The sequence below is a fragment of the Pan paniscus genome, chromosome 15 (assembly GCF_029289425.2).
Source record: "Pan paniscus chromosome 15, NHGRI_mPanPan1-v2.0_pri, whole genome shotgun sequence".
Lineage (NCBI taxonomy): Eukaryota > Metazoa > Chordata > Mammalia > Primates > Hominidae > Pan > Pan paniscus.
The window spans coordinates 105,949,581-106,088,559 of record NC_073264.2 but is presented as its reverse complement, the minus strand read 5'-3'; the positions used below and the strand labels follow the sequence as shown (position 1 = coordinate 106,088,559).

At 58.3% G+C, this 138,979-nt stretch overlaps 3 protein-coding genes, 1 long non-coding RNA gene and 1 pseudogene across 9 annotated transcripts; 3 read left to right on the top strand and 2 right to left on the bottom strand.

Moving 5' to 3' along the window:
- Window positions 1-5,802: 5,802 nt before the first annotated feature.
- Window positions 5,803-38,849, bottom strand: CEP170B (centrosomal protein 170B). Of its 4 annotated transcripts, XM_055098077.2 has the most exons (20): window positions 38,631-38,832; window positions 37,136-37,287; window positions 35,572-35,703; window positions 27,949-28,038; window positions 26,274-26,352; window positions 25,736-25,794; window positions 23,817-23,955; window positions 21,450-21,554; window positions 20,774-21,247; window positions 19,733-20,451; window positions 17,991-18,164; window positions 17,403-17,493; window positions 15,555-17,258; window positions 13,774-14,017; window positions 9,439-9,598; window positions 8,908-9,051; window positions 8,725-8,813; window positions 8,196-8,289; window positions 7,986-8,037; window positions 5,803-7,863 (listed from the first exon to the last, which is right to left on the bottom strand). In XM_055098077.2, the coding sequence occupies exons 3-20, from the start codon at window positions 35,674-35,676 to the stop codon at window positions 7,616-7,618; spliced, it is 4,770 nt and encodes a 1,589-aa protein (XP_054954052.1). In that variant the 5' UTR covers window positions 35,677-35,703; window positions 37,136-37,287; window positions 38,631-38,832; the 3' UTR covers window positions 5,803-7,615. The 4 variants fall into 4 exon arrangements, with proteins under 4 accessions (XP_054954052.1, XP_034794165.2, XP_034794163.2 ...); XM_034938274.4 differs by lacking the exon at window positions 37,136-37,287 and having other exon boundaries at window positions 13,774-13,912; window positions 38,631-38,849; XM_034938272.3 differs by lacking the exon at window positions 37,136-37,287.
- Window positions 38,850-59,866: 21,017 nt separating this feature from the next.
- On the top strand, window positions 59,867-64,563 carry LOC129393889 (uncharacterized). Its single transcript, XR_008620998.1, has 3 exons — window positions 59,867-60,164; window positions 60,630-60,758; window positions 62,776-64,563. It is a non-coding gene; the product is annotated as an uncharacterized LOC129393889 (long non-coding RNA).
- A 2,507-nt stretch (window positions 64,564-67,070) lies between these two features.
- On the top strand, window positions 67,071-70,748 carry LOC129393803 (small ribosomal subunit protein uS5-like; annotated as a pseudogene).
- A 30,389-nt stretch (window positions 70,749-101,137) lies between these two features.
- On the bottom strand, window positions 101,138-105,300 carry ZBTB42 (zinc finger and BTB domain containing 42). The gene is made up of 2 exons (XM_034938271.3): window positions 105,154-105,300; window positions 101,138-104,673 (listed from the first exon to the last, which is right to left on the bottom strand). The coding sequence occupies exon 2, from the start codon at window positions 104,654-104,656 to the stop codon at window positions 103,388-103,390; it is 1,269 nt and encodes a 422-aa protein (XP_034794162.2). The 5' UTR covers window positions 104,657-104,673; window positions 105,154-105,300; the 3' UTR covers window positions 101,138-103,387.
- A 4,794-nt stretch (window positions 105,301-110,094) lies between these two features.
- On the top strand, window positions 110,095-137,757 carry AKT1 (AKT serine/threonine kinase 1). 3 transcript variants are annotated; one of them, XM_034938270.4, is made up of 14 exons: window positions 110,095-110,368; window positions 113,131-113,255; window positions 125,640-125,768; window positions 129,322-129,433; window positions 130,271-130,418; window positions 130,863-130,994; window positions 131,067-131,132; window positions 133,178-133,246; window positions 133,578-133,703; window positions 133,773-133,901; window positions 134,060-134,274; window positions 134,700-134,787; window positions 136,269-136,371; window positions 136,692-137,757. In XM_034938270.4, the coding sequence occupies exons 2-14, from the start codon at window positions 113,210-113,212 to the stop codon at window positions 136,769-136,771; spliced, it is 1,443 nt and encodes a 480-aa protein (XP_034794161.1). In that variant the 5' UTR covers window positions 110,095-110,368; window positions 113,131-113,209; the 3' UTR covers window positions 136,772-137,757. The 3 variants fall into 3 exon arrangements, with proteins under 3 accessions (XP_034794161.1, XP_057155791.1, XP_057155790.1); XM_057299808.1 differs by lacking the exon at window positions 110,095-110,368 and adding an exon at window positions 110,823-110,841; XM_057299807.2 differs by lacking the exon at window positions 110,095-110,368 and adding an exon at window positions 111,338-112,726.
- Window positions 137,758-138,979: the final 1,222 nt, after the last annotated feature.

The window sequence follows — 138,979 nt, the reverse complement described above, 5'->3', positions numbered from 1 at the left end:
AGAAATATTGTCAGACTGAATGTTTTAAAACAAGCCCCACAAAAATTTCGTTAAAAGGATAGAAATTCTTTGAAGTGAGTTGGTTTAAATAAATAAATAAAAGGATGGAAAAAATAAATCATGATAACATTAACTAGAAAAAAAGCTGGCAGAACTATAATAATATGAGACACACTGGACTTCAGATAAAAAAATAACTAGAGATAACGAAGACTTCATAATGATAAGAGGGCTCATCGACCGGGAAGTTAATAATTCTAAATTGTATGCACCTAATAGCATAGTTTCAAAATACATAAAGAAAAACTTATAGGCCTGGCACAGTGGCTCACACCTGTAATCCCAGCACTTTGGGAGGCCAAAGCAGGAGATCACTTGCGGTCAGGAGTTCGAGACCAGCTTGACCAACATGGTGAAACCCCGTCTCCATTTAAAAAGATGGGGTTTTTAATTAGCCAGGTGTGGTGGTGGGAGTCTGTAATCCCAGCTACTCGGGAGGCTGAGGCAGGAGAATGGTTTGAACCCAGGAGGTGGAGGTTGCAGTGAGCCAAGATCACATCACTGCACTCCAGCCTGGGCTACAGAGTGCGGCTCCGTCTCAAAAAATAAAATAAAATAAAACAAAATAAAAACTTACAGAACTGAAAAGAGAAATAGATCTGCTATCACGGCGGCGACTTCAACACAGTCCTTTCAGTAACTAGTAGAATAAGCAGATGGAAGAAAATTCATATGGATATAGATTATTTGAACATAAATTATGAAGTTGGTCAAATTGACAAAAAATAACACCTCTCCAAAAAAAATTGGAAGTTTACATATTCTCTTCAAGGGCACATGTAATAATTATCAAAAGTGTCCATATACTGGGCCGTAAGTCATTCTCTATACATTTCAAGTGACTGAAATAATTTTAAGCATATATTCTGACCATAGTGAAAAGAGGCTACAAATCAATAACAAAAGACTAACCAGAAAATTCTCAAATGTTTGGTAATTTAACAACACACATCTAAATAACTGACAGGCCAAGAAAGAAATCACAAAATGCTAGAAATTGTTTTACCTAAATAGTGATGAAAATATATCAAACCTTATGGGATCAGCTAAAATTATGTTTAGAAGGAAATGTATAGCTTTAAATCTGTGTATTAGAAAAGAAGATTCGCAGAAAAATCAGTGACTGTCCATGTCACGAAGGAAAGAAAGGAGTAGGAAAGAAACCCCAGATAGGGAAGAAAAGAAAAAAGCTAACAAACAAAGAGAAAATTAAAACTAACAGCAGAAATCAATGAAAGAGAAAACAATAAACAGGCAACAGAAAATATGTAAAACCAAAAAGTTGGTTTTATGAGAAGAGTATTGAAACTGGCAAACCACAGCAAGAATGAAACAAGAGCGAGAAAAGGCACAAATCACCAACATCAGGAGTGAAAATGAGAGCGTCAGCGGCTCCTACAGAGGCGAGAAAGACAAGAGGATATTAGGAACAATTTGATGCTATTAGATATTTTCTATCCTTATTTTTTTCAAATTTGTATTGCAGTATAACATACATATGTAGAGTGACCAAATTTATTTATTTTATTTTAGGAGACAGAGTCTTGCTCTCTCTCTCAGGCTGGAGTGCAGCGGTACGATCTCAGCTCACTGCAACCTCTGCCTCCCAGGTTCAAGCAATTCTTGTGCCTCCGCCCTCAGAGTAGCTGGGACTACAGGTGCACACCACCGCGCCCGGCTATTTTTTTGTATTTTTAGTAGAGATGGGGTTTCACCAGTTCAGGCTGGTCTCCAACTCCTGACCTCAGGTGATCCCAGCTGCCTCGGCCTCCCAAAGTGCTGGGATTACAGACGTGAGCCACTGCTCCCGGCCTGATTCCAGGTCTTCAGATAACTCTTTCAATCAACTGGCAACCAGAAAATCCCTGAATCCATCTATTACCTGGAAGCCTGGGACCACAGGTGTGAGCCACCATGCCTGGCCTTTTTTTTTTTTTTTTTTTTTGGAGACAGGTGGAAGACATTTCCTTGAACATCTTAGTTAATACCTTCCCCCCAAGAGGTAACCAGTGTTGTGATTTCTGCTGTCATGGATCGCTTTTTCCTGCTTTTGAAATCCTACGGCATGTAGACTTTGGTGTCTGGCTACTTTTGCTCATTGCGATGTCTGGAGAGTCATCCATGTTTTATGAAGTGTAGTCATTTTTTTTTCCCTTGCCATGTCCTAGCCCAGGGCTCGAACATACCAGATGTTATTCACCCATTCTGTTGTCGAGGGCCATGAGGTTGCTTTCCATGTGGAGATTTTACCCATACAGCTGCTATGAGCAGTCTTGGACATGCCTTTGAAGGGCTGAATGCACTTGTTTCTCTTGGGTATAAAGCTGGGAGTAGAATTGCTGGGTCCTAGGTAGGCATATGTATAGCGTTGGTAAATTCTGCCACTTTTTCCAAAATAGTTGAACCACTACACTCTCACCTGCCAAGCCAAGGATTCTAGTTTTAGCTACCTTGGTGGGTATGGTTGTATCTCATTATGGTTTTAATTTGCACTTCTCTTTTTTTGACAAATGATATTGGGCTTGTTTTCATAAAGGTGTTTGGTCACTTGGACACCCTCCTGCAACGCACCTGTTCACTTTCCCTGCTCTTTATTGGGTTGCCCATCTTTTTTCTCTGACTTATAATAGTTACTATACATTTTGAGTCCAAATTATTTGTCCTTTTCACTCTCTTCAAGGTGTCTTTGGATGAATAGAGGTTCCTAGTTTTCAGGTAGCCTAATTTACTAAGAAATTCCCAGCCAGGCGCGGTGGCTCACACCTGTAATCCCAGCACTTTGGGAGGCTGAGGCAGGCGGATTGCCTGAGGTCAAGAGTTCGAGACCAGCCTGGCCAACATGGCAAAACCCCCGTCTCTACTAAAAATACAAAAATTAGCCAGGTGTGGTGGCACATGCCTGTAATCCCAGCTACTCAGGAGGCTGAGGCAGGAGAATTGCTTGAACCCGGGAGGAGAAGGTTGCAGTGAGCCAAGATCACACCACTGCACTCAGCGAGACTCCATCTCCAAAAAAAAAAAAAAGAAAGAAAGAAATTGCCTTATAATTGATAGCTTAAGGAAGAACTTAAAATTATGCCACAGGCTGCTTCTGGCCGTGAGCGACAGGAGTACAGGATGGTTTGCCTTCTCACTTCGGACAGTGAGAAAACCAGACCCAAGCTTTGCAGCGGGAGGGGAGGCAGGACTGTGGGCTGATGGTGCCCTACTCATCGGCAGTTCCCTTCTGAGGACCATCCAGTGGCCTGTGCACCACGAGCCTTTCTCCCTCAGCCAGTGGGGGTGCAAGCATTTCCAGGCCTGTATCACATCCGAGGCGTGCTCGGCTCCAGCGTTCTGCGAGTGGTTTTCCTGCCTCCCCTGACTTCCTCGCGTGTGTGCAGGGGGTCCTCTGCCGGCGCTGGGGCTCTGCGTGTGGTGCTCTCCTCACCGCTGCTTCACTCTGCAAATTCCAGTTGCTTTGGCCTCCCCAAACTCTGATCTGGGCCTCAACTCGGCAACATCACCAAACCCCGTGGGAGCCGCTCCGCCCTTTGGCCTGCAAGCTATGCTGTGAGCAAGGCGGGCGGTCGGGCTCACCTCATTTCTTTCCTTTCTTGACATCACGGTCCTGTGCTGCCTGCTGTCCAGTGTCTGAAAACTGCCGTTTCACATATTTTGTCATTTTCTCACTGTTCAAGGTGAGAAGGCAAATCCATCCTGTACCCCGTTACTCACGGCCAAAAGGAGAAATGGCCTGTGGCATGATTTTAAGTTCTTCTTCAAGCTAAATCATGACAGCCTTCTCAGTAAAATTTTATTGTATTTGAGAGTAAAAACAGTTTACTGTCTTTTTTGTCATAATTTGAATGTTTGGCCATCATTTCTTTGAATTTTTCTGAAAAAGCCATTAATTTTTGCATAGAAAAGGTGTGGGCTTCATTCTGTCTAATGGTTTCTCATATTTGTCACTAGCAAGATTAATTGGACACAAACCACATGTGTGCTTCACTCACTCCTGCAAATGACCCAAGACCCAAAGCAGGCCCTGAGCCACTGAGCTCCCCTCTGTCCCGCAGGGTTCTCTCTCCTCAGCTCCAGCTCCCTGACTGCATCCCCAACTGTCACCTGAGCATCTCAGCCACTGTCCCCACATCTGGGCCACTTGGGCCAGGAGCTGGGCATGTCCTTGGCCCTCTCTGCCCCTCCGCCGGGGACCCAGCCCCTTCAGCCTCCAGCCTCTCCACACGGCCCATCTGCCCTCCACCGCCTCCTCCCGCAGCCCCTGTGCCCTCACTCCCAGTCAAAGCCCTCCTCACTCTGACTAGACAAGGAACAAGAAAGCTCGCACTCCTTAGGGAGGTCCTGGAATGTTGAGCCCACCAAACCAAATCACCGCCCACTGGCCCGTCAGGCCAGCCCTACCCTAGGGCTGGTGCACCCCCGGCACCTTCCACAGCCGTGGGCCCTGGGATGTCTGTTCAGGCTGACTATCCAGCAGGCCCTGGGTCTCTGGGAAGGCCCGTTAAGGGGCCCCGCTCAGAAGGCCCTCAGGAGTCTGCTGCCCAGACTAAGTTCTCACTACCTGGCCTCACCCACAGTCCTCCCTGTGGCCTCCCGTTAAGGGGGCCGGGCCAGCGGTGACCACCTCCAGTGTGGCCCCGGGAGTGGCGTTCAGATGGTTCAGATGGCAAGACAAGGCATGGAGGCCCCGAGTGGCTGCATGAGGCCTGTGGAGCCCTGTCCTCAAGTTCTCGGCGGGCCACTCGGCTCAACCACCCCCTTGCAAACTCAAATGCATCCCCAAGGGCAGGGGAGGGTGGCATCATAAAGGCAGTCCACCCAGGAACATCTGGCGATGTCGTCTCCACGGCCACCGCAGGGAGTGGAAGGACAAGGGGCTCGGAGCAGCCAGACGGCTGGGCTGCGGAGGTAAGAAGCCCGCCCTGCTACTCCCGCCAGGGTCTCAAGGTCAGCCTTGCTGAGGGCCTGAACCACTGCCTGGTAGCCTGGCAGCCCGACAACACATCAGTACCGTGGGGCCCGCCCTGTGGCTGGAAGTGGACAGTGACCTCTGACACCTCCAACAACCCGGGTGTGATGGGTGCCAGTGACGTGATGTAACAACGGGCAGTGGGTGTCCTCCGAAGCCCTAGCAGGGAGAAGGAACTGGGGCGGGAGGTGGCGCTCACCACACGGGGACCGTGTGCCTGCTTACTGCCTATTTTTATGCAGGATGAGCGGGGTTTTAAACAGTGCTCTCGGCCAGGCGCGGTGGCTCCTGCCTGTAATCCCAGCACTCTGGGAGGCCGAGGTGGGCGGATCACGAGGTCAGGAGATCCTGGCTAACACGGTGAAACCCCGTCTCTACTAAAAATACAAAAAATTAGCCGGGCGTGGTGGCGGACGACTGTAGTCCCACCTACTCAGGAGGCTGAGGCAGGAGAATGGCGTGAACCCGGGAGGCGGAGCTTGCAGTGAGCCGAGATCCTGCCACTGCACTCCAGCCTGGGAGACAGAGTGAGACTCCGTCTCAAAAACAAACAAACAAACAAACAAACAAAAACAGCGCTCTCGGATGCTGTCTCACTGAACAGTTTTCATAAATTAACTCTTCTGTTTTTTAGGAGTAAACATCTGGAAATGCTGCTTTCTAGCCCAGGCCGCCCCCTGGTGGCAGCATCTCTGAATTGCAGCCACCCCTGGTCTGTCCTATGTGCAGGGCCCCACCCACCCCAAACACCAAGGATAGAGAAACAAGGCCAAGGTGACAGGCTCCAGCGTGCTGCCATGTGATAGAAGAATGATTTATTAGAACAAATTCCATGACAAATCATATAAAATAACCATTTTCCGAAAGACAGCCACAAGACCACCTGAGAACGAATGTACAGTGAACCCTCCGAGAAGCCCGGCAAACAAGGACCAGTTCCCAGGCAAAGGCTGGAGGGGGAGGAACAAAGGAGCTCAGTGTGGGGAGGAGCAGGAACTTGTGAACTTAAAACATTGCACAGCCACTGCCGAGGGGTGGGAAGGAGCCGTGGATGAAGCGTGACCACTTCATGTCCAGGGGCAGACGGGGTGGGCAACTGGGGCATGCAGGGGTGGGCAGTAGCCCGGTGGACCGGACTAGCACCTCCTCCATACAGACAGCAGGCTCTTGGGGCGGGGACCAGGGGGGGACACCTGCCACCCCCGCCCCCCCTCACACACACACGTAAACATCAGGTGGGCCGCAGGGCTCAGAGGAACAGAACCCGTACACCCAACCCCAGATCAGCTAAAAGTAAACAGGGGACACACACCACCCGCTTCCAGCCTCCAGTCCCCAGTGCCGCTCCCCCAGCAGCTGGCCCTGTCCAGGTCCGACTCTCATACCAATGCCAGGCAGGGTGTGGAGCTCACCCACGCCAGTCTGGTCCAGGTGGGACACCCCCACGTCCACCCCCACCAACCACGGCCAACGGGCTCTTTGGCTTAGAGGCTCCGGCAACACGGGCTGCCCCAGCAGGGGCCACGGCAGAGGGACCAAGCTCTGCTCACCTGCCATGTTCCCAGCTGAAAGAATCCTGAGAAAACAACAGTTCCTGGGCCCGTCCCTGCCCCCATGCCCACTTGAGGCCTGATGGCGTGAAGCCAAAAGGGGAGGGCGTGTGGTGCAGGCCAAGCTGCGAGCTTCCGGAAACCCGGCTTCCAGTGACTTTGGTCGTGCGCTCACCCCCGCCAGAAGGGCTGCCATGCACCCGGCTGCACCCAGGCCCTTGGAAGCCCACCTACAGAGGCCCATAGCCCCTCACGGGGACATGCCCTGCAGTCCTCACGGTGCAGCGTGGAGGCGCCTGGACTAGCCGTGTGCATGGGAGTTGGGGGGTGTCTGCACCTGTGTGCATGGCTCAGCTCTCAACAAGCCCCTGGTCCATACCCAGGAGGCCTCCACGGGGCAACCCCAAGCTCAATGGGTTTGGCAACTGTGTTGGCACCAAAGGCTGGAAGCAGTGGGGCTCCTGCCTATAAAAGGCCTGGGGTCAGGTGGGAGCCACCAGGGCAAGTGCCCTGCCATCTCAGACAGTCCCAGGAACAGGTGAGCCTGCCCACCTCCATGTTTGGCACCAAATGACCCCACAGTCGACCTCTCTTCCTCTGCCTGGCCGCAGGCCAGCACAAAGGGTTATGGCAGGTTAGTGCCTGGCGGAGCCAGTCAGGCCTGGAGGGGGCACCTGCAATGGCACCAACAACTCTTTCCTTTAAAGCTAAAGACAAAAATAACAGTGATGAAGAGGAGGCGGGGTAATGCCCTTGAGGGCTTGACCTTGGCAGCAGCCTGGCCAGGAGCTGGGCCCAGAGGCCTGTAGGGGGCGAGGCAGGGGTGGGGGTGGCCATGGGGCTGGACAGGGTGAGTAGGGTGCTGGCTGGGAGCTGACGAGGGGGCAAGGGCGTGGGAGGCACCCGCCCACAGGGATATGGCACATGTGGGGGTCTTCAGGGAGAACGACCTGCGGCCAGGCAGGCGGGTGTGCGGCGGACGGAAGGCAGAGACGCACACGCACAGGGAGGCTGGCCTGGCCAGGTCTGGGGCCTAGATCAGGAACCTCTCGGCATCAGGGAGGAAGGTGGGGTCCGGGAGGCTGGGAGGCCCACAGCTGGCCCGCTGTGGGAAATTCCTCAGGGGCAGGGCTGGCAGCAGGGCCTCGGCTGAGGCGGGTGAGGGTGGGCTCTGGGCAGCCACGCGGCCCTTCCCCAGCCCCGGCTGTGCAGAGCTGGCCAAGCTCCTGTTTCCTGTGAGCACGTCCAGGCTCCCACTGGGGTCCACGATGGCATTGATAACTGGAGGTGGGGAGGGAGGGTCAGGCTGCGGATCCAGTTCACCTGCTCCCACCCTGTGAGTCAGGGTTCCCCACAAGGCCCTGCCAGCCTCCCTTGCTGCCCCAGGCTTGGGCCACACTCACCTTCCAGCTGTTTCTGCACCCGCCTCAGTTCCTTCAGGATGGAGCTGATTTCCTGGAAACGTGGCAGGAAGGGAGGTGGAGTCAACTTCTGACGGGCTGCAGCCCTGCCCCGGGGCTCTGTGTGCAGGAGCTGGGACAAGGTTTGGGGCCAGCCAGGCAAAGCCAGGCTGGCTGGGGGCGGGCCAAGGGGCACGGGGCCCCGGCGCTCACCTTGTTAGATGTCTTCAGGATGGGCACCTCGTTCTCGGCGTTGATCCTGGCTTCCAGGTCCTCCCAAGCTCTCCCTGTGTTCTGAAAGAGGATCCTGTCCGAGGTAGGGGGAGGCAGAAATGGGGGGACAAGGACAGAGATGACAGAGCTGAGGCACAATTCTCCCAGACCTCCTCTGCCATGGTGAAGTTCATCCCAGCCCACCTGGGCCTAAGGGGGAAACTGAGGCCTGATGCATGAAGGGCACCAAAGTCCCATCTGTGTCTGACACTCGGCGGTGGGGAGGGCTGGGCCCAGGATGAGGGCTAGGGGAGAAGGGGAGGAAGGGCCGCCCTGGAGGCGCTGGCTCCTCTGAGTTCAGGGTCTGCCTGCTGGGAGCCACATACACGTGCACACGGGAGGGCTGCTCCACAGGTGCACACGAGTACCCATGAAACCGCTGCCCTTGAGGGATTCAGCCAGGCTGAGTCTCAGCTCATGCAGCTGTGCTGGTGTCTGGGCGTCCACCTCAGCCAGGAAGCCGACTCACTTCATCTTCTCGGCAAGGTGCTCTGTGTTCTCACGGATGGCCTGCGACAGCTGGGACACCGGGTTCAGCATCAGGTTATCGAAGATCACCTGCAAGAGCCCCGCCTCAGCACAGCCCCGCCCTCGAGGAGCCCCGCCCCTGCTCCCCCCACACCCAGCTCCGTGGCGGTAGTGGGCACCGTGCCTCCTCTCGGTTCCGAGGCCGCGTCTTGTTGGCCAGGGCGTCCTCACAGCTGTCGTTCATGTTCTGGTCAAAGTCCCGAGAGTTCAGCGAGCCGGGCGGCACCTTCTGGAAGTTGAGGCTGGCCTCGGGGATGCGCTGCACCAGCTGCAAGAGGGAGGGCCGGCACTGTGGGCCCCGGGCAGAGGCTCCTGCCAGGCTGTGGCTGCACCTCCCTGCTCCGGCCCGGCAGGTGGACAGAGCACACCCACCTTCCGTCTGTGCAAGGTCCCTCCTGTGCCCCTGCCCCGCCATGGAGGCAGCTGGGCTGGGGATGACGGCACAGTCAGGCTTGACTCAGGTGCCACGAGCGCCCCAGACCTCGAGCTCTCCGGTGGCCGTTTGGGGCGCTGACCCAGGGGGACATGTTCCAGCTCGCCAAGTGGGGATGCGCAGCAGGGCCTCAGCCGAGGCATGCAAAGGGCTGTGGGGACCTGGCCTGACCCTCCTCGAGGGTGGCTCTGGCACAGGGGCCTCAGAAAGCCTGGGGCTCACCTCCTCCCGGGCAGAGATGGTCGAGGCGGGGGTGCTGGGCATGGTGCTGAGGGAGGCGCTGTGGGCAGGCTCCGAGGAGCCCAGTGCGTCACCGTCCCCAGCCACATCGTGGATCTCCTGGGCTAGGATGGCCACGTCCTTCACCAGCGTCTGGCTCAGCCTGCAGCCGGCAGGAAAGACAGCAGGTTCTGCACAGAGGAAGTCGGGGCAGCAGGGGCCAGACAGGCCTCAAAGCCCCTCCCAGCTCCCAGGCAGCTGCTGGCCAGAGGTGGGGCCTGGGGGAGGTGGGGCCTGGGGGAGGTGCTCCCCAGCCTGGCCCCAAACACTGGCCTAGCCACTGGTTACACAGGCACTGGCCACGGCCCCAAAGGGAGGCCAAATTCCCCACAGCCACAAGGAGGGATGGTGGGGGGCTGGGACGGAGCCTGAAAAGAAGGGTGCACAGAAACCCTTGCTGGCTCTGGGGCAGGCCACACCTCCTCTCTCTCCAGCCCCCCAGGGCCAGCATCACAGCTGCGGGGCCCAAATGGGATGGATGGTACTCAGTCATAGAACGTGTGGGTGCCATGGGCACCCAGCTCTGCAGGCAGAGAAACTGAGGCAAGGAAGGGAGAGGGCTGAGGCCACAGAAACTACAGCCTGGCACTCCTCACACTGAGGGTGGGGGCTGGGCAGAGGGTGGGGGCTGGGCAGAGGGTAGGGCTGGGCAGAGGGTGGGGCAGGCAGATCCAGAGAGGCAGGGGACCCCTTGCAGGCCAGTGAGGCCAATGGCAGCTCAGCCTAGCCCCCTGCTCAAGCCTGGCCAGCTCAGTCCCCCTAGGATGTGCCCAGGGGGCACAGGCCTGCACCCTGCCGAGGTAACAGACACTTCCCAGCGAGGACAGGGGCCTGCCGGGCCCGTGAGCAGCTCCCAGCCCTCTGCTGGAGCGCACAGCTTTGTCAGCTGTCCTGCTGGCCCCTTAAGCACCTGGGCCACCAGCAGGTCCTGCCCCACTTAGGCCTTCAGCCCAGGCCGTGGGGACCTAGGCTCCCTGTCACTGCCAACCACCCATCCTCATGGGGACAGGCCCCACCCCAAGCCTCCTCGGCCCCCACACTGGCAGTCACCCAAGGAACAGACCACCCTGAGGGCCCTCCCCCTACCCCTACCTCCAGCGGCACCACAACCCTCGCCAGACACTGGCACGACCGGAGAAACACCCCCAGCACCCTCTGCCCAGATGGCCTTGCACATCCCACTGGCTGCCCTGGCCCCACTCAGGACTGGGTCCTAGCTGGGTCCACCCTTCCACATCAAGACAAAACATGGAAGCCCTCCCTCCACCTCTGGGTGACACCAACTGGCACATGCCCCTGGCCCTCAGGCCCCCGCCCAGCACTCCCTGGCCTCCTGCCCCCGGCACATGGCATGCTCCAGCTCACCCACCGTGGAAGGCAGAGAACTCCAGAAACCCACATGGGCCCCCCACGTCCCCTTCTGCTCTCAGGCCTGGAAGCACCCACCCCCTTCTCAGCCAGGTGCAGTGTCTCTGTCCAGAGCCCTAGCCCTGTGCCAGCCTCCTCCGCTGATGGCAGCCTTCTTCCCTATGCTCCCCCAATACCTCAAGCATCCCCAGAGCCCTGTCCCCAGTCCCCATCCTTCCAAGCCCCCCAGGTCCTCCCCACCAACTTCATGCTGCTCACAGCCTCAGGTGCCTGCGCCTCCACCCCAGTGTGGGCCACTCTCTAAGGGCCGCCTGCTCCTGGCCACCTCCTTCCAGGTCCCTCATGGGCTTCAAGCTCAGCATCCTCCACAACAAACACTTGCCATCCACCCTGGTCCTGGGACCCCCCCTGCCTGCCCCACAGCCTTTCAGGGACTGCCTTTGCAGTACTGACCACTGCTTGGCAAAGACCACTCTCACTCCCACCCAACTCCCTACCCCATCCTCCCCAGCGCCTGGCCTGGAGAGGGCCCTGTTACTGAATAACCATGTGAGGGAGTTCATTTCTAATGAAAACCTTTGAGGAGGCCCTCCTTGTACTGGCGGTCTCACCTCCTGGGAAGATCTGCATCCACCCACCCCTCCATCCACCCACTCACTCATCCATCCATCCATCCACCCACCCACTCATCCATCCATCCATCCACCCCTCCATCCACCCACCCACTCATCCATCCATCCATCCACCCACCCACTCATCCCTCCATCCACCCACTCACTCATCCATCCATCCACACACCCACCCACCCATCCATCCACCCACCCACTCATCCATCCACCCACCCACTCATCCATCCATCCATCCATCCACCCACCCACTCATCCATCCATCCATCCATCCATCCACCCACCCACCCACTCATCCATCCATCCACACACCCACCCACCCATCCATCCACCCACCCACCCATCCATCCACCCACCCACTCATCCATCCATCCATCCCTCCATCCACCCACCCACTCATCCATTCATCCATCCATCCACCCACCCACTCATCCATTCATCCATCCATCCACCCACCCACCCACTCATCCATCCATCCATCCCTCCATCCACCCACCCACTCATCCATTCATCCATCCATCCACCCACCCACTCATCCATTCATCCATCCATCCACCCACCCACCCACTCACCCATCCATCCACCCACTCATTCATCCATTCATCCATCCATCCATCCATCCACCCACCCACTCATCCATCCATCCATCCATCCACCCACCCACTCATCCATCCATCCACACACCCACCCACCCATCCATCCACACACCCACCCACCCATCCATCCACCCACCCACCCATCCATCCACCCACCCACTCATCCATCCATCCATCCCTCCATCCACCCACCCACTCATCCATTCATCCATCCATCCACCCACCCACCCACTCACCCATCCATCCACCGACTCATTCATCCATTCATCCATCCATCCATCCACCCACCCACCCACCCATCCATCCATCCATCCATCCATCCACCCATCCACCCACCCACTCATTCATCCATCCATCCATCCCTCCATCCACCCACCCACTCATCCATTCATCCATCCATCCACCCACCCACCCACTCACCCATCCACCCACCCACTCATCCATCCATCCATCCATCCATCCACCCATCTACCCACCCACTCATTCATCCATTCATCCATCCATCCATCCACCCACCCACCCACCCACTCATCCATCCATCCGACTCATTCATCCATTCATCCATCCATCCATCCACCCACCCACTCATTCATCCATCCATCCATCCATCCATCCACCCACTCACTCACCCATCCTTCCATCCATCCACCCACTCACTCACCCATCCATCCATCCATCCATCCACCCACCCACCTACTCACCCATCCATCCATTCATCCATCCATCCATCCACCCACTCATCCATCCATCCACCAACCCACTCATTCATCCATCCATGCACCCATCCACCCACTCACTCATCCATTCATCCATCCATCCATCCACCCGCCCACTCATCCATCCATCCATCCACCCACTCACTCATTCATCCATCCACCCACTCACTCATCCATTCATTCATCCATCCATCCATCCATCCACTCATCCATCCATCCACCCACCCACTCATCCATCCATCCATCCATCCACACACTCATCCATCCATCCATCCACCCACCCACCCACTCACCCATCCATTCATCCACCCACTCACTCATCCATTCATCCATCCATCCATCCATCCATCCATCCACTCATCCATCCATCCACCCACCCACTCATCCATCCATCCATCCATCCACACACTCATCCATCCATCCATCCACCCACCCACCCACTCACCCATCCATCCATCCACCCACTCACTCATCCATTCATCCATCCATCCATCCACTCACCCACCCTATTCATCCATCCATCCATCCATCCATCCACCCACCCACCTACCCACCCATCCATCCATCCATCCATCCATCCATCCACCCACCCATCCATGCATCCATCCATCCATCCACCCACCCACCCTCCCATCCATCCATCCACCCACCCACCCACCCACCTACCCACCCAGCCATCCACCCATCCACCCACCCAGCAACCTATCCATCTACCCGCCCACCTGCCCATCCATCCATCCATCCACCCACCCACCCACCCTCCTATCCATCCATGCACCCACCCACCCTCCTATCCATCCATCATCCATCCATCCATCCATCCATTCGTCCATCCATCCAGCTAGCCAGCCATCTGCCGTACCATCTATCCACTCAAGAAGGGAGCTCCCAGCCTGGTCCCTGCCCTCAGGGTGCTCTCACTCAAGAAAAGGCACTGGCACCCAGTGGATTTACTCTGAATGGGCTACTCACCTGGCAATCTCCGCAATCTCTGCTGTCTGCACGATGAAACCATAAGGGTCAGGCTCCTCCTCATCGTCGTCCGTGTCCCGGGGGCCGGGGGCCCGGGAACGAGCCCGGCTGGAGCTGCCAGCCCTCGGGGTCTGAGTGGCTGTTGAGGTGTGGGAGCGTGTGTGTTTGGGGGAGCCGTGGCGGGAGCCGTACTCCTCCTCAGAGGTGGACGTGTAATCCGAGCCCTGCTGCCGGCGCCTCGTGTCTTGGTGAGTGAATTGGTTTTAGAAGCAAGAACAGAACAAAGCAGCACTCAGCACCCTGTGGCAGTCCCAGGGTCCCTCTGGGAGAGGGCTCAGTGCTGCAGGGCTGGGCAGCGTCGAGGCTGGTGCCCCCACCCAGTAGCCCTTCATTGAAACATCAACAGCTGCTGAGCTCCAGGGGCCACAAGGCCCCCACCAGCCCAGGGGCACATGCGGGGAAGGCGGCCTGGTGCTCCCAGGCCAGTGGCTGCAACCCGGGAGCAGTCTGCAGCTGATTAGGTGGGAAACCCCCTTACAAGTGGTGGGAAAGCAGTGCCTGGCAGACCCCAAAACAGAGTAAACCTCCCCACCAGGACCTGCTGCGGCCCAGGCTGGACCACACAGACAGGCAAGGACCAGTCAGAGCCCAAGCAAGCCCACTGCAGTCCCTCCCTGCTGCCTGCTTGAGTTTGTCAGACCCAAAGCTTCAGGTTCCGCCCTCCTGGGCAGAGTCCTGGCCTCCTCACCAGCCCCTGCTCTAAGCCCGGCAGCAGCTGCGCTCCTGCACTGTAGCGGGGGATGATGGCGAGCCACATGCTTGGGTCAAACACCACCAGTGCACCACGTCGGGTAGGGACAGCAGGCTCCACCAAGCAGGGGTGACCCTCAGCCCCGCCCCATCCCTTCCTCCAGCGAACCCTGCCCCAGCCTCCAGCCATACGCAGGGCCTGCCCAGTGCAGCCAGCCGTTGGGGTGGGGCTGTGGGAGGATGCTGGGAGTCAGGAAAGAGGCTCCACTGGGATCGTGGGTGGGGAGGTGGGTGCACAGGGCAGAAGGCAGTAGCAGCAGCACCTTGGCCTCAAACCAATCCACTCGCAGGACAGCTCAGCTGCCTCGGCGGGCGGGGTGGGCCCCGCTCTGCAGACGCGGATGTCCGGCCACCCCAGGTAGGAGGCCAGCTCTGGTGGCCACAGAGGACCATCCCCGCTTGCTGTGCCCATGGACATCTGGGGGGCAGGGCAGGACTCTGCTCACAGCCCTCCCTCCCTCCCTGGTCATGGGGCCTGCGGGCTCAGAAGGGTGTTAGAGCAGCTACCAGCGGAGGGCACAGGTGTACTTGGCACCCTTCACTGAGCCACAGTACTGCGGCAGAGATCCATGGGACAGCCCTCCCCAGGCCTAGGGCCTCAGGCCCATGGGCAGATGGCGTGGGGACCCAAAGGCACCAGGGGCCTGAGCCAGGAGTACAGGAAGAGTGGGGAGGGCCAGCCTGCGCTTCGGGGCCCTGAGGCACATCCTGGGGGATGGAAGGCCCTCTCCACGCCAGAGACGGTCAGGGTGTTCTACCCACACCAGGGGACTGCGGGCCCTGCCCTCGGCCCATGCACGTGTGTGTGTGCACGTGAGTCCAGCAACACATCTACCCCAGCTTTGGGAACAGAGGCTCCTCTCGTGCCAGGACCAGGGGCCCACAGCCAGCACTCAGCTGGCATCCAAGATGCTGCAGACCCACTGGCAGCCCTGTCTTGGCCCTGGCCTCCCACCCGCCCTGGCACTCACTGGAGGTGTATCGGGCACTGCCCGAGCGGGCCCTGCTGAAGGGCTGGCGGGGACCCGTGGTGGTGGCTGTGTTGGCAGCCTTCCTGGCGACAGCCCGTGCTTCGGCCATGGTGGGCTTGCGGCTGGCACAGCACAACTCCACACTGCGGCCAGAGAAGCTGGTGCGGGCAGGGGCTGCCTCGGGGTCACTAGTCCCTGTGAAGGAGCCAGCCCGCTTCCGGGGCATGGCCAGGATGTCCAAGCGTGACAGCTTCTTGGCCTGCTCAGCAGCTGGCCGGCCCACGGGCTCAGGGTTGCCCAGGGACCCCCGCTCACCATCCGCAGCCTCAGTGTCTGAAGCGTCCCCCAGCCGGGCCCGCCTCAGCCGGGAGGCCCGTGTGGGGCGAGGGGTGGACAGGCTGTTGGAGCGGGTCAAGGCCTGCGGCCCCTTCTGGGAGCTGGCTGAGCTACGGCTCTGCTCCTCCCGGGCAGCCGGGGATGGCGGTGGGGCCGCTGGTTTCCGGCGAGACCCTAGCCGTCCTGCCCCGGTGGCCTCAGGGGTTTCGTGGTTGGAGGCCATCACATCTGAGCTGGGTAGGTGGGTGAGGACAGGGCCACGCTCCTCACTGGGCCAATCCAGGGACCCTCGGGGCCTGTGGCCACGCCTTATGGCTGAGCGCCGTACCGGCTCTCCACGGCCCATGTCCGTCGGGCCAAGTGGGTGATGCTGCCTCTCTGAGGACTGCTCACGGGCACTGCCCAGGGCGGTGCCTCCTGGGTCCTGTGCAGCTGGCGGGGATGGCGACATCTCCTTCTGTGCCCGCAGAGGCTGGGGGGTTGTGGGGCTGGGCCCGCTCTTGCCACTACGCAGGCTGACGGTGCTGGCTGTGTCCACGTCCGAGTCCCCAGACAGGGCGTCCTCCGGCGGCCTCGGGGTGCTGCCCCCCTCACACTCGGCATCCACAGAATTGGAGAGGAGTCGGGCCTCCAGGGCCGCCAGGGCCGTCTCCGTCTCCTTCAAGATCAGGTGGGTGTCCTGGGAGTGGAAGTCCATGCGTGCGGCCCGGGTAGCGGCCAGGTCCTGTAGAAGCGGGTGGCTGGAGATGTGGGGGGGCTTGCCGGGCGCTGGGGGACCACTGGCTGGCTCCTTAGTGAAGCTCTCTTGCCGGAGAAAGGCTGGGGCAGGGCCGTCGGGTTCTGGGGACCGTCCAGGCCGTAGCTGGATGACCATTCTCCCATTGGCACTGACATAGACGCCATCCCGTGCTGGGGGGCTGGGCTGGGCTGTCTGCCCTAGGCCCTCCCCATCCCCTGGAGCCGCAAGCGGTTTCCTAGATAACACAGCGTCCCCATTCTGGTCCCCAATGAAGAAAGAGGCGGGAGTTGGCTCCCCGGGGGCCCTTGGTGAGCGCCGACCCCTGCTCCACGTGGGCCCCTCCTGGGGGCTCCTGCGTCTGCTGTCCTGTGGCTCCACCCCTGGCTCGGGGCCTCGGCCCCCGTCCGACCCACTGGCATCGCTGAGGCTGTCAGGATCCAACTCCTCCTGGCCGCAGAGGCGGCTGGGCTGCTCACTGCCCAGCTCCGGTGGCCCAGGCCCACTCCTCCTGCTGCTCTCCGGGCCCGCAGGGCTGTCAGCCCTCTCACTGGGCAGCTGAGGGAGCCGTCGCCGCGTGCGCACAGGCAGGGACCCCTCCGGCTCCCCGCCTCTACGTCCCAGGCCATCCTCTGTGGAGCACAAAGGCAGCCGGTTAGAGGGCCGCTGGTCTGCAGGCCCTCCACGCTCAGGAAAAGGCAGCCTGTGTCCGTGGTCAGTGGCCTGAGGCCCGCCCCGGCCTGGCCCGACTCCCCCGCAGCACTGGAGCCACTTACCTGTGAGGCCCGGGTCTGAGTAGCTGTCAGCCAGGCTGGCCCAGCGGGATACCCACTTCTGACCCCCAGGGGAGCCCGGCACCGGGAGGCCCTGTGGAGAGGAGGGTGGGAGTGTTTCCACACGCAAGCCCAACGGCGAGAAGCAGGGGGTGCCAGGGAACAGGAGGGGCGTCCAGAGCAGCCAACACCAGCCCCACGCATGCGCGACACCCTGGGCCTGCCGCATGAGCGAGCGTGCCCCTGCAAAGGCAGCCAGGGATCCCAGTTGCCTCGCCTGGACTTGCTCCAACGCGACCCCCTGCCTGCCCAGCCCAGGCAGCCTCACAGAACTCAGTTCCAGGTTGGCAGAGCAGCCGTGGCCCTGTCCTGACCTCAGAGCCCGTTTTGCCCAGGACCTCAAATCAACAGTGGGCCTGACACCTGGCCCCGATCCCTCCTCATGGAAGCCCCAGCCCACCCTCCTCTGAGTGTGTCCCTCAGAGGAAAGTCCAGTCTCGCCCCATGGGGGGCCCGCTGACCCCAGGTCCGGCTTGGATGCTGCCCTTTTCCTGCCCAGCCCCTCCTTGGGGTGGCCGTCTGTGCCTGTACCTGGTGCTCTGCCTGGGGGGCCGCACCCAGTGGCCGGGAGGCAAACTCCTGCAGTAGCGCCATCCGCTGGGCCACGCCCCCGTCATCAGACTCATCTCTGTCCCCTCTGATGACTGGGCGAAAGGTGGCCGAAGATGCCCTGGAGAGTTCAGGGGACTCCAACACCCCAAAGACCTGCCAAGAGGAAATGGTCCCAAGCACTGAGGGTCAGAGAAGCCCACCTCCCAACCCTCCACTGACACCGGCCACCCCCAGGCCACAGGGAGAGCAGGGACCTGGTTGGCCAGAGTGGCTGGTGGCCGGGACATGCAGCCTGGCTGTCAGCAGGACATGCGGATGGGATACGGACCCAGCCCTGGGAAGGGGAGGGGCGGGGCTATGGGCAGCACACCAGGCTCCCTCCTGCCCAGCTGGGCCAGAGGCAGGAGCCAGGGCTGGGCTGGAGCAGGACAACGTCCGCCCACCTCTACCCCTCGTTCCCCAAGAGCGCTCTCACTCGCCACCCCCGGCATCGCCTCCACCCCCCCGTTCCCCACGAGTGCTCTCACTCGCCACCCCCGGCATCGCCTCCACCCCCCGTTCCCCACGAGCGCTCTCACTCGCCACCCCCGGCATGGCCTCCACCCCCCGTTCCCCACGAGCGCTCTCACTCGCCACCCCCGGCATGGCCTCCACCCCCCGTTCCCCACGAGCGCTCTCACTCGCCACCCCCGGCATGGCCTCCACCCCCCGTTCCCCACGAGGGCTCTCACTCGCCACCCCCGGCATGGCCTCCACCCCCCGTTCCCCACGAGGGCTCTCACTCGCCACCCCCGGCATCGCCTCCACCCCCCGTTCCCCACGAGGGCTCTCACTCGCCACCCCCGGCATCGCCTCCACCCCCCGTTCCCCACGAGGGCTCTCACTCGCCACCCCCGGCATCGCCTCCACCCCCCGTTCCCCCACGAGGGCTCTCACTCGCCACCCCCGGCATGGCCTCCACCCCCCGTTCCCCACGAGGGCTCTCACTCGCCACCCCCGGCATCGCCTCCACCCCCCGTTCCCCACGAGGGCTCTCACTCGCCACCCCCGGCATCGCCTCCACCCCCCGTTCCCCACGAGGGCTCTCACTCGCCACCCCCGGCATCGCCTCCACCCCCCGTTCCCCACGAGGGCTCTCACTCGCCACCCCCGGCCTCACCTCCACCCCCCGTTCCCCACGAGGGCTCTCACTCGCCACCCCCGGCATCGCCTCCACCCCCGTTCCCCACGAGCGCTCTCACTCGCCACCCCCGGCATCGCCTCCATCCCCGTTCCCCACGAGGGCTCTCACTCGCCACCCCCGGCATCGCCTCCATCCCCGTTCCCCACGAGGGATCTCACTCGCCACCCCCGGCCTCACCTCCACCCCCCGTTCCCCAGGAGTGCTCTCACTCGCCACCCCCGGCATCGCCTCCATCCCCGTTCCCCACGAGGGCTCTCACTCGCCACCCCCGGCATCGCCTCCATCCCCGTTCCCCACGAGGGATCTCACTCGCCACCCCCGGCATGCATCACCTCCACCCCCCCCCCGTTCCCCACGAGCGCTCTCATTCGCCGCCCCCGGCATCACCTCCACCCCCCGGTTCCCCACGAGCGCTCTCATTCGCCGCCCCTGGCATCAGCTCCACCCCCCGTTCCCCAGAGCGCTCTCATTCGCCGCCCCCGGCATCAGCTCCACCCCCCGTTCCCCACGAGCGCTCTCACTGGCCGCTGGGCCGCACCTGGTCGATCATCTTCCGGGCCTCCTCCACCTCCGTGTCCTGCGCCTCGGTCTCGATGGTGTATGTCCCTGCGTCACTGAGGCTGTCATCCTCCTCCTGTTTCCGTGCCTTGGTCAGCTGGGGGTCTGTGGGGGCGGGCGGTGGGGTCGGGGGGCCCACGGGGCTGCTCCCACGGGGTGTCAGGGGAGCGGGCAGCACCGGAGGAACCTTCTCGGGGCTGGGCCGGGCGGCCGGGGAGCTCTCCCGCAGACACTGGGCCATGAAGTCCTGGGCCAGGCGGGAGCGGCGCCCCACGCTTCCGAAGGGGCGGGCAGGGGTTCGGGAGGCGGGCGAGGGGCTGCCCAGCCGTTCCTCTGTCTTCTCCCGCTTGAGCGAGCCGGCCCTCTGTGGCCCCGAGCTGCGGCCCCCTGCCTGGACTGGGGCTGGGACACTGGGGCGGTCCCTATCGGCCGGCGTTGGGCCACGGCGCTTGTCAGCCTTGGGGTCCCCGGACGGGCTGTGCGTGAAGGACTGGGAGCGCTTCTTTCGGGGTGTGTCCTCGTCGAAGAACTCGATGACAAAGGCCTGCTGGTTATGTAGTAGCTCCTGGGGGTCCCGCTTGATCTGCCTCTGCAGCCGCACCTGCTCCCCGCTGGCCTCCAAGGGCACCCCGGCGGCCGAGGCCGCCTTGGCCAGGGGGTCCTCTGAGTCACTCTGCGTGCCGTCCTCGTGCTTGTGGCCTGGGGGAGACAGGGGACCCCACCTTGTCAGGCCGAGAGAAAGGAAACAGCTGTCGATCTCAGGCAGCCTCATCACCCCATGCCTTAGCTGAGTTGACAAAGCACCCCAGCCCTCAGGGCCCCCCGACACAGGGCAAAGAAGTGCAACGGGAAGACGCAGGACCGGATTCCTGACCAGGCAGGTGGCTCTTAGGCAATTAACTGAAAAATGGGAAGTCAACCCAGCTGAATGGGCCCCTCTGCATGGCAACAGTGCAGACCCAGCCAAAGCCCGGTCCCCTGCCTGTCCCGGGACTGGCACGGCCGCCAGCTGGGCACTCACCCTTCAGGGTGCGGGTGTGGACAGGCAGGTCGCTCTTGGTGCTGTGGCGGTCATCCCCAGGGCCAACCCGGTGCAGCAGGCTCGGGTCATTCTGCACCAGCCAGTCGGCCACCTTGGTCTCAGCCGACACCATCTCGCCAGGTGTGGCCTCCTTGCCCGGGGGCCGCCGCTGGCGCAGGGAAAACTTGGTGATATGGTCCTTGATCTTCATCTTGCCAGGGCTGCAGTCATCAAACTCGATGGTGAAGGAGGCGTGGCTCTGCACCACAGGGGCCGCTCCGCCCCCACCTGCCTCAGCATCCTTCGTGGGCATCTCGTGTGCCAGCACCTCGGGGGGCTGCGACGGCTGCGGGGTCTCCTTCGTGGGGATCTCGAAGTAGCTGGGCTCCCGCCGGAACGAGCAGCCCTGAGGCTCAGCAGGGGCGCGGAAGCCGTGGAGCTCCCCGTCCTGCTGCACCGGCCCCTTGGGACGCTCTGGTGTGGGAAGATGTCTTCAGACCGGGCCTCAGGGTAACCACCTGCCACCACCCTCCTCAGCCAGGACCATCCACTCCACCCAAGAGGGGGAGACAGGCCTCATGTCCCCCAGAGTGGGCTCCTCAAGCCCAGGCCATCCCCTTCACACACCACCCTCTGGGAACCCTCAGGGTCTCACCAGCCTGGCCCCAAGACCAACCTGGGTAGGGCTCTCCCTGGCGCTGGGCGTCAGGCAGCGTGCTACCATCGTCCTCACCCCACCAGGAGGGCTGCCCATACAGGGGTGTGCGGTAAGAGGCTGCCTCTGTGGAGGGAGCGAGGTTCAGACCCTGTGTTGCTGGGGCCCCCAGTGTGAAAAGCAGAGAACTGGCAGCCCAGGAGAGGCTGGACTCTGGGGCAGGCCCTGGCATCACCTCCCAGCTTGGCCCTGTGGCAGCCCAGGGCCCTGCCTCTGTGGGGAATGTTGACTACCTTGAGTTCCGAGGTGGCTCACTGGCCCCTCCCTGCCTGGCCCCACCTCCTCCCACAAGTGCTTAGAGGCTCCCTGCCTGCCTGGCCCCTCCTCCCTGCCTGGCCCCTCCTCTCTCCCCTCTGATATACTCAGAGGCTCATCCCCTGGGGCATGGTGGGGGCCCCCCACCTCCGTCCTGCAACCCTGCCCCGGCCTTCCCGACCCCAGAGCCCATCCAACAGAGGGCAGGAGGCCAGGGGGAGCCCACACCTGGGTCCAGCCACCTCCAAGGCTGGTAAATGGTTCAGGCCACAAATGGGTGGCCCTGGGGGTGGGCAGCCACTGCAATCTACATGGTCCCTGCGGCATTTTAGTTTGTTTGCCTTAATGACCAGGAGTGAAATTGTATATTTCAGATGGAATCTCACTCCTGACTCCCTCTGAGAAGCCGGCAGCCCAGCCCTTCCTGATGGCAGCAGTGAACAGAAGCAGTGTCCAGTGCCCTCAGGTCAGGGCGCTGGCCCTCATGCCCACAGTCTCCTTCCTGGGCCCTCCACCCACGCTCTTTCCATCCTTGCTGAAGCCCAGGGGGCCTCTGCGTCATGGCCCCCAGCTGCTTACACTGCTGGGGGGCCAGAGGGTCTGAGGCCAGTCACCCGTCAGGAACCATGTGCACACTGCGCTGGGGATGCAGGGCCCCTGAGATGTGTCACACACGCCTTACCCCTCCCTGGGGACTCCCTCTTGACCCAGGGTCACAGCCAGGGGCTGCTGGGGCAGGGGCATCTGCTACCAGGCAGTCCCCATCTGCTGCCGGCCCTGAACCCCTCCTTGGTCCCCACAACGTGCTGCCCTCGCTCTAACGGAGCCAAGGAGCCAGGCTGCCCAGCTGGCTGCACCTGTCATGACCTCCGGGACAGCCCCACACTGGCTGTCACCAGCTGCATGTGTTTCACAGTCTGGACACTGACAGGTGCTCTGGGGAGCTCAGATGGCTTTCTGGAAAGCTTCCCAGTCCCCAGCGGTCTTCCATTCTGGGCGGACCTGCATCCCAACCAGACACCGGCAGCTGCGGCTGTACAACACAGATGTGTGGGCTGACAGCAGAACACAGCAGACATGGGGCCAAAGCTGGGGGTGGCAGGGTGACCCCTCCTGGACCAAGGTGGGAGCCGAGAGCCTGATCCCCGGATACACCCCTGTCTAACCAGAACTCAAGTCTGGGGCCTCAGGCTTGGATACCCCACCCCGATTCCTCCACACCCCACCAGGCACTTTCTCACTCTCGCTCCTTCCCTTCCCCTTGTGCCCACCGGACCCACGCGGACCCTCGTGCAGCTGTCCTCCTCCCAGACTTCTGCCTACCCGCTGCACTGACTGCCAAAGGCACAAATCAGGTTTCATCAGAAACCACCAACCCCTGAGCCCTGCTGGCTCGGTCTGCAGAATCCAGTCCAAATGCCTGATATTAGGGAGCATAGCCTCACCCCCCCATCACCTGCCTCTCACCACTGGGGACAGAGGGTGCCCAGCTGGTGGCCCACCAACCCCACAAGAACTGTGGGCTCAAGGGGTGCAGGCGTGCACAGGTAGGTGTGCACAGGGGTGAGCAGTGTGGGTGTGCATGGGTAGCTGTGTGTGTGGGGTAAGAGGTGAGGGATGTGAGTGTGCACAGGTAGATGTGTGTACAGGGGTGGGGGTGTGAGTGCACAGGGGTGAGCAGTATGGGTGTGCATGGATAGGTCTGTGCACAGCAGTGAGAGCTATGGGCATGTATGGGTAGGTGTGCACAGGGGTGAGTGGTGTGGGTGTGCATGAGTAGGGTGTGTATAACGAAGATGCAGGCATGCATGGGTAGGTGTGTACAGAAGTGAGGGGTGCAGGCATGCACGGGTAGGTGTGTGCAATGGGTGAGGAATGTGGGTGTGCAAGGGTAGGTGTGCACAATGGGTGAGGGGTGTGCATGTGCAGGGGTAGGTGTGTGCAAAGGGTGAGGGGTATGGGTGTATATGGTATATGCATGCACAGGGTTAAGGGGTGCAGAGAGGCAGGTGCGGGGCAGAGGGCCTGGCAGTGGCCCTGTGTGCTCACCCCATCCGCACTGCCTGGGCCTACCTGTTCCTGGTCTCCGGTCCCCCTTCTCCGGCCTGGGGTTCGAGGCCTCGCAGTATGGTGTGTGTTCCGGCAGTGCCTCGCTCCTCTTGGGCGCCAAACCCTTCACGCTCACCTGCAGCTGGCTGGTGTACTTTTCATGCTGTGGGCAGGCCAGGCGGGGTGAGGTACTAGGCCCAGCCTCAGGAGGAACCCACCAGGGTGGGCCCAGCCTCTCCTCTCCATCCAGAGGGCCCAGCTATGACTTTGCATGTCACAAGCTCTCCCTAATGCTCCCCAAAAGAGCAGACAGAGCCTCAGCCTGTCCAGGTAACACAGCTCGGGGTCCAGCTCAAGCCTGGGGAGGGGCAGCTTCCAGGGAAAGCAGGGGCCTGCTTGGGTGGGGCAGGACAGAGCAGGCTGCGATCATCAGAGTGGGGGCCCTGGGATGGGCAGCAGGGCCGCTTGTGCCATCAGACAGAACCTGACTCCCTTAGGCCCTGCCCCTTGCAGGCTGGGGACCCCAGGCTGCTCGGAGATCATCCGAGGAATGGGCTAAGCGCCCTGGCCCCAAAGGGCTCCTGGGGAGCTCTGAACAGGGCCCTGAATCTGTGCTCCACAACTCCCACATGAACAAGTGAGGACGAGGAGACGCCGTTCCCACCTAGGACCCTCACGCCCCCCACAGGGGCCCCGGCTGTGCGTGTCACCAGCACACCGGGGAAAGGGCACGCAAGGATGCCCACCCCTGAAGGCTGCCACCGTCGGCCTCCAGCACCCTTCCTTCCTGCCTCTGGCCACCCCCTGCTGGCGGCCTCATCAATGTGCTGGGGGCAGCTATTACCTCCTGAGGGGCTCCGAGAGGGCACCCGGCCAGGGCGGGCAGTGCGGGAGGAGATCGGAGAGACTGACAGGAACTCGGGGGGCCTTGGTCGTGCAGCGTAAAACCCTTATAAACCCTCAGCCTAAGACCTTCAGATTTCAGCCTAGGAGACCTCAGATCCCCTCACCCTAAGAAGCAACAAATCCTCTCAGCCTGAAGTGACCCCAAATCCTGCCACCTTGAAGGACTCAAATCCGTTAACCTGGAGCGAACTTAATCCCCTGGGCATGAGACCCCAAAGCACCTCAGCTTCAGAGACCTCAAATCCCTTCACCCAGAGGAACGCCAAATCCTCTAACACATAGATCCTCAAATCCCCCGAGCCTAAGGAACCCTAAATATCTCACTCACAGACCAAATTCCCCAGCCTCAGAGACCCTAAACACTCTGTCTAGAGACTCTTAATCCCTTCAGCTTTGAAGACTCCAAATAACTGTAATGTCAGAGAATCTAAAGCCCCTTATGAGACCCCAAAGCTACTTAACCTGAGAGACACTCCCAAAAAGATGCTGGGGAGCTCAGGGGCTCTATACCCTCCTGGCCCTCTGAACGGGGCCCTCTGCTCCCGGGGAGGCTGCTGGCCCCCGCCTCAGCCCCTCTGCACTCTCCTGCAGGGTGACCCCAGCAGCTTCCTGGGCTCTGGCCACCCAGCTCACCCAATGAGCCATTTGTTCTGTGAGCCACAGCTAAACCCACCAGTGCCCAGCGATGCAGCTCCGAAAGCCCAGGAGCTCCAGCAGGCTGACCATGCAGCCCGGCTCCTCCCAGGCCCCTCCCAGAGCCCGGATCCTGCTGCATCCACAACAGTGGCACCCGCGTCCCGGTGCCCCCGCCATCTGTCACTGCAGCAGGCTGGGGGTAATGACTACCTTCCCACCTGCCGGACTGGGCCATCTGGCAGGGCAGGACAGGCTGGCCTGACTCATGGCACCCGCAGCCTGAACAGGGCGCCCCAGAGGCCTGGTGAGTGTTTGCTGGGGAGATGGCAGCGGGAGCATGGTGGGGAGGATGGGGGGCTGAGCCCTCGTGGCTGAGCCACCTGGGCTTGGCCAGCACTAACCTTGAGTGCCTCCTCCGGGACTCGGTGCTGCACACGCTCCAGCACATACATGTTGGAATGTGGACACGTGTTAAGGCGAACACAGAGCAGAAGAGCCAGGAGCCCAGCGCTGAAGTCCACGCCCAGCAACAGGTGTGCCAGCTCAAGGGCCCATCAAGGCAGGCAGAGGAGGGGCCTCTTTCTTCCCGGGGAGGCACAGCCATGCCCACCCATGTGCTCACACAGTCCCAAGGTCGGGCCAGGACTTGGGGTCCTAGGGAGTGGTCACCAGTTCCCCAGGCCCCATGTGACCTCAGGCTGGGTGGGTGGGCAAGCAGCAGGTACCCGTGGCCAGGGTGTCCACGGGGGGCCAGGCTGCAGGGACTGGCATTCCTTGGGGTGCTCCATCAGCAGGTGGAGCCCAGCCCTAGGGTCATCCTCGGTGCTCTGTTACCCAGCAACCCCAGCAGTGACAGCCCTGCTTCTGGAGTAACAGGGTGACTGTGGTCCTGGGGACTGAGAAGAAGCCCAGGAGGAGGGACACTCAGGGGCAGGATATCGTAGCCGAAGCGGATGACATCGTTGAGCTTCAGCGTGACGTACTTCTGGTCCGGGATGCGCATGTCATTCACAAACGTCTGCAGGAAAACAGGTGGCGGGGGGGGGGGGGGGGGAGCTGCGCGGGTGGGTGGCTGTGGGCAGGGCCGCAGGGTGGTGGGGCTGAGCGGGTGGGTGGCTGTGGGCAGGGCCATGGGGGCACCAACTCTCTGGAACCCACGGTGAGTGATGGCCTGTGCAGCACTGTCCCAGGCACCAGCCCCAAGTTCCACAGCCATGGCAGGGGCACCCAGACACTGGGGCCCACCCAGCACTGCAGGGACCATGATGGAACCCTCCAGAACAGAACTCTTTGAGCATCTTTGTGAAGTGGACTCCAAGAGATGCTTCCTCTCACCCATACAGCCTCGTGCTGGCCCCAGCCCCCACCTTGGCCCCATGAGCCCTTGGGAACAGTCGAGGCAGGCCTGCCCTGTGGTGGCCCTTGGCCAAGGGTCAGGCCTCAGAGGGTCTGATACCCCCCTCCAGGCTGCCTACTGGCAGGAGTGTTGATGCACCAGTCCCACAGGCAGGTGGGAGGCAGATCTGTGGGCATCACAGGCCTCAGAAGTAGCCAACCATGCAGGGCCCAGGAGCATGGACTGGGACGGTGCCATGCAACCCAGGCCAACAACCCCGGGGACCCTCTCAAAGCCCATGTGGGTGACGCAGCCCACACAGACAGAGGAGCGGCCACTTGCTGTGCAGCCATTCAGGGACAGCCGCTTCATCAGACAGGCATGCTGCGGGAGGAGGGAGCTCAGGACAGACCCCAACAGCCTGAGACCCCCTGGCCGGAGCTCCTTGAGGGGCTGCTGAGGGGCTGCTAGGGCCCCCCAGCTCAGGACTGCAGAGTGCAGTAAAGATAGAGTGTCCCAGGACAAGTTGGAGTCCGCCAAGCGCAGCAACAGACAGAGACATCCAGACAGGGACCTCAGGGACAGACACACGCCCGCAGAGAGGGGCCTCCAGCCTTCCTGCCTGCTTCCACCCCATACCCCATTCCTTTTACCTGACCCCCCAACCCTGCTCTTGCAGCCAGGGGTTCCCTCCGGGTTACCTTCCTGCCCCTGCCACCCCCAACTTACAGAAGAAAGGATCACATGGCTCCACCCATACCCAGACTGGGTACCCAAGCATAGCTCCTTCCATTTCAGGGGCCCCATTCCCCAGCCTAGTGCTTCCCTTCCCATCTGCAGGGTCCACTCTCCCTGCAGCTTGATCCTTGGCGGCCTGAGACCCTGCCAGGGGGAGCCTTCTGGGGAGGCCTGGGGGCCTCTGTAGTTGGGGATGGGGCCCGATCTGGGAGAGGGGCCAGATTTTGGAGAGGGGCCAGGGCTGGGGGAGGGGCCAGGGCTGAGAGGGAGGGGCCAGGGCTGGGGGAGGAGCCAGAGCTGAGAAGGAGGGGCCAGGGCTGAGAAGGAGGGGCTATGGCTGGGGGAGGAGCCAGAACTGAGAGGGAGGGGCCAGGGCTGAGAGGGTGGGGCTATGGCTGGGGGAGGAGCCAGAACTGAGAGGGAGGGGCCAGGGCTGAGAGGGAGGGGCTATGACTGGGGGAGGAGCCAGAACTGAGAGGGAGGGGCCAGGGCTGAAGGGTTGAGCTGTTAAAAGGCCAGGCCAGGGCCTCTCACACTTACCCCATTGAGGCTGCCCAGGTCCTTCACCCAGTGCTCGTCCCTGTCCTGGTCGTAGTTGATGACGGCATGCTGCTTGTCCACGCTGCGGGACTGGAGAGACACACAGCCGGCCCTCAGGTGCTCCAGGGGAGGAGGTGACACCCAAGAGGCAGAGGCACCCCTGCTCCATCCCCTGCCCCAGCACAACACCAGCAGTGGCCCCCAGGCCTCTGACCACAGAGCTGTGCCCACCCTGTCTCCAGAGCAGGATTCGCCAAGATGCCAGGGCCACGTCCCCCACCCTCTGCTGCCGCCCCAGGCCTCCCCTCATGACCGCCCTCCCCAGAGATGCTCCCCGCTGGGCCGTGGGAGTGCTGGGAGCCCTCTGGTCATCTGGCACATGCTGCTCCCTCCCAAGGTCAGGTGGCGGCAGCCAGGCTGGCGGTGAGGGGGCTTGTCTCAGGGAGCCCTCCCCTACTCCTGGCCCAGCCCCACAGGAACACACACAACTCTCAGCCAGTGTCCACACCTTTGGTGCTCCCACTCCAAGTGCTGCCGACCCTTTCTGGGCCACTAGCCCACCCAGGACCACCCCCCTGGAGGACAGGTGCCCTAGTGCCCTCACAAGGTCAAGCCCGGTTGTCCAATCATAAGACCACAGCCAAGCCCCCATCACTGCCCCACTGGGGCATGGGGAGACGGAGGCAGAGGCGAGTCACTTTCTACTTGCTTAAGCGCTGCGAGCACGGCTGCTGCCCACTCGGCCTCCACTCCACACAGCACTGCGAGCACAGCTGCTGCCCACCCGGCCCCCAACTCCACACAGCGCTGCAAGCACGGCTGCTGCCCACCCGGCCTCCACTCCACACAGCACCCTGTGCTGCCTGGGGCTCTGGGTGGTGGCTCCATCCCTCCTGCCCCCAAACCTCAGGAGCCACAGGCCTGGGGATCCAGCCCCAGGAAAGGCCAGCAGAACCAGCCGACCCAGGGAAGTCACCGAGTCCTGGCCCAGACAGCGTGTGACCCTCGCCACCACCTAGGGACCATCCAGGCAGCACACCCACAAGACACCAGGCCAGCTTCCACAGGCAGCAATGGGCCTGAAGGAAGTCCCCCAGCCCTGGGACAGGACGGCCTGCAACCCACACGACTAGGAGCTGGACGTCCCTCCTGAGTGCCAGCACGGCTTCTCAGTCTCCCAGGTGAGAGCCTGGGCCCCTCAGGCTGGTCACTCTTAGCCTGCCACGTGCAGGCCACCCTGGCAGCTGGCCATCACTGCCCCACCACAGGGCACCGTCCTGAAACACCAGTGTGGGGCCTTCCCCAGCACCCCTGGGCAAGGGCTAGAAACCCTCAGGGCAGGGCCTCCTTCCTAACTCAGAGAGGAGATCACACAGCAGGGGCTAGTTGGGGGCAAGGGCTCTGATGGCCCAGCTTGACTGAGGCCTCCGCAGAGGCGCCAGGGCAGGGAAGCTGCAGCTGGGTGGGGCTCGTGGTGGCCAGCAGGCCTGAGAGCTAGCCTCACGCTAGTGCCACTGCCACCCAGCAGTGGGCACTCAGAAGCCCTGGGTGCCTGGCTCAAGCCACGGTGGTGGCGCTGCAGTGGAGGACCGGGGGTGGGGGTTGGGGGGTACTGCAGTGGAGGACCAGGGGGAGGACTGCAGTGGAGGACTGAGGGGAGGACTGCAGTGGAGGACCGGGGGCAGGGACTACAGTGGAGGGTGGCGAGGAGCCCACCCCTCCTGTCAGGACCCTGAGTCCCCCCAGGAAGTGGGCAGGGGTGCCAGGGAGGTTTAAAGGGGAGAGTAGGGTCCTGGGTGCAGCCATCCCTGAGCTGCCTGCCCAGACACAGCCCATGGTTTCCCAGAAACCAGGTGAGCGGCTCCACCTGCCCCACATGCCCTCCCTGGGAAGGCGGATCCTGGTGGGGCTCCTAGTGCCAGCTCCCCTGCCAGCCAAAGCCACAGGTCTCTGGTAGAGTGGGTCTGACCTTGACAGCCACCACCCACCTCCAGGTCCACCCTGTTCAAATTCCTTCTCCGAAGCTGGCACCCACAGCTACATGGCTCCTGGCCACCCCAGTGGCAGTCTCTGCCGGAGGGGTTGGGGGAGGATCCTGGCCAGGATGGGTGATGCCAGACATCACCTCCTCCATTGGACTTCCTACCTGTCCCTGAAGGCCTCCAGACACAGGCGACCCCCAGCACTCACCTCCTCCAAGAAGCCCGTCCTGAGACCCCCTCCCCAACTCTAGGATGGCTGCTGGAGATACCTCAGGCCACTAACTGCCCCGTGGGCAGCCCTGAGGGCCAGGCCCCAGGATCCCTGCCTGAGAGTGCAGCCTGGAAGCTGGGAGGCCTGGATCTCCCTCAGGGGGTTGGGGCTCACCTACTCCCGCACCCTGTCCTGTGCACAGGGCAGCATCCCCACCTCAGCCCGCCCGACACATGGGCTCCACAGGGCCAGGGGGACCTGCTGCTGTCTCAGAGAAAGGAAGCACTGAGGCCTGGGGCCGGGCTCGGGCCCTCCCTGCCAGCATGAGACCTCCCCAGGGGATGGGGTCCAGCAGGGGCATAAAGGAAGGAGCTACTGCCCCTGTCCCCTCTGGAAAGGGCTGAGGTGGCTGAGGGAGGGTGACTTGGATGTCATCTCTGCTGAGGAGTGGAAACCCTGGAGGGGTTTCCAGCCTGGACGCCTCCCTGCTGCTTCCCTAGCCTCAGACCCGCTGGGCCTCGAGGGCTCCTGCTGGACACAACTCTGCACACCTTCCAGGTCCTCTGAGCCCCGCCCCAGGCCTTCCCTGGAGGGCTCACCCACCAAGCCCCTCTCCACCACAGGCTCCAGCAACACTGGTCTTCCTCTCGGCAGCCCTCGGTCAGCCTCTCTCTCCACAGCCCCCTTTCCCGCAGGCCCCAAAGCCTCTCCAAACCTTCCTTACCCCACCCAGGCCACAGTCAGGCTTCAGGCAGATGACTCTGCCAGCTCTGGGCACACCGCATCCTTGCCCAGGCCTGGGTCTCACCTTCAGTCCAAGCCCCCTCCCCTGCCTGCACCCACCTTCCCCACCCCACCCAGCCCACCCCAGCTTCCGGCTCCTTTGACTCAGCACAGAGTCCCCCCCGCAAGACCCTGTTAACACCCCGAGCACAGCTGCCCCGCCCACTCCCAGGACTGAGCCTCCACCCCCAGCCAGGGCTTTCTCACCAGACTTGCTCCTGCCAAGCCCCTCCCCAGACTGCAGGAAGCGCTGGAGACACATGGGGAACCCCCTTCCAGAAACTCCCCTCTCCAACCAGAGGCAGCCCCTCACTTGGTCGAGCCTCCTGCCACCAATGAGAAGTGGCCCCCGGCCCAGGGCTCAAGACTTAAAACAACAGAAACCCGGGCTGTGGAAGGAACTCGGTGCAGAAACAGCCAGGCAAACACAGATGTGTGACATGGCCGGAAGACGCCCCAAACACATGGATTTTGGGGAAAGTGTCTAATAATTTGTGCTCACTTTAAAACAGAATAAAGATGTTCCCAAAGTTCACGTCTGACGCCCTCTGGGGCAACAGCCTGGCCCAGCTGTGCTGAGTGGCAGTAGCAGCAGCCAGGGCTCTGGGCACACCCTCCTGCCAGCTCACCCGAGTTCCCCATTGGCGGCCACAGGCACCCATAGCAGACCGGCTCGATGCACTGGGCACAGAGGGCCAGGGCCTGCTCAGGCTGTGGTCTCTGGGTCAGCACGTAAGAGTGCAAATCCCAGCTGTCACACGCTCTCACGGAGGACACCTCCCCACAGACATGCAGCACACACATGCACACAACACACACAGATGTGTGCACCTACAGACATGCACATGTATGCACATGCACACTTACACACGCACACACACGCACACCCACGGCACACACACGGCACACACACACGGCACACACACGGCACACACGCACACACACGGCACACACACGCACACACACGGCACACCCACACGCACACACCCACGGCACACCCACGCACACCCACGGCACACACACGCACACCCACGGCACACACATGGCACACACACGCACACACACGCACACACGCGGCACACACACGGCACACGCACACACGCACACCCTGGACCACAGCCTGGGCCACCACAGGAGTGACAGCCACAGCAGGAAGTCCTGCCTGGGTCCACGTTCCTGCGTCATTTAACGCCTGTTCGCTGGGCACCAGCTCTGTGCCAGGCTTGCACTGGGCACAAGGACACTGTGGGGAGCAGAGGCAGGGCCCTGGACAGCGTGGTCCGTGGGACAGCACGTGGGTGGCAGCTCTGCCTGGAACACAACTCCCCTACCCGTCTACCCGCTGTGGTCCAAGCTACCGCCCCTCTTGCCTAGTGAAAGCCCAGGCCTTGGGCCGCCCACTCTGCTTGTCTCCCCTCCACGTCCCATCCCCGTAGCCCCAGCTCAGCTCTGTCCTCCCACAGCCTCCCCCTCCTCACCGGCCCCAACTCCTGCTGCTGCGGCTCCTTGGGCCTCAGCACAACATAGGCAGGTGTCTGCTGACCGCCCAGTCCCCAGTACCACCTTCTTTACACAGGACTGGACCCTGGACACTTTGCTGGCCCCTCTCTGCAGTGGATGCCAAGGGAGGGCAGGGTCTCTGCTTGGCACCCTGCCCAGTGGAAAGATGTGGCGCTGAAAGCAAGGACTGTGGAGGGGGCGCTGGGACAGGGTGTGGAGGTTCCAGGGCAGGAAGGTGGGTGTGAGCCAGGTCCGGAGAGCCAGGGCAGGTGTGGGGAGAGGCTGGGTCCAGTGGAGGCCTGCATTCCTGTCTGTGCGTGGGGTGGGGGTGGGGGTGGCACTGAGCAGAGGGAAGGGGACCCTGGCGGGGACCCCGGGTGGAAGGGATGGAGGGTGACAGATTTGGTTCAGCCACCGAGCTTGGGATGCCTCTGAGAGGCCCCAGTGCAGCAGCCATATCCAGTAGGAGGCTGGAAGCCGAGGACAGAGCAGGCTCCAGGCAGCCTGAGCAGAGGTGGATAGGGCCTCGGGGAAGAAGCAGCATTCGGAAAGGGCCACTGAGGCCCCTGAACATGAGCTGAGAGGGTGGGTCCTGGCGCAGGTGCCAAGGAAGTTGCTGCAGGGAGGGGCGGCAGGTGCAAACATCCTCAGGTGGGGGCAACAGAGGGGCCAAGGGGCTGGACATGGGGCTGTAGGGTGGGGGTGAGAAGCCTCTAGGGCAGCTGCACAGGGAGTGAGGGGTGACAGAGGCCGGCAGGGGGCAGCGGTGGGCAGGTAGGAGGCCGCTGCAGGGGCACCGGGAGGCAGACAGCCTTCCCACACTCGCCACACCTGCAAGGCCTCCCTGAGCCTCAGTTTCCCCACGGAGATACATCTTACAATGGTGACACCACCCACAACAGCGAGGGGTAGAAATGCAGGCCCACCCAGGCCAGGGGCGGCCACTGAGGAGAGCTGGGAAGCCCCCAACACTCCCGACCTGCTCAGGGCTCCACTGACAGGTGCAGAAACTCGGAATCGGACCCCAAACTCACCCTGAGCACCCTGCCCCCAGCACTTTTCCCCTACCCCAGGGAGAAGCAGGCAGAGCAGGCCTGGTGCAGGGGTGGGGCAGGAAGAGCACCCACACCAGTCCCCTGCCTGCAGGCTGACTCTGGCTTCTTCCAGAGGCTCCAAAGTGCCGCCGCCTCCAAGAAGCCCTCCTAGCCACCCTAGGTAGAGCAGCGCGGCCATCACTGATGCCACCCCTGCACGCAGACCATGGGAGCAACCCGCCAAATACAGCTGTGGCCCCATGAGGCAGTGGGGTATGTGGGGCGTGGCCTATGGCCTGCCGCCTGTCTTTAGATGGCTTGAGAACTAAGAATGATCTTTACACTTTTAAATGATTGAAAATCATCAAAAGGCTATTTCATGACACATGAAAATTATGGGAAATTGATACTTCAACATCCATAAATGAAGTGCAGGTGCTGCCGCGCCCGCCTCGGTCGCCCACGCTCGCTCCCTGGCTGCCCCTCACCACGGCCACAGGCCTGGGCTGCAGTGGATACTTTGTGGTCCATAAAACCTAAAATCTTTACCAGGCCCTTTGTAGAAAACATTTGCCGACTCCTGCCCCCAGCCACCGACTCTCTCCCGCTACCAAAGGCATAAAGAAAAGAGAAAAAAGGGAGAGAATGTTCCAGATTAAAGAACTTCAGAGCCGGAACAACCAACCACAAGGTGACAGACCTGCTGGGTCCAGACTCAAGAGGATCAGAGGACGCCTGGGGAGAAGCTGGGATGTCTGGACTTAGTCCATCCCAGCTGCTGTAACAAAATTCCTGAGTAATGTGGAAATGGCACAAATGTATTGCTCACGGTTCTGGAGGCTGGAAGCCCGAGATCTAGGCGCCGGCCAATTTGGTGTCTGGAGAGGGCCCTGTCTCTGCTTCAAGGATGGTATCTTGAATGCTGCGTCCCCACTGGGCAGAAGGGGTGAGCCAGCTTCCTCCGGCCTCTTTTTAAGGTCCCTGATCCCATTCCCAAGGGCAAAGCCTCACGCCCTGCTCACCTCCCAAAGGCCCCATCTCTTGAAGCTACCACGCTGGAAATGAAGCTTCAACCTCCAAATTGCAGGGGACACAAACCTTCCCACCACAGCAGGACACATGCAGCAATATCGGGTGGGGCTGCCCTGGGTAGAGGCAGACAAACACTGTCTGCCCCAGGGAATGTGCGCATGGCCAGGACCCCTTACCACAGCCTGAGGCCTGCCCACCTCGTCAGAGCCTGGCATGGCCCGGGCATGTGCGGCAGTAGCACGTTGCATCCAGGAGGCAACGTCCGAGTGGGCAGGGCAGCTCCCTGCACCTGCAGGCCCCTCGGCTAGACTGGACAGTGCCATCCACCTGGGTCAGGGGCCCACGTGCCACGCTGGGGGATGAGCCAGGACAGGGAGCCCAACTCGTTCACAGGCACACGGGGTAGAGGAAGGACATCAGGCCAGGATGGGCATATGGGGTTAGCTCACCACCCCTGCTCTTTGTTCTCAAACAGCCAGATCGCAAGCCCCACAAAGCCAAACTCAGACCTCAAACCAGGGCCAGAGAAACTTCCGATTGTCAGTGCCGGTGCTCGGCAGGCTCTCATGCCCTGAGAAGAACCCCTCATGCCTGGAGGCCGCCAAAAGGCACTAGCCTTCACCAGGGTGCAGCTGGGACCAAGATACTGGGACCCCCGCTCAGGCAGCACTCACAGCATAGGCGGGGCCCCCAGACAACAAGAATATGGACAGACCGGCTTTCCAGGACCTTCTAAAGCCCAGCCTCAGCTCCCTCTCTGCAAAAGGACGCCAACTCACGCTTCTAGGGACCCCAACAACTTTGAGAAGCTGACAAAAGCCCAAGCCCCCTCCTGTCAGAGACAGGGATACGTACGGGGCAGGCACCCGAGCCTGTGAGCACACACACACCCCTGCACGCACCCACGGGAGCCCCAGAGCCCTCGGTGCATCCGGGACCCAAGTTAAGAGGCCCAGCCTGGGCTGCATGGCGGCCTCCTCGCCAGGGTGGCCTGCAGCAAGTGGGGTGGGCACCTTCCTGGCCTCTACAGGGACAGACTGTCTACCCCCTACCCTCCTGGCCCCAAGCGCCCCCTGCAAACCTGTAGCATGAGCTCACACTCCTCACGCCCCACGAAGATGAGCTCCCGAGGGAGCCGGTGGCGGGCGCCGCTGCTGCTCACCAGGAACCAGGACGTGGCACTCATCTTGGTGCTGGCTGGGCCCGTCTGGCCCTGGGGAAGAGAGGATTGTTAGAGTGGGGCTCCCTGGCCTGGTCCTTAGCCCCCTGGACACATCCAAGGCCCAGCCCAGATCCTAACCCTCTAAGGGAAGCTGGCAGCTTCCGGAGAAGCTGGGCTCCAGCCTCATCAGGCCACCTGCCCTCCCTGGGTATGGTCCCGAGTCCCACTGCCAGGCCTTTGCCCTCATGACCGGCCTTTCCCATCACGTCCATCCCTGGCAAAGGCTGCCTGGTTCTCCCTTATCCTCCAGGCCCCAGCACACCTAATCTCCTCTATCTTCCAGGTGTCAGGGGTTGAAGTTCACGGGGACACTGGCTGCACTGCCTGTAAGTGACCCCACATCCACGTGACCCATCAGGAGCAGCTCATGGGTAGGACCCAGCATAGCCCATCAGGGTCCCCATGATGCCAGGTCCACAGCACCAGACCCACCCCAGGACATACACTGAACAAGAGGACCCACTCCCCCCAGCAGGACACTCTGAGACTGAGCCCCAGGCAGGGCCTGGGGTGAGGGGCAGCAGGGACAGAGCTGGAGACAGGGGCCCTGAGTCATCAATATGTCCACCACCGAGAGGAGGCCAAATGTCCTTTGGTGGGCACGGTGCAAGGACAGCATCAGGCAGCCCCTTCAGTGCCCAAGAGGGAAGTGAGGCTTTGGTGCCCATAGTCCCAGTGACATCAACAAAGAGGGGGTGGTCTGGGGGGCTGGTGTGGTCAGGGGCTGGTGTAGACAGGCAGGGAGCCCCATGGCAGCCTGGGGGGTAACGGGGACAGCCTGAGTAATGGCCAGGGCTGATGTCACCCCAAGACCCAACCCTGGGCAGCCCTATACCCAGCCAGCATGCACCCTGCAAGCCCGGAGCATGCCAGCACACATATCCTGGGCACTCCACCCCACTGCCCAGCACATCCTTAGTGCTGCTATGGGCTGGGTGGCCTGGGCTAAGCCAGCTGTGACCAAGACACAGAGTCTCAGAATCCTGGGGCTCCCTTCAGCAGGGGGCAGGCACAGAGAACAGAAACGGCTTATGAGAAGGTGCAAAGAGGGATACAGGGAACACAGAGGCAGGGCGGGGATGGGGGCTCACTGGGAGGCAGCCTCCAGGCTCAGCAGGACAGGGGTGGAAGTGAGCCCATGAACGCTTGTGGGACTGCATTCCAGGCAGAGGGAACAGCCGGTGCTACCAGGGCAGAGGGACAGGGCAGAGGGATGGAGGGCCTCACACACCCCTGGGAGTCCTGTGGCTAGTCCTGGAAGGGGATGAAGTCCCTAAAGGGCCCAGCACTGGCTCCATCACTGCAGGGCCCAGCACAAAAAGAAAACGCGGTACCCTTATTCAAAAACTGAGAAGGAGAGCTGAGCAAGATGCCACATGCGGGGTCCAAGCAAGGGCTCTGCGGGGGTCTCCAAGTCACATACCTGTGAGGCCGGCCCCAGAGCTCCTGAGTGGACATGGGGCTGTGACTCAGGAGGCCAGTCAAGAAGTGAGGACAATAACCCAGGACAGGGATGACAGCAGCTGAGGCCCAGTGGAGCAGAGAAGAAGGGGAGGCTGCCGGGCTGAGTGCATCCTGAGGGCAGGGCCACACCACATGAGGGTGCCAGGCAGAGGAGTGAGTGGCTCCTTGTCCCTACTTTGCCCAGTGCCCACGCCCAAGGTCTTCAGCTTTGAGGCTCTTCACCAGATCTCAGCTCCCTTCGGTGAGCAGCAGGGAAAACCAACACCCAGCTCCAGCTAGCATGAATGCCCAAGTGACCACGTGCCCCATGGTAAACCCTCACCTTGGGCAGGGAGGTGGGAAGATGTAGAAAAATTCTCACCAGGAGAAGGCAGCTCCAGGCAGCCAGGACCCTCTCACTCTGGGGGCCCTGCCCTTCCTAAGCCACGCACCCAGGCTCCAGCCAGACAGGCAGGCACTGGAGGCCAAGGGGCTGGCACTTCGATGACCCTGCAGCCCCAGACAGCAAAGCCTCCAGGAGGCCTCTACAGCCCCACCCTCCCTAGGGCTGCGGGGGGTGACCACAGGGTGCTCTATCGGGCAGGGCCTACCCCACCATTGCACCTCCGGCCCCCAGCCAGCCCTCCTAGGCCTCACACTCTGCCATCACCTGCCGCGGCCCGCCCTGAGGAGTCCACGGTCCCTGTTTAAGGCGAAGTGAAGCCGAGCCCCAGAGCCTGGTGGTGCCGCTGTGCCAGAGCCAGGCCACCCACTGCCCCGGCCGCCCACCCTGAAAAGGCCTGGGAGCCCGCGACGCTCCAAAACGGCCTTCGGCTGCCTCGGGGCTGGGCTGGCCATCGTTGCTAGGAGGAAGAATAATAAACGCCCCAAACTTGTCCCCTCAGCCGCCCCGGCCAGAAGGGCCACAGTCAGAGGTGAGGCGGGGAAAGGTGGCTAGGCCCAGGGCAGGGAAGGGCAGCGAGCCGGGCGGGGCAGGCCGGCGGTGGAAGGAGCGCACAGGCCGGGAGAGGCAGCGACAGCGGGGAGACGGCGGCGAAGGGAAATGAGGAGAGAGGGGAGGAGGAGGAAGACGGAGGGAGGGACCGCGGGAGGAGAGACCAGGCCAGGAGGGAGGCGGCCGGGCCCGGCGGGGGAGGGAGCGGCGCCTTCTGAATCAGCGCTCTCCGGGGGCGGCCATGGCCGAGCCGGTGCCGGGGCGGGGACCCGGGTGCCCAGGCTTGCCGCCCCCTCCGCAGGCCGCGTAGAAACGGGGCGGCTCCTCCCGGCCTGGCGCAGACCAGGGCCGCCTCCGCGGCGGCGGGGACCCGCCTGACCAGGTGCGCCGGGCGGCCCCCAACCCCCGCGCCTTTGTCCGGCCTCGGCCGGGACCCCGCGCCCCGTGAGGCCCCACAGCCGTGCAGGTGCGGGCGATGGGAGGCCCGGGCCGCGGCCAGCGCTGGGCCGGCGCGTCCTACCTGCTGTTCGGGCTCGGTCTCCGGCTCGCCTTGGTCCCCGGCTTGTTCCCCAGCTCGGCCCGGCTCGGTCCCGGCCCTCGCGCCCGCCCGCCCGGCCGAGCGCTGGGCGGGGCCGCCGCCTAGGACATGCCCGGCGAGGCCCGCACGCTCGTGGCAGCCCGGGCCGAGCCCACGGCAGAGCGGCCGCCGGCGGCCTCACGCGCGGGTCCCTGACGTCTGCGGGAGGCCCAGCCCCGCCCCCGGAACGCCCCGCCCCGGGCACGCCCCCGCCCGCCCCGCCCCCGCCTGGCCGCGCCGCACCCCGCACCGCCCCGCCGGAAACCAGGTTAGGGCGGGTCCGCGGCCGCCAGGTGAGCGCGCCCGGCAGCCCCGCGCGTGGTCCCGTCGGCAGAGGCTTGGCGGGCCGCCATCCCGCCCCTGCCCCAGGCCCACCTTCCCCCACCGCCCAGGCCCCGCTGGCCTCCCCGGCTCATCTCGCACCCGGCGCAGACCCCATGCCCTCCCGTCTCGGCAGCGCCCCCCGCTTCGCCTCCCGGTCCGGCCCCAGCTCGACGGGCGGAACCGGGTGCGCACAGCAGCCCCGCGCCCTGGCCCAGGGCCAGCGGGTTAACGCTTAACTACGCTCCAGGAGCTGTAGGCTCCAGCCGCGCCTCGAGTCCCCAACCTTTGGCCCCGGAAGCCAAAAAGAGGAGCGGACGGTGAAGGAGTCAGGGTGAGTTCCAGAGGCCGCTCCCAGATTTTCCCTCCCGAGCCTGGCCAGACTGGGCGTATGTCCGACATCTCCACCTCTGACCCCGGGCGCTCTGGGCTGAGCTGGGGGCGATGGTGGTGGGCATCGACGCCGTCTTACCTGGACGCCCACAGTGGACCTGACCTGGCCGAGGGGTGGGGGTGGGGTTGGGAACTACGGAGGCGCTCGGGGTTCCTGGGTAAGTTCCCGCGGACTGCTCGCTCCTTGCCGGGTGCTACAATAGGCGTATCCGGTGTCCCTGGAGCCAAGCTAGGGGAAGGGATCAACGTGGGGGCGGGGCAGCGTGCCCGAAGGGCATTGCTGCATTCCAGGTGTTGGGGAACGCAGTGAGCGAAGGCGTGGAGGTGAGGGAGAATGTGGAAGGCGTGCGCCCGGCCGGGGAACCCTGGGCTTTGTCCTGTGGGCAGCTGGAGCGGCTGGGCATTCCCGGCTGCGACAACGCCCACCTGGCTCCGCACCTGGGCCTGCTCGCAATCCAGCGGCGCCTCTCCGCATCTGCCTTCACGGATCTCAGCCCCAGCAGAGCCCTTGTGCCGGACCCTGGGGCGGGATTGCGAGTTCAGAGGGAGTCAAGAGGCGCCCTTGAGTATGGCGGGAGCCCCACCCCAAGCACCTGGTGGGAACTCACTTGCCTAGGGAGAGAGCAGGGCAGTGAGCACTCCGGACTGGCTCCCAGGAAAGACCCTCCGGCAGGAGCTTGGATTGCAAGGTTGGGGAGGAGGGAGGCCAGGGGAGGGACCTGCAGCCAGGTGATCCGGGTGCCTGTATTTCTTCCCAAGGATAATGTGAGTTGATGCTGGCTGAGATCTGCTCCGATGAGGGTTTGAAAGAGAGAGCTCCGGGTGTCAAAGTCAGTGGATGGCAAAACATGCCTGGAGGGAGCAACCAGGCATCCGACCACAGGCCCTGGGCTGGGGGGTGGTGGAAGCAGAGGAAGGAGAGAGAAGGAAATTTGGGAGGAAGAGTGGGCACGAACTGGCTGCCCAATTGTGTGGGTGGGTAGGTGGCAGGGAGGGACTGGATGTTCTGGGTCTGCCCCTCCGGCTGCACCACACCTGCTTCCAGGTGAGCTTAGGAATTTCCCAGGCTTCCTCCCAGCTGGAGCCAGACGTGTCCCTCAGAGGCCCCAGCCCTGCCCATCCTTTCCTGCCCTACCCAGGGCTTCTCTACCTTCTTGGCTTGGCCTGCTCCTTGTTCACACCTTGGTAAATGACCCTTCACAAAAGTCATTTTCTCTATTTGTGCTTTTCTTTCTTTTGCCAGGACCCTTGACTTTCTCGACAGGGAGGGGGAGGCAAGGCTGGTGCCCAGTGCTCTGCCTGCACTGGTCAGTGCGCGTGGCTGTCACTTGGCTGGGAAGCTAGGCCAGGAGAGCAGCTGCAGCTGTGGAGGTCGGCAGTTGAGAGGTGGAGAGACCTGAGCACACTTGGGCCAGTCGTCCCATGGCATTTGGGAGCCCAGGACCGAGCCGGGGGGCAAGTGTGGGCAATGCTTGGAGCCACAGAGTGGGGGTAGGGAATTGGAGGGGTAGAGAGGACAACTCAAACTAAGCCAGGAACCCACAGAGGAGACCAGGAAAGGAAAACCAAGAAGGAGTGAGTCCCCAATGCCCCCAAATTTATCCATATATCGAATGATCCCCAGTAAAAGTAGCTCCATGATGATTCCAAAGCCCTTAGGAAACTAAAGGTGCCAGGAGAATGAATAGACACGTCTCCATAGAAGACACACACTGGCCAACAAGTACATGGGAAATGTCCAGCATCCTCCAGGAAATGCAAAGCAAAACCACAGTGAGATCCCACCTCCCACCCGCTGGGACTGGGCAGATGCAGTCCTGGCAAACCAGTCTTGGTGAGGAGGGGGGGTATCAGAGCCCTGCTGCACTGAGATACACACACACAAAATGGAATAGTATTCAGTCTTAAAAAGGAAAGAAATTCCAGTACTGGCTGCAACTTGGATGGACCCTGAGGATCCTATGCTGAGTTAAATAAGCCAGTCACAGAAGAACACGTACCATACAGTCCCACTTATGTGAGGTCCCTAGAGTAGTCACTTTCATAGAGATAGTAGCTGACAGGAGGAGCATGGGGAGTGACTGTTTAATGAACACAGACTTGAAATTTGGGAAGAGGTAAAAGTTCTGGAGATGGATGGTGGTGATGGGTGGTGATGATGGACATTGGAGATGGGCAATGGACATGGATGGTGGTGATGGATGGTATAAATGGATATTGGATGTGGACAGCGGACGTGGACAGTGGAGATAGAGGGTGGTGATGGCTGGTGGACATGGACAGTGAAGATAGAGAGTAGTGATGGATGGTGGAGATAGAGGGCGGTGATGGACAGTGGAGATAGAGGGTGGTGATGGACAGTGGACATGGACAGTGGAGATAGAGGGTGGTGATGGACAGTGGACATGGACAGTGGAGATAGAGGGTGGTGATGGACAGTGGAGATAGAGGGTGGTGATGGACAGTGGACATGGATAGTGGAGACAGAGGGTAGTGATGGACAGTGGAGATAGGGGGTGGTGATGGACAGTGGACATGGACAGTGGAGATAGAGGGTAGTGATGGACAGTGGAGATAGAGGGTGGTGATGGACAGTGGACATGGACAGTGGAGATAAAGGGTGGTGATGGACAGTGGAGATAGAGGGTGGTGATGGATGGTGGACATGGACAGTGGAGATAGAGGGTGGTGATGGACAGTGGAGATAGAGGGTGGTGACGGACAGTGGAGATAGAGGGTGGTGATGGACAGTGGAGATAGAGGGTGGTGATGGACAGTGGACATGGACAGTGGAGATAAAGGGTGGTGATGGACAGTGGAGATAGAGGGTGGTGATGGATGGTGGACATGGACAGTGGAGATAGAGGGTGGTGATGGACAGTGGAGATAGAGGGTGGTGACGGACAGTGGAGATAGAGGGTGGTGATGGACAGTGGACATGGACAGTGGAGACAGAGGGTAGTGATGGATGGTGGACATGGGCAGTGGAGGTAGAGGGTAGTGATGGACGGTGGACGTGGACAGTGGAGATGGAGGGTAGTGATGTACAGTGGACATGGACAGTGGAGATAGAGGTTGGTGATGGACAGTGGAGATAGAGGGTGGTGATGGACAGTGGAGATAGAGGGTAGTGATGGACAGTGGAGATAGAAGGTGGTGATGGACAGTGGACATGGACGCTGGAGATAGAGGGTGGTGATGGACAGTGGAGATAGAGGGTAGTGATGGACAGTGGAGATAGAAGGTGGTGATGGACAGTGGACATGGACGCTGGAGATAGAGGGTGGTGATGGACAGTGGAGATAGAGGGTGGTGATGGATGGTGGACATGGATAGTGGAGATAGAGGGTGGTGATGGACAGTGGAGATAGAGGGTGGTGATGGATGGTGGACATGGACAGTGGAGATAGAGGGTGGTGATGGATGGTGGACATCGATAGTGGAGTTGAAGGGTGGAGATGGAGGGTGGTGATGGATGGCGGTGATGGAGGGTGGAGATGGAGGGTGGTGATGGAGGGTGGAGGGTAGTGATGGACAGTGGAGATGGAGGGTGGAGATGGTGGATGGTGAAGGAGGTTGGTGATGGAGGGTGGTGATGGGGGGTGGAGATGGAGGGTGGTGATGGATGGTGGAGATGGAGGGTAAAAATAGTTGGTGGTGATGGAGGATGGAGATGGAGGGTGGATGGAGGGTGGAGATAGATGGTGGTGATAGAGGGTGGTGATGGAGGGTGGAGATGGTGGGTGATGATGGAGGGTGGTGATGGATGGTGGAGATAAATGGTGGTGATGAAGGGTGGAGATGGAGGGTGGAGATGGAAGGTGGTAATGGAGGGTGGAGATGCAGGGTGGAAATGGAGGGTGGTGATGGACAGTAGAGATGAATGGTTGTGATGGATGGTGGAGATGGAGGGTGGAAATGGTGGGTGGTGATGGAGGATGGAGATGGAGGGTGGATGGAGGGTGGAGATGGTGAGTGGTGATAGAGGGTGGAGATAAATGGTGGTAATGGACAGTGGAGATGGACAGTGGAGATGGACAGTGGAAATGGAGGGTGGAGATGCAGGGTGGAAATGGAGGGTGGTGATGGACAGCGGAGATGAATGGTAGTGGTGGATGGTGGAGATGGAGCATGGAAATGGTGGGTGGTGATGGAGGATGGAGATGGAGGGTGGTGATGGAGAGTGGTGATGGATGGTGGAGATGAATGGTGGTGATGGACGATGGAGATGGAGGATGGATGGAGGGTGGAGATGGTGAGTGGTGATGGAGGGTGGAGATAAATGGTGGTAATGGACAGTGGAGATGGATGGTCGAAATGGAGGGTGGTGATGGATGGTAGTGATGGATGGTGGAGATGGACAGCGGAGATGAATGGTGGTGATGGATGGTGGAGATGGAGCGTGGAAATGGTGGGTGGTGATGGAGGATGGAGATGGAGGGTGGTGATGGAGGTTGGAGATGAATGGTGGTGATGGATGGTGGAGATGGAGGATGGAGATGGAGGGTGGATGAAGGGTGGAGATGGAAGGTGGTGATGGAGGGTGGTGATGGAGGGTGGTGATGGATGATGGAGATGGAGCGTGGAAATGGTGGGTGGTGATGGAGGGTGGAGATGGAGGGTGGTGATGGAGAGTGGTGATGGAGGGTGGTGATGGAGGATGGTGATGGATAGTGGAGATGAATGGTGGTGTTGGATGGTGGAGATGGAGGATGGAGATGGAGGGTGGATGAAGGGTGGAGATGGAAGGTGGTGATGGAAGGTGGTGATGGAGGGTGGTGATAGACGGTGGAGATGGAGGGTGGAGATGGTGGGTGGTGATGGAGGGTGGGGATAAATGGTGGTAATGGACAGTGGAGATGGACGGTGGAAATGGAGGATGGTGATGGTTGTACAACAATGTGAATGCACTTGATGTCACTCAACTGTTCACTTAAAAATGGCAAACATAGTAGCTTTTATGTTACATATATTTTACTACAATAAAAAAAGAATGAAAAGCCTATAAAATTCTGAAAAATAAAAAAGGGGGCTTTAGCCCTGCCAGAGAGTAGAATCCATCATAGAACATCTTGCTATGGGCAGTTGACTGGACACACACATCAGAGCAGGTCTGCGTGATCATTTAGCATACGATTAATGGGGCATTTAAAATCCACGAGGGGCTGGGCGCAGTGGCTCACGCCCGTAATCCCAGCACTTTGGGAGGCCAAGGCGGGTGGATCACCTGAGTTCAGCAGTTCGAGACCAGCCTAACTAACATGGTGAAACCGTGTCTCTACTAAAAATACAAAAAATAGCTGGGCATGGTGGTGGGTGGCTGTAATCCCAGCTACTGAGGTGGCTGAGGTGGGAGAATCACTTGAACCTGGAAGCGGAGGTTGCAGTGAGCCAAGATCGTGCCACTGCACTCCAGCCTGAGCAACAAAGTGAGACTCTGTCTCAAAAAATAAATTAATTAATAAATAAATAAATCCATGAGGAAAAGGATGTCATTTTAAAAAGGGTGTGGCCAGGCACGGTGGCTCATGCCTATAACCAGCACTTTGGAGGCCGAGGCAGGTGGATCACCTGAGGTCAGGAGTTTGAGACTGGCCTGGCCAGCATGGTGAAACTCTGTCTCTACTAAAAAAAAAAAAAAAAAAAAAAAAAAAAGGACAAAATTAACTGGATGTGGTGGCGCATGCCTGTAATCCCAGCTACTTGGGAGGCTGAGGCAGGAGAATCGCTTGAACCTGGGAGGCAGAGATTGCAGTGAGCCTAGATTACGCCATTGTACTTCAGTCTGGGCAACGAGCGAAACTCCACCTCAAAAAAAATAAAAACAATAATAAAATAATAATAAAGGGTGGTGGAGCAACTGGGCGGCCTTGGTGTCTGGAAAAACATGATGTTGGATCCTGATCCCACTCTTCACACGGAAATAAATTCCTTATGGAGCGGAAATAGAAATGCAAAAACCCAAAACCACAAACATAATTTGGAAAAAACACAGGAGACTATTTAATGATCTCAGGATCCGGAAGGCTTTTCTGAGCACGACAAAAAAGCAGAAGCCACAGGGAACATTGTTGAAAATTTTAATTAAATTACAAATGGCAACATTTTGCCTAGACCACATATTTAAAATCAAAGGATGTGCAACAAACTGGGGAGAACCCATGATAACTCAGTGGTTAACAAAGGGCCGATTCTCCCAACAAAGGGCTACTATCAGTCAACAAGGAAAGGGCCAGGCCGCCGGACACGCTGCACAAAGGAAGCCCCAATGGCTGCTGACTGCAAGATGCTGAACCTCTGCCGTAATCAGGGATGAGCAAATTGGCCCTACCCGAAGATGGTATTTTCACCTGTCAGACGTTTTCATGAGAGACTGGGAGGGAAGGAGCGGGGAGACAGGCACTTCCCACAACTCCCAGCAGGAGTGTGAATTTGGGGTGTCGGGGGAGGGGATTTTGTTTCCACTGTAGCCTGGTACTGCTAGAAGGTTTTAAATGAGGACACTAGCTGTACTAACAATTACAAAATTCGCAGTACTGTGTAGGGGAGAGAGGGTCGGGGGAGGGGGGGCATGGGGCCCCCTACGCAATGTGGTGGCGCCAAGGGAATGCCTAGCGGGTCCCTTGGGCTTAAGGACAAGGATGCCAAGGTTTTGGGGCCTGGCAGGCCGGAGTGGGTGCCTGGAGCTGGAGGTAGAAGGTGTAGGTGCCCCCTTCTGGGAACAAGGGGGTGAGAGGAGGGAGGGAAAAAGCAGGGGTGCAGGGGGGGTCAGAGGCCTCCCTCCCCCCAACAGCTGACCCCCCCGCCCCAGCGCCCTGCTTTGCAGCCACGGCACTCCGCAGCCTCCACCTGGGGCTGAGATTGTGACCACCCTCAGGGACACGGGTTCAGGTTCCCACCTGTCTGCTGAACCTACGTTCTGCAGGATTTGGTCCAGGGCTCTGGTGAAGATGGTAGGAGTTTGCCTACGTCAGTGCCCGTCCCCGCTTTCCACAGCGAGCAAACACCGTGGGAACCCTGATGCCCCTTTGCATTTGCGTTTCTGTACTTAGCTGCTAGTCTCAGGCAGTGAAAGCTTCAAGCCACCCGCAGAGCCCTGGAACTGGGGCATTGGCTCTAGTGGGAAAAGGAGGCTTCCCACTGGCGACCCACCATGACAGACCACAAAAGACATGCAGGTCCCCACAGTCAGGCCCTGACACCCACTCTTCCTGCCTTCTTCTGCCTAGGCTTGCACAGCTGGGCAAGTGAGCAGGAGCCACGGGTTAGCTGAGATCACCTGCGGCCAGGAACAGGGCCTTCCTGGAGGTGAGGACAAGCTCTGCTTCCTCCAGGAGCAGGTGCTGGAGCAGAGCGGCTCCCCCGTTCTACAAGTGTCCTCTGTGTGGCGGCCCAGGTCTGTGCGGGCCTGTCCAGCCCAGGAGAGGACAGAAGTCATCTGTAGCCTGGGCCCCTGTGGCCCCCAGGGAGAGGCCCCGGTGGGACTGGTCTTTCTCAGCCTGTGCACCTGGGGCTGAAACAGGACTCAAAGAGGGAAAGTGGCCCAGGCAGGCCCTCCCCTCAGGCCTCCCCTCTCCCTTCCCTGCTTTCCCTTCTGAGACCCCGACTACTGGACCCAGCCTTACTGCCAAGTTAATTATCCACAACAGCAGGAGTGCCCAGGCCCATGAAGATAGTCGCCTGCCCAGCACTGTGTCCACATCCAGTTCATCCCAGCTGAGACCCAAGTGCAGCTGAGGGGTGGGGGACACTCCTCAGCTCTCGAATGATGCCAACAGGCCCTCCAGGGCCTGGCTGGGAGCAGCTCAGTGCTTCCTGGCTCCGGGGCTGTGTTCCCTACGTCCCACTCGGAGCTTCTCTCCTGAAGAAAACACTGTCTGCCTGCACCCTTCTTAGAAATCACCCTGACACGTGGCTACAAAGAGCAGAGAGCACAGTACCCTTCCCAGACACACACCAGCACCCCCACCCACTGCATTTAAGCCACCACTGTCCTGCTGCATTCATCCCTCCTCTACCCCCTAAATTCATCTTCAGTGGAACTCTGCGTTCATCCCTCCACTCCCCGCTCCATTCATCCCTCCACTCCCCGCTCCATTCATCCCTCCACTCCCCCCTCCATTCACCCCTCCACTCCCCGCTCCATTCATCCCTCCACTCCCCCCTCCATTCACCCCTCCACTCCCCCCTCCATTCACCCCTCCACTCCCCGCTCCATTCATCCCTCCACTCCCCGCTCCATTCATCCCTCCACTCCCTGCTCCATTCACCCCTCCACTCCCCCCTCCATTCACCCCTCCACTCCCCCCTCCATTCACCCTTCCACTCCCCGCTCCATTCACCTCCACTCCCCCTCCATTCATCCCTCCACTCCCTGCTCCATTCACCCCTCCACTCCCCGCTCCATTCACCCTTCCACTCCCTGCTCCATTCACCCCTCCACTCCCCGCTCCATTCATCCCTCCACTCCCTGCTCCATTCACCCCTCCACTCCCCCCTCCATTCACCCCTCCACTCCCCGCTCCATTCATCCCTCCACTCCCCGCTCCATTCATCCCTCCACTCCCTGCTCCATTCACCCCTCCACTCCCCCCTCCATTCACCCCTCCACTCCCCCCTCCATTCACCCTTCCACTCCCCGCTCCATTCACCTCCACTCCCCCTCCATTCATCCCTCCACTCCCTGCTCCATTCACCCCTCCACTCCCCGCTCCATTCACCCTTCCACTCCCTGCTCCATTCACCCCTCCACTCCCCGCTCCATTCACCCTTCCACTCCCTGCTCCATTCACCCCTCCACTCCCCCCTCCATTCATCCTTCCACTACCCCCAAATTCATCCTTCCACAGAACCCTGCGTTCATCCCTCCACTCCCCGCTCCATTCACCTCCACTCTCCCTCCATTCACCCCTCCAAACCCCCCTCCATTCACCCCTCCAAACCCCCTCCATTCACCCCTCCACTCTCCCCTCCCTTCACCCTCCACTCCCACCTCCATTCACCCCTCCACTCCCCCTCCATTCACCCTCCATTCCCCCCTCCATTCACCCTCCATTCATACCTCCACTCCCCCCTCCATTCACCCCTCCACTCTCCCTCCATTCACCCTCCACTCCCCCCTCCATTCACCCCTCCACTCCCACCTCCATTCACCCCTCCACTCCCCCCTCCATTCACCCCTCCACTCCCCCCTCCATTCACCCTCCACTCCCCCCTCCCTTCAGCCTCCAGTCCCCTCTCCATTCACCTCTCCACTCCCCCCATTCACCCCTCCACTCCCCACTCCATCCCTCCATTCCCCCCTCCATTCATCCCTCCACTCCCCCCTACATTCATCCCTCCACTCGCCTCTACATTCATCCCTCCCCTACTCCTTACATTCATCCTTCCACTCCCTCACTCCATTCATACCTCCACTTCCCCCTCCATTCATTCCTCCACTGCCCCCTCCATTCCTCCCTCCACTGCCCCCTCCGTTCATCCCTCCACTGCCCCCTCCGTTCATCCCTCCACTGCCCCCTCCGTTCATCCCTCCACTGCCCCCTACATTCATCCCTCCCCTATCCCCTCCATTCATCCCTCCACTCCCTCACTCCATTCATCCCTCCACTGCCCCCTCCATTCCTCCCTCCACTGCCCCCTCCATTCATCCCTCCACTGCCCCCTCCATTCATCCCTCCACTGCCCCCTCCATTCATCCCTCCACTGCCCCCTCCATTCATCCCTCCACTGCCCCCTCCATTCATCCCTCCACTGCCCCCTCCATTCATCCCTCCCCTATCCCCTCCATTCATCCCTCCACTCCCTCACTCCATTCATCCCTCCACTGCCCCCTCCATTCATCCCTCCACTGCCCCCTACATTCATCCCTCCACTGCCCCCTACATTCATCCCTCCCCTATCCCCTACATTCATCCCTCCACTCCCTCACTCCATTCATCCCTCCACTGCCCCCTCCATTCATCCCTCCACTGCCCCCTCCATTCCTCCCTCCACTGCCCCCTCCATTCATCCCTCCACTGCCCCCTCCATTCATCCCTCCACTGCCCCCTCCATTCATCCCTCCACTGCCCCCTCCATTCATCCCTCCACTGCCCCCTCCATTCATCCCTCCACTGCCCCCTCCATTCATCCCTCCACTGCCCCCTCCATTCATCCCTCCACTGCCCCCTCCATTCATCCCTCCACTGCCCCCTCCATTCATCCCTCCACTGCCCCCTCCATTCATCCCTCCACTGCCCCCTCCATTCATCCCTCCACTGCCCCCTCCATTCATCCCTCCCCTATCCCCTCCATTCATCCCTCCACTCCCTCACTCCATTCATCCCTCCACTGCCCCCTCCATTCATCCCTCCACTGCCCCCTACATTCATCCCTCCACTGCCCCCTACATTCATCCCTCCACTGCCCCCTACATTCATCCCTCCCCTATCCCCTACATTCATCCCTCCACTCCCTCACTCCATTCATCCCTCCACTGCCCCCTCCATTCATCCCTCCACTGCCCCCTCCATTCATCCCTCCACTGCTCCTGACTGCCGGCTCTGGGGCAGTGCTCTGTGTCCCATGGTGCAGAGTAGGACAATGATGAGGAGGCAGAAGAGCAATCGAGTGGAGTTTCGGAGAGTACTATCATAACCCTGCGCTGAGGGCGGATCCCATCTCTGCCCAGGTCCTGGATCTTTACCACCCAGCACCCACACACCCCCTAAGCTCTGCAGGACCCATGGTGAACAAGATGAGGAAGAGGACTGAGGTGGTCATCTCCTTTCTACTTCAGCGGGAATCCTTTCTCTGCGGTTCATCAGGGAAAATGGAATTTTTTTTGCGCACCTTCTACAGATCAGCTCTCCAGCATGACAGGCACTGTGGGCCACCTGCCTCAAAGCCTTTCCTCCTTGTTCTTTCCAACAGAACCAGGGACTTTCAGCCATCTGTGGTGATCTCTTGATCTCGGGGAATGGGCCAGGTCCAGGACTGAGCAAGGGCACATAACTAATTTGGGGCCAAGGAGATATGAGGGGAAGTGTGCTGTTGCAGGGGAGAGTGTGTGGGGAAGGGCACTTCTAGGAATGCCATCCTCCTGTTAAAGAGTTGATGTGAGGTGAGACACTCTCTGTCTCTACTCACTGCCTCTGCTGGGTGAGGACATGATTCTTGGGACTGCAGAGCCATCTTGAGACTAAGAGAAGACCAGGAGCAGAGCAGACAAGCTGACCAAGATCCCTGCCACAGCTGAACTGGGCCCAGAGCCATAGACTTCTTAATCTTACGAAGTGGATCAAGCTAACAAACTTAAACGATGTTGTTTAAGCTACTTTGGGTTGGATGTTCTGTTAGTTACAGCTGAATCACCCATGTAGCAGAGGATGTTTTTATTTATTTTAGAGACAAGCTCTTGCTCCGTCACCCCGGCTGAAGTGCAGTGGTGCAATCATAGCTCACTGCAGCCTCAAAATCCTGGCCGTAAGTGATCCTCGCACCTCACCCTCCCAAGTACCTGGGACTACAGGTGCACTCTGCCACGCCAGCTAATTTTTAAAATTTTTGTAAATATGGGGCCTCAGTATGTTGCCCAGGCTGTTATTGAATTCCCGGCCTCAAACGATCCTCCTGCTTCAGTCTCCCAAAGTGCTGGGATTACAGGTGTGAACCACTGTACCTCGCCCTGCACATGTGCTTAGATATATGCTTTCTCCAAGTGCTGTTCTTTGGAATACTGGTAATAAATATTTCTATGAGCTGGGCACGGTGGCTCACACCTGTAATCCCAGCATTTTGGGAGGCCGAGGCGGGCGGATCATCTAAGGTTAGGAGTTCAAGACCAGCCTGACCAACATGGATAAACCCCATCTCTACTAAAGATACAAAATTAGCTGGGCGTGGTGGCGCATGCCTGTAGTCCCAGCTACTCGGGTGGCTGAGGCAGGAGAATTGCTTGAACCCGGGAGGCGGAGGTTGCGGTGAGCTGAGATCGCACCACTGCACTCCAGCCTGGACAACAAGAGTGAAACTCCATCTCAAAAAAGAAATTTTTTTCTATGGAAAAAAGTCTATTTTGTGAGATATACATATATATATATTTTTTAATAAAAATGTGTTGGTCCACCCCCCCACACCTCCACCCCTGCAGTCAAAGCCACTGACCATGGAGCCAGGAGCCGCCCAATGAGGTGTCTTTTCTCTAAGGATGGTGAAGTTAGAGAAGGCTCCTCCACCATGTGCCAGAAACCCAGAGAACACTCATGGGGGCCCTGAGCTCTCGAGAATCCTTGTGCAATGCCCATTCCAGCAGCCATGCACATCTCATGGCCAGGGTGAGCCTAGGAAGGAAGGGCAGAGGATGACACATTCGACGTGAGTAGGACTTTCTGTGTGCCCACTCTGTGGAGCTCTTCTTTGGAACGTCACTGTGGACACAGGAGTCAGAGGTGAACGAAGGCACTGAGAGGGGATGGGGCACTGGCATTGGAGGGGTGAGGAGCACCCAGCCATCCTCATGCGCTTTACTGCTTTTGGCAGTTTTTCTGTTTGATGTGTTAATTCGTGCACACGCTGCAGGCCAGCAGCCACTGATGGCCGCCTTAACGGCGGTGCTGACCACGGCTGCTTTGTCAGCACAGGTGAAGCTGTTGAAACGCCTCTCAGAGGGGCCTGTGGTGGCACTGCCCATCTCTTCCCTCGGCCTCTCCTGAGTGAGGCCTGCTACGGGGTTTCCGAGAGTTCCCTCAGGAAGCGGCAGAAGGGAGCGGATGCCCGAGGTCAGGTGCCTGAGAGACGGTAGCATTTGGACAGCCCAGTAGCCTTTCCCATGGTCACGCAAATTCTCCTGAAACTCAGGCAGGGTCTGAAGAAACACAAGATGGCACAAAGCCATCCCCAGAGCCGTGGGTCCCACGTGGTTAAATGTGGAAAACACTCGCTGAGGGTCATAGTGGAAAACAGCGGCTGGAGATGGGGTCTTCCTGTTGACTGCCGAGACGGTGACATCTACAGGTGTTGAGTGGCTAAAAAAATGTATTCCTTGCAATGCCTCACAGACATGGTAACGTATGCACATATGCGTAGTGGCCTGCCAGGGCTGGTAAGATAACATCCCTTCTATATTCAGGGAGATGAAATCTGATCTTTTTTTTTTTTTTTTTTTTTTTTTTTTGAGACAGAGTCTTGCTCTGTCACCCAGGCTGGAGTGCAGTGGCGTGATCTTGGCTCACTGCAACCTTCGCCTCCCAGGTTCAAGCGATTCTCCTGCCTCAGCCTCCTGAGTACCTGGGACTACAGGTGCCCACCACCACGCCTGGCTAATTTTTTGCATCTTTAGTAGAAACAAGATTTCACTGTGTTGCCCAGACTGGTCTCAAACTCCTGAGCTCAGGCAATCCACCTGCCTCAGCCTCCCAAAGTGCTAGGATTACAGGTGCCAGCCACCGCGCCTGGCCAGAATCTGATCTTTTGATGGATAGTTGCAGAAAAGTCTTCTGCTATATTCCTAATCAAAGTCTTCTAAGAATATTGAAATATCACCTTTCTAGTAAGCGAAATGCCTTTTCATTTTATCCAAAACAACACAGATAGAACTATTTGTTTCATGTGTCAGATTTTATATTCCTTTCATATCACTACATTTCCCCTTGTGTTTTTTCACTCATGCACATGCAGTCTTTGTACTTTTTTTTTTTTTTTTGAGATGGAGTTTCATTCTTGTTGTCCAGGCAGGAGTGCAATGGCATGATCTTGGCTCACTGCAACTTCCGCCTCCCAGGTTCAAGTGATTCTCCTGCCTCAGCCTCCCGAGTAGCTGAGATTACAGGCGTGCACCACCACGCCCGGCTAATTTTGTATATTTAGTAGAGATGGGGTTTTCAAGTTGGCCAGGCTGGTCTCCAACTCCTGACCTCAGGTGATCCACCTGCCTCTGCCTCCCAAAGTGCTGGGATTACAGGTGTGAGCCACCACGCCTGGCCTGTGCCTGGCTAATTTTAAAGTTTTTTTGTAGAGATGAGGTCTTGCTATGTTACCCAGGCTGGTCTTGAACTCCTGACCTCAATAGATCCTCCTGCCTTAGCCCACAAAGTGCTGAAATTACAGATGTGAGCCACCATGCCTGGCCCTAATTTTAATAATTTCTTATATCAATCAAATCATCCAATAGATCATTCTTCCTGTCTACCAGACAAATCTATAAGTACTCATTATCATTTATTAGGCCATTTAATTCTTTTTTTTTTGAAACGGAGTTTCTTTCTTGTTGCCCAGGCTGGAGTACAATGGCGTGATCTTGGCTCACTGTAACCTCCACCTCCCAGGTCCAAGCGATTCTCCTGCCTCAGCTTCCCAAGTAGCTGGGATTACGGGCATGCACCACAACACCTGGCTAATTTTGTATTTTTAGTAGAGACGGGGTTTCTCCGTGTTGGTCAGGCTGGTCTCGAACTCCTGACCTCAGGTGATCTGCCCGCCTCGGCCTCCCAAAGTGCTGGGAGCACAGGCGTGAGCCCCCGCGCCCGGCCCCATTTAATTCTTCATAGTAATCAGGAACCTCTATGCTCTCAAAAATAAAGCTTCCCACAAAGCAAAAACGCCTACTTGTGCTGTGGTAAATAACAAGTATCAGACACCAAAAGCAACTCTAAAAACTAGTTTAAAAACAACAACAGGCCGGGCACGGTGGCTCACGCCTGTAATCCCAGCACTTTGGGAGGCTGAGGCGGGCGGATCACGAGGTCAGGAGTTCAAGACCAGCATGACCAACATGGTGGAACCCCGTCTCTACTAAAAATACAAAAAATTAGCCAGGCATGGTGGCAGGTGCCTGTACTCCCAGGTACTTGGGAGGCTGAGGCGGGAAAATGGTGTGAACCCAGGAGGCGGAGCTTGCATTGAGCCAAGATCACACCATTGCATTCCAGCCTGGGCGACAGAGCAAGACTCTGTCTCAAAACAACAGCAACAACATAACAGCTGTTTGAAGGCATTGGAGAGCAACCAAGGCAGCCAGGACTTGAGGGACTGAGAACCTGAGAAAAGGGAATCACACTGAGATGAGCCTGGCAGGTACTTAGAGACCAAGCAGAAAGTGGCAGCTCAGAGCTTCTGGGATTCTCACAGGCCTGGGGAGGCAAATATTGGCATTGGAAGCTACCATTCAATCTTCTGTGCCTCTTTTCCCATTAAGATATTTGCCAATCTCTAAGCTGTTTTGGGTAGGAGTTTACAAAGTCAAGCAGAAAATGGCAGCTGAAAGCCCATGAAATTAAAGCTTTAGCTGTCTGATGGTGTTATGGAGAAAGGAATTGGAGTCCAGGCATCAAGGAGAAGGGACCCTGTAAAAACACTCAGCCTTTCGGGTAAGGTCCTTGGAATGTGACACTCCAGCAAGCTAGAAACCAAATAAACCTTCCCACCCCTACTCAATTTCTCACGCACAGGCCAGGCACCGTGGCTCATGCCTGTAATCTCAGTACTTAGGGAGGCTGAGGTGGGAGGATCGCTTGAGTCTGGGAGCTTGAGACAAGCCTGGGTGACATAGTGAGGCCCCGAGACCTCATCTCATTTTTAATCTTTTTTTTTTTCTTTTTTTTTTGAGACAGGATCTCACTCTGCCACCCAGGCTGGAGTGCAGTGGTGCAATCGACTCCTGACCTCAAATGATCCAACTGCCTCGGCCTCCCAAAGTGCTAGGATTACAGGCATGAGCCACCACACCTGGCTGTGAGACCTCATCTCTACTGAAAATAATAAAATTAGTGGGATGTGGTGGTGCGCAGCTGTAGTCTCAGCTACTCTGGAGGCTGAGTCGGGGGATCCCTTGAGCCAGGCAGTTCAAGGCTGCAGTGAACTATGTATGACTGTGCCACTGCACTCCAGCCTGGGCCACACAATGAGACTGTAAAGAACTGGAGGCTCTAACCACACGTGGCTACTGCACTAGTAGCTGGTGCCTAAAACTTGGATTTTTAGGCCGGGTGCGGTGGCTCACACCTGTAATCCCAGCACTTTGGGAGGCCGATGCGGGCGGATCACAAGGTGAGGAGATCAAGACCATCTTGGCTAACACGGTGAAACCCCGTCTCTACTAAAAATACAGAAAAATTAGCCGGGCGTGGTGGTGGGTGCTTGTAGTCCCAGCTACTCAGGAGCCTGAGGCAGAAGAATGGCGTGAACCCGGGAGGCGGAGCTTGCAGTGAGCTGAGATGGAGCCACTGCACTCCAGCCTGGGCGACAGACAGAGCGAGACTCCATCTCAAAAAAAAAAAAAAAGAAAAAAGAAAAAAGGAAGCTGTCAGTAGCCAGAAGTTAAGAAATGGAGTCCAACTCCTCAATACAAACTACCAGCTTACAGGGAATGCAGAGGCACAGACGCATGTTAAACAGTAGCAGGGGGCACAGCTGGCAAAATCCAGGCTGGTGAGCTACAGGGGAACAGCCTGGTTTCCTTTGCTAGAGGGGAAGAAAGGGCGAATAAGAAAAGTGTAGATTAAGAAGACCTGACTTATCAACCAGTCACAAAGTGGCAAAACTGTTTGGGTTCCAATTCAAACAAACATTTATAAAACAATTGGAAAAGTGAACATTGACTTGATATTTAGTAATATTGGCCAGGCGTGGTGGCTTGTGCCTCTAATCCCAACACTTTGGGAGGCCGTGGCAGGCAGATCATGAGGTCAAGAGATTGAGACCATCCTGGCCAACGTGTTGAAACCCTGTCTCTACTAAAAATACAAAACATTAGCTGGGTGTGGTGGCGGGCACCTGTAGTCCCAGCTACTCAGGCGGCTGAGGCAGGAGAATCCGGGAGGCGGAGGTTGCAGTGACGATAAAACCATTTCACAATTATAAAAGGGTCAATTGAATAGGAAGATCTAACAATCATAAATCTGTATACACCTAATAACACAGCGCTGAAACATAGAAAACAAAATCTGATAGAACTAAAAAAGTAGCAGCAAATCCACAACTACTGTGGGAAATTTTAAAACATCTCTCTCAGTAACTGATAGAATAAATGGACAAAATACCAGTAGAGATACAATATATTTAAACCACAAGTTTTTGTTGTTGTTGTTGTTGTTGTTGTTGTTGTTGTTTTTGAGCCGGAGTCTTGCTCTGTCACCCAGGCTGGAGTGCAGTGGCACCATCTCGGCTCCCTGCAAGCTCTGCCTCCCGGGTTCACGCCATTCTCCTACCTCAGCCTCCCCAGTAGCTGGGACTACAGGCGCCCGCCACCATGTCCAGGTAATTTTTTGTATTTTCAGTAGAGACGGGGTTTCACCGCATTAGCCAGGATGGTCTCGATCTCCTGATCTCGTGATCTGCCCGCCTCGGCCTCCCAAAGGGCTGGGATTACAGGCGTGAGCCACCGCGCCTGGCCCTCTTTTTTTTTTTTTTTTTTTTGAAACAGAGTCTCGTTCTGTCACCCAGGCTGGAGTGCAGTGGGGTGAGATCTCAGCTCACTGCAACCTCCATCTCCTGAGTTCAAGAGATTCTCGTGCCTCAGCCTCCTGAGTAGCTGTAATTACAGGCACCCACCACCACACCTGGCTAATTTTTGTATTTTTATTAGAGATGGGGTTTTGCCATGTTGGCCAGGCTGGTCTTGAACTCCTGACCTCAAGTGATCCTCCCAAAATGCTAAGATTACAGGTGTGAGCCCCTGCTTCTGGCCCTGGTTTTTCTCTTTCTTTCTTTTCTTTTCTTTTTTTTTTTAAGAGACAGAGCCTCGCTCTGTTTCTCAGGCTGGAGTAGAGCCCTGATTTTCGTGTTTGGTTTTCAACTGTTGTGTTCTCAAATGGTCTGGGAAACTTCTGCATAGACCTAGACCTTGAAGTGTCCTCCTCCCCCAACCTGTCCCTCTAGGGAGCTTATGATGGTTAATTTTAGGGGTCAACTGAGCTGGATTGAGGGATGCCTAGATGGCTGGTGAAGCATTGTATCTCGGTGTGTCTGGGAGGACTTGTGAGTCAGTGGCCTGAGAGAGGAAGACCGGTCCCTAGTGTGGGCAGAACACCATCCCATCGGCTGGGGGCCCAGCTGGAACAAATGGGCAGAAGAAGGGGGATTCACTCTCTCTCTGCTGTTCCTCTCTACCTTTTGGAGAGGAGTGCTTTTTCTCCTCCTGCTTTTGTACATTGGCTCTTCTGCTTTTGAACTCTGGGACTCGCACTAGCGGCCTTTTGGGAGCTCTTGGGCCTGAGCTGGCTTCCCTGAACCTGGCTGGCTTCCCTAGTTCTGAGGCTCTGGAAGTTGGACTGAGCCACGCTCTGGTCTCCGGCTTGCAGACCACCTGTCAGAGGACCTCACCTCCGTGAGCCTGTGAGCCAGCTCCCCTAATAAACCCCCTTTCTTATATCCTGCTGGTTCTGTCTTTCTGGAAAACGCTGAAAAATAAAGAGCTCAATCACATTTTTGGGCCAAAAAGGGCAAATCTCTCATTTGGCTGTTATTAGTCGTCTATTGACTGCATTGGGCTTCAGAGCACAAATGCACTACAGCAGACTTGGCTGGTGGCCAGATTCCTGGGGCCCTTCCCTCAGCTGTCCTGCCTGTCACCCACCAGCAGCGACATCTCATCCCCTAGAGGCTAAATCCTGGGAAGGGAAGGCCCCTCTGGTTCTGCTCAGGACTGGAGGTGGGGATTTGACACCTCGGAGAGTTCTCAACCACAGGCTGGAAGGAGTTGGTGTATAAATACCCCAGCTCTCTTCCTCCTAGCTCCGCATGTTTTACATTTTTCCCAAAATTCCCCTGGAGGTTATACTCCAGTTGCCTACCATAGCTACCTCTCCATCCCCATCTTACTCATCCACCACCTTCTGGCATTGCTATGACAAAAACCACAGACTGCACAACTTACAAACAACAGAAATTTATTCTCATTGTTCTGGAAGCTGTGGAGTCCAAGATCAAGGCCCCAGCAGTGTCTGGGGAGGGCTGCTTCCTGGTCCATAGATGGGGCTTCTCACTGTGTCCTCACATGGTGGGAGGGATGAGGGATCTCTCTTGGGCCATTTTTATAAAGGTACTATTGCCATTCCTGAGGGCTGTGCTCCCATGACCTAATCATCTCCCAAAGGCCCTACCCCCTAATACCACCATCACACGTGAACTTGGGAGGGACACACATATTTAGACTATGTTAACTTTTCAGTGTGGGTGCCAATCCCTGTCTGAGTCTGCTTCTGGAGAAATCCCACAGACCCGGAGTGTCCCCAACACCAGGGGGTCCTCACTGTGGGTGGGGTGGGGGAGGGGCACAGGGTGTGGAACTGCCACTACATAGCTCTTTGGCAGGGTGAGATACCAGGGGCTGGCCAGGCCTGGCTTGTGGGAGAGAAGCCAGCTCCAGGGACATGGGGAGAGGGTGGTGGGGTGGAGAAGGATGGGCCCTGCTTTCTCCAGAACACTCTTCTGCCTCCCCTTATCTGAGATCCCTTGAGAGCATTCCAAAGGATGGCCACTTATTCCCCAAGTCCTGAGGTCCTAGGTAAGCAGGCAGCCGCAGGGACCAGGCTCCTTTACCCCTTTCCCCCAATCTGTGTCCTGGCTCCTGCCTCCCCACAAAACACAGCCTGGCCCGCATGCCCCTCAGGGTCAAGTCATACAGCTCAGCCCAGCTTGGGAGAACCACCTGCACCAGACCCTCACCTCCCACCACCACCTTTGACTCCAGCTAAGCTCCAGGCCACCACTCTGAACTCTGAGCTTTTGCACATGCTGTTCCTCTCCCTTCCCTTCATGGGTTGTGTGCCATGTGCCCTTTTATCTCAGGGTAAATGCCTTCTGACCCCAACTCTGCTCTTCCTCCGTAACCCCCCAGTGTGCATTTGTCACACTGTATGGTTCTGGTTAGTGAAGCCCTCAGCCTGTGCGGGGCTGGGTGAGGAGGAATCTGCAGGGGAGGGGCCGGCCAGTCAGCAGTAGGCAGCCAGGGCGCTGCATCCCGGAGGCTGTGGTCCCTCCTTCGCAGGTGAGCTCTGAGCACCAGTGAAAGCCCCTCTTTGCCCGCTCTGCTCTGAGCTGATTTCCAAACTTGGAAAAACGGAGACCTTAAGTTAAGAGACCTGAACGCTGGACACATCCGTTGCCAGAAAGAGGCGCTAGGGAGTGAATGAGCGTGACATAAAGAGTCTCCCTGAAGACAGCCATCTCCAGGGCCTGGGCCTCCAGCAGGTCTGGCCTTGGGCGGGAGGCTGTGCAGGCAGAAAACCTGCCTCTCGGTCTCCGAGTGGGCGAATGCGCGCCACCGTGGCTGCACCAGGCTTGCTGGTGATTTGGGAAGAGTTACGTGGCCCCTCTGAGCCTGGGTTTCCTCACTTGCATGGCCTGAGGACCCCAGGCAGAGGAAGCAGGGCCCGGCTGGGCCAAGCTAGATCCTGTCTGGGGGCTGCCGGGCTGGAAACAGCAGGAGCAGAGGGCAGCTTCCGTGGCACAGGAGGCGCGGAAAAGTGGCGCAAGGAGGTGGGGACGGATGAGAAGATTTTGAAATGCGTGCCTGGTTTCCCCTATAAGAGTCGAGTTGCAGAATCTTATTTTGAGATACAGTCCCCTCCCACCCCTGGGGGACTAGGGGTACTAGGGAGCGTCGCATTCTTCTCTCCTGAGTTCCGGAATCCACCTCCGAGAGCGCAGTCTCCAGGCTTTCAGCAGCCAGGCAGGCGCTCGGCGAGAAGGGTTTCTGGAATTCGAGCGATGCGGCTTTGCTCACCAGGGAGCCAGCCCGGGACCCAGAACTTACACCCGGGACCCCGCGAGTACAGGACACCGGTGGGGACAGGAATTATCCCCCGCCCAGGAGGCACTGAGACCCTGCGGGAGGCGTGCGCGGCCCTAGGGGAGGGGAGGCAGCCGCCACTCGTGTCCGCGGAGAGTTGGGAGGCGGTCGGTTTTGAAAGGCGGCCAGGGGAGCTTTGTGCTGAACCGGGAGGGCCAGATTTACTCCCTCGGGCCTTCCGGAGTCGCTGCCCGGGAACGCGTGCCTGCCCCCGCTGCGCCCAGACGCGCCTGTGCAGAGAACAGGTGTCCCGCGGGACCGAACGCACTGAGCGCGGATTCTGGGAATATATGCGCGTCCTGGCTCCGGGTAACAGAGCAGCGGAAAGCACCCGCCAGGGAAAGCAGGAAGGGACCGGTCCGCTGGGCGGCGGGGCAGGCGAGCCCGGGGGACGGAGGCCAGGAGGGAGGGGACGGCGGGAGAGACAGGGTTTTCGTTTGGCTTCACTTGCTGTTTAGGATGAGGAAGCCTTAGGGGAGGGCCAGCGGCCAGGAGGAGGCCGCCGGGGCGCTGCGGCGACGGAGCCCCACTGTGTGCTTGCCCCTGCAGGGCCCCGGCCTGGCCTCCAGCACCACCTGCACTTACAGGTGAGCGTGGGGGGCTTGGCGCGCTGGGCGGGCATCCCGGGGTGACAGCACGTATGCCCAAGGTGGCCTACTTGACTCTTCCTCGAAGCTTCTTCCTCTCGGCCCCCAGGCCTAGAACTTGGAGGCTCACACCCACAGACCATCAGTCAAAGAGCCTGGGCCTCCCCCGAAGGGCCTCCTGGTACCTCATCTGCCAGGACCCCAACCCCCAAGCTTGCAGGGACAGAGGTTCAAACCTCTGCTGGGAGCGAGCACCTGGTATTTCCAGCAGGGCCCGGCCGAGGCCATGAGCAAAGGCAGTGGGGAGGAGGAGGAGAGCAGGGCTCTGCTTACCTGCAGAGAACAGACAGGTCTGACCCAATGCACTTATTCCACAGCACAGGGAAAGGCGGGAGCCCCCAGCCCCCAATAACAGATGGTACAGAGAAGGAGAAGGTAGCTACCCACTTGTGCACATAATAAAAGTGAAATAATTGGCGTAAACATTGGAAAAGAAGGATTACAGAGCTTCCCCTTCTTTTTTTATTTTTACATTTTTTTATAGAGATGAGGGTCTCACTATGTTGCCCAGATTGGTCTCAAACTCCTAGGCTCAAGTGATCCTCCTGTATCCGCTGCCCAAACTGCTGGGATTATATGTGTGAGCCACGGCACCCGGCCAAGCTCTTCTTCTTGATGATGATATGCTTGAACACCTGAACGATCTAAGAGACTCAAGTAAAAACTGCTGGCCTTAATAAAATAATCTGGTAAATTGAGAAGAGAAGAAGTATGCTCAATGATCAATCATTCTTTCCATTCCAATAATGAGCTTCTGGCAAAGGCAATGGGAAATCTATCCCATCCAGAAGAGTGACAAAGAAATATAAAAAACTTAAGAAAATCACTAAGGAAGGCACAGAACCTATAGGAAGAAAACATGGAATGATATGGAGCAATATCTGGACAAAAGAAAGCAATACCAGGTAGAACCCCAGATCTTTTCAATGACTAAAACTATCTTAAAGTGTATATGGAAGAATAAATGCTGAAGAACAGCCAAGAAAAGAACAAAAAAGAAAAGTGTGGCCAGGCGCAATGGCTCACGCCTGTAATCCTAGCACTCTGGAAGGCTGAGGTGGGCAGATCGCTTGAGTCCAGGAGTTTGAGACTAGTTCTAGCCTAGACAACATGGCGAAACTCTGTCTCTACAAAAAATACAAAAATTAGCCGGGCGCGATGGCACACACCCTTAGTCCCAGCTATTTGGGGGTCTGAGATGGGAGGATTGCTAGAGCCTGGGTGGTTGAGGCTGCAGTGAGCCATGATCGTGCCACTGCACTCCAGCCAGGGTGACAGAACAAGACCCTGTCAAAAAGAAAGAAAGAGAGAGAGAAGGAAGGAAGGAAAGAAGGGAGTAAGGGAGGGAGGGAGGGAGGGAGGAAGGGAGGGAGGAAGGAAGGGGAGGAAGGAGGGAAGGAGGAAGGAAGGAAGGGAGGGAGGAAGGGAAGGAGGGAGGAAGGAAGGGAAGGAGGGAGGGAGGAAGAGAAGGAGGGAGGGAGGGAGGAAGGGAAGAAGGGAGGGAGGAAGGGAAGGAGGGAGGGAGGAAGGGAAGGAGGGAGGGAGGAAGGGAAGGAGGGAGGGAGGAAGGGAGGGAGGAAGGAAAGAAGGGAGGAAGGAAGGAAGGAAGGGAGGGAGGGAGGAAGGAAGGGAGGGAGGGAGGGAGGAAGGAAGGGAGGGAGGAAGGAAGGGAGGGAGGGAGGAAGGGGAGGAAGGAGGGAGGGAGGAAGGGAAGGAGGGAGGGAGGAAGGGAAGGAGGGAGGGAGGAAGGGAAGGAGGGAGGGAGGGAGGGAGGAAGGAAAGAAGAAAGGAAGGAAGGAAAGAAGGGAATGAAATAGAAAAATGAGCAAAGGTTATAAATAAGCAATTCATAGAAGAGCAATATGAAATGGTTAACAAACATTTGAAGAAGTTCTAATTCACTAGCCATCAGGGAAGTGTCAGCTAAAGCACTGCTGACACAGGGATCTACCCCCAGGTGCCGGACACAGAAGACAACCTAGCACCTAGTGCTCCCAGAGGTGTGAGGGCCCCAGGGACCCTCATTTGCTGATGGCGGAAATGAAAATCATTACAACAATCACCTTGGGAAGCAGCCTCTCAACTGCAAACACAATTAAGAAGGCAAATGGACATTGACCCAGCAATCCCTGACGCATTTTTTTATAATGGCAAAAGAAAAAAATCATAAATAAAGAGAATGCTAAATTAATAAATTGTTCCTTCATCATTAGTGCACTCAACAAATACATACTAGACCATGTGCCTGACACTGTTTTCAGATCCTAGACTAAGGCAATAAGCAAATAAAAAAACTTTAGACCTTATGGAAGATTTATTCAGTAAATGAGACAGAAAGAGACAAATAAATATATTTAAAATGTTAGGTAGTGGCAGGTACTAAGATAAAAAATAATCCAGGAAAGAAAAGAAAATTAAGAAAACAACTCCATCTGCATGCGATAGCATCTAAGATAATTAAGTACTTAGGAATAAATCTAACCAAGGAGGTGAAAGACTTAGACGCGGAAAACTACAAAGCATTGCGGAAAACAAAGAGAGAAATAAATGGAAAGATACTTCATATTCATGGATGGGGGACGAAACATTGTTAAGATGTCACTACTACCCAAAATGATCTACAGATTCACCTCAGTCTCTGTAAAAATTCCAATAGCCTGGGCCAGATGTGGTGGCTCATGCCTGTGATCCTAGCACTTTAGGAGGCCGAGGCAGGCAGATCACCTGAGGTCAGGAGTTGGAGACCAGCCTGGCCAACATGGCACAACCCCATCTCTACTAAAAATACAAAAATTAGCTGGGCATGGTGGCAGGCACCTGTAATTCCAGCTACTCAGGAGGCTGAGGCAGGAGAATTGCTTGAACCCAGGAGGCAGAGGTTACAGTGAGCTGAGATCGTGCCACTGCACTCCAGCCTGGGGGACAAGAGCAAAACTCCATCTCCAAAAAAATAAAAAATAATTCCAACAGCCATTTTTACTTTTTCAGAAATAGAAAAGCTGATCCTCAAATTCATATGGAATTGCAAGAGACCACAAATAGTCAAAATCGTTTGTAAAAAAGAAAGATAAAGTTGGAGGACTCACATGTCTTCACTTCAAAACTTACTACAAAGCTACAGTAATTAAAACAATGTGGTATTGGCATAAGGAGTGACATATAGACCAATGGAGTAGACTAGAGAATCTAGAGATAAGCCCTCACATATTTGGTTAAATGATTTTTGGCAAAGTTGCCAAGACCATTTAATGGGGGGTAGGACAGTCTGTTCAACAAATAGTGCTAGGAAAACTGGATATCCATACACAAAAGAATGATGTTGGATCCTAACCTTATGCTATATACAAAAATGTACTCAAAAATGGATCAAAAAACCTAAACGTAAGAGCTAAAACTACAAAACTTGGCCAGGCACAGTGGCTCACGCCTGTAATCCCAGCACTTTGGGAGGCTGAGGTGGGTGGATCGCCTGAGGTCAGGAGTCCGAGACCAGCCTGGCCAACATGGTGAAACCCTGTCTCTACCAAAAATACAAAAATTAGCCAGGTGTGGTGGCAACGCACCTGTAATTCCAGCTACTCAGGAGGCTGAGGCAGGAGAATTGGCTTGAAACTGGGAGGCAGAGGTTGCAGTGAGCCAAGATTGCACCACTGCACTCCACCCTGGGCAACAGAATGAGACCCTGTCTCTAAAAAGATTTTTTTTTAAAGAGTAGAATAAGGCCTGGTGCAGTGGCTCACGCCTGTAATCCTAGCACTTTGGGAGGCCGAGGCGGGCGGATCACGAGGTCAGGAGTTTGAGACCAGCCTGACCAACATGGTGAAACCCTGTCTCTACTAAAAATACAAAAATTAGCTGGGTGTGGTGGCACATGCCTTGTAATCCCAGCTACACGGGAAGCTGAGGCAGGAGAATTGCTTGAACCCGGGAGGCAGAGCTTGCAGTGAGCCGAGATCACGCCACTACACTCCAGCCTGGGCAACAAGGGAGACTCCGTCTGGACACATAAACCCTCCCAAGACTAAACCAGGAAGAAGTTGAATCTCTGAATAGACCAATAACAGGCTCTGAAATTGAGGCAATAATTAATAGTCTATTAACCGAAAAAAGTCCAGGACCAGACAGATTCACAGCCGAATTCTACCAGAGGTACAAAGAGGAGCTGGTACCATTCTTTCTGAAACTATTCCAATCAATAGAAAAAGAGGGAATCCTCCCTAACTCATTTTATGAGGCCAACATCATCCTGATACCAAAGCCTGGCAGAGACACAACAACAAAAAAATAGAATTTTAGACCAATATCCCTGATGAACATCGATGCGAAAATCGTCAATAAAATACCCGAATCCAGCAGCACATCAAAAAGCTTATCCACCACAATCAAGATAGCTTCATCCCTGGGATGCAAGGCTGGTTCAACATATGCAAATCAATAAACGTAATCCATCAGATAAATAGAACCAATGACAAAAACCACATGATTAACTCAATAGATGCAGAAAAGACCTTCAACAAAATTCAACAGCCCTTCATGCTAAAAACTCTCAATAAACTAGGTATTGATGGAATGTATCTCAAAATAGTAACAGCTATTTATGACAAACCCACAACCAATATCATACTGAATGGGCAAAAACTGGAAGCATTCCCTTTGAAAACCGGCACAAGACAAGGATGCCCTCTCTCACCACTCCTATTCAACATAGTGTTGGAAGTTCTGGCCAGGGCAATCAGGCAAGAGAAAGAAATAAAGGGTATTCAATTAGGAAATGAGGAAGTCAAATCATCCCTGTTTGCAGATGACATGATTGTATATTTAGAAAACCCCATCATCTCAGCCCAAAATCTCCTTAAGCTGATAAGCAACTTCAGCAAAGTCTCAGGATACCAAATCGATGTGCAAAAATCACAAGCATTCCTATACATCATTAACAGACAAACAGAGAGTCAAATAATGAGTGAACTCCCATTCACAATTGCTACAAAGAGAATAAAATACCTAGGAATCCAACTTACAAAGGATGTGAAGGACCTCTTCAAGGAGAACTACAAACCACTGCTCAACGAAATAAAAGAGGACACAAACAAATGGAAGAATATTCCATGCTCATGGATAGGAAGAATCAATATCATGAAAATGGCCATACTGCCCAAAGTAATTTATAGATTCAATGCCATCCCCATCAAGCTACCAATGACTTTCTTTACAGAATTGGAAAAAACTACTTTAAAGTTCATATGGAACCAGAAAAGAGCCTGCATTGCCAAGACAATCCTAATTAAAAAGAACAAAGCTGGAGGCATCACGCTACCTGACTTCAAACTATACCACAAGGCTACAGTAACCAAAACAGCATGCTACTGGTACCAAAACAGATATATAGACCAATGGAACAGAACAGAGCCCTCAGAAATAACGCCACATATCTACAACTATCTGATCTTTGACAAACCTGAGAAAAACAAGCATTGGGGAAAGGATTCCCTATTTAATAAATGATGCTGGGAAAACTGGCTAGCCATATGTAGAAAGCTGAAACTGGATCCGTTCCTTACACCTTACACAAAAATTAATTCAAGATGGATTAAAGACTTAAATGTTAGACCTAAAACCATAAAAACCCTAGAAGAACACCTAGGCAGTACCATTCAGGACATAGGCATGGGCAAGGACTTCACGACTAAAACACCAAAAGCAATGGCAACAAAAGCCAAAATAGACAGATGGGATCTAATTAAACTAAAGAGCTTCTGCATGGCAAAAGAAACTACCATCAGTGTGAACAGACAACCTACAGAATGGGAGAAAATTTTTGCAATCTACCCATATGACAAAGGGCTAATATCCAGAATCTACAAAGAACTCAAACAAATTTACAAGAAAAAAACAAATAACCCCATTAAAAAGTGGGCAAAGGATATGAACAGACACTTCTCAAAAGAAGACATCTATGCAGCCAACAGACACATGAAAAAATGCTCATCATCACTGGTCATCAGAGAAATGAAAATCAAAACCACAATGAGATACCATCTCACGCCAGTTAGGATGGCAATCATTAAAGAGTCAGGAAACGACAGATGCTGGAGAGGACGTGGAGAAATAGGAACACTTTTACACTGTTGGTGGGAGTGTAAATTAGTTCAACCATTGTGGAAGACAGTGTGGTGATTCCTCAAGGATCTAGAACTACAATTACCATTTGACCCAGCCATCCCATTACTGGGTATATACCCAAAGGATTATAAATCATGTTACTATAAAGACACATGCACACGTATGTTTATTGTGGTACTATTCACAATAGCAAAGACTTGGAACCAACCCAAATATCCATCAATGATAGACTGGATTAAGAAAATGTGGCACATATACACCATGGAATACTATGCAGCCATAAAAGAGGATGAGTTCATTTCCTTTACAGGGACATGAATGAAGCTGGAAACCATCATTCTGAGCAAACGATCACAAGGACAGAAAACCAAACACCACATGTTCTCACTCATAGATGGGAATTGAACAATGAGATCACTTGAACACAAGGCGAGGAACATCACACACTGGGGCCTGTTGGGGGTTGGGGGGCTGGGGGGGGATAGATAGCATTAGGAGAAATACCTAATGTAAATGACGAGTTGATGGGTGCAGCACACCAACATGGCACATGTATACCTATGTATCAAACCTGCACGTTGTGCACATGTACCCTAGAACTTAAAGTATAATAAAAAAATTTAAAAAACAATAAAAAGAATTTTTAAAAAGAGTAGAATGGCGCTTCTTGCCTGAGAAAACACCAAATGGCGGATGACGCCGGTGCAGCGGGGGGGCCCGGAGGCCCTGGTGGCCCTGGTGGCCCTGGGATGGGGAACCGCGGTGCCTTCCGCGGAGGTTTCGGCAGTGGTATCCGGGGCCGGGGTCGCGGCCGTGGACGGGGCCGTGGCCGAGGCCGCGGAGCTCGCGGAGGCAAGGCTGAGGATAAGGAGTGGATGCCTGTCACCAAGCTGGGCCGCTTGGTCAAGGAGATGAAGATCAAGTCCCTGGAGGAGATCTATCTCTTTTCCCTGCCCATTAAGGAATCTGAGATCATTGACTTTTTCCTGGGGGCCTCTCTCAAGGATGAGGTTTTGAAGATTATGCCGGTGCAGAAGCAGACCCGTGCCGGCCAGCGCACCAGGTTGAAGGCGTTCTTTGCTATCGGAGACTACAATGGCCACGTCGGTCTGGGTGTTAAGTGCTCCAAGGACGTGGCCATCGCCATCCGTGGGGCCATCATCCTGGCCAAGCTCTCCATTGTCCCTGTGCACAGAGGCTACTGGGGGAACAAGATCGGCAAGCCCCACACCGTCCCTTGCAAGGTGACAGGCCGCTGCGGCTCTGTGCCGGCGCGCCTCATCCCTGCACACAGGGGGCACTGGCATCGTCTCCGCACCTGTGCCCAAGAAGCTGCTCATGATGGCTGGTATCGATGACTGCTACACCTCAGCCCGGGGCTGCACTGCCACCCTGGGCAACTTCGCCAAGGCCACCTTTGATGCCATCTCTAAGACCTACAGCTACCTGACCCCCGACCTCTGGAAGGAGACTGTATTCACCAAGTCTCCCTATCAGGAATTCACTGACCACCTCGTCAAGACCCACACCAGAGTCTCTGTGCAGTGGACCCAGGCTCCAGCTGTGGCTACAACATAGGGTTTTTATACAAGAGAAGTGAAGTGAATTAAGCCTGAAAAAAGAAAAAAAAAAAAAAAAAAGAGTAGAATGGCAACTCACAAAATGAGATATTTGCAAATCCTATATCTGATAGGATATTGATATGCAGCATATTAGAATTGCTGTAACTCAGAAACAAAAACTCCCTAAACAACCTAATTTACAAATAAACAAAGGACTTGAATGGACCTTTCCCCAAAGAAGACAGATAAATGGTCAACAAGCACACACAAAAAATGTTCAACATCATCAGTCACTAGGGAGATGCAAAATAAAACCACAATGAAATACCATGTCACACCCATTGGGATGGCTATAATTTTTTCAAAAGAAGCAAAATAACAAATGCTGGTAAGGGTAGTAAGAAATTAAAACCCTTGGCCGGGCACAGTGGCTCATGCCTGTAATCCCAGCACTTTGCGAGGCGAGCGGATCACGAGGTCAGGAGATCGAGACCATCCTGGCTAACACGTGAAACCCCGTCTCTACTAAAAAATACAAAAAATTAGCCGGACGTGGTGGCGGGCATCTGTAGTCCCAGCTACATGGGAGGCTGAGGCAGGAGAATGGCGTGAACCTGGGAGGCGGAGCTTGCAGTGAGCCGAGATGGCGCCACTGCACTCCAGCCTGCGCTACAGAGCAAGACTCCGTCTCAAAAAACAAAGAAACAAAAAAAGAACTGAAAAGGAGGAATCACACAGATACTTGCTCACCAATGTTCATAACGCATTATTTACAATAGCCAAATGTGGAAACAAGCCAAGTATCCATCAACAGATAAATGAATAAACAAAATGTGGTCTAAACACATAAATGGAATATGCTTCAGCCATAAGAAGGAATGAAGTTCTGATGCATGCTACAATATGGGAGAATTTGAAAACATTCTACTAAGTGAAATAAGCCAGACATAAAAGTTCCAATATTATATGATTCCACTTATATGACACATCTGGAATAGGTAAGTTTATAGAGACAGAAACTAGAATAGAGGTTACCAGGCCTAGAGGGAAGGGAGGGAGAGGGAGTTATTGCTTAATGGGCACAGAATTTGGGATGACAAAAAAGTTCTGGAAATAGTGGTGATGATTACATAACACTGTGGATGTACTTAATGCCACTAAATTGTACACTTAAAATGGTTATAGTGGTAAATTTTTGTTTGTTTGGTTTTGAGATGGAGTCTCGCTCTGTCGCCCAGGCCACGGTGCAGTGGCACAATCTCAGCTCCCTACAGCCTCCACCTCCTGGGTTTCAGCAATTCCCCCTGCCTCAATCTCCCAAGTAGCTGGGATTACAGGCGCTCGCCACCATGCCTGGCTAATTTTTTTTTGTATTTTTTAGTAGGGACGGGGTTTCGCCATGTTGGCCAGGCTGGTCTTGAACTCCTGACCTCAGGTGATCAGCCCACCTTGGCCTCCCAAAGTGCTGGGATTACAGGCATGACCCACCACACCTGGCCAAAATTTACGTTATGTAAATTTTACCTCAATAAAACATAAATTTGAAAATATATATAGCAAAAGAAATGACAAAAGAATTAAATGGAGGCTGGCCGTGGTGGCTCACGCCTGTAATCCCAGCACTTTGGGAGGCTGAGGCAGGTGGATCACGAGGTCAGGAGTTCGAGACCAGCCTAACCAATATGGAGAAAACCCGTCTCTACTAAAAATACAAAAAAAAAAATTAGCCAGGGGTGGTGGCACACACCTGTAGTCCCAGCTACTCGGGAGGCTGAAGCAGAAGAATCGCATGAACCTGGGAGGCGGAGCTTGCAGTGAGCCGAGATTGTGTCACTGCACTCCAGCCTGGGCAACAGAGCGAGACTCTGTCTCAAAAAAAAGAATTAAATGGCACATTAGAGAATATATATTTAACACAAAAGAAGCAATATGGAGGAATAGAGGAGGAACAAAACAGGCAAGACAGAGAGAAAACAAATAGCACAATGGCAGACCTCAATCCCACCACTGGTAATTGTAGTAAATATTAATATATTAAACACTAATTAAAAGAAAAAGATTGGCAGAATAGATTTAAAAAACATAATCCAACTATATCTGCTAGGTATAAAACATGATGGCTACTAGAGACACAGTTTAGATTCAGACACAATATCTTAAAAGTAAAATGACAGGAGGCCGGGCGCGGTGGCTCATGCCTGTAATACCAGCAATTTGGGAGGCCGAGGCGGGCGGATCACGAGGTCAGGAGATCGAGACCATCCTGGCTAACACGGTGAAACCCCGTCTCTACTAAAAATACAAAAAATTAGCCATGCGTGGTGGCGGGCACCTGTAGTCCCAGCTACTCCAGAGGCTGAGGCAGGAGAATGGCGTGAACCTGGGAGGCAGAGCTTGCAGTGGGCCAAGATTGCACCACTGCACTCCAGCCTGGGAGACAGAGCGAGACTCCGTCCAAAAAAAAAAAAAAAAACTGACAAAATTGAAGGGAGAAATAGATAATTCAAATTAATTGGAGATTTCTTCCTTCCTTTTTTTTTTTTTTTTGAGACAGAGTCTTGCTAAATCTCCCAGGCTGGAGTGCAGTGGTGCCATCTTGGCTCACTTCAACCTCTGCCTCCCAGGCTCAAGCCGTTCTCCTGCCTTAACCTCTCAGGTAGCTGGGATTACAGATGCCTGCCACCACACCGGGCTAATTTTTGTGTTTTAGTAGAGACGGGGTTCCACGATGTTGGCTGGGCTGGTCTCGAACTCCTGACATCAGGTGATCCGCCCACCTTGGCCTCCCAAAGTACTGGGATTACAGGCGTGAGCCGCCGCACCCAGGCCTAGTTGGAGATTTCAATACCTCACTTTCAATAATGGATAGAACAACTAACAGAAGATAACGAGGAAGTAGACAACTTCAACAACACTATAAACCAACTAAACTAAACCTAACAGATCTTGAAAAAATGGTCCACACAACGTCAGAATCCATATTCTTCTCAAGAGCATATGGAAGGTTCTCAAGGACAGACTATATGTTAGGCCAAAAAAAACACCTCAATAAACCTAAAAGGATTGAAGTCATGCAAAGTGTGTTCTCCAATCATAATGTAATAAAATTAGGAATCAATAACAGAAGGAAATTTGAGAAATTCACAAATAGGTGACAATTAAACAACACAATTCTAAATAACCAATGAGTCAAATAAAAAATGTCAAGAAAAAATTTAAAGTACTTTGATATGAATGTGAGTGAGGGCATAACATACCAAAACTTATGGATGTAGCTAAAGTGGCTAAAGAGGGAAATTTAGACCGGGCGTGGTGGCTCAGGCCTGTATCCCGCACTTTGGGAGGCCGAGGCGGGTGGATCACGAGGTCAGGAAATCGAGACCATCCTGGCTAACATGGTGAAACCCCATCTCTACCAAAAATATAAAAAATTAGCTGGGCGTGGCGGCGTGCACCTGTAGTCCTAGCTACTTGGGAGGCTGAGGCAGGAAAATGGCGTGAACCCGGGAGGCGGAGCTTGCAGTGAGCCAAGATTGTGCCACTGCACTTTAGCCTGGGCGACAGAGCGAGACTCTGTCTCAAAAAAAAAAAAAAAAAAAAAAAAAAAAAAGAAACTAGAGAAAAAGCAAACTAAACCCAAAGCAGAAAGAAGAAAGGAAATAACAAAGGTGACAGTGGAAATAAATAAAATGGAGAATAAGCCAGGCATGGTGGCTCACGCCTATAATCCCAGCACTTTGGGAGGCCAAGGCGAACGGATCACGAGGTCAGGAGTTCGAGACCAGTCTGGCCAAGATGGTGAAACCCCGTCTCTACTAAAAATACAAAAATTAGCTGGGCATGGTGGCAGGCGCCTGTAATCCCAGCTACTCGGGAGGCTGAGGCAGGAGAATCGCTTGAACCAGGGAGGTGGAGGTTGCAGTGAGCTGAGATCGTGCCACTGCACTCCAGCCTGGGTGACAGAGCAAGACTCCATCTCAAAAATAAATAAATAAATAAATAAAAATGGAGAATAAAAAATAGAGAAAAATCAGTGAAACCAAAAGTGAATTCTTTGATAAAATCAATAAAATTGACAAACCTTAAGTTGTACTGACCTACAAAAAAAAAATAGAAAAGCCTTAGATTAATAAAATCAGGAATGAAAGTAGGTACAGTAGGACTGACCTTCAGGAAATAGAAAGGATGATATGCTCGGAATAACTGGAGGCCAATAAATGAGATAGTCTATATGAAACTGACACATTTCCGAAAAGTCACAAACTAATGAAACTAATCCAAGAAGAAATTTTAAAAAGCTGAATAGGACTTTAAGAAGTAAAAAGATAACTCTCTTGGGTCCGTGCCTTCAAGATGACAAAGAAAAGAAGGAACACTGGTTGTGCCAAAAAGGGCCATGGCCATGTGCAGCCTATTTGCTGCACAAACTGTGTCCAAAGACAAGGCTGTTAACAAATTCATCATTTGAAGCAGTAGAGGCCACAGCAGTCAGTAACGTTTCTGAAACAAGCATCTTCAAAGCCTACGTGCTTCCCAAGCTGTACGTGACGCTACACTGCTGTGTGAGTTGTGCGATTCACAGCAAGGCAGTCAGGAATCCATGTCGTGCAGCCTGCAAGGACCAAACACCCCTACCTGGATTTAGACCTGTCTGTGCTGCCCCACAACCACCATCAAAGCTCATGTAAGGAGCTGAGTCCTTAAGGACTTAAGAAAAACTATTCTCGGCCGGGTGCGGTGGCTCACAATTGTAATCCCAGCACTTTGGGAGGCCAAGGCAGGTGGATCACGAGATCAGGAGTTTGAAACCAGCCTGGCCAACATGGGGAAACCTCATCTCTACTAAAAATACAAAAATTAGCTGGGCATGGTGGCAGGTGCCTGTAATCCCAGCTACTCAGGAGGCTGAGGCAGGAAAATTGTTTGAACCTGGGAGGTTGGAGAGAGCCAAGATAGCGCCATTGTCCTCCAGCCTGGGCGACAGGGTGAGACTCTGTCTCAAAAAAAAAAAAAAGAAAAAAGAAAAACTATTCTCTGGAGAAAATTAAAGTAAGAAGATTAAATTAGTGACAAACAAAACAAAACCAAAACAAAAAAATAACCTCTCCATAAAGAAAACCTTAGCCCTTTTGTCTCCACTGGTGAATTCTACCAAATACATACATACATATATATATATATATATATGTATATATATATATATATTTTTTTTTTTTTTTTGAGACGGAGTCTGGCTCTTTTGCCCAGGCTGGAGTGCAGCGGCGCGATCTTGGCTCACTGCAAGCTCTGCCTCCCAGGTTCAAGCAATTCTCCTGCCTCAGCCTCCCGAGTAGCAGGGACTACAGGCACCCGCCACCCCACCACACCTGGCTAATTTTTTTTCTTTTTTTTTAAGTAGAGACGGGGTTTCACCGTAGCAGCCAGGATGGTCTCTATCTCCTGACCTCATGATCTGCCCGTCTCGGCCTCCCAAAGTGCTGGGATTACAGGCGTGAGCCACTGTGCCCAGCCAACACTGAACACTATTAAACGTCATTTAAAGAAATTAAAAGGCTGGGTGCGGTTGCTCACACCTGTAATCCCAGCACTTTGGGAGGATGAGGCAGGCAGACACAAGGTCATGAGATCGAGACCAGCCTGGCCAATATGGTGAAACCCCATCTCTACTAAAAATACAAAAATTAGCTGGGCGTGGTGGCGCACGCCTGTAATCCTAGCTACTCAGGAGGCTGAGGCAGGAGAATTGCTTGAACCTGGAAGGCAGAAGTTGCGGTGAACTGAGACTGTGCCACTGCACTCCAGCCTGGGCGACAGAGCAAGACAAAAAAAAAAAAAAGATGAATTTTATGGTATGTGAATTATATCTCAATCTTAAAAGTTTTTAAAAAGAGAGAATGAAAGAAGAGGAATTAAAGGCATGGCATGTAGACAGCATTCTGTGGGCATCTTGCAGTAAAGATCTATGCCTTTCTTTTCTTTTCTTTTTTTCTAATTGAGACAAGGTCTTGCTGTGTCACCCAGGCTAGAGTGCAGTGATATCATCATGGCCTGGACTCCCAGGCCCAACCCAAGGGATCCTCCCACTGTAGCCTCCCCAGTGGCTGGGACTACAGGCCCATGCCACCATGCCTGGCTAATTTTCCCTTAATTTTTTTGTTGTTGTTTTTAAAGGAATGAGGTGTCACTATGTTGCCCAGGCTGGTCTCCATCTCAAATAAATAAATAAAATACCACAGACTGAGTAATTTATAAATACTAAAAATGTATTCCTCACAGTTTTAGGGGCGGGGAAGTCCTAGGTCAAGGCCAGCAGATGTGGTGTCTGGCGAGGGATTACACCCTCTTGCTGTGCCCTCACATAGAGGAAGGGGCCAAAGGGCCTAAAGAAAAGAACTCACTGCCTCAAGCCCTTGTGTAAGAGCACTAATCCCGTCCGCCCTGCCCTGGTCACCTCCCAAAGGCCCTACCTCTTAATACCATCACTTTGCAGCTTAAGTTCCAATATATGAATTTTGGATGGACACAAACATTCAAACAATAGCACACACAAAATAAGCTTAAATATTTTATTTTTTGAGACAGGGTCTTATTTTGTCACCCAGGCTGGAGTGCAGTGGCCCCATCTCAGCTCACTGCAACCTCTACCTCCTGGGCTCAAGCAATCCACTCACCATGGCCTCCCAAAGTGCTGGGACTACAGGCGTGAGCCACTGCACCCGGTCTTTTAAATTTTTTTTTTTTTGAGATGGAGTCTCCCTCTGTCGCCCAGGCTGCAGTGCAGTGGCGCGATCTCAGCTCACTGCAAGCTCTGCCTCCCAGGGTCATGCCATTCTCCTGCCTCAGCCTCCCGAGTAGCTGGGACCACAGGCACCCGCCACCACGCCCGGCTAATTTTTTGTATTTTTAGTAGAGACGGGGTTTCACGTGTTAGCCAGGATGGTCACAATCTCCTGACCTCGTGATCCGCCTGCCTTGGCCTCCCAAAGTGCTGGGATTACAGGCGTGAGGCTGAGGCAGGAGAAAGGCGTGAACCCGGGAGACGGAGCTTGCAGTGAGCCAAGATCGTGTCACTGCACTCCAGCCTGGGCGACACGGCGAGACTCTGTCTCAAAAAAAAAAAAAAAAAAAAGAGTGACCACTGGTCGTCCTCACTGCTACACTCCCATCAGCACCATGAGAGTTTACAAATGCCATGGCAACATCAGGAAGTTACCCCATATGGTCTAAAAAGGGGAGGCATGAATAATACACCCTTTGTTTATCATATAATAAAAACAAAACCATAAAAATGGTCACCCAGCAACCCTCTGGCCCGCTCTATGGAGTGGCCATTCTTTTATTCCTCTAATTTCTTAATAAATTTGCTTTCGCTTTACTTTGTGGACTCACCCTGAATTCTTTCTTGCATGAGATCTAATAACCCTCTCTAGGGATCTGGATCAGGACCCATTTCTGGTAACCCCATGAACCACAGACTCACTCTCAGCCCTGGATCCCCATGCCTCTGCCACTGAGGCCTGAGGGACCACCTCTCCCGCCCCTGCCCTAAGCACTCTGGTGTCTCCGGCCAGCCCTTTCTCTCCAAGCCAGGCTCCTCCCACCCTCCCTGCCTTCTCCAGCCGTGTACCAGACACGAACCTGTGGAAGGAGAGCCCGCAGCTCCTGGGGCACCTGCATTCAGCCCAGCCCCTACTCCCTGCCCCGTCCCTGGCCTCCCCCAGCCCCTGGCGGCTTCTTCTCTGCGGCCTCCTCCTAGTGGCTGGCTGAGCAAAGGACAGGAGGTAGTTAGCCTTATCATCTGCCCTGCCCCTCCAGGACTGCAGGCGCCAAGCCCCCTGCACGCCCCTACCTCCCCGATGGGACCTCCCTGCTCCCAGCCAGTCAGCCTCCCAGGGAAGCTTAAGGCTGCTGCCTGGCTCCAGGGCGACGGCTGTTGGTGCTGGGGCCCAAGACGCAGGAGAGATTCAGACAGCACTTGGGGCCACACAAGACAGTGCCTGGGACGTGTGAAGCACCGCCCTCCCCTGGACGTGAGTCCACCCCAGGGCTTCAACGCCAGCCTGTGCCCACCTCACGCAGGCCTTTCTCCGCGGCTCAGGTGCTTCCTCCCCCCCACCGAAGCGCTGGTGCTAAGGTCACCGCCCTGCCCCACCGTCACTGTTCACTGATACCAGTCCTGGGCGCCCTCCTCGCAGCCCCTGCCCCACTCCACACCGGATCGACCACCAAGGCCTCTGCCTCCTACGCATCCCCAACGCCTTTTCCTTCCTTCCCGCGGACCTGCGGGGCGGGGGCGGGCCTGGCGTTTTTGAGCTGGACCCGAGCAGCCTCCTGCTGACTCCCCTGCTGTTGCCACCTCCTCATTCTCCACTCAGGAGACAAAGTGACCTCCCCGAATGCAAACCTGACCAGCCGCACTCCTTAAAATCCTTCGACGCTTCCCATTTCTCCGAGGGAAAAACTCCCCCACTCCTCCCCACCTGTGTCCGCGGCCCCTGCAGGACTGAGAGTCCGAGGTCTCCGCGCCGTCACCTCCCCCGACGCCCTTCCAGCTTCCCTGGGAGCCCGGGGCCATCCTCCGAGCCCACCCGCCCCCTCACCCCCGCAGACCCCCCTGAAGACCCTAGCAGTCCCCTGCGGCCCGTCTCGCCTTGCGGACGAAGCCGGGGCGCCCGAGGTCTCCGCCCTCTGAGCTTGCGTCCCCATCCCCAGGGGCCCCCAGCACAGTTCCTGGGGCAGGGCTGGAAGCTCATCAGCCCCGGGACGGAAGGTTAGATTCCCAGGATCCACCGTGTCCAAGGGTTGCATTCCCACTCGAGCCCCGCCCCTCCGGCAGCCCCGCCCCTCCGGCAGCCCCGCCCCTCCGGCAGCCCCGCCCCTCCGGCAGCCCCGCCCCTCCGGCAGCCCCGCCCCTCCGGCAGCCCCGCCCCTCCGGCAGCCCCGCCCCTCCGGCAGCCCCGCCCCTCCGGCAGCCCCGCCCCTCCGGCAGCCCCGCCCCTCCGGCAGCCCCGCCCCTCCGGCAGCCCCGCCCCTCCGGCAGCCCCGCCCCTCCGGCAGCCCCGCCCCTCCGGCAGCCCCGCCCCTCCGGCAGCCCCGCCCCTCCGGCAGCCCCGCCCCTCCGGCAGCCCCGCCCCTCCGGCAGCCCCGCCCCTCCGGCAGCCCCGCCCCTCCGGCAGCCCCGCCCCTCCGGCAGCCCCGCCCCTCCGGCAGCCCCGCCCCTCCGGCAGCCCCGCCCCTCCGGCAGCCCCGAAAAGCAGAGCGCGGCGGGAGCCATTGCGAAGTTTGCCGCCAGGGGGCGCGCGGGGAGCGGGGCGCAGGGCTGGCGGGGAGTGCGGAGCGGGGCGCGGGGAGAGGGCGGGACGGGTGCTCCTCCCGGATGCCCAGGGCGCCCAGGGCCGCGGGAAAGGCGCCTCCCCAGCAGGACGCCAGGCTCTGGGGCTAGCGCTCCTCGCCGCAGAGAGAGCTTGGGGCTGGCCACGGGCACCACTGCCTTGCCCTTGTGCCCTCCAACCAGCGCCAGGGGTTGCGGTCAGAGCTCAAGCCCGATCTGGTCTCTCCGGGGATCAAACCTTCCTGCAGCTCCCATCGCACTCGGAGTGAACATCCAAGACCCCAGGAGAGCTCCATAAGGCCTCCACGTCTTCCTCTCCCTCTGGCTCCCCTCCCTGCCGGTGCTCCGGGATCTCCTGCCACTTCGCTACGCCCCAGCACGCCCCAAGCCCCACATCAGGCTTCTGCTCCTGCCAGTCCTTCTGCCCCAGCCATTTCCTGCCTCTGCTCAAATATTCCCAGTCAGCAAGGCCATCTCCGCCAATCCTCAGACTGCCGGTATCTGTCATTCCGATTCTTTTCTTTTATTTCCTTAAGAGACGGAGTCTGACTCTGTCGCCCAGGCTGGAGTGCAGGGGCACAATCTCGGTTCACTGCAAGCTCCGCCTCCCGGGTCCCGCCATTCTCCTGCCTCAGCCTCCTGAGTAGCTGGGACTACAGGTGCCCGCCACCACGTCCGGCTAATTTTTTTGTATTTTTAGTAGAGATGGGGTTTCACCGTGATAGCCAGGACGGTCTCGGTCTCCTGACCTCGTAATCTGCCCGCCTTGGTCTCCCAAAGTGCTGGGATTACAGGCGTGAGCCACCGCGCCCAGCCCGATTCTTTACTTTTCTATTGGCTTTTAAGCTGGGGAACCTGCCACCTGCCTTCATGAATCCCACCCAGAAGAGTCTTGGGGACTCTAGAATCATCTGGAGTCCACAAATTACCATCTCCATCAGACACCAGAAATCCTGCAGAGTGCACCTCTACCCAGTTCCTTGTCTGTGCCTCTGCATCTCTGTCCTCACAGTGGCCCCTATCCCTAAAACCAGCCCAGGTCAAAGCCTCTCCAGTCTTGACTTCTCATCCACAGGACAGGCCCACAGACCCCTGTGATCAAGATTTCCAAACCTCCCAGAGTTTGCTCAGGTAGCAACCCTGGGGGATCCTCCATCCATCCAATTATCTTCCTATCCAACCGTCTTTAAACATCCATCTTTCCACCACCTATGCATCTGTTCTTAACCCCATCATACCATCTATTCAACCATCTGTCCAACCATCCATCCATCCATCCACCCAACCAACCATCCATCCATCCATCCAACCATTCAACTGTCCATCCAACCTATCATCTACCAACCATCTATCCATCCATCAGTCCACCATCAATCCATCCATCCAATCATCCCTATCCATCCAACCATTCACCTATCCTACCACCCATCTATCCATCCACCATTCTATCATCCAGCCAACATGCATTCATCTAACCCTCCATCCGTCCATCCATCCATCAATCCATCCATCCAACCACCCACCATCCTACTGTCCATCCAACCATTTATCTACCCATCTACCACCCCACTGTTCATCCATCCATCCAACATACATCCATCCTACTATCCATCCAGGCAATTATCCACCATCCACCATCCTACCATCCATCCAACCATACACCACCCGAATATTTATCCCACCATCTATCCAACAATCCACCCACCCTGTATCCATCCTTCCACCCATCCAACCATTCATCCATCCCTGACCCATCCAATCATCCACCTGTATCTGTTTTTTTTTTGGGGGGGGGGTTTGAGATAGGGGTCTCGCTCTGTCACTCAGGCTGGAGTGCAGTGGCATGATCTTGGCTCACTGCAACCTTGCCTCCTGGGTTCAAGCAATCCTCCCACCTCAGCCTCTGGTATGGTTTGGCTGTGTCACCACCCACATCTCATCTTGAATTCCCATGTGTTGTGGGAGGGACCCAGTGGGAGGTAATTGAATCATGGGGACAGGTCTTTCCCATGCTGTTCTCGTGTTTCTGAATAAGTCTCATGAGATCTGATGGTTTTATAAGGAGGAATTTCCCTGCATAAGCTCCTTCTCTCTCTTGTCTGTCGCCATATGAGATGTGCCATTCCCCCTTCTGCCATGATTGTGAGGCCTCCCTAAGTCCAATAAACCTCTTTCTTTAGTAAATTGCCCAGTCTCACATACGTCTTTATCAGCAGCATGAAAATGGACTAATACAACCTCCCAGTGAATAGTTGGGACTACAGGCACATGCCCCCATGCCCAGCTAATTTTTGTATTCTTCTTCTTCTTCTTTTTTTTTTTTTTTTTTTTTTTGAGACAGGAGTCTCGCTCTGTCACCCAGGCTGGGGTGCACTGGCACCACCTCGGCTCACTGAAACTTCCACCTCCCAGGTTCAAGCGATTCTCCTGCCTCAGCCTCCTGAGTAGCTGGGATTACAGGTGCCCGTCACCACGCCTGGCTAATTTTTGTATTTTTAGTAGACACAGGGTTTTACCATCTTGGCCAGGCTGGTCTTGAACTCCTGACCTTGGGATCCACCCACCTCGGCCTCACAAAGTGCTGGGATTACAGGCATGAGCCACCACGCCTGGCCTTTTGTATTGTCAAACGTCCAGCAGCACCTCTGGTTGCGCACCTCACCTGGAGGGAAGGGAGGGCCTGGAGGACAGATTTACGTTGATTAGGCCTAACTCACAGGCAGGAGATGGCTCTGTGGACTGGAGAGGGGAGCTAAGGAACTGCTTGAAAGGGCAGGGGCTAAGACATTTGTAATCCACGAAAATGCTGGAAGCATTCCCTGCAGAGGAGGGGCTCAAAACCAGGGAGGCCTTCGGTGGACAGACACGTCATGGCCTTGCCACGCCTCTGCAGTCCTTTGCACAAAGTGGCTGAGGCCACAGGCATGGTGGCCACACAGGCTCCGTAGCCTATTCACCCCCACCAGACCCTTCCAGCAGCATGGACAGCTGGGCGCCCATCTTTCCAACAGCGAGGATGGTGTCTGAGCCCTGATCTGGCACCACCCCCTGTGGGGAGGGCAGCCAGCCTCCAGGAAGCAGGCAGAGCACACGGCATGCCTTTTGTCGAGAGCCAGTCCTTGCAGGGATGGATCCTCAAAGGGACGGGTCCTCGCAGGCTCCTCCCGCCAGCATGCCATCCTTGGCCTCCTTCGCTGCCTTGGGATTCCACAAATGACACTTGTAATCCAGGGCCTTGTTTCAGAGGAAAACCAGTGTGGCGATAAGCTTGTGTCCATCAGTTCCACTGGTCTCACTCCACGCCCTTCACCTAGAAGCAGGAGGCCTAACAGACTGGTGGAATGGTCGTAGCGGGGAGACTGCACCCCTTAACACTGAGATGCGGGCCTGTGGGGGGCAGAACAGGCTTCTAACCTGGGACCGACCTAGGAGGCCGATTCCCCACCACCAGAATGCGGAACTGGAGGTGGCCATGCCTGTGAGAGGGCTTCTGTGGACGGACGCCAGTCACGGCCTTGCCACGCCTCTGCAGTCCTTACACAGAGTGGCCGTGACAGCTAATCGGCTATGGAGGGATTTTTCTTTCCCACTCTGGTAAGGTGGGGTCGCAGGAGTGGCAGTCCTGGCTCCCGGTCCTCTGGGGAATGTGGATCTGCTTCCCAAACACAGGAGCAGAGATGCCCTCTGGCCATGTGGGGCCGCTCGCTGCCGAGCTGACCGCTGGAGAAGGGAGCTCCGCGGGCCAGAGATCTCTGCAGAGGAATCTCTTCGGAGAGATCCCTGCAGGAAGGTGGGAATGCTGCCTCAGGTGAGGAGGAAGCACTGTGTCAAAACCCAGGGATTCTGGGGCACTGCTCGATATTCCCACGTCACCTAATAAAGGTCCGTGGAAAACTAGGGCAGCTCCCACAGACAGAGCTGTGAGGCTCAGAGCCGGCCTGAGTGAGGACTCGGGTCGAGGTGCCTGGTAGAGACCCCAGCCTAAGCGTGGCAGAGGGAGAAGCACATCGGATGTGTGGGGAGACAGAAGCTGTTACGGGTCGAATTGTGTCCCCTCGAATTCATATGTCGAAGGCCTAACCCCCAGGGCCTCGGAATGTGACCTTGTTTGGAAATAGGGTCTTCGCAGATGTGATTCATCAAGTTAGGATGAGTCATCCCGGGAGTGTGGGCCCCTGATCCTGTGTGACTGTGTCCTTATAAAGACGGGAAATTTGGACACAGCTCGCAGGGAGAACGCCATGTGAAGATTCGGGCAGAGATTGGGGCGCTGCCTCCACCAGCCAAGGAACAGCAAAGACGGCCAGCAAACCCCCAGAGAGTGGAGGAGAGGCCAGGTTCCCCACCACTGCCTCAGACCCAACCAGCCCTGTGGACAGCTGGAGCCTCCAGAACTGTGGGACCACACGCTGCTGCTGTTCACGCCCCGTTGGTGGCACCTCCTTACAGTGGCCCTAGCACACGAATGCAGGAACTGTACTCACCAGTGCGGGCCCCCGACCCGCTCCTGCGTTGCAGGCCAGCAATGCCCCGACCCAGGAGTTCTGTCCTGACGTCCATGCTGCAGAGTTCCTCGCTGTGGCCTCCTCCAGCTCAAGGGACATGGCCCCTCAGCACCTAGCCCCTTCCGTCTAGGTTGCTGCCCACACAGGCCTGAGCCTGCTTCCCAGACGGCAGGCCTCTTCCTGGGGTCTGCCTCCCGGGTGGACGCCGCCGCTGCGTGCACACGTCTAGGCTCAAGTGGTGGCTGTTGGTGGTGGGCAGTGGACAGAGCTTGGTCGTCAGGCTGGGGTTGTGACATGCCTCCGGGAGAGCCTCCGTGGTGCAGGGATGAGGAGTGGGCCAGCCGCAGCGGGAGCTTCTATTCCCGGACGCAGCGTATTGCAGGTTAATTTACCATTTCCTTTGATCCTCTTCTTCCCTGCCACCTCTAAGGAGGGATTACTAGTGGCTCACAACACAGTTCCGATTTCTGTGGGAAGTGCCGCTGTGGTTTCTTCCCTGTTTGGGGTGAGAAATTCTTTCTCTTAGTGAAGGACAGTCACCGAGGACAGGATGCAGAGTGCAAACATGGGCTGTGCCGTGAACCTCCGTCGGCCGCTGTGCTCTGCCTGGGACATCACCCCCTTCCCGCCAGTTCCTGCAGGAAGCCGCCAGTGGGAGCTGCTGGCAGGAGACTGAAAGGCAGGAGGCGGCTAGGGCCTTGCTCGCCACCCCTCCCTGCTGAGGTGCTGCCTCTGCAGCCAAACGTGCCCCGCAGCGCCCACGGGGTGCTGGCTCTGCTGGGATCCAGGCAGAGGCACATGAAGGTTTGCAGGGCCCAACAGGCACATTCTTTAAGCTCCTCTTTAAGGTACAAGGATACACACACACACACACACACACACACACACACACACACACACACAATGTATATTTTAATATAGAAATATGTTTTCTTTGTTTACTTTTGGCTAAATTGTGTCCCTGCCCCCACCAAGTCATATGTTGAAGTCCTAACCCCTATCCCTCAAAATGTGACTGTATTTCGAGATGGAGTCTTTAAATAAGGTCACTAGAGTGTGAGGTCCCTAATCCCATCTGACGGATGCCCTCATAAGAGATCAGGACACACACAGGGAAGACCACGTGAAGACACAGGGAGAAGGCAGCGTCTACAAGCCAAGGAGGGGGCCTCTGGAGAACCCAAGCCTGTTGACACCCCTTTTCAGACTTCTGGCCGCCAGAACTGTGAGAAATAAAGTTCCATTGTCGGCCAGCCATGGTGGCTCAAGCCTGTAATCCCAGCACTTTGGGAGGCCGAGGCAGGTGGATCACTTGAGGTCAGGAGTTCAAGACCAGCCTTGCCAACACAGTGAAAAAAAATTGTATTTTTGTATTTTGGGTCTCTACCAAAAATACAAAAACTAGCTGAGCATGGTGGTGGGCACCTGTAGTCCCAGCTACTGGGGAGGGTGAGGTGGGAGAATCACTTGAACCCAGGAGACAGAGGTTACAGTGAGCCGAGATCGCACCCCTGCATTCCAGCCTGGGCAACAGAGTAAGACCTTGCCTCAAAAAGAAAAAAATCCATTGTTTAAGCTGCCCAGGCTGTAGTATTTTGTTTTGGCAGCCCTGGCAGACTGTAGATAGATGGACAGATGGTGTGGAGAGAGATGTAGAGATATGTGTATTTATTTAAGGTATGTAAATTATTTGTCACATGGCTCTGCAAGTACATTTCTGGGGTCCCTCCCAGGGCCCTGAGAAAGGGCGTGAAGGTAAGGGTCCCTGACTCTCAAACCTCACCAGCCTCACGGCCCTACATGGCTGGTCTCCGGGCACCTCGGCCCCTGGTCTACTCCCTGACCCCTGCCTGCACCTCTAAATGAGTTCGAAGGAGAGAGCTCCAGTTTCTGCAGGCCCCACCCAGCGCGTTCTCGCCCCAGGCCTGCCACCCTGCCTGCCTCCTTACTAGTTTGGTGCCTGCTGCTCTCATGGGCTCCCACATTCGGAAATACCCAAGGTGGTGGGCATTGTCTCCACGTTCATCTGGACAGCCCACCTTTGGGGACAATAAGCCCAGCCCCAAGGATCACTCTGCTCCCAGGGAGACAGCAGGACTGTCTGCAGGGAATATAGCTTGGCCGGCTCCCAGCTGGGGGGTGAGATGCCAGAGTCCTCACCTGCAAGCATTTCAAATGCACACCCTCGCTGCTTCAGGGGTGACAGGGGTGGGAATCACTGCATTTTGCCTGTCAGGATATGGGCTCTGAATTCCCTCCCCTCCTGTAGGTAGGACAGGAGAGGGTATGACATGAGGCTGCCAGAGCTGTGTAGCTTATAGGACTCTTGCTCAGTCACCTGGGCTGGAATACAGGGGTGCAATCTTGGCTCACTGTAACCTCTGCCTCCGGTTCAAGTGATTCTCCTGCCTCAGCCTCCTGAGTAGCTGGGATCACAGGCATGTGCCACCACACCCGGCTGATTTTTGCATTTTTGGCTGAGATGGGGTTTCACCACGTTGGCCAGGCTGGTCTCAAACATCTGCCTTGGCCTCCCAAAGTGCTGGGATTATAGGCGTGAGCCACCGTGCCTGGCCAAGCTGTGTAGCTTCTGTCACTTCCTTGAAAGCCCAGGGGTAGAAGCCTGGGCCCTTGGTTGGGTCTCTCTTTGGAATCACTAAGCAAAACCCAACTGTGGGATCTGGTTGCTTGTCTGCCCCCTCCCTCCCACTTGCCCAGACACTGTGGTTGGGGGCTGCGCTGGGGTTCCACTGCCGTAACAAAGGACCACAAATTGCATGCTACAAATGGCAGAAATGCATTCACACAGCTCTGGAGGCCGGATGGCAAGGTGCCACAGGGCTGCGCTTCCTCTGAAGGCTGAGAGGAGGCCCCTCCCTCGCTGCTCTCCTAGCAGCATCTGGTGTGGGGCCACAGTCCTGCTTTCCTCAGCTTGAAGCTGCAGCACTTCGAGCTCTGCCTCAGTTGTCACATGGTGGATGGTTAATTTTATGTCAACTTGACTGGGCAAGGGGGTGCCCAGATAGCGGGTAAATGTGATTTCTGGGTATGTCTGTGAGGGTGTTTCTGGAAGAAGTTGGCACTTGAATTAGTATAGTAAACTGAGTAAAGAAGACCCACCCTCACCAGTGTGGGTGAGCACCGTCCAATCTGAGGGCCTGAAAAGGACAAAAAGGTGGAAGAAGAATTTGCTTCTGTTTGAGCTGGGATGGCCATCTTCTCCTGCCCTCGGGCCTTGGACTCAGACTAATGACACCATGGCTGTCTTCCTTCTCCAGCATGCAGGCGACAGACTGACAGATCATGGCACTGCTCAGCCATGTACGATGTACATAGAAGCCTACTGGGGAGCCTCTGAGAATTTTGCTTTCATAATAAAGAGATAAACATCTCTGTAACTACCATTTCCCCATTCTTACAGCCAGAACATGGTGTGATGTCTGGAGCTGTGGCAATCCTTTTGTGACCATGAGGGAAAGTCACAGAATTGCAAAGCCTGTCCCTGCAATTGCTGGCCCTTACAGCACTGGGCTGCTGAAGTAATGCCAGTCACATCTACCTCCAGGATTCCTGTTATGGGAGAAAAATAAATCCCTATTGGTTCCAATCACCACACTTGGAGTTTCTGCTGTGAAGGCAGAAGTGCTTCTGATACATTATCCATCTACGTATCCATCCATCCTATAGTTAACAAAGTTTTTATTTATTTATTTTTTGGAGATGGGGGCTCACAATGTTGCCCACCCTGGCTGGTCTCCAACTCCTGAGCTCAAGCAATCCTCCTGCCTCAGCCTCCCAAAGTGCTGGGATTATACATGTGAGCCACCACACCTGGCCTAGATTTTAAGCAAATGAGTGACATGGTTAAACCTGCTTTTTAGAAAGGATTGGAGGAGGCTGGTGTGGTAGCTCATGCCTGTAATCCCCTTTGGGAGGCCAAGGCGGGCGGATCACTTGAGGCCAGGAGTTCCAGACCAGTTTGGCCAACATGGCAAAATTCCATCTCTACTAAAAATACAAGTGGCACTTGTAGTTACTTGGGAAGTACTACTTGTACTTGGGAAGCTGAGACATGAGAATCACTGGAACCCAGGAGGCGGAGATTGCAGTGAGCCGAGATCACGCCACTGCACTCCAGCCTGGGCAACAGAGTGAAACTCCATCTCAAAAGGAAAAAAAAGCCTCTGATCCCAGCACTTTGGGAGGCTGAGGTGGGTGAATCACTTGAGGTTAGTAGTTCAAGACCAGCCTGGCCAACATGGTGAAACCGTGTCTCTACTAAAATTACAAAAATTAGCCGGGTGTGGTGGCAGGCGCCTGTAATCCCAGCTACTCGAGAGGCTGATGCAGAATTGCTTGAACCCGAGAGGTGGAGGTTGCAGTGAGCCGGGATCATGCCACTGCACTCCAGCCTGGGCAAGAGTGAGACTCCATCTAAAAAAAAAAAAAAATTAAGGATTGGAGGAAAGAATAGAGGAAACAGAGGGAACGCAGGTGAAGGAGCTTATTCCTGAGGTGTCAGCCTGTAGGAAGTTGTTAACTGTTAGCAGGATTAAAGAAATTAAAGTGTTGAGGGATTCTCAGATTTGCACCAAACCAAGCTCTCTTAGCCCTCTAGAGTAGGGATATTTTTCCCCCAGACCTGACGTATCTTCACCTTTTGAGACGGGGTCGGGATTCTCCCTCATCCCACTGCTGCTTCTAAACCATTCTTCTGCCACCCTGGAGAGAAATCCATGTTCCACCCGGGCATCATGCCGCTGGTCGCCTCACCTGGGCTGAGGGCCAGGGTCAGTCCAGCCAGCAGACAAAACCAAGAAGGTCTTCCCCAAAGCTGGGCCCGGTCAGGCAGGTGGAGGGCTCCTCTCCACAGAGGCTTGGCAGAGCACAGTGGGAAGTGCAAACTCCCTTGGGCAATGCCGAGGGTCGGGCAGGAGTATCCCCTGGCCCGTAACCAAGAAGCGAGCAAGGGGAACGCGTCGATGGTCACCCGCAGGGATGGAGAAGCAGCGCCACAGGGCAGCAGCGGGGCTCAAAAGGGGGTGTGAGGCCTGAAGAAGCTCGCAGACCTCCGGGAGGGATGCGGCCCGCGCCTCCCTGCAGTTCCCCTCTGCCCGGCCCTGCGGCCGCGTGGGGTGGCCTCGGCGTCCGGGAGAACAGCCCCTCTGGGCCGACTCCGTGTTCACGCCTCAGCGTCAGTGACGGCGCCAGGCACTAGCAAGGACACAGGGAGGTTCGCGTGGGGCTCGGGATCACCGCCGAATGCGCGTATCGCACCAAGTAACGCGCAGCGGACAGCCCCGCGACACAAAGCCGAGGAAATCGCTGGCAGCGCCCGTCCTCGCGGCCACGCTTTTGGGAGGGGAGAGCGACAACACGGAAGTCGGCACGCGATGACTCCCGCGCAGCGCCGGCGCTAGAGCCCGGCCCAGGCGGAACCCCGCTCCGCCACTGCTTGCGTTTCCTTGGGGGGCGCTTCCGGCAGCGGCGCCACTCGCGGCCCCACGTGACTGGCGAGCGCCGGGAGGGGGTGCGCAGGCGCGCCCATCCGCTCCCGCCCTCCGGGTCTCCTCAGTCTGGCGGTCAGGGGGCGCGTCTGTCTACTCTGCGGACAGGTCACGTTCGGCAGCAGGCCTTTGTCGCGTCCGTCCGGCCTTGGCATCAGCTCGGAGAAGGCGGGTGGGAGGAGCAGGCCGCGATGGGAAGGAGGGGAGGCCCAGGAGCCGGCGCCGGCCCTGAAGAGCCGCACAAGGAGCCCGCCCGCCGCCACGAGCAGGCGCCCGGGACAGGGAAGCCCCGGCGCGCTGGGGCCTTGGGGAGGCGAGGTAGGAGGCAGGCGGCCCGGGCTGCGCGGGAGCAGGGATGGCCCAGGGCTGTGGCGTGGGAGTTGCGCAGGCGGGATTCGAAGAGGGCTCCCGGCGGGAGGCGTCAGTCCGGGGGCGTACGCGAGCGATGGCTGTGACCGCTGAGGGAGAGGACCAGGCTTCCCACAGCGCCGCCGCTCCCGGAGGAGACAGCCGTGGCCCGAAGCCCCAGGAGCGCCGGCAGGTGGACGGGAGGAGCGAGACTCTGTCTCAAAAAACATAAAATAAAATCATAAAATAAAATAACACGTTATGATGCTCCATTTGGTCCAGCCGCTTAGCGTGGCTGCTGACGAATGCAGACACAGCAAGGGAAGGGAAACACCTCCGCACGTGGGGGAATTTATATGTGACATTTGCTCCCAAGTCAGCAGGGGTAACAAGTGACGTTGCTTGGCAGGGCGCGGTGGCTCACGCCTGTAATTCCAGCACTTTGGGAGGCCGAGGCGGGTGGATCACCTGAGGTCAGGAGTTCGAGACCAGCCTGACCAACATGGTGAAACCCCGTTTCTACTAAAAATATAAAAATTAGCCGGTGTGGCGTTGGGCGCCTGTAATCCCAGCTACTCAGGAGGCTGAGGCAAGAGAATTGCTTGAACCCAGGAAACGAGGTTGCAGTGAGCCGATACGGTGCCACTGCACTCCAGCCTGGGCGACAGAGTGACTCCACCTCAAAAAAAAAAAAAAAGTTCCTATATGACATGGAAAGATGTCTACAATCTCTCTTTTTTTTTTTTTTTGACGGAGTCTCACTCTGTTGCCCAGGCTGGAGTCCAACGGCGTGATCTCGGCTCACTGCAACCTCCACCTCCCAGCTTCAAGCGATTATCCTGCCTCCGCCTCCCGAGTAGCTGGGACTACAGGCGCTGCCACCATGCCCGGCTAATTTTTCTATTTTTTAGTAGAGACGGGATTTTGCCATGTTGGCCAGTCTGGTCTCGAACTCCTGACCTCAGGTGATCTGCCTGCCTTGGCCTCCCAAAGTGCTGGGATTACAGGTGTGAGCCATCGCATCTGGCCTACAATCTACTTTTAAGTGAAAAAAGCAAGGTGCAGAACAACATACATGGTATGCTGCCTTTTGGGTGGTAATGGGGGAAAATATTTGCTTATAGTTGCGAAAAGAAACACTGGAGAATACACAAGAAACTAATAGTGGTTCCTTGAAGGCAGGGAAATGGAGTGGGGATGGAGGTACAGGGTAGGCAGGGAACACAGGCCACAGGGAGTCTCAATGTCTATTTTTTTAATGACAAAGGATAAAGATTAAAACAATACTTAGGAAAAAAGGAAAGAGAAAGTACACTGAAGTGGCCAGTCATGTGAGAACGCTTACTGGAAAGGGCAGAAAAGTGGAAGGAGGTAAGGGATAAAGGAAGCAGTTTTGAATTTTATTTTAATCTAATCCATTGAATTGATAATTAGTGATTGGTAACATGGTTCGAAAGTTTAAAAGTTACCCTCTCTCGTTTTCCAGCCACCAAGTTCCCTCCCCACAGGCAACCAAACCTCTTTTGATCTGTCCAGAAGTATTTCATACATGTGAAAACGCATACTGTGCTCATGTGCATCCAGTTTCCCTTCTCTTTACACCACGGGAGGACAGGGTACAATCCTACTCCCTATTCTTCACACTCTTTTATACTCAGGACCCCGTCTAAACCTAATGACCTCCCAAAGGCTGCAAAAGAGTGCCTTCGTTTTTGTGACTATAGTATTCTGCTCAATGGATGGACCATGATTTATTAGCTGGCCCCCTGCCCATAGACATTGAGCCTTTTCCAGTGCTTTGCTGTACTGAACAATACTCCAACAAATACCCTTATACCGAGGTCGTATTGCTTATGTGCAAGTTTATGGGATAGAATTTCCAGAACTGCTGGGTCAAAACACTTATGTAATTATAATGTGGACAGCAGTGATCAAATTGCCATCTGAATTAGGTGTGTGCCCATTTATACCTTACCAGTAATGTAGTAGAGGGTGCTGTTGTCCCATAGCTGCCCCAGTAATGTATGTTTCAAAGTTATGGACTGCATGTTCACGTCCCCCCAAAATTCACAGGAAATCTCACTATCCAATGTGATGATATTTGGAGACGGGACCTTTGGGAGGTCGTTGGGTTCAGGTGAGGTCATGAGGGTGGAGGCACTGATGTTCTTACGGGAAAAGGAGGAGACTGGAGCTTGCTCTCTTTGCAATGTGAGGGCACAACAAGAGGGCTGTCCCCACCAGACACCAAAGCTGCTGGCACCCCTATCTTGGACATGCCATCCTTCCGAACTAGGAGACACATTTCTGTTGTTTAAGCCACCCAGTCTGGTATTTTGTAACAGCACCATGAACTAAGACACAAAGTGTTTATCTTTGCCAGTCTGATACCGAATGGTATCTATATTTTTTCTTATAAACATTTTATTAAGGAAAGTTTTTTGTTGCTTGTTTTTTTGTTTTGTTTTTGTTTTTGTTTTTGAGACGGAGTCTCACTCTGTCGCCCAGGCTGGAGTGCAGTGGCGCGATCTCAGCTCACTGCAAGCTCCACCTCCCGGGTTCATGCCATTCTCCTGCCTCAGCCTCCTAAGTAGCTGGGACTACAGGCGCCCGCCACCACGCCTGGCTAATTTTTTTGTATTTTTAGTAGAGACGGGGTTTCACATGTTAACCAGGATGGTCTCGATCTCCTGACCTCGTGATCCGCCCACTTCAGCCTCTCAAAGTGCTGGGATTACAGGCGTGAGCCACCGCGTCCAGCCTACTAATTTTTGTATTTTTAGTAGAGACGGAGTTTCACCTTCTTGGTCAGGCTGGTCTTGTACTCCTGACCTCGTGATCCTCCCGCCTCGGCCTCTCAAAGTGCTGGAGTTACAGGTGTGAGCCACTGTGCCCGGCCTCTTTTTTCTTTTTTTTTGAGATGGAGTGTCACTGTGTCACCCAGGCTGGAGTGCAATGGCACGATCTCGGCTCACTGCAATCTCCACCTCCCAGGTTCAGGCGATTCTCCTGCCTCAACCTCCCGAGTAGGTGGGATTATAGGCACATGCCCAGCTAATTTTTGTATTTTCAGTAGAGGCAGGGTTTCGCCATTTTGGCCAGCCTGATCTCAAACTCCTGACCTCAGGTGATCTGCTCACCTCGGCCTCCCAAAGTGCTGGGATTACAGGCATGGCCACGCCTGGCCAAAATGCACGAATCTTAACTGTAAATTCTGAAAATGGCTGCACCTGTGTAGCCGCCCCCCCCACCCCCCCCCCCGCTCAATAAAAATCTAAGCGTATCCATCACCCTAGAAGTTCCTTTGTGTCCCTCCCTCCCAGTCCCTGCTCATGATCTTGCCCTGAGGCAGCTGCTGGTCCCCTCTTTTTCTGCCGTGGATGAGTTCTGCCTCTGTGAGGACTCACCAGTGGGCAATCTTGCAGCAGGCTTCTCTCCATCAGCTCAGGGAGCTTCATCAACATCGGGTGCACCGCCAGCTCCTCTCTTTCATCCACGCATAAGATCCTGTTGTGTGAATATTCTGCAGTTGGTCTATCTGTTCTCCTGTGGGTGGGCACAGGGGTTGGGGAAAGCTCCTATGAGCATCAGAGGACACATCCTTTGTGGTTACACCTTTCACTTCTTTTCTGGATGACACCTGGGGGTAGAATCTTCAGGTCAAGTGGCAGGTGCGTGTTAACATGTTAACAGTGCTTGGTGTTGTCAGTCTTCAGAGCTGGCGTGTAGTGGTATCTTGTTGTGGTACTTTTTTGTTTGTCTTTTGTTTTGTGACAAGGTCTCTCTTTGTTACCCAGGCTGGAGTGCAGTGGCACAATCATGGCTCGCTGTAGCCTTGATCCCCCAGGCTCAAGCAGTCTTCCCACTTCAGCCTCCCGAGTAGCTGGGACCATCGGTATGCACCACCACACCCAGCTAATTTTTTACTTTTTGTGGAGACAGGGTCTCACTATGTTGGCCAGGCTGGTCTTGAACTCCTGGGCTCAAGCAGTCCTCACACCTGGGCCTCCCAAAGTGTTGGGATTATAGGCATGAGCCACCACGACTGGCCTTGGTGTGTTTTGTTTTGTGTTTTTGTTGTTTTCAAGACACTGTCTCGCTCTGTCATTCAGGCTGGAGTGCTGTGGCATGATCCCAGCTCACTGCAACCTCCAGCTCCCAGGTTCAAGCGATTTTTCTGCCTCAGCCTCCCGAGTAGCTGGGATTACAGGTGCACGCCACCACGCCCGACTAATTTTTGTATTTTTAGTAGAGACGGTGTTGGTCGGGCTGGTCTCAAACTCCTGACCACAGGTGGTCTGTCCACCTCGGCCTCCCGAAGTGCGGGATTACAGGTGTGAGCCACCACGCCCAGCCCCTCGGTGGGTTTTGAGTCGCATTTCCCTGTGACTGATGATGTTGAGCACTTTTTCAGGTGTTTATTAGCCATTTGTGTAACTTCCTTTGTGCAAAGTCTATCAGATCTGCTGCCACAAACAGAGACCTCACCTGCTGCAGTTTGTTTTCAAGGGCAGCCTCCTCTCCAGCTTCCGCCTGTCTCCACCCGCTCTCCAGTGCCTTCCAGGAGTTTTTTAACATGTCTATTTTTGTTCAGAATCTATCTTTGTTATCCATGGGGGATCAGTCCACCCAGGCTGCTCCACCATTGCTCCCTGTGGGGCGAGTTTACTTGTTAAAATTATATTTATTATAGATGGTGTGGAGATGCTTGCCCTTCCTTTTCTGTGACCTGTGCAGTGAAGGGAATGTGTGGGTTCATCCAGGTTGGGTCTTGGGAAGTAGTTTGATAGAAAAGGAGGGGAGGGCTCGAGGCAGGGGCTTGGGGTCAATCTAACGCTGGCCAAGGCGCGGAGTCGAGAGGCAGGCAGGAGAGGGCAGGAGACAGACTCGTGAAGGTGGCAAGGTCAAGAAATGGAAAACCACGAAACGAAGGAATTACTGTATAGAGAAATTACCTGCTTGATTAGGTAAACAGGAAAATAGCAGCTTGTGTCATGAGTGAGGATGCCTGAAGCTCACATTCCAGGGGAGCCGCGGCCTCTGGAGATGACCTGGGAAAGGCCACAGACCCAGGAGTGGGGGGCTGGGGTGGGATGGGAGATGAAGGAGATGGGGTGCCCAAAGCTGCAGCCTTGAGCAAATATGGGGGAGACAGGGGTGGGTCGAGAGCCCCGCAGAGAGGAGGAGGGTGTGAGCCTCTGGAGAGCCGGGCCTGGGTAAGCGGGAAGGGGTCAGGGATGCCCCCACCTTCCTTCCCGACCTGTTGGTGGTGCAGGCGGACTTCTGCAGGGGAGCAGTGCATGGGACAGCAGTGGGGGCAGCTGAGTGTCCAGGAGAACAAGCACAAAGGGGACCCAGACTGTCCCACACCCCGGTCTGCTCTGGGGATGCAGGGGTGGGGTGAGCAGCCAGGGAAGGGTGCTACTGGGAGGGCCTAGGCAATGGAGTCACCTGGGTTTTCTTGGTGGGTGAGGCTGTACCCCCTGACTGTACCCAAGTGTCCGTGGGTGTACCTGGAAACATCCACAAATTTTACTGATGAGAAAACTGCAGTGGCTTTCCCAGAACTGGCAGAGCCAGGATGGGATCTGGGCCTCTGGCTCCAGCCCAGCGTCCTTGGGCCTCCATGTTCTTCTGAAACATCCAGGGTTCTGGACTGAATTTTGTCCCCAGCCAAATTCGTACATTGAGGTCCTAACCCCCAGTCCCTCAGAATGTGCCTGTATTTGGAGATAGAGCCTTTAAAGAGGTGATGAAGGTAAAATGAGGTCATTAGGGTGGGCCTTAATCCCATAGGACTTGTGTCCTTATAAGAAGAGGAGATTAGGGCCAGGCACCGTGGCTCACGCCTGTCATCCCAACACTCTGGGAGGCCGAGGCGGGTGGATCACCTGAGGCCAGAAGTTCGAGACCAGCCTGACCAACATGGTGAAACCCCGTCTCTACTGAAAATACAAAATTAGCTGGGCATGGTAGTGGGTGCCTGTAATCCCAGCTACTTGGGAGGCTGAGGCAGGAGAATCGCTCGAACCTGGGAGATGGAGGTTGCGATGAGCCAAGATCGCGCCATTGCACTCCAGCCTGGACAACAAGAGCGAAACTCCGTCTCAAAAAAAAAAAAAGAAGAAGAAGAAGAGGAGATTAGGACACACACACAGGGAAGACCACGTGAGGCTGCAGGGAGAAGACCGCCCTTTGCAAGCTGAGGAGATAGGACTCAGGAAGAAGCAACGCTGCAGATACCTTGAAACCTGTGAGACAATAAGTGTCTGTTGTTCAAGCCACCCTGTCTCTGTCTGTGGTACCTTATTATGACAGCCAGAGCCAACTACTACAGCCAATAAAGAAACAAAAAACATACCCCAGCGTCTGCTTCAGAAAGCAAAGAAAGGGATGTCTTGGGCTGGGCGCGGTGGCTCACGCCTGTAATCCCAGCACTTTGGGAGGCCGAGGAGGGCAGATCACGAGGTCAGGAGATTGAGACCATCCTGGTTAACACAGTGAAACTCCATCCCTACTAAAAATACAAAAAAATAGCCAGCTGTGGTGGCAGGCACCTGTAGTCCCAGCTACTCGGGAGGCTGAGGCAGGAGAATGGCGTGAACCTGGGAGGCGGAGGTTGCAGTGAGCCGAGATGGTGCCACTGCACTCCAGCCTGGGTAACAGAATGAGACTCCGTCTCAAAAAAAAAAGAAAGAAAGAAAGAAAGAAAGGGATGCCTTGACTTCAGACTGAGACTTCTGCTAAAATTAGTGAAAACAAAACCAGGAGGGTTCCACAGAGGGAGGTGAGTCCCTGGCTCTCCCCCAGATCCACTGCCACCTCCGATACCAGGGCTATAGCTGGGCCAGCAGCAGCCTTGGTGCTCAATCATTCCTGCCTGGCAGGGGACAGTCCTCCGTGGCCTGGGACCTTTCTGAACGGCCACCCTCTCCGCCTCAGCCACAGGCTCTGGCACAGGCTCCAGAGGCAGCATCTTCCGCTGCTGCCAGCCCGTGTTGGGAGTGGCCTAGCCCTCCAGGCTGCTGTCCCTGGACTCCTCACTGCTGTGGTGTACCCCACCATCCTCCACAACAGCTGGAGGTGAAGGGGTGTGGAGGGAAAGCGGGAGGGGGAGGGGAGCAAGAGGCTGCCCAGAGCAGGGGAACAGAGCCAGGCCAGGGCCGGATTGCAAAGGTCCACAAACCAGCAATGCCCAAGCACACCTGGTGCCCCAGGGAGGCTGGGGGTGCTCTGTACGGCCTTGTTATCCTGGGGAGTCTGGGGGTGCTGTGTACGGCCTTGTTATCCTGGGGAGTCTGGGGGTGCTGTGTACGGCCTTGTTATCCTGGGGAGTCTGGGGGTGCTGTGTACGGCCTTGTTATCCTGGGGAGTCTGGGGGTGCTGTGTACGGCCTTGTTATCCTGGGGAGTCTGGGGGTGCTCTGTACGGCCTTGTTATCCTGGGGAGTCTGGGGGTGCTCTGTACGGCCTTGTTGTCAAAGGCTCCTCACCCTTGGTTCCCTTCTGACCTGGCAATGGCCCCAGAGGGAGGCAGGCAGGTGTTACATTTGTCAGCAGCAACGCTGCCAACACTTAGTGTGGATGTTACCCTATTCACCCATCAACGGTTGTCTGCCATTCCCATTTCACAGGCGAGAATGCTGAGGCTGAAGAAAGGGAGTGACATGGTTATGAGCACAGGACAGGTGGCTGACAGGACAGGCACCGGTGGCCCTGTGTGCCATGGAATTCCGAATTCCTGGGACTTGCAGGGGCGGCCTTCCTTCTGTGCTGTGTGTTCAGAGGTGCCGGTGGGTGTGCGTGCAGAGAGGTACAGACCTACTTTCACAGAGATGCAGACTTTTCTTGTTCTGTATATGGAAGGGTAGTGGCGAGAGGGAGGAGGTGCAGGGAAACAGAAAATACCCTGGAACTAGCAGGTTCCATGGCTCATGCCTAGAATCCTAGCTACTCAGGAGGCTGAGTGGGGAGGGTCACTTGAGTCCAGGAGTTCAAGACCAGCCTGGGCGACACAAGACCGTGTCTCAAAAAATAAAAATCCTGGAACTTGAAGGCTACAGAAAAGGGAAGTGCAGATACTGAAGCTCCACTGAGTGAGGAGGGCAGATATTACCCCTTTCTCCAACCACTTCTCAGCTTGAACATAATCAAGCCCTACTTCCTCAGCCTGGAAGCTGACCTAGAGTTGGCTCAGTTTCTTTAGGGATCTTCCATAAAGGTGGTGGTGGTGGTGAAGGTGGAGGTGATGGTGATGGTGAAGATGGAGGTAGAGATGAAGGTGATGATGGTGGAGGTAATGGTGATGGAAGTGGAAGCAATGGTGCTGGAGGTGGAGGTGATGATGGTGGAGGTGGAGATGATGGTGGAGGTGATGGTGGTAGAGGTAATGGTGATGGAAGTGGAAGCAATGGTGCTGGAGGTGGAGGTGATGATGGTGGAGGTGGAGATGATGGTGGAGGTGATGGTGGTAGAGGTGGAGGTGATGGTGGGGGTGGAAGTGATGGTGGAGGTGGTGGAGGTAGAGGTGATGGTGGAAGTGGAGGCAATGGTGGAGGTGGAGGTGATGATGGTGGAGGCGGAGATGATGGTGGAGGTGATGGTGGTAGAGGTGGAGGCTATGGTGGGGGTGGAAGTGATGGTGGAGGTGGAGATGATGGTTGTGGTGGAGGTAATGGAGGTGAAGGTGGTGGTGATGGAAGAGGTGGTGGATGTGGAGGTGATGGTGGTGGAGGAGGTGGAGGTGATGGTAGACGTGGAGGTGATAGTGAAGGTGGAGGTGATGGTGGAGGTGGAGGTGATGGTGGAGGTAATGGTGGTGGAAGTGGGGGCAATGGTGCTGGAGGTGGAAGCAATGGTGGAAGTGGAGGCGATTGTGGAGGTGGAGGAGTGATGGTGGTAGTGGAGGTAGAGGTGATGGTGGTGGAGGAGGTGGAGGGGATGGTGGATGTGAAAGTGATAGTATAGGTGGAGGTGATGGTAGAATTGGAGGTGATGGCAGAGGTGGAGGTGAGGGTGGAGGTAATGGTGCTGGAGGTGGAGATGATGGTGGAAGTGGAAGCAATGGTGGAGGTGAAGGTGGTGGAGATGGAGGTGATGGCGGTGGAGGTGGAAGTGATCATGGGGGTAATGGTGGAGGTGCAGGTGATGGTGGTTGAGGTGACGGTGGATGTGGTGGTGGAGGCGATGGTGGATGTGGTGGTGGAGGCGATGGTGGATGTGGTGGTGGAGGCGATGGTGGATGTCGTGGTGGAGGCAATGGTGGAGGTGGGGGAGTTAGTGATGGAGGTGGTGGAGGTGATGGGGGATGTGAAGGTGATGGCAGAGGTGGAGGTGATGGTGGGTGTGGAGGTGGAGGTGACGGTGGAGGTAATGGTGGTAGAGGTGGAGGTAATGGTGCTGGAGGTGGAGGTAGAGGAGGTAGTGATGGTGATGGGGGTGGAGGTGATGGTGGATGTGAGGGTGATGGTAGAGGTGGAGGTGATGGTGGATGTGGTGGTGGAGGCGATGGTGGAGGTAATGGTGCTGGAGGTGGAGGTGATGATGCAGGTGGAGGAGGTAATGATGGTGATGGAGGAGGTGGTGAAGGTGGAAGTGATGGCAGAGGTGTAGGTAATGGTGCTGGAGGTGGAGGTGATGGTGGATGTGAAGATGATGGTAGAGGTGGAGGTGATGGTGGTGGTGATGGTAGAATTAAAGGTGATGGTAGAGGTGATGGTGGTGGTGGTGGAGGCGGAGGTGATGGTGCTGGAGGTAGAGGCAATGGTGGAGGTGGAGGAGGTAGTGATGTAGGTAGTGAAGGTGGAGGTGATGGTGGTTGGAAGTGATGGTAGAAGTGGAGGTGATGGTGGAGGTAATGGTGGTAGAGGTGGAGGTGATGGTGGTGGAGGTGGAGGTAATGGTGGAGGTGGAGGAGGTAGCGATGTAGGTAGTGAAGGTGGAGGTGATGGTGGTTGGAAGTGATGGTAGAAGTGGAGGTGATGGTGGAGGTAATGGTGGTAGAGGTGGAGGTGATGGTGGTGGAGGTGGAGGTAATGGTGGAGGTGGAGGAGGTAGCGATGTAGGTAGTGAAGGTGGAGGTGATGGTGGTTGGAAGTGATGGTAGAGGTGGAGGTGATGGTGGAGGTAATGGTGATAGAGGTGGAGGTGATGGTGGTGGAGGTGGAGGTAATGGTGGAGGTGGAGGAGGTAGCAATGTAGGTAGTGAAGGTGGAGGTGATGGTGGTTGGAAGTGATGGTAGAGGTGGAGGTGATGGTGGAGGTAATGGTGGTAGAGGTGGAGGTGATGGTGGAGGTGGAGGTGATGGTGGTGGAGGTGGAGGTAATGGTGGAGGTGGAGGAGGTAGTGATGTAGGTAGTGAAGGTGGAGGTGATGGTGGTTGGAAGTGATGGTAGAGGTGGAGGTGATGGTAGAGGTGGAGGTGATGGTGGTTGGAAGTGATGGTAGAGGTGGAGGTGATGGTAGAGGTGGAGGTGATGGTGGTGGAGGTGGAGGTAATGGTGGAGGTGGAGGAGGTAGCAATGTAGGTAGTGAAGGTGGAGGTGATGGTGGTTGGAAGTGATGGTACAGGTGGAGGTGATGGTAGAATTGGAGGCGATGGTAGAGGTGGAGGTGATGGTGCTGGAGGTAGAGGCAACGGTGGAGGTGGAGGAGGTAGCGATGTAGGTAGTGGAGGTGGACGTGATGGTGGTTGGAAGTGATGGTAGAGGTGGAGGTGATGGTGGAGGTAATGGTGGTAGAGGTGGAGGTGATGGTGCTGGAGGTGGAGGTGATGATGGAGGTGGAGGCAATGGTGGAGGTGGAGGTGGTGGCGACGGTGGTAGTGGAGGTGGAGGTGATGGTGGCTGGAAGTGATGGTAGAGGTGGAGGTGATGGTGGAGGTGATGGTGCTGGAAGTGGAGGTGATGTTGGAGGTGGAGGCAATGGTGGAGGTGGAGGAGGTGGTGATGGTGGTAGTGGAGGTGGAGGTAAAAGTGGAGGTGATGGTGGTGATGCTGGTGGAGGTAAAAGTGGAGGTGATGGTGGTGGAGGTGGTGATGCTGGTGGAGGTGATGTGATAGTGGAGGTGATGGTGGTGGAGATGATACTGATGGCGGAGGTAAAGGTAATGGTGGAGGTGACAGTTGTGGTTCCATGGAGGGGGCGGTGATGGTGATGATGACCATGATGACAGCGTGGGATGTGTTCATTGAAGATGGGACTGAGGTGGGGATGAAAGAAGTCATAGAAAACCAGGGCAGAGCCTCTGTGGGCTTGGAGTTCACCCCTGAGAGCTGGGACAGCCAGGATTGGAGCCATGTCTGCACCGGGTTTGTTTGTTACCGGCTCCCCAGGGGTGTCTGTGGAGTGGAGCCTCCCACACCGGGAAGGACTCAGCACCATTCAGGAACACTGGGAAAGGTAAGACCAGGTGTGTGTGGGAGTGGGCAGGAGCTGGGGAGGTGGCAGAAGGGAAGGGCCAAAGCTGCCGACTCACCTGCTTCCCACTTGCAAGGCAGCCTCCCCAGGGTGGCGTCCACGCACCTGGGCTGACATGATCGGGTCTCTGTGGGGGGGCCAGCCCCTGCCTGGTGCCTGTGTCCGTGTTGTCCACTCGCAGGCTCCTGAGAGGTCACCCTTCCTGGGGAGCCTCCAGGGATACCTCCTCCGCAGAGTCTGACCCTCTCCTTCCCTCTGGCCTCGTCCTTGCTGCCCCAACCTGCCACCGTGCCTCTGACAGCATTGGTGCCCTGTGCCCAGCACTGTGGGTAAACAGCTTGAGGTTTCCTGGAGTTTGTGGAAGGAAGTCCTGGATTTGCCACCAACTGGCTCTGGGACCATGGACAAGTACTGGTCCCTTCCATGTGCCTCAGTTTACCATCCAGCCAAGGAAGCCGGCTGGATGGCCTCCAAGGAGGGTGCCAGGAGGCCCACCCTGGCCAGGAGTGGGACTGAAAGCTTCCACGACAGCTCTAGCAGTCAGCTGAGTGTGAGCACAGTGTGGCAGAGCTGGGCAGGCTGGAGGGGCCCCAGGAAGCCCCATGCCCCCTAGGGGACAGCAGACCATCCTCCTTTCCTGCATGGTTAGCATAGCAACAGCCTCCTCCTCTGGGTTGAGAAGGCCTGGGCTGAGTCATGGGCCCAACTGGGAACATGAGAGGGCCTCCCTGCAGGACAGGGCACTGGTCCAAACTCAGCAGGAGGCACGGTGGGTGTGGGAGGGGGTAGGGGAGGAGCCAGCACCACCTCCCAGAAGGAAGGACCTGCATTTGGGGTCAGGACTGGGAAGGTGGCAGGGGCTGGCCCAAGAGGGGCAGGCCCTTGCACACCAACTCAGCCTGACTTTGAGGACTCTCTGGCCAGCACCATCCCCACCCTGTCCTGGGCCTGGGGCTTACCCTGGCTCTTCGCAAGCCAAGAGGGCACTGTGTTGACGCTTACAGCACATGTAGAGGCCCTGCCCCATCTGGTCTGGAAAGGAGGGCCGTGCTCCCGCCAGGGAGGGCTCAGGGCTAATGACCCCCTGCAAGGCCTCTGGAGGGAGCAGGGCAGAGGAGGAGGCGTGGAACTGCCCACCCCAGCCTCATCAGCCCAGAGCCCAGCCCAGCCTGCACAGGGCTCTAGAAATTTCTGTGCCTTCTCCCACCAGCAAGAGGCCAAGGGCGTAGGGTAGTGGGGAGGGCCATGGCATCCCCAGGTTCACAGGTTTCCTCCAGGGTCCAGCCTCCTTCCCCAGGGCAAGAAACCACTGTGGACTGCCCTGCCCAAGCTGGCCTGTGTCCTCCGCCTCCCTGACAGATCTGCCTCCCTGGACTCCCCTTCCCCAAACGCTGGCAGTTGGGGACAAACCTGGGGAAAGAAGGGGTGCCACCTCAGCCCTGTCCCAGCCTCCCCCATCCACCAGCATGAGCACGTGGTGGCATCTGGGACACCTGTTCCCACCCGTCCTCAGGAATAGTCACTGCCGTTTCCACTGGAGGTGGGCTTTATTACTGTCACCATGATGTGAAAAGAGGAAGACAGCACCCATTCCCACGCCTCCTAGACACTGTGCACCAACAACTGTCTGCTGGGGTTAGCACGGAGCTGTCCCCACCCCCAGGGTCAGAGCACCCACAGGTGCCGAGCTGGCCCAGGAGACCCCCACACTGCTGACGCTGTTTGCCTTGTGTCTGCACAGGCCTCTACTAAACTCTCCCACACAATTAGTGTCTTAAATATATGTACACGTATATATTTTGTCCCAACTGTGTCAGTTATAAAATTAAAACTGACCACTTCTCCTTACGTTATCTTCACAGTAGCTGTGCAGAAGACAACAAATCCAGTGTTGATAGCTTAGGGCAGGCTGCCCACCCCAGCAAAGGGAAGTTCTTCCCCCATGGGACCCACTGTGGGAACCAGTGCCACGGCCACATCTCCGTGCTTGGGTGGCAGTGTAGCTGCCCATCTACGGGGTGCCGGGTTGGCTTGGGCCTTGCCATGTGCCAGACGCATGCATACATACACACACACACACACACACACACACACACACACACCCCACCCGATTATGGAGCACATCACACCGATCCCTTGCAGAGGTGGGGGCTGGGGCCCAGGACAATCAGAAGCAGGGCCCCTCCCCCAGCTGTCTCGAGACCAAAGCCATCCAGGGCCTCTGAGCCCTGGGGCATCACCCAGAAGCGCTGGGCTCCCAGGCCGGCACCCAGCACACCAGGAGCCCAGGGCGCGTGGGAGATGCGCTAGGGACGGTCTTTCACTCCAGACCAGGCTGACTAATAAATATGACATCCAGTGTAGTCAGGAGACGAGAAAATAACGTAGACTTGGCTGGACTCTGTTGTCAAGGCCATTCCCAGTCACAGAGGAAACATCCCAGGTGGTCTCCAGGCGTCCAGGTGGCTCTGCACCTGCCGACCCCCAGAGGCCAGTGAGGTTCTGGCAGCAAGATGTGCTCCATTAGGCAGGCAAAGCAGGGCGACCTGAACCAACGACATGTGCGGGGGTTGTGGTCTCCACATTCTATTCATGTTCGAGGAGCGTCAGTCTCCCAAGGCTGCGGATGGAGGCCCCTAGGGTGCTGCGACTCCCACTCCTCACCTGCCCCTAACCCTGCTGCCATGGCCACTTTCACCCATGCCTCGCCGTGGGGAAAGGAAGGCCCGCAAACCCTGCCCCTGGCGGACAGGGCAGCCCTTGCCTCTGCTCAGTCAGTGCACGGAAATGCCCACAGCTCCAGGGAGACCCCCTAGCAGGCAGAGTGACCGTCAAGGTAAGGCCCACGGTGGCCCAGCAGCAGCACACAGCTCAGCGGCCCAGACCCCACCCTGGGGGATGCCCAGAGTCCTCCTAGACCTGCACTCAGGCAGACAAGCATGTGGCTGGGCGGCCACCAGCAGACATCTGGCCGCCTCAGGAAGCTCTTCCTGGCTCTAAAGAGAATCCAGTTCCAAATTCCCACTTTCTCCGCTCAGAGTTACAGTGTGGTCATAATTGCACGCTCTCATGGACCCACGTCCCACCCAAGTGACAATGATGCCACAGCCACTCAGCTTCTAGCTGGCTCTACTCCTGCTGCCTTAGGATCCCTGCTGGGGCTGCACCCCCCCACCCCGAGACACCAGCTGTGCCCAGATGGCCCCTGCTGGCACTCACTGTGCCCCAGGCCTTCCTGGCAGGGGTTCCTGCTGCCGCTCCCCAGGAGTGTCCTGTTCCCTCCCAGCGCCCCATTGGGACGCACACCAACAACTTTTCTGACATGTGAATAATTCACCTAGCGTGGGGCCAGGCTCATGAAGACCTCCCCAAGCCTGCCAGAGAGGTGGTCAGGAAAGTCCCGGGCCGGGAGATGGATGTGCCATCTCACACGGAGAAACGGGGGCAGAGCCAGGTGCTGGTTGGACACCCCTCAGAACTTGGCTGGAGGGAACGGGAGAGGAAGATAGTGTCACAGCCTAGGCAGGGCACAGCCTGGGGACGGGAATGAGTTGGAGAGTGAGGGGAAAGGAGAGGCAAGGTGGGAGGAAGGCTGCCCAAGTTACCGAGTCTGAGGCCAAGTTCCAGGAAGAGGCAGCATTCTCTCTGCCAGGAGGGTGGAGCCATCTGGCCCGAGCAGGGACCTCCACCTGGCCAGGCTTCACACCCCATGCTGTGTCCCACCTGGGAGGGCCCATCCCTTCCCTTCCACCCCACCCTCAGGACCCACAGGGATGCATCACACCAGAAGGGACTTGACGAGGCCACAGTGAAACTTGCGGACGTGGCGGTAGAGGTCCCCGGACTGCGTGAAACGGCGCTCACACCACCGGCAGGCATGCGGCTTCTCTCGAGTGTGCACTACGGTGTGCCGGCTCAGGTTGTGGGAGTACTGAAAACTTTTGCCACACTGCACACACGTATAGGGCTTCTCACCCGAGTGTGTCCGCTCGTGCCTCTTCAGTGTGTATGTGCACGAGAAGGTCTTCCCACAGAGCGGGCAGGTGGGTGCCACGCCGTCGGGTGAGAGCCGGGCCCGGGTGCTGTCTCGCTCACGGAAGTGGGCACTGAGGTGCAGCTGCAGCACGTGGGAGCTGGGAAACAGCTTGCTGCACAACGGGCAGATGCAGAGGGGCCCACCAGGCCCCAGCTCCTCCTCACTCGCCAGTTGCCCTGCACCAAGCTCCAGCTCCCGGCTGCCCTCTCCGCTGACGGGCAGCGGCTGCAAGCCCACCACCAGGCCCTTGGCTGCAGGAACAGGAGGTGGCTTCGGGGGACTGTGGGGGCTCCTAGAGCTGCTGCTCTCCTCCTGTTCGGACAGTGAGTCCCGTTCGTCCTTCACCAGTGGCTGGGCCCCTGGCTGCCTCTGGCTGCAGAGGGGTGTCTGGAGGACGCACGGTGGGTGGACCCGCTCCTGCCTTGGGCCAGACTTCAGCGACAGGTCCAGGGCCTGGTCTGACTCTTCTGGGACCTGGCAGGGAGGAGGCCCAGATGCTCGAGGAGGGAGGGCAGCCTTGACCCCAAACGGGGGGAGCTTGGCCTTTCGGGCAGCTGGGCAGAGGTCCGCGGTCCAGACAGGCCAGGGGCACGGTGGCTGAGCAGGTTCTGCCCCAGGGGCAGGGTTCCCCGGGTCCAGACTTCGATCCTTCTCCTGGAGCCTGCCCTTGCAGACCTTGACGATGTCATACATGTGCAGGTAGCTGGCGGCTGCCAGGACGTCCTCCACAGGCAGGCTGCGCAGGTCCAGGCGGCCCTCGTACATGAAGTCCAGTAGGCGGCCGAAGGCGGGCGCCGTGACGATGTCGCCGTTGAGCCGCACCGTGTCGCGACTGCCCGCGGGCCGGTCCCTGTAGAAGAGATGGAAGTAGACGCTGCACGCGGCCAGCACGGCACGGTGGGCCGGGAAGCGCGCGTCGCCCACGAGCACGGTGCAGTCGCATAGGAAGCCCAGCTCGCGCTGCTGCCTCAGGCGGCCCAGCAGCCGTCCGCCGTGCTCAGGGAACTCCATGCCGCCGCCGTCATCACCTGGGCACAAACGGGACGCCCGTCAGCGCGCCTGGAGGCGCCCACGAAGCGCCCTTCCCGGCTGCAGGCAGCGCGGAAAGAGCGGCGCGGGAGTGACGCGCGCAACCGCCCGTCCAGAGCCGCCGCGGGCACCTGCCCCGAGCAGGAAAAACTCGATCGAAAGTAAACAGTAGCAGCTCCGCCGCGGGGGCGGGTCCCGGGACTCAGGCGCAGGAGCCGGAGCCGCGCAAAGCTGCGCGCGTCCCCGCCCGGGCGCTCCTGAACTTCACTCCCGGGCGGCCGCCCGCTCGCGGCGTCCCCGACGCCCGGGTGGCTGCGCCGCCGCCCGCCCCACGCCTCCGCGCCGCCTCCAGCTGCCGCCCGGCCCACCAGATGCCGCCGCCGCCGGCCCCATTTATGGCAGCGCGGCCGCGGGGAGCGGGGAGAGGGCCGGCGGGCGGGCGGGGCGGGCAGAGCCGGGAGCCCACCCCCAGCGCTCACCTCCGCCGCCCCGAGCTCCTCTCCGGTCGCCGCTCGCGCGCGCGCCCTCCCCAGGGCGGCCCTGGCGCGCGTGGAGCTGCGGGCAGCGCGCCCCGGCGGGGAGGGCGCGGGGACGGCGAGGGCGCCGGGCGGGGCGCGCTCCAACTTGGCTGGCCCAGCGCCGCCCGCCGCTCGCCCCGCCCCAGAGAGAGCGAAACTCGGGGCGGGGGCCGGAGGGGGCGGGCCGAGCGACTTCCCGGAGCGGCGGAACCGCTGAGGTCACCCTCGCCCCCCCTTCCCTGTCCGCCCCACCCGGCCGGGCCCCGCGCGCAGCCAGCAGGGGCGCTGGGGTGTGAGGGGGGTTTAGGGCACTGCGCGGGGGCAGGGGGTCTCTCGCGATACTTGGCGCTTTGGCCTGGGTCCCCCACCTCCCAACCTTTCCCGGCATGGGGTCCTTACTGCGCCAGTCTGCAAAAGGAACCCTTCCGAGGGTCCGCTTGTATCCCAGCCCGCGTTGGGCAGTCACCCGAGGGTAAACCCGGGACCCTGGCCTCCCGCCACCTCGCAGGGCGCCGGCCTTGGGATGGGGTAGGGGTTGCGTGGATTGGGGGTCGTTAATTTTGCAAAGATGACACCTCCTTCTTCCTTGAAAGCCTCTTTTTGAATTTAATTCAGCTGGGACCCTCTTCCAAACATTCAAGCAGGATGTCGATCCTGGAGTCCAGAACGGGGACTTCCACCCTCTCCACAGACCCCAGCCCAGCGGCTATGGGGGACCCAGCGCAGAGAGGCACGGAAAACGGGCACCTCCCAGCAGACATGGTGGCATGGGGGGACAAACGCCATAACAGAGACAGTCGGAAGCCCTCCAGAGCCCAGGGTAGGCAGGAACGTGTTCAAAGAGGAGGAGACTCCGGACAGGGGCTGGCATGGGAGTGGGGGTAGGGAGGAGTGGGGGAAAGTGTTCCAGGGCAAAGAAGCATTGAGAAGACGTGAGGGGGACGCCTGGTTGTGGGAGAGGGAATCGCCAGAGAAGTAGAGAGTGTGTTTGGCGGGGTTAGGGTCCCTCCCAAGCAGATGGAGCCTTTTCCCAGGGGCACAACCTGGGCTGCCCTTGACTGAGCAGGTTTGAAGGTACTCTAGACCACCGGATCATCTTCGCAACAGTCCCATTAACTAGACGCTCTTATTTTCATACCTTTTTGGTGAGAGAGTTTAGGTAAGGTACCCAGAGCCATGTATCAGCAGTAAGTCACTGAACCACGATTTGAATTCACCCGGTCTCATTCTTCTCTGCCTTGGAGTCCGGGAAATGGAGAATGTAGTGGAGGAGTCACCCCAGTCAAGGCCAAGCAGTGGGGTGGGGGTGGTGCTGGAAGAGGGGCTGGATCACAAAGGACAGGACCCGGCCAGGTATGTGTGTGCAGGAGGAGTGGAGCCCACAGTGGGATCTGAAGTCTGGGAAGGAAGGCCTCGTTGTTATACTAAAATATCATTCCTTGTTTCACCGGATGGACTGCATCTTTATTTCCTAAACCTGGCAACTGCAGCTTGGACCCCTGGAATGACACTGCACTTACAGCCACTGAGACTAGCTTAGGGACGGCAGAGGCCTGGCTCCCATTGCCGCCGGCCATCCACCCTAAGGACCCCTTCCTGAGGAAGGTCAACTCCCCTCTCTCCACGCATTTAAATAATCATCTGCCTTGCCCCAGCCACCAGCAGGAATAGCTGAATTCAAGTAAGTTAAGGGTGAACTCAGATGTGACTGCTCCCTTCCTGCCCTGCCTGGATCACAGCCCTGCCCCGGCCCCTCCCAACCTTGAGCACGACCAAACCTTTAACCTCTTTGAACCTCAGTAATCCTCATCTGCAAAATGGGAGTCAGAGTGCATCCCGGGGTCTTCGTGAACATTAACGACAGGGCCTGGCACTCAGCAAGCTCTCAGGCTCTGGAATGTTCTTCCCCAAAGAACCCTTCACTGGTTTCTCTTCATCCCTGTCTCTGCTGAAAGTCCACTCCTTAGTCAGGGTGGCCATTCCTGCCCACCTTCGCTAAGTTCCCTCGCAGTCCCTTCTGCTGCATACCCTCCTCTCCAGCCCATTCCGGGTGTCCTGTGATTGTGGGATATCCCAGCACCTTCTGAAAGGGAAGGGGCTGTTTGGTCACTTGGTGCTTAAAAGTTGGCAGGACGCAAGTGGGTGTTCAGTAAATGTTTGTTGAGTGAATGCGTGACGGTTGCTTCTGTGAATGATTACGACGGTCCCACCATCCCTAATCCTGACTCCTCTGTGGCAACATTCCAGCTCTGCCTGCCCACACCCCCAGCCCCTGAACCTTCAGAGCAAGTAGGGGTGGCCTGCCACACTGGGGCTCTGGGCAACAGGCTGACAGCTCCCCACTGCAGGCTGGGAGCAAGCACCCTAGCCTGCCCTGCCTGGCTGGCGGGACAGAGAGAGCCTGGACACTTAATGGGGGTTGTGGTACACAGGGAGGGTCAGGATGCTGCCTTCAGGAGCCTAGGGTAGGACCTGGAAGGAGGGCCCAGCTAGGAATGGGCTAGATGAGGGGGAGGGGACAGTGGGAAAGAAGCTCCTTGTCCCTCTCAGGTCGGGATGTCTGGGTTCAAGTCCCTCCTGCCCCACACCGATCAGGGAAGGGGGGCTGTTCCAGGCAGAGAGCGCCCAGAGTTGGTGCTGGGATCCTGGCCAGCCTGTAGTCCTCAGAGCCCCTGTGACTGGCTGGGTCTCAAGTGCAGGAATGACAGGACACCGTCACACAGCCACTGTCGCGGCGGTGGTGGTTCAGGCAGAACCTCTGCAGACTCAGGCGGCCATCTGGCCTGGGAGCTGCCCTGAGGCCCCGCCCTGCAGCTGCTGCCGGGACCTACACAGCCCAGGGCCCTCGAGTCCTGCCCCCGGCCAGCAGCTGCAGAAGGTGACAGGGCAGGAGGCCCCTGAGCTCTGGGAGGAGGCAGCCATCGGGCCCTTCCCTGGTGCAGCAGTTTTTGTCGGAAACATCTGGCCTCAGAGCACCTCAGCAGTCCCAGCAGCAGCCGTGGGGCTGGGTTCTCTCCTGACCATTCTGTCTGGGGTGGGAGGGGATGTTCTTGAAGAGAGGACTCTGCTTTCCCTCTGGGACGCTAGAGGAGAGGGAGATGGCCCTGCCCACTGGGAGATCCCCATCTTGGGGGAGGGCAGTTCATGCCAAGGTGAAGACAGGACTGGAGTGTGGGGCCCACAGTGGGTTGCAGGCACCAGCGGATGCCAGGGCACCAGGCTGGGAAGACTGCGAGGCCTCCTTGGAGACAGCCAGTGCAAAATAAGCAAGAGGTCCAACCACTTCAAGAACAGCCCGCAATGTCACTGCCTCTTCCATGAGAGGGTGCCCTGCTCCCTCCCACATCCCCAAGCCTCGGCCACTTGCTGGCCTTGTCTCATGGCCCTCTCACCCTCTGCTTCCTCCCTGAATTCCTTCCTCCATCCTTGCATGGCAGAGCCCAGGATGGTGGACAGATACCAGGAACTCTTCCTCGGGGAGCAATGGGCAGGTGGGACAGTCCCAGAGGGAGCCCCAGGTGGCTCATGGTGCAGGTTTGCTGGGTGAGAGACAGACACCAGACGCCCAGGCTCTGGGGGCAACCCTTGTGTCAGGTATCCCACCCAAGCGGCGCAGACCACTGGGCCTCTGACTTGGCCCCCTGGAGGTAGGGCCCTTCCTGGGGTTACAAAGTCTGAGCTGGGAGGGAGCAGAGGTGCTCAGGCGAGAGGCAGGAATGGGGAGTCCCCTGTCTGAGGAGCGAGTGCCCTCATGCAGGGGTAGAGAGTCCTTCTCTTGGTCAGCCCCAAGAGGCAGGGATGAAGCCCGAGTTTTGGCTGCAGACTCTGTCCTGAGCACTGGGCCGAACCTGCTGCCTCTGTCTACATCTCCTCCCACCCCCTCCCCTGCTGCCAGCTGAACTCACTCTGGCTGAAAATAAAAATGCTCCCCCCAACCCCAATACTTAGCAGCCTCAGGAAGGTAACTCACAAGAGTCCGTCTTTCACAAAAGGGTTATTATCAACTGTGGGCCTCTGGAATGGGGGAGGGGCGGTTGTTGGAGGAACTTCTGGCTAGGAAGGGGTCGGGGTGGCAGTCACCTGCACTGTCCTGTGAGTGTCCAGGAGAAAGGGGTCTGTGTCCCACTTACTCATTCCATACCCGGGCCATCTGCCTCCCAGTGGACCTCGGACTGGGTGTCTGGGCTGACCAAGTCCACCCAGCAGGGAGGGCTCTGGGCTGTCAGCTGTCACAGCCCACCCTAGACACCGCTCCTCCTCTGGTGTCTGCTCCCAGCTCAAGGTGGGAGCCAGGCAAGGTGTGCCCCTCTTCTCCCACTCCCCAGCAAAGCCCCCCTTTTGTGAGTGTAGCTGCCGGTACCTAGGTGAATGGTTGACTCCCCTCGGAGCCTTCCTGCTCCTTGGAGGCCCACCTCCAACTGACCTCCTGTCCTGGCATCCTCCCGCACTTCCCCCAGAGGCACAAGGTCTTGGGATTGGGCCTTTTAGGACACTCTTGGCCGCCCCCTCCACGCCCCCCAGAGTGGGGCAGCCTGAAAGTCAACCTAAGCCACCCCCGCCCCGCGCGCGGAGGCAGAAGTCCGGGATTCGTCCCTGACCTGTCTCGGGCCCCTTCTGCTAGGGTCACGGCAGAGCGAGCCCAGAAGCGCCGGGTCACTTTACAGACGGGGAAACTGAGGCCAGAGAGGGCGTGGCCCCGGGACGGGCTGGCTGGTGGCCGGGCTCCGTTAGCGGCCCAGCCCAGGCCCCAGGTCGCCGGGAGCTGCCCCTCAGCCCGGCCGCGCGCTCCCCGGGCGCGCTCCGCCCTCGCCGCCGGCCGCGCGGTGGGGACGCCCCGGGCGGCGGAGGCGGATGTGGGCGGGCGGCTCCGGGCGCGGGGCGGGCGCGGGGCGGGGAGAGGGCGGGCCGGCGGCGGCGGCAGGACCGAGCGCGGCAGGCGGCTGGCCCAGCGCAGCCAGCGCGGCCCGAAGGACGGGAGCAGGCGGCCAAGCACCGAGCGCTGGGCACCGGGCACCGAGCGGCGGCGGCACGCGAGGCCCGGCCCCGAGCAGCGCCCCCGCCCGCCGCGGCCTCCAGCCCGGCCCCGCCCAGCGCCGGCCCGCGGGGATGCGGAGCGGCGGGCGCCGGAGGCCGCGGCCCGGCTAGGCCCGCGCTCGCGCCCGGACGCGGCGGCCCGGTGAGTCCCCGCCCGCCGTGGCCGCCCGGGCCTGGATTTCCTCCCCGCGGGCCGGGCCGCTTTGTTCGCGGCCGGTCGGGCCGGGGCGCGAGCCGCGGCGCCGCCAGAATGGAGGAGCGGGAGCAGGAAGTGGCCGAGCGGGCCTGGGCGGGGAGGGCGCGGGGCGCGCGGGCCCGGCCAAGGGAGGGCGGCCCCACGCCGGGTGCCGGGGGTGCAGGCTGCCGGCCCCAGCCTCCCTCATGACCTTGGGGAGGCCGCTCCGCCGGGCGAGGCCGGGACCCGAGAGAAGGGACGCCGCCGGGCCTGGAGCCGGGGCTCGGGGTGCCCCTGCGGGCCGTGGGGCTCCCCGGGCGCTGGGCCAGCGAGGCAGCCGGCGGAGGTGCCCCGGGGTTGGAGAAAGACTCGCCGCGGCCGGCCTTCAAGTTTGTGGGAGGGCCCCGGAAGGAGACTTCATTTCCCACGGACAAAAAGTTGTACGTGGTGGCGGGGTACCCAGGCTAGCCACAAAGGACTGTGACCCTCCTGGGCCCCGCAACTGCTTCCTGTCTTGGGTGGGCCCTGGAGGTCCTGCCCGCCCATCCCAGAGGCCAAGGCTTGGAGGGCAGCTGGGGCTTGCCCCTTAGATTGAGTATCCTGGGGCGCTAGCGAGCTTGGTCCTGTCGGGACGGCCTCTGAGTGCCGCCTTGGTCAGCGGGTGGGCTTGGGCCCCTGCTCTGCAGCCAGAGGCCGCCCCACATTCACTCCTGGGTCTCTCGGCCTTGCTCCAGGCGGCCACTTCTTGACTGCTTTGAGTCCCTCATCCGAGCGAAGGGCGGACGGAGTCCATTGGTGGGGGTCCGGTTGCCTCTCCCGGGAGCTGTGTAGACTTCTCATACACCAGGGTTCTGGAGGCAGATGGAGGAGCCCTTTCGAAACACAGAGTATTTTTTTTTAAGTTGTGACTTAATAATAGTAGCAAGAATATGTGCTTATGGTAAAGGCAGGCGGCAGGTACAGAGGCTGTGGGAAGTTGGGGTCCTTCCGCCCCCACAGGCAGCCCTGTGCTGGCCTGGTGTATACGTTTCTGTGCAGACGTACACCACCCTGTGTGTGCACAGATGTATTTTTACACATGGCTCTGGACAGCTGTCTGACTCTGTCAGCAGCAGGCCTTGGAGGGGCTCAGGCCTGTGTGGGGGTGGGGGGACATCCAGAGGTCTTTGAGTCCAGCCCTCTGCCTCCAGGCCACGCCCACTCAGTGTTGTCAGAGCCCCCTGTGCCTGAGGCTTGCGCGGCTCGGAGCCCTGCCCTCGGAGTCCTGCGGTGCCTTCCTCTAGTCTGGCCTGCTTTCCATCCTGCTAAGTACTTGGGGCATTTTCCTCTTTGGGTAAGGTGTGGTCTTCCCTGTCCTGGCATTAGGCACAAGGCAGTGGGCCTTCCTGCCATTCTAAGTGTAGCTTAAGACAATCAGTGCAAAGCAACCCTTTGTGGGTGTCCAGCCCTTGCCTCAGGAGGCCAGAAAGGTGGCCTGAGGGGAGAGCGTCTAAGCTGGCTGTGGAAAGACCCATGTTGGGATCCATTCCACAGAGGTCGTCAGGGGTCTCTGCCTGGCCTGGAGGTCCCAGAGAGGACCCTCCTCCCCTCAGGAAGGCCCATCTGGAAGGGTAGCAGAGGACTGCTCACAGGAAGAGCATGCGAAGTGCTCTTTCTGGGGATGCCTGTAGTTGGTGATGTGGGAACTGGGTTTTGAGGGATGCCTAGGAGTTCATCCATCAGAGGGGAAATGAGGAAGCCATGCAGGATCAATGGATAAAGTGTGCTCAGGTGAGGGTTGGCTGGTGGGCCGCTGCAGGGCGGGGGCCTGTCCAGTGCTCCCCTACTTACTTGCTGCCTCCCGACTGCTGTAATTATGGGTCTGTAACCACCCTGGACTGGGTGCTCCTCACTGACGGACTTGTCTGAACCTCTCTTTGTCTCCAGTGCCCAGCACTGGGCCTGGCAAAACCTGAGACGCCCGGTACATGTTGGCCAAATGAATGAACCAGATTCAGACCGGCAGGGGCGCTGTGGTTTAGGAGGGGCCTGGGGTTTCTCCCAGGAGGTTTTTGGGCTTGCCCTGGAGGGCTCTGGACTCCCGTTTGCGCCAGTGGCCCGCATCCTGGTCCTGTCTTCCTCATGTTTGAATTTCTTTGCTTTCCTAGTCTGGGGAGCAGGGAGGAGCCCTGTGCCCTGTCCCAGGATCCATGGGTAGGAACACCATGGACAGGGAGAGCAAACGGGGCCATCTGTCACCAGGGGCTTAGGGAAGGCCGAGCCAGCCTGGGTCAAAGAAGTCAAAGGGGCTGCCTGGAGGAGGCAGCCTGTCAGCTGGTGCATCAGGTTAGGGAGGCTGGGAAGGCCTTTTGGGGATGGGGGTGATTTGTCCAAAGGCTGGGGGAGGTGGGAATGGGGAGGTGAGCAAGGCAGCAGCTCTCAGAGCCTGGCTGTTGCGGGTGGTGGTGGCAGGGGCTGGGGGCTCTAAGCCTAGAATAAGGAGAGGCCCAGGTCCAGGGAACTGTGTTCAATTACATGGATTTTACACTTGGCAGCCCTGAGTGTTTTGGGGAGAGGGAAGGCAGGCGGGCAGATGGGGGTCAGAGAGCTTAGAGGGATGGCAGCCCACCTGGGAAGGCAGGTGCGGGTGGAGCCCCCAGGCACGTGCAGTGGGTCTCTGGCTCACCCAGGGCGAGGAGCTGCCCTTAGCCGGGCATGGCCTCACATTCAGCTTCCTTCGCTTCTCCCAGAGGCTGTGGCCAGGCCAGCTGGGCTCGGGGAGCGCCAGCCTGAGAGGAGCGCGTGAGCGTCGCGGGAGCCTCGGGCACCATGAGCGACGTGGCTATTGTGAAGGAGGGCTGGCTGCACAAACGAGGTTAGTACCCGCTGCCAGGGCTGGGCCTGGGGAGGGAGAGACGGGGGTAGTAGCCCCAGGGTCTGTGAGTGCCTGTGCCCTGCTGCGTGGGAGGGGCTGCCTCCCCTGGGGCTCCTGGGCTGGCCTAGGGTGAGTGTCCTGGGCCCCATGTCTTCCCACGGCATGGAGGGCACGGCCTCGGGGAGGCCAGGAGGATGAGGCCCTGTGCAGGGCCGGCCATCTGAGTGGCTTCCTGGTGTGGGCCCTGGCAGGCGGGGGAGCTGCTGCCAGCCTCTCTCCTGGCTTTCCTGGAAGGCAGTGAGGACACTGGGCTGTTCCAGGGTCTGGCACGCTGGCGGCCCAGGGCACTGCCCAAGGGCTCCTGAGGGCAGGGCAGGGCTGCTTGGCTTGGCCTGGTGCCTGCTTCAGGCCTGAGCTTTGGGGGTGGGGGGAATCCGTACCGCCTGGGCACAGGGCATGTTTGCCTTGGAGCTGCAGAGCTGGCTGAGCCAAGTCCCCCAGCCCCTGTGTCCCCCTCCTCACTCATTTGGCCTTGCAGCCTATGGAGGAGGTGCTGCCCGAGGGGCCTGGCCAGCAGCTGGGTGGGATGGGAGCTGGGGACATAGCCCCACCCCTTCCAACCCTGTGCAGGCCCTTCTGCCTCACCCACCCTCCATTGCTCAGCGGGGTGCGGTGGAGTCTGGGTGGCTGTTTTGCTCCTCTGTCCTGCTCGGGTGGGCTTCCTGTTCAGGTCCAGGTCCTCTGGCCAAGTCACTCTCTTCTGCCCCAGGCAGAATCGGTCCGCCCTCTCCTGACTTCTTTTTCCAGACTTGTTCCCTCCTAAGTTCTAGTGATCTCATGCCAGCAGCCCCCCCGCTTTACGTACACCCTCTAGCAGATGGGTTTCACATCTGGTAGTGGGGAGACCCCAAACACAGCTGGAGCAGACAGGGAGGTGTGGCAAAAGTAGGTGTCACAAGATGGGGCATTGTGGGATGTATAGGAGCTCACAGAAGAGCAGGCCTAAGGAGCCACAGGAGCCTGGGGGTGGGGTGAAGGAGTGACCGAGATGAGATGCTGGGGGAATCAGGGGTGTGGCTGGCTGTGTGTTTGGAGTGTTTGAGTGGGCAGCTACCAGTGATGGCACGCGGGGCCTCGAGATGAAGACAAGGAGGCTGCAGACGCCTGTGGTCCTTGGGGAGCTTCTGGCCCTGCTTCCCCCCAAGGCCTCCTGCCCCATCCTGCCTTCTCCATCCCCTCCCCATGTGCTGTCCCCTGCTTGTTCCCCAGGAGTCCTGCCACCTGTGCCTGGAGGTCCTCACCTCACCTCACAGCCCTCTTTGGTGTCAGGGACCCCCTGCCCCGACCCTGGCCCTGTTCCTCTCTGTGTCACATACAGTCTGCTGCCTGGGGCCGCTGCTTCTTTATCCTTGGCAAATGTGTGTTTGTTGATAGACTGTTGGATCTCGGGCTGACCCAGGAGATGCCAGGGCCTTGACTGCCCAGGGGCCCAGGCCCCAGTTACTGGGGCACCCATCAGCCAGCTGGGCCTAGGCAGGAGTGCTCCCCCGAGGCCAGGGTGATTTTCAGGTTGCTGCTGATGTCATGCCTTCAGGAGGGGCCTGGCAGGGACAGGACATCAGGCCCAGTGGGGCGTCCAGAGAGCTGAGTTTGAACCCTGGTTAGCCACTCTATCACCATGTCCCTTTCCAAGAGCAAGGTCATTGAGCTCCTTGGGCCTCAGTTTCCCCATCTACACCAGGGAGCGGTGGTGGGAGAGAGACCTGGTGGAGTGGAGAATGGCTTGTGGGCAGCCCTGAGTTGGGGTCCGGCCAGCCTCAGCAGCCTCTGGGCTCTGTCATCTGGCCCCTAGCCTCAGGCCAGGAGAGAGGGTCCTGTACCTCAACCCCCGGCTCTTCCTCCTCCATCCCCAGTGTAGTGGGCACTGAGGATGGGAGGTGGCGTGGATATGACATATGCCCTTGGCAGGCATAGCCCCTCTTGTTGCCAAGAGCAGGTGGCGTCCACCCGCACGTCCGGCTGCTGCTTGCGGAGGAAAGCCTGTCCTCCGGGGCCTGCCGCATTTCCCCACTCCCGTCCCTGGGGTCCCCTGTGTGTCTTGCAGATGTGCTGTGCCACCCTCCTGGCAGGGCCAGCCCCACCCGCAACACTGGTTAGAGGTACTAGCTGCCTTCCTGTCCCTAGCGGGGCTGTGCTGGGCTGACCCCACCCGTGCTTCACAGTGCTCAGGCCTGGCTGGGGGTGGGGAGGGAGGGAGGGACGCAGTGACTGTCCTCCAGGCCCGGCCGCAGCCCCTTGCAGACGCCCTGTTCCACTCCCCCCCAACCTTGCTCCTGCAGGTCAGGGTGCTTGTCTCGGAGGCTGGCCCGCACCTGTCCCCTTTGCCGGGACTCCCCACGGCCATGGCCTGGGGCACTTTGGTTCTCAGCTGAACCCCCAGCTGACAATCCCACCACGGCTACTTGGGCTGGCCACACGTGGCGTGATGGTGCCTTCGGGGGTGATGTGGTCATGGAGATGAGAGGGGACGGGTATGCCCTGTGTGTGAGGGGTGGGGTGGCAGTGTCTGCAGGCTCCTTCTCCTGCTCCTTGGGAGGTGAGCGTCATCTCTGGGAAGTGGCCCAGGCTGCTTTCTGTTGTTCTGATGTGTGTGCTCTGAGTCAGAGGAGCTTCAGGGACAGAAGGGACCGGGCATGGGGACACAGGAGTTCCGGCTGCAGGCCTGTGTGGACCTGTGGCTGGACCCAGGCGAGGCCTCTAACAGGGAGATGGTTCCTGGAGGGTGAGCTTAGGCTGTTAAGGGCAGGAGCTAGTGAGGAGGCTGGTGGGGCCTATAGGGACGGGGGGCCAGATGTCCCCTCCTGTTTCGGCTGTCTCACTGGATAAGCAGCCCAGCTCAGCTCTGGCCATTGGTGGTCTGGTGGGCTCAGTGTTGCTCAGACGTTTGCATTTTCAAAGATTTGTTCTGTTGTGTGAAGTCTCCTGATTTTTGAAGGTTGACAATTTTAAAAAATCAACCCTGGGCCAGGGCGCAGGTCTGGCTGAACTCGGCCTCCAGCCTGCAGTTTTCCTTCCTTTGATAGCTCCGTGCCAGGCTTTGGCCAGAGGCCGTGTGGCTCTTTTGAGGTACTTTCCCCCAACAGCTTGCTCACCTTGCCCGCTTGCCCCAGAACTCCTGGGGCCGTGCACCAGCCTGGCTGCAGCCTAGCCCCGTGGAGAGCTGCCCTGGTGCAGCCCCGGCCTGGAGCCTGTTTTTGTCTACTCGCGGCTGTCTTCCTGAGCGTCCCCCCGTCCACATGGCTGGACCAAGTGGGTCAGGAGAGGGCCGAGGCGGGTGGCCGGGATGCTGGGACCCAGGATGAGGCGCTCTGGGCTCTCGAGACAGGGCTGGGCCTAGGCCAGGAGTGGGTGCCGGCCGCAGGGGCACCACCTGGACTCCCTCAGGCTGGTCGCTGTCTGAGAGGGGCCGGGGAAGAGCTGCAGGCCTGGCTGCCTTCGGCAGGCTGTGACCCAGCAGGCCAAGGCCGAGTGGGCGGGGATCGAGGGAAGCTGCCTGTGGCGCGTGGGTTACGCGGCAGACGCTCCTGAGTGTGTGGGCAGCGTGTCCAAGCCACGGATCTGGGTGCCTGGCCGGGCCCGGGTGACACGGGACCATGTGTCCATGCGGCTCACGGAGGGTCCAGTCTCCGGACATCTGAGTCCTTGCCATGCCCTACCCCGGGCCCATGCCTGGCATAGACCCCCCAGTCCAGGCCTCAGGGCAGCCCCCTCACCACTCCTGCTGAGTTAGCCCCAGGCGTCCCGGTGGGGAGTATGGAGGCTGGTCTCTGACCCCAAGCAGGTGCCCAGGCTGGGCCTCCTTCCCACCCCCTCTCCCCGCCTTGAAGTCCTGGCACTGGCTGTCCCTGCGGGGGGACACTGAGGCAGGGAGAGAGTGGTTCTACCCCAGTGTGTTACTTTGCTTTGGTGAGTGACATAGAACCTCACTGCATCCCCAGCTGCTGCTCAGCCATCCAGCTGGTCCTGGGGTCCCTGCGTGAGGTGGGGGACCTCAGAGGATACAGGCCACTCCCCTTCATCCTGGAGGAGGCCTTGGCTTTGCTGAGTAAACGCCCTTGAGAAGAGGTGGGGGGCTCCGAGCCCACTCCGGAGAGCAGCTGCTCGGAGGGCCCCGCAGGGCTAATTGTGTGTGTGCAAATGGAGGCTGCTCATTACCCCGCCAGGATGAGGGGCCCAGCAGGACCCTGAGGGAGGGAACCCGCAGACTCTCCCCTCAGCCTGTGGGAACCTTTGGGCTCCAGGCCAGGGCTGCCTGTGCCTCCTGGGCCTCAGTTTTTCCCAGGCTGTCAGGTGAGGGTCAACCCCAGGCTGCGTCTGGGTGGCTTCAGTGTGAGCCCCGCGGGCCCTGGGCTGGTTAGTGCCAAGCTCCGCCTCCCCTGGGGGAGCGTTGAGGGTCTGGAATGGCCCCCGTGGGCAGGCCAGGGACAGAGATGGGGAGGCAAGTGTGCTGGCTCCTGGTGGGAGGGCTGGGCAGAGAGTGGGGGTCCCAACAGCCCTGGGCCTACCCGGGAGAGGGGCAGGAGGCACAGGCTGGTGGAGGTCATGGCATGGCTGTGGTGGAGGCCGCCAGCATCAGGGAGGTTCCTGTTTTGGGAGCTTGTTGAGTTCTCACTTCAAAAACAACAAAAGAGGAAGCCGAGGTGGCCTTGAGTGGGGGTGAGGGGTCACTGCTGGCCCCAGCCCTGGACCTCAGCCCCCACGCCTGGTGGCTCCTGAGTGGACAGCTCTTCTTCCTATGTGTTTCTTGGTCACTGGCCCTCTCTGGGCAGGGATGCCCTGTGGGGGGCTGGACTCCGGGAAGGGAAACTGAGGCCCAGGAGAGTGGACAGAATGTGGGTGGAATGATTCCTGTGCTGGGGCCTAGACCCCTGCACACCTTGCGCTCTCAGGAGAAGCCTGGCTGGGTTGCATCAGGCCGGGTTCCTAGAAGTCCTGCACGAGGCTGAGCGGAGGGAACTGGCGCGGCCCCCGCTGGCGTCCCCTCTGCCTGGGCACACCCGGCCCGGCTTGGGGCCAGCACCCTGCCCTCGGGCCCTCCCATAGCTGAGACTGGTGGCTGTGGCTCTGGGCCTGCTCCCCAGGCCACCCTGGGTGGGCAGATGCCTGCTGCTTCTGTCTGCTTGGACCACTGTGCCTAGTCCCATGGCCTCAGGAGAAGGTTCCCCCAGCCCAGCGCTGGGGCCCTGGGCAGGTTGGCAGAGGGCCCTGGGGCTCCAGGCCAGGATGGGGCTGTTGGGCGAACCCTAGGCCCCTTACTTCCTCATCTCCAATGGGAGTTCCCTTCCCTGCCATGCCGCCTTTAGGTGTGTTTTCCTTGAACCTTAAGGAATGACAGGTTTGGATTTCAGAAACGTTGGAATTGAGGGGGTTGGGAGTTCATGGGTGACTCTACTGCCAATGTTGGGGGCTTTGGGGTGGGATCCTTGGGGCGCTGTGTTTGGGCTCACACACCCCCCAGGCGGGCCCGGTGACCGCAGACCCCACCCATACCCTGTAACCTGGCGGGCCCACCTGCCCAGGCCCTCAGCTGGTTGTCCAGCTCAGGGGTGGAGACACCCCCTGGGCAGGCCTGGCGGGGAGGTGGCTGCTCCCTGGGCCTGGAGAATGCAGAGAGGCCCTTTGGCTGGCCCGGGTCTGGCTGGCCTCCCCACAGACTGGGGCCAGGGGCACAGCAGCTAGGTGTAGGGCGCGGAGACGCTGAGCGCACAGGCTTGGTGAGGTGTGCGGTGAGGCCATGGGGGTCAGGGCCACAGTGTCCCAGCAGGCCAGGGGATCAGAAGGAGCACCCTCCACAGCTGGCCGTGCTCTGAGGGCCCTCCTGCCCCAGGCGTGGCTCCAAGTTGGGGCAGAAACAAGAGCAGGCCGATGGTGGGGAGATGGAAGGCCCCTCTCTGGCGGGTGCTTCCCATGGTCGGTGTGGAGGACGAGGTCCCTACTGCCTGGTTCCAGTTCTCCCAGCAATGCAGGGCACTTTTCCTGGGGTGTCAGGGATTGAGAGGCCAGCACTGGAGCCCTTCAACCGCCAGGGGCCCTGCCCAAGAGAGACGGGAGGAGGGAGGGGCTGTGGGCATGGCTGCGTGCCCCTGGCCGAGCCCCGGAAGGAGCCTGTGCCCGTGCCCACTTCCTTTCCCGAGGGCAGTGTCTACATGTGGGACACTGTGGCCAGCCCTCCCTCGCAGCAGGCGCTGTGTGCTGTCCCCATGCCCAGCTTCCTCCCACGCAGGGAGCGAGGGTGAGGGCCCTGGGAACCCACCGGGTGGAGGGCACTTGGCAAAGCCTGCTGCAAGTTATGGGGAGAGTGGGCGGGGGCAGAGTAGGAGGTGCCAGGGAGGGGCTGCAGCCTCATCTGCAGGGGTCCTGAGTAGGCAGGGTGGGCCATGACATGGGTGGGGCTTGTTTGGGGCAGACCAAAAATGAGGTGGGGGACAGGGACAGGGACAGGGTCTTGGGATGTGCTGGGCTCTGCGATGGATGGGTGTGTGGCAGGTGGGGTGCCTTTGCCTGCCCGAGGGGTGGGTGACGGGCAGTGCCTGTGGGGGAGGACATCCAGGCCCAGGTGGTCTGTCAGGGGCAGCACCAGGGAGGCCCAGTACCCCACCCAGTAGAGCCCCAGGAGAATGGAAAGCTGAGACCCAGGTGCTTCCCTGGAGTGGCAGGAAGAGGGGCCCCAGCGCCTCTAGCTGTGCCTCAGCGAGGTGGACGGGGTCATGGTGGTGCCGCCTGCCCGCACCCATGTTCCTCCTGGTATGTTTGTGTCAGGCTGAGGCCTGCTCGGTGGTGGAGCGGAAGGAGGTGAAGAATTTGCAGTTCGTGTCAAGTTACAACCCCTGCCTTGGCAGCAGGACCTGGGGTCTCTGGTCATGATCTGCCTCTGAGGGTCACCTCCCCTAAGTCTCCGTTTCCCCAGGGAGCTGATGGGCATGATGAGCCCTGCCTGCCTGGTGGGCTTTCTGGGAGAGCAGAATGGGTCCTGGGCTGGGAGAGGCCCAGGCAGGTGGAGCGCCAGTCCTCTGCCTGGCGGGAACAGACACCTCTCCTTGTGCAGACTGGCCACTTGTGCCCCCTCAGAAGGGCTTGTGCTGGGAGGAGCAGTGGATGTATTTCACCCACAGACCTGGGGGCTCCAGCTGAGTGGGGTCAGCTGGCCTCCGTTGTGTGGCCCCTCTCCTGCCCCCACCCCAGCCTGGTTGTTTACAGAGTTCGAGGGCTGCTGGTAAAGGGGTGTGTACTCCCGGGCCCGGGCAGAGGCCTGGCAGGCCGGGCCCTTCGCGGTGAGCTGTGCGGTTTCCTGGCAGGCGGGGAGGGTGGGTTGCGGGCCCCTCATGGGCTGCCGTCAGTGGAGCCGTCTGCTCAATGTGCTGGAGAAGGTAAATGGGCCCCCGGCAGCTGTCGGGGCGATGGATGTGTCGGCAGTGGGGACCACGGTGGCCGCTGTCAGCTGGCGCCCGCTCCCAGGGCCTGCTGGGCTCACTTTGCTGTGGAGAAGCAGCTCGGTGCCGCCTGGCACCCTGCCAGCCGCTGCCACCACCGTCTCTGCGAAGTGTTTATCCAGCAGTTTCCTGAGAACTGGGGACTTTGAGAAAATGTTCAGGGAGCTGAGGACGTGGTGGCCTAGAGGGGCTGACACACCTGGTGGCTCAGGAGGTGGTCAGTCCCGGGACGTGGAGGGCCACCAGCTGGCCCTCAGGGGCCCACCCAGTCCTGCCCGTGGCGCGTGGGTCCTGGCCCCCAGGTCTAAGTGGGTGCCGCTTTGGGGGGCCTGACCCACAGTGTGGCCTGGGACACGTGTGTGAGGCGTGGAGAGGGTGGGCTGCCTGTGACTGTCCATGTGGTCCCCGTGGTGGTGGTGGGGTGGGTTGGGGGAGGCCAGGCAGGAGCAGCTTCCTCTCAGAACCCCGGTATTTGGTCCAGGAGGACTTCTGGGAAGGAACCCTCTTTCCCTGGGGGTGCTCCAGCCCCTTCCTGGGGATGAGCGGGGTTGGGGATGGAAGGTCACTCCTGCCGGAGGGCCACCCGGGACATCGGGATGCCAGAGGGACCAGGGCTGGGGGTGTGTGGGGCCCAGGAGGTGCAGGAGGAGTCGAGGGAGCCTGGTCTCCGCTGTCCCCCCGGGCAGGGCACAGGAGTCTGGCCAACTGCCTACCCCCCACCGAGGGCAGCCACCTCCCATGCCTGGAGCCCTGGGCCATGGATGTGCTGGCTGGTGGGGAGGGTTACGGGTTTCATCAGGCACAGGAGCCCCTGCCCTTGTGGCTTCACAGGACCTGGTCTTGGATAGGTGCAGTGTCACAGGGTTAAGGGTCAGGGTGGCTCCCACCCGGCCCAGGGCTGGCCTTGAGAGAACCCTGAAGGGTGGGACCGGAGCTGCTGCCTCCCACTGCCCAGGGGGCCAGCAGGAGGGTGAGACTGGAGCTGCTGCTTCCCCGCTGCCGAGGGAACCCGCCATGGGGCAGGAGGGTGGGACCGGAGCTGCTGCTTCCCCCTTGCCCAGGGGACCAGCCATGGGGCAGGAAGGTGGGACCAGTCCCCAGTGCTGTCCTCCACTCGGCCCCCCACTCAAGTCTTCTGGCAGTGGTGTGGGGTCCCCCATCCGGACTTGCTGACATTTCTGAAGGGGCACCGAGCCCTCTTCCCTGCCAGACCCTGAGGCCCAGGCCGGGGCTGCACTGGGACCCTGCCTGCTCCAGGTCCCGGGTCTGAAACATGTGCAGCGGGTGGGGGCTTGGGGGTTCTTGAGCCCAGCACGGGGGTGTGAGAGTTAGGGACTGAAGAGGCCCCCTGGGCCTGAATGCTGGGCGGTCTCCACTGCCCTTGGGAGTGGCTGCTGGCAGGAGATGACTCTGGCTGTGTGTGGGGTGGGGTGTGCCCTGGGCTCCCCATTTGTTGCCTGCCTGTACCCGTCTGGAGTGAGGGCCTGGCGTGGCAACCTGGGGGTCTGTGCCCACTCTGTGTTTGGTGCCCTCAGCTGTGCAGGCAGGTGGGTGGGGTGGTGTTGGGGGGGTGACTGGGGTGGGGTAGGGGGATGCCAGCTGGCCGATGGTGGGGAGATGGAAGGCCCCTCTGTGGCGGGTGCTTCCCATGGTCGGTGTGGAGGACGAGGTCCCTACTGCCTGGTTCCAGTTCCTCCAGCAATGCAGGGCACTTTTCCTGGGGCGTCAGGGATTGAGAGGCCACTCTCCAAGTGGACTGTACTCCTGCCTCGAGTGGGGGGCATCTGAGGACCACAGCAGGGTGGGGCACTCAAGTAAGTCCTGGATGACAGGTTCCAGTTCCCCTGGGGACCCTCAGGATAGCGAAGGAGAAGACTCCATGTGGGTTGGTCTCTTTGTGTGAGGGGTCTGGGAGGGCAGCCCTGGCTGATGTGTCTGTGCTCCCACCCTCCTGAGGGACCCGGAGTAAGCAGGTGCAGGCCTGCAGGCGTCCTGTGGCCATGAGGACAGTGATGCTGGGCCCCGGGTGGCTGTCTCCTCCACCTGCCCCGTCCTGTGTCACCCCAGTCCTGGATCAGGGAGTAGTGGGGCCCTGCCGCATCTGCTGTCGGGGCTGGCCGCCCACCCAGCATCCTGTCTGGGCTGAACTCATTAAGATGCGTGCCACGGCCCTGGCTGCAGCTGGCACCCCCCCAAGTGATCCTCTAGCTGACCCTCTAGGCGAGAGATGAAGAAAGAGAACTGTGTGTCTCTGGACCCCTTACCCCGGGTCCCTGGGGATCCTGCTCCTCCCCTGGAGGGGTCTGTGTGCTGGGCTGGGATGCCGAAGACAAAGGCCACGTGAGGCCCCTTCACTCACACCCGTCTCCTGGGGTAGGCCCTGATCGCCGTCTGTTCCCTGGGTCTGTGGGGCCAGGCGAGAGGAAGGCACTGAAAGCCCAGGGCCCATTTGGGCCTCTGCCCATCCCAGGACTCCCCAGGAATGCTCGGGGCTGGGCACCTGTCCTCTCCCACCCCCCACGCCTGGTAAGCGCCACCCCTGGGCCTGCCCCTCCCGCACCCCCAGATCCAGCTCCCAGAACCCCCCAGATGCAGCTCACAGAACCTGGGGCTGGGCTTGTGGCAGCAGGGTCAGGGGCAAGGCTGGGGTTGGGCACGGGAGCTGCGTGCTTGGGGGCAGCACGGGGCCATGCTGGGCATGGTGGGGGCTGGCAGCAGTTGGTGGATAAGATGGGTTTCAGGGGTGCCGGGCCTGGGCGCTCATCAGTCTTCCCGCTCAGTTAGCGTCCCGGGGAGTGGCAGCTGGCAGGATGGGAGGCACTCCATCAGGGGCCGACAGCTCCAGACTGGCACGCAGGCGGGTGGGCGTGAGCGGCGGGGTGGCCCAGGATGGGGGACGGGTGGGGTGGGCTGCATGCAGCCCCCTGAGCCTGCTCTGCTCTCACTGAGAGCCCCTGTCTGCCTGCTGCACCTGCAGGGGCCCTGTGGCTGGGGGAGGGGACGTGGGAGGCGGGGTGGAGCTGCGTGGCACGTATGTGCGTGTGTGTGCACACTCGGGGGTGTGCGAGATCCCAGGTCAGGGACAGGAGCCGGCGCCCAAGGGTGGCAGGACCACGCCTGCTCGGCAGCCCACTGGCAGGGGCATGGAGGGCTTGCGGAGTGGGTGGGGTCCCCTGATGACTGCTCTTGGGCACAGGGGCAGATTCTGGGCCCTGGATCATCCTCCCTGCAACTGGGTGTTGGCCGTCCTCCAGAGGTGTCAGGCAGCTATGAGTGGGCTGTGGCTGTCCCCTTCCTGGTCCACCCCAGACCTGACAACAGCCTCTCCCCACACTCAGGCCCTGCTGGGTGGGGTGTCCCCACCCTCCACCAGCATCCCCCCAGCAGCCCTGGCTTGGGCAGAGAGAGGGCTGGTCTTGTGGAGACCACGCCCCGTGGTGCTGGTGGGAAGGGCATCAGGCAGCTGGGGCTGGGGTAGGAGGGAGAGGTCACCTGGCCAGGGGGTGGCCATTTGTCGAGCCTTGGTGGCTCACCTCTTATTAAAGAACTGCCCCGTGGCTCCCTGGAAAGTAGAATGCCTGCTGGGATGCCCATGACCCATGTCCTCGGAGCTCCCCTGGGGCTGCTGCCCTGCTGGGACTTCCCTGTGCACCAGGGAGGGCTGGACGCGTCTGGGCTCACCATGAAGACCCAGCAGGACTGGGTGGTGGGTGGTCTGGTGATGGGACAATTGCTTGTCCCCCACATCCCTCCAGGTGTCCCTGTCTGGGGCTCAGTGTGGCATGAAAACCCAGGCCCCAGAGCTCAGGGACCCCAACCCCTTACCCTGGCCCCCTCCCTAACCCCTGCCCAGTGACCCCCTCCCCAACCCCTGCCCAGTGGCCCCTCAGATGAAGCAGTTGCCTAATTAGTAAGTTCCCTGTTGTTCAAATTCCTTGCTTGGCAAAATGTAAGTGGAACATTTTTTTCCGAGTGTCAGTATGAAAAATGGTACTTGCTGGGCTATCACCGAGGACAGCTGCTCTGATTCTGAAGTGTGAACGCCTGCGTACGGCTGATGCTGCAAAACTTGAGGGAGAACGTTCCCGTGTACCTGAATGACCCACGGGTGGGACGCGGCAGGGCCGACGGCGGCAGGGCCTGAGTGTGGGTCTCAGTCTGGGGACTTGACACCCTCTGTGCCCTGGGGCCCCTGCCCAGCTGGCTGGGCCACCTCCGTGTCTGGCTTCATCGGCAGTCCCCAAGACGGTGCTCCAGGCCCCTAGACAGGGAGTGCGATCCCACGGCAGTGGGCAGTCCTGTCCCGCGAGCCCGGCCCTCAGTCTGAGTGGTGCTGACCTCTAACTGTGGACGCCATGCTCCATCCTCCTGGTGGGTGGCGGCGGGGCGGGGGGGGGCGGCCATGCTGGGCAGCCCACACAAGCCACTGTCACCTGCTGTCGCCACCTGGCCGACCCTGGTTGATTGGGGAATGCTGTCAGCCCCGCAGCCCCTGTGGCCATAGCTGGAGCCCGAGCTGCTGCTGGTGCCTGCTGGGGACTGGCTGGTTTAGGGCTGCCTCCTCCGGGAAGGCTGTGCAGACTGGCCCAGACCTCTTCCCAGCCTCCTGTCCATGGTACTCCATCCCCTGCGTCCAGCTGGCCCAGCCCGTTTTCAGACACAGCTCGGGGTGGCTCTTCTGAGAGGGGCACTGTGGTGGGGCGAGTCTGCCTTCCCGTTGACCCAGGGCCGTTTCTGTCGCTGGCCCTAAGAAACAGCTCCCGCACCGCGCCTGCCCCCTGGGACTCAGGCGTCCCGGGCACATCTGTCCTGGCACACCCAGTTCCTGCCTGGCTGCCTGGCGAGGGTCTGACGGATAGAGTGTGCGTGGCTCTCACCACCCGCACGTCCGTAGGGGAGTACATCAAGACCTGGCGGCCACGCTACTTCCTCCTCAAGAATGATGGCACCTTCATTGGCTACAAGGAGCGGCCGCAGGATGTGGACCAACGTGAGGCCCCCCTCAACAACTTCTCTGTGGCGCGTAAGTATCCCCTTGGCCTCTCGGGATTCAGATTTGGGGGTTGGCTGGAGCCCTCTGCCCACCAGGCCCCACGATGGGGGTCCCCTGGAGCCTCCATGTCCTGGGCTGGCAAGCAACAAGCACTGGCTGGGTGGGGGTCTCTGGGCCGAGTCCCGAGGCTGGCTGGGCAGGGGTCTCCGGGCTGAGTCCCAAAGCTGAGGCTGGCTAGGCAGGGGTCTCTGGTCCGAGTCCCGAGGCCGAGGCTGGCTGGGCAGGGGTTTCTGGGCCGAGTCCCGAGGCCGAGGCTGGCTGGGCAGGGGTCTCCGAGCCGAGTCCTGAGGCTGGCTAGGCGGGGGTCTCTGGGCTGAGTCCCGAGGCTGAGGCTGGCTAGGCGGGGGTCTCTGGGCCGAGTCCCAAGGCTGGCTGACCCTGGAGCAGTTCCCTGGTGCCCATGCTCTGGAAGCTGGAGGGTCCGGACAAGTGGCAGCAGAGCCCAGTCTCAGGGTGGACAGCTGCCCCGGGGGCCCCTCCTCCAAGGGGGGTAGATAGAGCCCATCAGGGCCTCTCCTTGGGAAACCCCTTGGGTGAGGGGGCAAGAGTCCATGGGGGTCTCCAGCTCTGAAGCCTCCATCACTCGAGGAAGAGCTCGTGCTTCTCCCTGCACAGGCTCTCAGCCTCCAGACCCCATGGCAGAGCCTTTGCTTCCCCTCTGTGAGGCTGCCTCCTTGCCCATGGAGGGGCAGGTGCAGAAAGGCCAGCGGGGGACCTTGGCCGGAGCATCCCACAGAGATGAGAGACATGTGACACTCCCTGCTCCGCCCTGCTGTGGCTTTATTCCTTACCTGTAGCGGGGGCAGGTGCGACCCTACCCATGTCAGACGGGAACCCTGGCATGGAGACCCAGGCGCCCTGCTAGGTGGGAGGCTGGGGACATGTGGGCCTCCCAGCATGGTCCCCATTTTCTGTGTCCCTGTCCTGGAGCCCAGCTCTGCCTGTGGCAGCCAGAGACACGGGTTGGGCATGCAGGTGTGACTGAGTGGCTAATTAGGGCCCAGTTGTGGGCCATCTATATGTGGCAGGGCTGGGTAACTGCAGGCCTCTGGGATCTGTCTCAGGCAGGTCTGTGGTGCAGAGCGAGGTGCCCACCAGGGGCTGGCCTTAGGTTCCATCCCCATGTGCTGCATCGGCCCCTCCCCTCCAAGTAGCTCTGCCCTCCTTTCTTTGAGGCCTGCGGTCCTCCGACTCCCTTGACCTTGCTGGACCCCCAGGTTCTGGTCCAGGGTCTAGGAGGAGGTTAAACGCAGGGAATCCGTCCCCAGGCTGGACAGGGAAGGACTCCCACCCTTGGTGCCTGCAGGTATAAGGGGAGGTGGGGTCAGTCTGGCACCCTGGCTGCTAGGTGGTCTGTGGCCAGCAAACCGTGCCCTGAAGCTTCTAGTTGGGAGGGGCAGAGGCCTTGCCCTGCAAAGCCCCAGGCTGAGGGGCTGGGGTTGGGGTGGGGTTTACCAGGACCTGGTTCCTGTAAGCCGAGGTCTCCTTCCCTGACTCTTCCAGCCTCAAGCCAGCAGTAGCAGGGCAGCCTGATAGAGTAGGGCACCCCAGGGGTGAGGGGAGACCAGGAAGGCAGACACCCCTGTCTCCTGACAGCCTCGTAACCATGCAGGAGACTCACTGTGACTTGTCCCACACCCTCCCCAGTGTCTCCTCAGTTGGGGCTGGGGGCTTCAGGGATCAGGGAGAGGCTGGGTACCAGCAGTGTGCCTGGTGGCACCTGGGACAGGGCCTTGCTGGGGGCGGGTGCTGTGGGTGTGCTCGCCAGGCCGAGGCATTGGGAAGGAACGAGGTGGGGAGCTCTCTGGAGAGGCACACGGGTGGGTACCAGCTGGAGGTGTTGCCTGAGCAGCTGGCAAGGCTGGGGCCTTCAGATTAGGCCATAGGTGAGTGGCCTGGAGCGCCTGGCCAAGGAGCAGAGCTGGGCAGGGGCCAGGGGCTGTGCTGGGCCTCTGTCCGGGGGCTTTTCTCTGGGGAACGGTTCCGGGGCAGTGGGCTCGAGACTCTGGCCCTGGGGATTGCACACTGGGGCAGATCGGACCATCCAGGAGCGAGTGGGAGGTGGGTGTGCCGGGGCTTCACACCGGTTTCCACTTTTCTGGCCTGTGTTGACACAGGCCACCCTCCCCACCAGGCTGGTCCCGAGCCCCCTCCTGGCCCCCAGGCCTGGAAGACAGCTTCCTTGCTGCCTGGCCAGGCCCCCTTGTGGTTGCCAGGGCCTCGATGCTGGAATGTCAGAGGCCCCCCACTGGCCCCTCAGCCTCCTCCTGCTTTGCACAGGCTGGGCCAGAGCCTGCCACGGAGCCCCAGCGGCTACACACTCCACTCACTCACACCTCTCAGGGCCCCGCACGTTCCCACAGCCCTCAGGGTGTACGTGCTGTAGGTGTGGCTGTGCCCCAGGTATGTGTTCCCCAGGTGTGCTTGTGCCCCAGGTGTGGCTGTGCCCCAGGTGTTCGTGTGCCCCAGATGTGGCTAGGTGTCTAGATGTGTTCTAGATGTCTGTGTATTCCAGTGTGGCTGTGTCCCAGGTGTGCGTGTGCCCCAGGTGTGCGTGTGCCCCAGGTGTGGCTTTGCCTCCAGTGTGTGTGCCCCAGATGTGTGTGTGCCCCAGATGTATGTGTGCCCCAGGTGTGGCTGTGTCCCAGGTGTGCGTGTGCCTCAGGTGTGCGTGTGCCCCAGGTGTGGCTTTGCCTCCAGTGTGTGTGCCCCAGATGTATGTGTGCCCCAGGTGTGGCTGTGCCCCAGGTGTGCCTGTGCCCCAGGCGTGGCTGTGCCCCAGGTGTGGGTGTACTCCAGGTGTGGCTGTGCCCCAGGTGTGGGTGTGCCCCAGGTGTGCGTGTGCCCCAGGTATGCATGTGCCTCAGGTGTGCGTGTGCCCCAGGTGTGGCTTTGCCTCCAGTGTGTGTGCCCCAGATGTGTGTGTGCCCCAGATGTATGTGTGCCCCAGATGTATGTGTGCCCCAGGTGTGGCTGTGCCCCAGGTGTGCCTGTGCCCCAGGTGTGGGTGTGCCCCAGGTGTGGGTGTACTCCAGGTGTGGCTGTGCCCCAGGTGTGGGCTGTGCTCCAGGTGGCTGTATTTCCCAGGTACTCAGGGTGAGGTTGGGAAAAAAGCAGGACATTTCTACACTAGGTGGGACAAGCAGGTTTCTGGGGTGCCCCCCTCATGCCAGCCGTTCTGTGGGATCTCCATACCCCTCATCCTCTGAGGCCTGGCGCACGGCAGGGCTCAGAGACTGAAGGAAGGACTGTAGGAGTGGACGATGGTGGGGTTTTGACCTGACACCAGGCCAGATGCCCTGTGTGGCTGCCTCAGCCTGGAGTAGAGTGTCTGAGCTGGAACAGGGGTCCTAGCCCCACTCTGTGAGGCGAGAAACTGAGGCTTGGAGAGAGGAAGAGATGGGGCTTCCCAGGACCTGGTGGGTGGTATGCAAGGGGAGCTGGCTGGTGCGGCGGGGGCTGTGGTGAGGGCCCTGGGAGGGGCAGGGGGATGCACGCAGACAGAGGCTCTGCCTGCCCGCAGAGTGCCAGCTGATGAAGACGGAGCGGCCTCGGCCCAACACCTTCATCATCCGCTGCCTGCAGTGGACCACTGTCATCGAACGCACCTTCCATGTGGAGACTCCTGAGGAGCGGTACGTGGGCTGTGGCGGCCAGGCCAGGCGCTTGGGCAGCCCCAGGGCTTAGGAGGGACACGGGGATGGCGGGGTGCTGGCACCTCTGCCTGTAGCCATCCTCACTCCCCAGTGCTCCCAGGCCCTCCTCAGAGCCCAGTTTGGAAACTGGCCCAGTCCTGCCTATGGGGTTTGGGTGGGGAAACTGAGGCTGGAGATAAAAACTGGCTAGGGACCAGGTGCAGTGGCTCACGTCTATAATCTCGGCACTTTGGGAGGCCGAGGTGCGCAGATCACTTGAGACCAGGAGTTTGAGACTAGCCTGCCAACATGGTGAAACCCCCATCTCTACTAAAAATATAAAACTTAGCTGGGTGTGGTGGTGCACACCTGTAATCCCAGCTACTTGGGAGGCTGAGGCACAAGAATCGCTTGAACCCGAGAGGCAGAGGCTGCAGGAGCCGAGATTTTACCACTGCACTCCAGCCAGGGCGATAGAGCAAGACTCCGTCTCAAAAAAAGAAAAACCCGGTGGAGAGGGCCAGTCCTGCTTGGGGGGCGGAGTCCTGCTGTGGGCCTGAGTCCTGCTGTGGGCCTGAGTCCTGCTGGGGGTTGGAGTCCAGTTGTGGGGACAGAGTCCTGCTGGGGGTCTAAGCCTGGGTGTCCCCCACGTCCAAGAGGGCTTCGTGACCCTGAGTGTATGTGGCCAGACCAGGTCAAGTGGTGGCCTCCTCAGGGCCGTCTCTGGGGACCCTGACAGCTGTGGGACCACGCTTGTGAGGCTGGCGGGTGGGTGAAAGACGTGGGGTGGAGCTCCCGATCTGGTGCAGGCCTGCAGCCTCACCTGACCTCCTGCAGGGAGGAGTGGACAACCGCCATCCAGACTGTGGCCGACGGCCTCAAGAAGCAGGAGGAGGAGGAGATGGACTTCCGGTCGGGCTCACCCAGTGACAACTCAGGGGCTGAAGAGATGGAGGTGTCCCTGGCCAAGCCCAAGCACCGCGTGGTGAGGCCTGTCCCCACTTCTGCCTGTGCCTGGGGCTGCCTTGGACTGTGGAGGGCTGGGTGGATCATGGGGTCCCAGCTCGGCCCAGGAGACACTCAGCACTACACGGCATCTCCACCTAGGCCGGTTTTCCATGTAGGGCGCAGCTGCCTCCCAGGTGGGTCCTCTTCCCCATGTCAGAGGAAAACTGGGGTTGCTGAGCCCTGCCAGGCTTGGGCAATGTTACCCCACCCTTCCCTGAACCCCATGCTCTGAGCTGGGGCCGCAGCCATGTGTTCCCTGTAAGCCTGGACTCCCCGCTGAGCCCAGTAGGCCACCAGGTGTGAAGTGGGCGCCTCTCCTGGCTCTGCCTCCGACTCTGGGGCCCCTCATGCCACCCCACGCGTGCCGACCAGCTGGGCACTGTTGGCAGCGCCGTGTGCTGACCCTGGTGCCTGCCCATAGACCATGAACGAGTTTGAGTACCTGAAGCTGCTGGGCAAGGGCACTTTCGGCAAGGTGATCCTGGTGAAGGAGAAGGCCACAGGCCGCTACTACGCCATGAAGATCCTCAAGAAGGAAGTCATCGTGGCCAAGGTGGGGCCGGGGCAGTGGGGCAGGTTGGAGATGAGGGTGCAGGGCGGCAGCTCACCCAGCCCTGCTTTACAGGACGAGGTGGCCCACACACTCACCGAGAACCGCGTCCTGCAGAACTCCAGGCACCCCTTCCTCACAGTGAGTGGGAGCCCAGATGGGGCTGAAGGGCTGGGGCCAGGTAGCGACTCCTGGGGCTGTCTCTAGGGGACGATGTCCTGTCTTCTTGGGCACGTGAGGGCTTTACACACCGCGGACTCCGCCGCTGGTGAGACAGGCCTGCCCTGGAGGGTCAGGTTGTGGAGGTGCCCAGTGTGGGCTAGGGGCTGTGCTTGCTGCTCCCGTGTGCGGGCAGGTGGGTGCGGCAGGTGGCCCTGGTCTTCCTTGCACTCTGCCGAGGCTCCAGGAGGCCCCAGCTCTCCATGCCCTGCAGCCCTGCCTGCCAGGCTTTTGTTGAGGCCCGGGCTCTGTCCTGCAGAACCTGTTCTGGGGACTTGGCCCAGGAGGTATTTACTGTGAAGGGGGCCAGGCTCCAGCCACTTGGTTAGTTCCAGGTCACTGTGTTTGGGGACGATTCTCCTGCAGATGGGGCCTTTGCTTTAAAAGCACAGTCGCCTGTGGTGGAAGGCGGGAGGGTGGGTCTCGCCTGGGAGGGTGTGTCCTCCCTTTGCCAAGGCCCTGGTGCTGGGAGCACTGTCCCCTGCTGAGGTCCCAACTCACCCTGGAGGACCTGAGCCCAGGCCACCTTGCTCACCTTTCAAACACTCCTTGGCACCTCAGGGGCTGCCGGGGCCCAGCCTGATGGTGGCGTGGCATGAGGCAGTGTGGTGTGGGGCAGTGTGGCATGGGGCAGCGTGGCGTGGGGCAGCGTGGCATGGGGGCAGTGTGATGTGGGGGTGTGTGGTGTGGGGCAGTGTGATGGGGTGTGTGGTGTGGGGGTGTGTGGTGTGGAGGTGTGTGATGTGGGAGTGTGTGGTATGGGGGTGCGTGGTGTGAGGCAGTGTGATGGGGTGTGTGGTGTGGGGGGGTGTGGTGTGGGGGTGTGTGATGTGGGGGTGCTTGGTGTGGGGGTGTGTGGTGTGGAGGTGTGTGATGGGGTGTGTGGTGTGGGGGTGCGTGGTGTGAGGCAGTGTGATGTGGGGGTGTGTGGTGTGGGGCAGTGTGATGGGGTGTGTGGTGTGGGGCAGTGTGATGTGGGGGTGTGTGGTGTGGGGGTGTGTGGTGTGGAGGTGTGTGATGTGGGAGTGTGTGGTATGGGGGTGCGTGGTGTGAGGCAGTGTGATGTGGGGGTGTGTGGTGTGGGGGTGTGTGGTGTGGGGGTGTGTGATGTGGGGGTGTGTGATGTGGGGGTGCGTGGTGTGGGGCAGTGTGATGTGGGGGTGCGTGGTGTGGGGGTGCATGGTGTGGGGCAGTGTGATGTGGGGGTGCGTGGTGTGGGGGTACGTGGTGTGAGGCAGTGTGATGGGGTGTGTGGTGTGGAGGTGTGTGATGTGGGGGTGTGTGGTGTGGAGGTGTGTGATGTGGGGGTGTTTGGTGTGAGGTAGTGTGATGTGGGGGTGTGTGGTGTGGAGGTGTGTGGTGTGGGGGTGTGTGATGTGGGGGTGTGTGGTGTGGGGCAGTGTGATGGGGTGTGTGGTGTGGGGGTGTGTGGTGTGGAGGTGTGTGATGTGGGGGTGTGTGGTGTGGGGGTGCGTGGTGAGGCAGTGTGATGGGGTGTGTGGTGTGGGGGTGTGTGGTGTGGGGCAGTGTGATGGGGTGTGTGGTGTGGGGGTGTGTGGTGTGGAGGTGTGTGATGTGGGGGTGTGTGGTGTGGGGGTGCGTGGTGAGGCAGTGTGATGGGGTGTGTGGTGTGGGGGTGTGTGGTGTGGGGCAGTGTGATGGGGTGTGTGGTGTGGGGGTGTGTGGTGTGGAGGTGTGTGATGGGGTGTGTGATGTGGGGGTGTGTGGTGTGAGGCAGTGTGATGTGGGGGTGTGTGGTGTGGGGCAGTGTGATGGGGTGTGTGATGTGGGGATGTGTGGTGTGAGGCAGTGTGGTATCAGGCGGCGTGGTGTCGGGCAGTGTGGTGTGGGGCTACGGGCGGTGTGGTATCAGGCGACGTGGTATCAAGCAGCGTGGTGTCGGGCAGCGTGGTGCGGGGCTGCCGTCCTGCCTATGGGGCCGCAGTTCCAGCTCCGCTTCCTTGCAGGCCCTGAAGTACTCTTTCCAGACCCACGACCGCCTCTGCTTCGTCATGGAGTACGCCAACGGGGGCGAGGTAGGGGCTGGGGCTGCGGGGGATGGACTTCGCGGCCTGTGGGCCGCCCATGGTGGGGCTGGTCCTTCCCGGAGCCTCGGCTACTCTCCATGGCACCAGACGGTGCTCCCTGCTGGGTGGGTGGTGTGATGCCTGCCCGCGCAGCTGCCTGCTGTGGGGTGACTTGTTCCTGCTGAGTTAGGGCTTCTGAGACTTTCCAGGCCCCCGTGCCCTCTGGTGGCTGGTCCCTTCCCTGTGCAATGCCGAGACCCGGTCTGAGAAACCCCAGCCCTGCAGGCCATGGGGGCAGAGGCCCGAGCCACGGCTGTGCCTCAGGTTGTGCCTCCCGCAGCTGTTCTTCCACCTGTCCCGGGAGCGTGTGTTCTCCGAGGACCGGGCCCGCTTCTATGGCGCTGAGATCGTGTCAGCCCTGGACTACCTGCACTCGGAGAAGAACGTGGTGTACCGGGACCTCAAGGTGCGCTGGCGGGCAGGGGGCAGGGCCCTGGGGGCCTGGCGGCACTGACCTGAGGCACCTTTCCCCTAGCTGGAGAACCTCATGCTGGACAAGGACGGGCACATTAAGATCACAGACTTCGGGCTGTGCAAGGAGGGGATCAAGGACGGTGCCACCATGAAGACCTTTTGTGGCACACCCGAGTACCTGGCCCCCGAGGTGTGCGCCCCACCTGCGTGCATACGCGTTGCTGCGTCCCCGCGTCCTGAGCACACGCAATGCTGTGTCCTCTCTGTGCCCCAAGCACGTCACACCTCCCCCGGCAGTGTCCCGGACACCCCTTGATGCCGAGTCCTGCCCATCTGCCACCCGTGCAGGTGCTGGAGGACAATGACTACGGCCGTGCAGTGGACTGGTGGGGGCTGGGCGTGGTCATGTACGAGATGATGTGCGGCCGCCTGCCCTTCTACAACCAGGACCATGAGAAGCTTTTTGAGCTCATCCTCATGGAGGAGATCCGCTTCCCGCGCACGCTTGGTCCCGAGGCCAAGTCCTTGCTTTCGGGGCTGCTCAAGAAGGACCCCAAGCAGAGGTGAGGGCCGCCCATCCCGGCTGCAGGCTACACCTCCATCCCCTCATCCCCAGGCTGCACCTGCCCCTGCGCCAGGCGGTCCTGGCACCTCCCAGACTACACTGATAGCCAGAGCTTGATGTCCTTGGCCAGGGCTGATCTCCAAAGCCTCAGGCCCAGGCAGAGTGGCGGGCAGGCCGGGGTCAGTTGGGCCTCTGTCCCCAACCCTGCAGCCCGCACCCACCCACTCAGGAAGCCCCTGCCCTGCCGTGAGCTCTGTGGTGCTTTGCTACCCACAGCTGCTCAGGGACGCTGCACCACCGGCTCCCCTCCCTGGCCCCGGAACGTCCTGTCTGGCGGGCCCTATATCACAGGAGGAAGGGGCCTGAGCCCAGGGCCTGGGCAGGTGGCGGTACCGACACTGTGGCCTTGTTTCCTGCCTGCAGGCTTGGCGGGGGCTCCGAGGACGCCAAGGAGATCATGCAGCATCGCTTCTTTGCCGGTATCGTGTGGCAGCACGTGTACGAGAAGAAGGTGCGGCTGCTCCCCGCATACTCACGCGCACGCATGCTCCCCACATATCCACACTCACGCATGCAGGTGGCACGCTCGCCAGATTTCCCACACACTCGCCCTCACCTCGGGAGCCTGCTGCAGTCCTGGTACAAGGAGGGCCTTGCTGCACCAACCTCAGCGCCTGGTGCTCAGAGGCTCTGGCACTGCCGGGTTCCACCAGGAAACTGGCCTGGTCCTCATTTCCTCCTCCCCTCGGAGGTGTGTCACACTCTGAGTGCCAGCCTTGGGGTTCCCTTCCCTGACGCTGTGCAGTGAAGGCTGGCTGGTGGTGGACCAGGGGTGCTGCCCCTTGGCCTCCACGAGTTCCTCCTGTTTGACCTCAATCCCTTCTGCCGCAAGGAGAGCCCAGCCCTATTTCTGGCTGTGCAGGGACAGGGACAGCACCTACTTTTCTGGCACATGGGGGAGTCCGCCCTGGAGGGAGGCAGCTCTTTCTGCATGAGTCGCCATCCTGGGTGCTCATCTTTCAGGGACCCTAGGAGCCCTGGCCATCACCCCAGCTGATGGGGTCTGCCAGCTGGGTTCGGAAGCCTGCACTCTGAGGTGCTGGGTGCCCTGTCACCAGGTGTGCTTCTGCCCCGTTCCCAGCCTGCCCCTCCCCTGAATGCCTGTCCTAGGCCGTGTGCAGCTGGTCGGGCTGGGCAGCCCTGGGACCCAGCTGGGCACCTGTCCTCCCATTAACACAGGGTGCCCTGGTCCTGGTCCCCGTTCCTGCCTTGAGGCCTGCCACCCTCCTGCCCTGCCCTCCAAGGGTATGGGGGGCCTGGGCAGCACTCAACCTCTGCCCAGCCTTGACCAGAGACCTTGCTAATTGACAATGGACAATGCTGGTGCCCAGGCTAGACTCTGGGGTGGGGCAGTGCTTGAGGGGGTCCTTGACTGTGGGACCTGAGGGGCTCTCTGGCAGCTCCTCACGTGTGCACATCACCTTATAGTCACCCTTGATCCTGGGTCATTGAGAGTCCTGTCTGCAGCCAGATGCCAGCAGGCTGTGGTCCTGTAGTCCCTGAGCCATGGAGGCAGGGTGGGCTCATCCTGTGCACCTTGTTCCACAGTCTCCCTCTTTCCCAATTTACAAGAAGACCAATAAGAAAAATAAGAAAACAAGAAAGAAAAAGGAAAAATAAAGTCATCACCTCCTGGTAGCAGGGAGGGTCTCTCAGAGCTGGGCTGCACTACCTCCTGTCGCCTCCTGGGGCTGCTGTGAGGGCAGCTTTGCGTCTCAGCTGTTGAGGGTTGTCTCCGTGCTCCTGCACCCCTCATGTCCCTCCCTCCCAGAGCTGCCTCTGTGGGGGGCTGGTGGCTTGCTGCTCTCTGACATCAGTCCTGCCTGGAGACCCCTTGGAGATCCAGGTGCTTTGAGGGTCTTGAGCACACTTGAGGGTGTGCTGGGAGTGGGGAGCGAAGCTCATGACTGTCCCGTCTGCCCACCTCTGCAGCTCAGCCCACCCTTCAAGCCCCAGGTCACATCGGAGACTGACACCAGGTATTTTGATGAGGAGTTCACGGCCCAGATGATCACCATCACACCACCTGACCAAGGTGAGGGGCCACTGCCTGCCCCTGCCCACTCCCTTTTCTCTCCACACTCAGGCCTGCAGTGTTCAGCTTTTTTGGCTTCAGATGTTTTAAAATCTAAATATTTAAAAAGGTTCCTTTTGGAGAGTGCCAATGATCAGGGTGGGAGGCAGTGCTCTGAGGGCCCAGGTCCCTGTGTCAATCTGTGGGGCCCTGTCTCAGTTTCCTGGCAGTATGGCAGCGTGCTGGCCGCGCTTTAAGAGGTTGGCTTCCTACTGGAGCTGTGGGTGGGTGGAGGTGGCAGGGAGGTGGGGCACCCGGGTCTGAGCTGTCTACACCCACAGATGACAGCATGGAGTGTGTGGACAGCGAGCGCAGGCCCCACTTCCCCCAGTTCTCCTACTCGGCCAGCGGCACGGCCTGAGGCGGCGGTGGACTGCGCTGGACGAAAGCTTGGAGGGATGGAGAGGCGGCCTCGTGCCATGATCTGTATTGAATGGTTTTTATTTCTCGGGTGCATTTGAGAGAAGCCACGCTGTCCTCTCGAGCCCAGATGGAAAGACGTTTTTGTGCTGTGGGCAGCACCCTCCCCCGCAGCGGGGTAGGGAAGAAAACCATCCTGCGGGTTTTAATTTATTTCATCCAGTTTGTTCTCCGGGTGCGGCCTCAGCCCTCAGAACAATCCGATTCACGTAGGGAAATGTTAAGGACTTCTGCAGCTATGCGCGATGTGGCATTGGGGGGCCGGGCAGGTCCTGCCCATGTGTCCCCTCACTCTGTCAGCCAGCCGCCCTGGGCTGTCTGTCACCAGCTATCTGTCATCTCTCTGGGGCCCTGGGCCTCAGTTCAACCTGGTGGCACCAGATGCAACCTCACTATGGCATGCTGGCCGGCACCCTCTCCTGGGGGTGGCAGGCACACAGCAGCCCCCCAGCACTAAGGCCGTGTCTCTGAGGACGTCATCGGAGGCTGGGCCCCTGGGATGGGACCAGGGATGGGGGATGGGCCAGGGTTTACCCAGTGGGACAGAGGAGCAAGGTTTAAATTTGTTATTGTGTATTATGTTGTTCAAATGCATTTTGGGGGTTTTTAATCTTTGTGACAGGAAAGCCCTCCCCCTTCCCCTTCTGTGTCACAGTTCTTGGTGACTGTCCCACCGGGAGCCTCCCCCTCAGATGATCTCTCCACGGTAGCACTTGACCTTTTCGACGCTTAACCTTTCCGCTGTCGCCCCAGGCCCTCCCTGACTCCCTGTGGGGGTGGCCATCCCTGGGCCCCTCCACACCTCCTGGCCAGACGCTGCCGCTGCCGCTGCACCACGGCGTTTTTTTACAACATTCAACTTTAGTATTTTTACTATTATAATATGAAACCTTCCCTCCAAATTCTTCAATAAAAGTTGCTTTTCAAGTTTTTGGCTCACTTTGCTGGGTGGAGGAGTGGGTGGCCAGGGAGGGAGTGGGGAGTCCTGGGAGGGAACCAGCATCCTCAGAGCAGCTGGTCCTCCCCAGCTCCTCCTGGTGGGCACCGCCACCCCAGCAGGTTTGGGGACAGGCTGTGTGGTGGGCTGAGGCGGGAGTCTGCAGGCGTGTTCCCAGGGGCAGCCTCCCATGGAAGGTGTTCCTCCCCCATCTCCAGAGGCCTGGCCTGAGGGGAGATGGGAGGCCCTGGCTGGCCCTGCCCCTGTTGGGATCCACCTCTTCTTCCCTTGACCCCACCCAGCTTCACCCCAGCCATGAAGGAGACCATTGGACCACGTGGCCATCTGCTCCCCAGCCCCAGCTGCTGTTCCCCTGGGTAGGGCAGTGAATGAGACAGACCACCAGGAAGGACAGATAGGGCAGGGCCCAGAGTTGGGGCCAAGGTCATGGCCTGGGCCACGGTGGAAGAAAGGCTGGGAGGCCTGAGTGGCCTGTTCGAAGCTGGACAGAGCGGGAGGAGGGGCTGCAGGGGGTGGGAGGGGACAGGCTGGGGCCCAGGTTACCCCAGAGCACTACATCGAGCTCTGAGCCGGAACAGCCTGCAGAATGTGCCGGTGCTGCCACCTGGTGGACGCCTGCTGGAACCGCTCCCCGAGCCAGGAGAGGAGTCCACTGCCAAGCAACTGACAGCGGGTTGGCGACCAGGTTCCGGGTGGTTGGGTGACCAGCACGAGCCAGGGGCCTGGAGCTTCAGCTTCCTCATCTCTCAAATGGACTCCCCGTAGGTGTGGATGGTTGCAGAGTCAGGCCCCTGGCGATGGCAATTGGCCCCTCTCTAAGGCATTCCCAGGGGTGCGTGGCTGCCCTCACTTCCACTGGAGGGGGTGCCCCATAGGGAGCACAGGCTGGCGAGGATGTTCTGGGTCTGTGGGAGCCAAGAACAGCCACATCTGGAGCAGCCCGAAGCTCTCCTCTGGGTGATCCCTTATTGCTTCAGTTCTAACAGGCCGCAAAACTGATACCGCTTTTCGGGAAATACACGAAACATGACACAGTAAATGATGTTCCGAGGGTGAGAGGCATCTGGATTTCAGATCTATCAATAATGTGACTCTTAGAAACCAAAAAATACAGCAATGCCCTTCCAATATCCACAAACTTTGAGCAAAGCATTACTGAAAGTAACCAAGGTATGGAAATGGTCAGGCAGA

What these genes read in the sequence shown, in the direction of transcription:
- CEP170B (XM_055098077.2), bottom strand. Translation starts at nt 35,676, where the DNA reads ATGAGTGCCACGTCCTGGTTCCTGGTGAGCAGCAGCGGCGCCCGCCAC. An exon ending in TGTCATCCGCTTCGGCTACG is followed by an intron (nt 25,795 to 26,273) that starts ATATCCTGCCCC and finishes ACACGTGTCCAC; the next exon opens with ATTCCAACATGTATGTGCTG. An exon ending in GGCCTCGGAACCGAGAGGAG is followed by an intron (nt 8,814 to 8,907) that starts GCACGGTGCCCA and finishes GGGCTCTTGCAG; the next exon opens with GTGATCTTCGATAACCTGAT.
- ZBTB42 (XM_034938271.3), bottom strand. Translation starts at nt 104,656, where the DNA reads ATGGAGTTCCCTGAGCACGGCGGACGGCTGCTGGGCCGCCTGAGGCAG.
- AKT1 (XM_034938270.4), top strand. Translation starts at nt 113,210, where the DNA reads ATGAGCGACGTGGCTATTGTGAAGGAGGGCTGGCTGCACAAACGAG. An exon ending in CCAGGCACCCCTTCCTCACA is followed by an intron (nt 131,133 to 133,177) that starts GTGAGTGGGAGC and finishes GCTTCCTTGCAG; the next exon opens with GCCCTGAAGTACTCTTTCCA. An exon ending in AGTACGCCAACGGGGGCGAG is followed by an intron (nt 133,247 to 133,577) that starts GTAGGGGCTGGG and finishes TGCCTCCCGCAG; the next exon opens with CTGTTCTTCCACCTGTCCCG.